At 39.9% G+C, this 144,179-nt stretch overlaps 3 protein-coding genes and 1 pseudogene across 5 annotated transcripts in view; 1 reads left to right on the top strand and 3 right to left on the bottom strand.

Annotated features, from left to right (window-relative positions):
* Positions 1-15,919, bottom strand: part of nckap1l (NCK associated protein 1 like) — a 23,227-nt gene extending 7,308 nt beyond the window's left edge. The window contains exons 1-26 of the mRNA XM_089011281.1: positions 15,737-15,919; positions 13,857-13,967; positions 13,680-13,772; positions 13,216-13,272; positions 11,984-12,126; positions 11,807-11,897; positions 11,462-11,599; positions 10,848-10,896; positions 10,574-10,730; positions 10,286-10,342; positions 10,127-10,223; positions 9,949-10,058; positions 9,648-9,780; positions 9,488-9,569; positions 8,910-8,968; positions 8,218-8,363; positions 8,014-8,146; positions 7,753-7,872; positions 7,527-7,666; positions 6,736-6,867; positions 4,876-5,094; positions 2,860-2,990; positions 1,621-1,718; positions 1,383-1,476; positions 1,043-1,125; positions 11-91 (exon numbers count right to left, since the gene is read on the bottom strand). Coding sequence (XP_088867407.1) covers positions 11-91; positions 1,043-1,125; positions 1,383-1,476; positions 1,621-1,718; positions 2,860-2,990; positions 4,876-5,094; positions 6,736-6,867; positions 7,527-7,666; positions 7,753-7,872; positions 8,014-8,146; positions 8,218-8,363; positions 8,910-8,968; positions 9,488-9,569; positions 9,648-9,780; positions 9,949-10,058; positions 10,127-10,223; positions 10,286-10,342; positions 10,574-10,730; positions 10,848-10,896; positions 11,462-11,599; positions 11,807-11,897; positions 11,984-12,126; positions 13,216-13,272; positions 13,680-13,772; positions 13,857-13,967; positions 15,737-15,826 — 2,844 coding nt within the window. The 5' untranslated portion in view covers positions 15,827-15,919. The remainder of the gene's footprint in view (positions 1-10; positions 92-1,042; positions 1,126-1,382; positions 1,477-1,620; positions 1,719-2,859; positions 2,991-4,875; positions 5,095-6,735; positions 6,868-7,526; positions 7,667-7,752; positions 7,873-8,013; positions 8,147-8,217; positions 8,364-8,909; positions 8,969-9,487; positions 9,570-9,647; positions 9,781-9,948; positions 10,059-10,126; positions 10,224-10,285; positions 10,343-10,573; positions 10,731-10,847; positions 10,897-11,461; positions 11,600-11,806; positions 11,898-11,983; positions 12,127-13,215; positions 13,273-13,679; positions 13,773-13,856; positions 13,968-15,736) is intronic.
* A 26,130-nt stretch (positions 15,920-42,049) lies between these two features.
* Positions 42,050-101,807, top strand: col2a1b (collagen, type II, alpha 1b). Of its 2 annotated transcripts, XM_089011278.1 has the most exons (54): positions 42,050-42,394; positions 48,389-48,598; positions 50,224-50,240; positions 52,552-52,584; positions 54,677-54,709; positions 54,784-54,837; positions 56,924-57,025; positions 58,178-58,258; positions 62,247-62,291; positions 63,259-63,312; positions 63,827-63,880; positions 65,173-65,226; positions 65,321-65,374; positions 65,462-65,515; positions 66,254-66,298; positions 66,833-66,886; positions 66,979-67,023; positions 68,158-68,211; positions 70,673-70,771; positions 70,856-70,900; positions 71,803-71,901; positions 72,019-72,072; positions 73,021-73,128; positions 74,539-74,592; positions 77,391-77,489; positions 78,616-78,669; positions 78,998-79,096; positions 81,039-81,092; positions 81,165-81,218; positions 81,341-81,394; positions 82,305-82,358; positions 83,678-83,722; positions 84,466-84,564; positions 85,919-86,026; positions 86,105-86,158; positions 86,778-86,831; positions 86,905-86,958; positions 87,036-87,089; positions 87,710-87,817; positions 87,960-88,013; positions 88,093-88,146; positions 89,116-89,277; positions 89,838-89,945; positions 92,848-92,955; positions 94,678-94,731; positions 94,824-94,931; positions 95,020-95,073; positions 96,043-96,150; positions 96,226-96,279; positions 96,365-96,472; positions 96,548-96,836; positions 98,187-98,374; positions 99,192-99,434; positions 100,977-101,807. In XM_089011278.1, the coding sequence occupies exons 1-54, from the start codon at positions 42,304-42,306 to the stop codon at positions 101,121-101,123; spliced, it is 4,476 nt and encodes a 1,491-aa protein (XP_088867404.1). In that variant the 5' UTR covers positions 42,050-42,303; the 3' UTR covers positions 101,124-101,807. The 2 variants fall into 2 exon arrangements, with proteins under 2 accessions (XP_088867404.1, XP_088867405.1); XM_089011279.1 differs by lacking the exon at positions 48,389-48,598.
* Positions 101,808-103,902: 2,095 nt separating this feature from the next.
* On the bottom strand, positions 103,903-111,296 carry LOC148890461 (leucine-rich repeat-containing protein 3-like; annotated as a pseudogene). Its single transcript, XR_016116754.1, has 3 exons — positions 111,149-111,296; positions 106,763-106,862; positions 103,903-105,350 (listed from the first exon to the last, which is right to left on the bottom strand). The product of XR_016116754.1 is annotated as a leucine-rich repeat-containing protein 3-like (transcript).
* A 6,466-nt stretch (positions 111,297-117,762) lies between these two features.
* myg1 (myg1 exonuclease) lies at positions 117,763-141,866 on the bottom strand. The gene is made up of 7 exons (XM_089011068.1): positions 141,559-141,866; positions 139,815-139,927; positions 133,193-133,352; positions 130,010-130,159; positions 128,002-128,124; positions 127,706-127,887; positions 117,763-118,231 (listed from the first exon to the last, which is right to left on the bottom strand). Exons 1-7 carry the CDS (start codon positions 141,844-141,846, stop codon positions 118,042-118,044), a joined length of 1,206 nt encoding a protein of 401 aa, XP_088867194.1. The 5' UTR covers positions 141,847-141,866; the 3' UTR covers positions 117,763-118,041.
* Positions 141,867-144,179: the final 2,313 nt, after the last annotated feature.

Raw genomic sequence — 144,179 nt, 5'->3', positions numbered from 1 at the left:
GTACTGGTACCTTGATGTCTGTGTCGGGAGAGACGCAGTCCTTCAAACATTCGATGGGCCCCATCAGGAAAGGGCAATGCCTCTCCAACACCTGCGTTGTTTGTGGGTGACGCATTCAGAGGCCATAGTTAGTCAAATATCATTTGTCATTCATTTGTTTTTGGGGTTGACATGAACAAATACATGGATCATCTATAAACAAGAAAAAAAAACTGTTTTCAGTTTTGTTAAGTTGCCAAAGTGTGTGTGTGTGTGTGTGTATATATATATATATATATATATATATATATATATATATATATATACACATACAACAGGAACCGGCCATAGCAACGTATGTGTGTGTATATATATAGATATATATACAACAGGAACCGGCCATAGCAGCGTATGTTGTTTATATATATATATATATATATATATATATATATATATATATATATATATATATATATATATATATATATATATACACACACACACACATACTCTGCTATGGCCAGTTCCTGTTGTTTTAAAAAATATATTTTTTTATTAATTTCAAATACTACTTAGTATTTTTAATAAAAGAATAGTCATGTATATTTTTCAAAAATAAGTACATTATTTGGCTGTAATTTATACTATTTATTTCAATGTAATTGGTTTATTTCACACAATTATTTTTGATATTGACACATATATATATATATATATATATATATATATATATATATATATATATATATATATATATATATATATATATATATTATATTATGAAAAATATACATGACTATTCTTTTATTAAAAATACAAAAAAAGTAGTATTTGAAATTAATAAAAATATATATTTTTTAAAACAACAGGAACAAACGTGGGGTCTTCCCCAAGTACTTCCACTAATGTAAAATAAAATGAATAAAATATAAAATGTAATGTAAAATACAACATCACAATATTTTATAATAAGTAATTTAGTTGATTTCACAAATAATATAATTGACATTAATTTAGTTGCTGAATAGGCATGATTGATCACAAAAGGTATTTGAAAAGTCACCTCTTTGAGGCAGTCCTGCGCCATGGATCTGAAGGACAAGATGACTCCGATGATGGTCATCCTCTTCAGCAGGCTGTCTCCTCCTGGTGGAAATGGAAGACAACTTGGCAAACTTGCTTTTGGAAGCAGCATGTGATTAATTTCCCAGGATTCTCGCCATCTGCTCATTTCCCTGGAAACACTTTGATGTTTGTGACCACGAGGCAGCTCCTCATTTGCTAAAAATGCATTTTGGCCTCTTCAATGTTGACCTTGTTCCCAATTCAGCAATGAAAACCCAAATTAAGGGGACACAATCGAGCATTGTGTCCCAATACCTTTGTCGCATCAAATCGCTTACCTGTCAGCTTCCTCTTGAGATTGGCCATCTCCTCCACCTCTTCAAAATTGTTCCTCATCTGCACCAGGATATCCATGTTTTCCACCACCAGTTTCTAAATGTCAGTAACATCGATGTCATTAATAAAAATAAGAAGTATCTTTATTGGCCGAGTGTGTATTGTCTTTGGAGTTTCCTGAAAAGTGATGATTTTGGAGGGACAAGGCATATAAGTGCTACAATGATATCATTTCACTACCTTGAGCTCACTGACTTGCGAGGTGATGTGCCACATGAGGTTCTCGCTCAGGAACTTAAACCCGTAGGCGCCCAGCAGCTCGGCCAGTGCTCGCAGCTCTGTTTGCACAATCACATTCACATCACGACTCACCAATCTCTATATTTGACAAAAGAACTTATGTGCATTTAAAATTGGGGGTACTGGTTCGTGGACTGAGTGCCACTTGAGGTAGGCTTGTACAGTACTGTAAGCACTGAAATATACATGTCATGAGGAGGATTCTGTGTGTGTGTGGGTGTGTGCGTGTGAAATGGTGGTTAATAGAGAGGTCATCCACTCATGTAAAGCAGCTTGGAGGGGTTCTGCATTGGTTGAGTGGATGCTAGTGTGGATCATTTACAAACTAGGAGGTGGTGACTTTGTGGGTGAGCAGCTCAAAGCCTTCAAAACGCAATCATCATCCGCAATATATCGCTATTCACCTCATTAATTGTTTTTAGTATCTTTATGTGTGCATTGAACGTCTTCAATGTGTTTTGATGGGGTTATAGTCCATGGTGGGTTGTTTTATTTCTATATTTACTCTGTTACAAAACCTCTTATTGAGCGGTGGCCATAAGTATGTGTACTTCCTCATGCTCGTGACCCCTTTTACAACTGAGTCATGGTTTATTAATACCATCCGCAGTTACGGTTTTACGGAATGTAAAAATACACACATGTCCAGAAACGTACCTAAGACACTAAAATATACAAGCAGGATATAAAACATAACATTATGCTGAGCTTAATTTACTTGTCAATACAATTGTATTTTCCGGTGTATAAGGCGCACTGGAGTACAAGGCGCAACCCCAATGAATGGTGTATTTTCTAACTTTTTCCATATATAAGGCGCACCGACCTATAAGGCGTGTGCCCAATCAATTAAAAAGGGTTTCCAAATATAATATATAAATACATAAAGGTTTTCCAAAGATAAGGCACATCACATTATAAGGCACTACGGTAGAGGCTGTGTTTATGCATAACTTCTTCTACAGGGGGCTGCTGACAGTAGTTGCGAGACCTGTTGTGGCTCAAAATGACTTTACACATAAGGCGCGTATAAGATGTAGGGTAATCTTTTGAAGAAAATCAAGGCTTTTGAGTGTGCATTATACACTGGAAAATACTGTAAATTGTGAAACAAGACTATGCAAAAAAACAACAAAAAAAAAACACAGTGGCACATTGTGGTTAAATTGCGAGGCTTACCTGATATATCCGAGAACTGTTCTGCTTGGAAAGGGGGATCATTGTTGGATATTTGATTGACAAAGCACTGCTTGGCAGGACAGTGAACAACCAGCGAGTTGCTGGCCGGGCGGAGGAGACTCTCCAAGTACCTGTAATATGCGAGCCAACGTGAGGAACAATTAATTATAACAATTAAACAACTTGCATTATGGAGTCTTTTAGGAGGGAACCAAATTCAGAGGTACATGACCTACAGGCAAACAAAACTCCACATGCAGTGTTGTGTAATCATGTAATTGTAACATGTATTTGTTAAATATTCGGATGCATTTTTATGCTTCAGAAAACATTTTTGTCTGAATTTTAGTGGAGGGTTAGAACGGATTAGGCCATTTACATAGAACATTTACATGTTCTATTTGAGAAATTTACCTCAGTATTTCAAAATATAATAACCTGTCAGAGAAAAAGTTTGAGGATTACAAGTGTAAAATTGGTACTTTACTCCCCCCAAAATTTCCTTGAAAATAACAGAATAAATAGTCAAATATACCGGTAATTAATATATAATGGGAAAAAAAGTAACCGAATGTCTTCATTTTCAGTGAATAAGGTAGAGACAAGAGTAAAGGTTGAAATATTATGAGAAGATGGTTCTCCAAATATTACATAAGTCTAAGGTATATTTTAGAATACAGTTGAAACATGGTGAGACAAGTCATAATTTCAACACTTAAGTCAAATTAATACAATATTCCAATATTACCCCAAACAACAAGTCTGAATTTTACAAAAATTAAGGTGATCTTTTCATTGAGAACGGTCAAAATATGAGTTTTGTTACACATCATTTTATGAGGCTCAACATGGAGAAAGAATATTCCAATTACAATATAGAAACTTGAAAATAAACTAAATGACAATTCTAACAATATCATGTATATTATATTTGAAACTGTCCCAACAATAAAATTGTAGCCTAATAAAGTCAGAATTTTAAAGGACAACCAACGTCTCCGGACAAGTTGTGTCAATAATTTGTAAAATGGCTTGAAATGATTTCTACTGCGCGTATTTTACAAAGATTCCATCGCATATATTTATATTTTACATTTTAAGACTCGCTCTGAATATTCAGGAAGTCTTGTTTTTGAGTTGGTGACGAGTCCGTACGTGACGTCACGAAAGGACCGCCCCCTGACCGAAAAAAGACACATTGTAGCAGTCCTTCCATCACGTCAATGTATTTTGCTGTACTTGTTTGGTCTGAAAACCTCGCGTTGCACCAAAAAGCCGCCAGAAGAGGGCGACCAAGCTCCATGGAAGGAATTTATCAGCCTGTGAAAACGGGCTGATTAATTCATCACAGGAGCTTAAATGCCATTTTCTGCCTTTTTTGGGTGATACATTTCCCCCCAATGTTGCCTACAAATGGCACGGAATAAATTCTTTAATCGATTGCAAATATGTATGCTTTCCTCTTCAGAACTATTTGAATCATATTCATAACTGGTTGTGTAACAAGAAAGCATCTTCTCCGAATCTGAAGCCATTGTTTTGATTCTCCAGCAATGCAAGACGTCTTGGCGTGACGTCACGAACTGGGGGCGGGACTTTCTGAAAATGCCCAATTCGCAGCTCAATTTTTTGCAGATTTTGGACACTTTAAGTCATTTTTATTGGTGTTTTGCATTTGAATAAAAATATCATACTCCGTGTTTTGGGTATTTTAGATGCTGTAAAACGTTTTTCTGATGTCAGTTAGGAAACAAAAAAGTGACGTTGGTTGTCCTTTAAGAAACTTAAGGACAGTGAAATGTACACTACAACAAAGTCGTTATACTGTGCAAAAAGCAGCTGAGATTAAAGTCATTTATATTAGAATACATCCAAAGCATGACAAGATTATTACATTTTTAAAAAGTTATTACGTTGCGGTTGCCTAAATTAAAAGTGATAATTTCAATAGGTGACGCTTTTCAGTTGATGTGTGTGATTGAGCGGATTCGATTTCATCGTTACATTTGGACGTACCAGTTGGTGTAGAGATTGGTGAGCGTTGGCGCCCCTCGGGAGTCGAGAGGCTGCATCTGCTGGAGCAGGACGCTCTTCAACAGTCGCGTCACATCCACGTTGACATAGTTGGGGAGGGTCTGCAGGCTGGCTGCGTATGCCCTCACACCAGCCACAAGTTCAGAGGGCCGAGCGATCTCATGGGTGCTCTGGTTGTAATTGGACATTCTCACGATGATCCTAGGGAAACGCGTACAACCCATGTCATTTAGTAACCGGCGAGGATGCCCGCATTGGAGCGTAACATGCTTCAAATGGGTCTCAAAAGCATTTGCATGCTGTGTTTGACTCTGACCTACGAAGAAAAAAAAGATATCAAAGGAAATGATCAGATTGTGACGATTCAGTTTATTTTTCCGCATTTTTTTATGAAAATATGTTTCATCTTACTGAATAACATGACTCCGTGTATAATTTTTCGAAAAACAGATTCTTCTGTAATATTTTTAACACATTTATTTTGACAAATATTGGCATATTTTCAGGTGAAATCAATCTAAAACTACAAAGTACCATATTTTCTAGTGCATAAGATGCACTGGAGGATAAGGCGCACCCCCAATAAATTGTGTATTATCCAACTTTTTCCATATATAAGGTGCACTATCAATGAATTAAAAAAGTTTTCCAAGTATAAGGCACACCATATTATAAGGCGCTACAGTAGAGGCTGGGGTAAAAGTTTCCTCTCTTCACTTGTTTTTATTTATCAGGCTATCTAGCTAGCTATCTAGCTGGATATCTAGCTGGCTATCTAACTGGCTACCTAGCTAGCTATCTATTTGCTGTCTATTAGATATTTCACTCGCTAGCTGGCTATCTAGCTAGCTATGTAGCTAGCTATCTATTTGGCTTGCTACCTATTGGCTACCCATTAGCTTTCCATCTATTTGAGTTATTCTGGGTTGAGTGAACGCTGGTGCGTGTGGCTGCTGCTGCTCACCCACAGAAAAAACTTATCCTGCGACTGTGAAGTGACCTTGAGAGTTTTGAAAGGCGCTTATAAATGAAATGTATTATTATTATTATTATTATTCTACAGGGGGAAATGGAGTCGGTGGCTGTGAGACCTGTTATAGCTTAATATTCATATATAAGGCATACCTGCGTATTATAATAATCATAATCCATTTCATTTATAAGCGCCTTTCAAAAATCTCAATGTCACTTTACAGTCACAGGATAGGCGCAGGTTCGTCTTTTGAAGAAAATCAAGACTTTTGGGTGCGCCTTATACACCGGAAAATGCGGTAGTTTCTCAAAAATATTTTTGGGAGAATTACAGTTTTATTGATACAATACAATCCCGTACATCCCTTCATTCTATCATGATTTTAATAATACATTTTATTTCTAAGCGCCTTTCAAAACTCTCAAAGACACTTTACAGTCACGGGATAAATATTTTTTTTCTGTGGGTGAGCAGCGGCTGCCATCTACTCTTCTTCACTGGCCTACTTTATTTTTTATTTTTTTTTTATTCAGCACGAGGTGCCTATCACTGTGAGCGTTACTCAAGGGTGCTAATTTTAGGGTGACGAGGAAGCTATTCATCAGCTCGAAGGAGGGAGATTAAGCAGAGCGTGCACACGTGAAAAACATCAGGTTGCCCCGATACCAGACCCTAATCTAAATAACATTTAGCACTGCAATGACGCAAAACAAAAAGCAGTGACTTGACTGATTGTCTCCAAGTGGCTGCATGGAGATAGTTTAAAAAAAATGCAGGAGACATGAAATCCCATTTGAATTCAATAAGGGGCACTCCAGCAAGCCTTCCGGGCTCGCTTACCCCCCACCCCCATTTCCCATTCGCCCTACTCGGAGAGGCGTGCCTCCAGATGAGATGAGAGGAACTCAGTGGGAACGATGATGTGCTCGTAAACAAGGATGTTGTTGCACAGGCTGTAGGAGGAGCAGATCTCGGTCAGCATCAGGTGCATCTTATCCATGCTGGGGGGGAGACGCAACAAAAAGATGCAAATGTTTAATACAAATACTCGCGTGTCAATCAGTATCCGCTCTGTTCGTCGCAACGTTTGGGTCGTGCCCTAGTCACGGTCAAGAAAGATAGAAGTTGTTTGGGAAGAAAACATCATAATAGGTTAACATTTAAAGACATTTGTGTGGTCAAATGGAGCTGGTTAACTCATTCGCTGCCATTCCCGAATTTTTGGGAATTGCAAAGTGTGACGTGGAACGCCCTTCCCGAATTTGTTCGGGTTTTGTTTTTTCTTGCGGGGGTGCCGATAAAGCGCTGGTCAGACCTTTGGCCATGTTTTTTCCCTTCCATGAGGAGACAGCATTTGCCTTTTGTACATGTTAGCGCTTTGTTACAGCTTCAGCTGTTGTTAAATTGCTGCATAAATCAATATGTATTGTATTCTACTTTGTGCAGCTGCCCCCATTTCAAGCTTAGATTACTCCAGACGCATAATTTATAAATGAACTTGCTTTTTCTGATGAAAGAAGAGAGTCCAAGGTTGCTTACGCTGTTTATGTAGTCCTAAAACTCAATATTCTGTGACAAAAATGACAAAAATCACGGCACTGGAGTGGACACACTTTTTGCACATCATCTGGCACATAGAAGAGTTAAAAGGAAATCTGACTTGGTTGTTATGGTTCGGTCCTTTCGCAGACTTTCCGCTCCCGGTTTTTCCTTCTGGACTTCTCCTTTCTTGGGCACGGCTTTCTTGAACTTCCTGTGGCGAGCGGCGCTGATAGCTTCAGAAAACTGTTTGGGAAGCAACTAGAGGGTGGAGGGGGTGGGGAAGGTCGCATTTATTATCCATAGTATATAAAACACGATATACTCTATGTGTATGGAATTTCGACCTGGTCATTGAGGTTGCATTGCTCAGCACAAATCTCCAACATGATTGTGCTGGTTTGCTTGGCTATCTGCTCCAGGAAGTTCACACACAAGTGTAGACTTCTTTTCTCTATGGCCTCCTCCTGGACCAAAAACAAAACAAAACATGGTATCGTGCAAATATTGGTGAATTGATTAGTTTTAACGCCAAGTATCACTTTGACAAATTTCAGCAAGTCAAGTTCACCTGTCTCTTAACTGGTGACGATGAAGTGAACACTGACCTCTTCAGGGCACAGAGGGTGTCCACACCAGTGAAAACTGGAGCAGACAGAAGGGAAGGCCATGAGGTATCTCTTCATAGTCATCTCATCGAGGCTCTGGTAAAACATCTTCTCAAACAGTCGCGGGGAGAAACTATTCAATGGATTAATGCTCACAGTTAGCGTCAAAATACAAACAAGTGATTCATAAACTTGAAAACTGACCAGAGAATTGAAACGTCCGACGTTTCCTGCAAAAGTTCTTCTGTAGCGTCTACCATCTTGGTGTGAAACTGGATCATATTCATCACCTTGGCCAAGTCCGGGTAGTCCTTGATCGGTAGAGGGGCCTTGTTCACGCTGGTGTAAGCCTATGACATGAAAAAAGACGTCTGTTCATGCTTCTGTGATGCCATCAGACTACTCAAAAAGTTGAGGATATTTTGACTTTGGTTGACCATAAACTGCTGTTGTCTAACAACAAGTCGGATGCTCTATCTATACAAGTTATCTATTCAAACTAAAACAGGAATTAGATTCGCCCAGCTGTCAATTTTGCAGTGTTTCTCAACTGGTTTTGTATTTGTGGAACACATCTATTTTTAAGGCAATATCATATTTATTCTTTTGTTTAGTTTGAGTTAATCTGAGCCTGAGAATGAAATGTCAACATTAAGGACTCAAGATAAAATGATATTAACCCATTCAGGGACAGTGGCTACCCCACTTTTTTCAGTCTGGATTGATTCAGATGTAGCACTACTGAAGGCCTAACGATGAAATCCACGGCCTGCCACTGAGTTCACCTTCAGGTTAAAGTGCATTTAGGTTTTTGTCATAAACTTTCAACCAAGAGCAGAATACCTCAAACTCTATGTGAGTATAGGTAGTGTACGGTACACAATGTCTGTGCATACCTGCAATCTCAGCCAGTCCAATCTCACAGCCCTGAAATCAAACTCTTCTTTGTTCTCCACTGCAAACATACAAATGAAGAGCATTAGAGGAATCCAACGTGCAGTCGACCATCCATCCATCCATCCATCTATCCATCCATCCATCCATCCATCCATCCATCCATCCATCCATCCATCCATCCATCCATCCATCCATCCATCCATCCATCCATCCATCCATCCATCCCGCGACCCTCGTGAGGATAAAGCAGTCCGAAAGATGGATTGATGAGCAACAGTGGTCACGAATGACTGAAATGCCCAACCCAAAATAATATTAATCATAAAAAATGCAAAGCAAAATTCTATTCTATTATGTCATTGATCCGTTGGTATTTGTATGACGACCCCCTTGTGGATCCCACCAGTCACATTTGACTGACCTTACCATTATTAGCATCAATCACAAAGTTAGGGGAACAATTGGACAGTTTTATACAGACAATATAACATCAAGGAAGGGCAGAAGGCAATTATTTTGAAATGGGGCGGGGAGTCTCACACCGGTTGCCATTCAAGCGAGAACCAACTGTAATGACCTTGCTTCACAGAGAGCACAGAAAGGGTCGAAACAAAAGAGCTCAGCAGAACCGATTCCTCTTCTGGACACACGTGCAGGTTCTGTGGACAACAGTGACAATGAGGACGGTTACAGACGAAGCACTGAGTAGAAATGCTGCGCTGTGTACGTTCAAGTACCTGTATTGTGTCATTGAGAACCAAGGCATCAAATTGAGGCAGGTACTGGATGTGGTAACACTGTATGACGTACTGGTACTTTCTTATAAGTCCTTTCAGTTTCTCCATGTGGAAGAGCAGCTCTGCTATCTGACTTAAAACACACCACATGGCCTTTTATTTTAAACATTGCTTCAAATCCAGTCCGCTGAAAACAATTAGTGTATTGTCACGTCAGGTATTTGAACACCGACAATACACTGTCTGTAAAATAAGAATCTGTTTTAAATTGAAATAGTGGTTGAGGTTTGGAACTACTTACTTATCAGTGTAGTCCTCGGGTGTTTTTATTTTGGGCATGTTCTCAGAGTGTCGGACGAGCCAATGGACCTCGTCACGGGAGAAGGAGAGGGCCATGAAGACAAAGAGAGCCTTGGGGAAATTTATTATTCATTAAAATGTTATGCGTTCAAAAAGACTAAAGAGAAACTTGAGCTTACCTTTGGCCCCAGCAGTCCTGGTTCATCTTCCAGAACTGTTACCAACTCCTTCAAGGCTCCTCGGAGAAAGTGTCTCCTCTCACGATGGAGAGCCCCGCTGTTAAAATCACAAATTTTGAGCAATATTGTTGCACAAGACTACCACAAAATGTTTCCTACCTGTTGGCTATGGCGTGATCACGGCACTCCTTAATGTCTGCTACTCGCTTGCCATATCTGATCAAGACGTAATTACTTGAAACAATCATATAATTCAAGTCAAACACATTGTAGTTACGGTTTCCTCTCGGAGACCGCTATAAATAGCATTTTGACAATGAAACACTTTTCGCCTCCTTTTTTGCTTGAATTCAATGAATACTGTTCTGCTCCTTCTGGTGCACAGGCCTTGGGGCGCCAAGCGAGTGTAGGGAAAGAACAAAGCATTTTAGTCTCGATCTCCCGTACCCTTTGATGCTGTCAAAAAGGTCCTCCGAGACTTTATGTATGCTGAGAAGCTCATCTCTGATGATGGTGACGAATAGGCCGCTTCGCAGCGCCATTTTCCACAGCTCCTGGGAGGATGGATTGCTATTCAGGCTGCTGTGGCACAAAAGGAATCCGACTGGAGGGACACAAAAATGGCATGTTCAAAATGATTTCCCCCCAAATGACATATTTTTTTTATTGACCAAGAAAATGATAATAATTGCAGTTAGTCTTCAGTGGGATGAGAACTTACTGACGATCCAGCGCTCCATGATCTCCAAAGATAGATATTCACATGCCATCTGTCGGATTGGGAGAGTATCAGGCTTATTGGCTAGTGACTAGCTAATCGTTCATCGTTTTCAAAAACTGTTCTGATCCCAACCCGCTCGTGACAAGAGCATACTGGTCAAATCTAGCACACTGTATCGGTAGCGAGCGGCATAAGCAAATCTATTGTTGATTTGATAGCAGTTTTGTCAACCCACAATGGCTGAAGGAGAAGAAGAAATGGATTTGGTTTGAGATTTGGCTAATGGTGCCCTGTCGTGGACTTGTAGTAAATCACGAGACTTTTTTCAGTCTGGATTGATTCAGACGTAGCACTACTGAAGGCCTCGTGATGAAATTCATGGCTCGCCACTGGTATCTCCCTGCCTACAGTTTCTACCGACAGTTCTTTTTTCCCTTATTGCAGTACTCGCCTAGTAACGTCACTAAACTAATTACCGGTACCTGCCTATCCACCGATTTGCTGTACTTACTCAGCTACCTACAATATTCATCGTGTCTACCTTCCAACCAACCTGCCCAAACAACCATTCTTTGGCAAGCAATTATATAAAAATCGATAGGTGACAATCTTACAGTGTCACAGCAGGCCGGGTCCAACATGATGGCCGAAGCATTGAGCAGACTGAGCAGTTGGGCACTCCGCCACTGCCCTACTGGCAGATTTCTCCGCGGGTAGATCATCCTCAGAGACAGTAGAGCAGCCGTCACCGACTGGAGTCACAGACAAGATAATTATGACACTAGCAAAAAAGAAAAGATACACTGTTACCCAGCCTACATCATGGGAATTAAATTCCAGACGCACCTGTTATAGGTTTTAAGAAAATGTCTATTTCCACACACAACATATTGAAGGCTAAAATACTGTATATTGAACATGATTTATGTGTTAGATGTGAGCATTGAGGAAGCAAAAACCTTAGTGTGAGGGCCAAACTCCTCTGTGAGCTTCTTCCAGGGATGCTCGTATTCCACAAACATTTGGCCTAGCCGCGGGTATGAGGGGTCGCTGCGAGATTCAATGAGGAGTATGGAAAGATGACAAAGTGGGAGATGCCTTTTGATAATATGTCATTGTAAATGTGATTGTCTCACCTGCTTCCTTTGGTCATCTCATGCGCGCAGTTGAACATCCCCACAAGAGCTTTTTTCTCGTCAATGCGCGCAAGTGTGATGATAACCGAGGTGTATGTAATGATCAGGTCCAAGTAGCTCTTGGTGAAGTCAAAGTTTATGGCCTAAAATCCGAAATTTCAACACATATGTCAATCCAAAGTACACGGCAGACACACACACTGAAAATTGGGACAAATTCAAGTGTTTTCTCTTTCTGCCAATCAAAATCCTGAGTGTAGATTGCCTGATGGCTGCAAATATTCAGAGGATAATTTGCCCTTTCGCAGTGTCTGAAACTCATGACAAAAAATTAGCGGACACCAGGGCAGACAACTCTGAAAAGTTGCCTGCCCGGCCATAAAGTTGCCGCCCCCATTTTTCACAACTTGAAACACAATAAGACGACTAATCGCAAAATTGTTGCCTAGTATAAAGGATTTTTTTTAATTAAGGAAGTCCCTACCACAAATGTTCCCTTGCTTAATTTGTGGTAAATATCCCTTGCTGAAGATTTTGCTCCAGTTGTCGTTTGTCGTCATGGTGCACAATGCAATGTTTGCGTTGCGTTGTCTGCTAAAAGCTACGTGGACTGCTCTTTCTAAGCGCCTTTCAAAACTCCCAAGTACACTTTACAGTCATGGTATAGTCCAAAGTATGAAACAGGCTTCTGATTGGCTGCCATGCAGAATATGCAAATTGGCAAACGAACGTTCGTTGCACGGCAGCCAATCAGAAGCCTGTTTCGTGCTTCGTACTATACCGTGACTGTAAAGTGTACTTGAAAGGCGCTTAGAAAGAGGAGTCCACGTGGCTTGTAGTGGTTTGCTCATAGCTTTTGCTTTATTGAATGAAACAAACGTTTGATTTCAAAATAATCCTTTTTTTTTTTCTTGAAGTTGTCAGCCACCCGGGCCGAGACGTTTTGAAAGTTATTCGCCCGATGTAAAAGTTGTACGCCCCGGGACTCCGGGCAGACGTTATTTAAAACACTGCCTATAGTCAAGCAGCCTGAAATATAACCAAAATAATATTTCTTATATATGCCTTTCACAATTCAACAGTCAATGTAATAATGAGTCAAAACGATGTTTTTATGACATTGTTAATGACGTTATTAAAATTTACATTTCAATATTTGTCACTGTGTTACTGTGGGAAATTATAAGAAGGAATGTTCTACCCTTACCTGCTCAGAAAACAGTTGTACTTACAATATGGAAGAAGCACTGGCTGGCATCGATGGTGTTGAGTAACTCATAGACGTGGTCCTGAATCAGATAAATATTGGAGAAGAATCTCATTAAAAGCAAGCACGGATGTCAGCCAAGCAATAACACACACATCCGTTGTCACCAGCATCCCACGCACAACACCAGCCACCCAGATGATTTCATCACCCAAAATGAAATTGCATGAATTCATCACCAGGATTGAGTTGTCATCATAAATGCAAACGATACCTCGACCTCCATCATGCAAATGCTTGCAAAATGAGTGACAAACTGCACCTAACTAAACCCCAATTTGAAAATCAACTATTTTTCTATGTCATCTAAACCACTCTATATGCAAATGTGATCTCTCATAAAGACGACTTGACAGTTAACCAAGTAAAGGTGCAAAAAATATATATTCAATATATTCGTGTAATTGTGTGAATTTAATTTGTAATTACCCTGAACTCTATGACATCCAGAAAAGAATCATAGTAGCTTGTCGTGGCTTCCATCACTTCGGATTTTTGTCGCTGGATGCTGGTTAGACTTTGCTATGATGAGACAATTGTCATGATTTAAGAGCCGAATTTTTTTGTCATATAAAAAAAAAAACAACCGCCCTGCAGAATACTTACAACGTTTCCGCGAAAGTCAATGTTGGGGAATTTCTTGGTGATATATTTAATGGCAGGCTCCATTATCTTGTCTGTCAGGATGGGTGGTCGCAGCTTGACATCCGCACAGATCTGCACCACAAATGGAAAAAATACATGTTTCTTTATTATTATTATTATTATTATTATTATTATTATTATTATTATTATTATTATTATTAATATTATTATTATTATCTCATCTCATCTCATTTTCCGTACCGCTTATTCCTCATTAGGGTCGCGGGGGATGCTGGAGCCTCTGCAGACCTCTGCACTGTGAAGCCGGTGTGCTAACCACTCAACTACCGGGCCGCCCCATTATTATTATTATTATTATTATTATTATTATTATTATTATTATTATTATTATTATTATTATTTGTTTTGTTCGACTTTGTCTTATTTGAAGCTTCAAATATAAAAGAAAGCCAAATGGCAATTTTTTGCCCCAAAATGTTTTCTTGCTTTGACAAAATGGCTAAAAATGAAGTGGCGGCATTGAGAAAGATGAGAAATGACATGTAAAAATAAATATTTCTAAAAAATATACAAGTTAAAACTACGACAAATATGACTAATATCCTTAAAAGCAGTGGCCGGCCGTGGAGTTCATCGCTAGGCCTTCAGTAGTGCTATGTCTGAATCAATCCAGACTGAAAAACGTATGGTGTGATTTACCACAAATCCACTAAAGGGTACCATTAGCCAGGAAATAACTGACCAACCTTTCTCGATGATGTCCATTTTTTCTTGAGAAGTCTGTTTTGAAAATGGCTTTAACAGTAAATGTGTCCCAAATCAATTTCTTCTCCTCCTTCAGCAATTGTGGGTTCACAAAACCACGATTAAATCAACACAATGTATTCGCTTATGCAGCTCGCTACCGACACAGGATGCTGGCTCTGGCCAGTATGCTTTTGTCACTCGCGGCTAGTGATCAGAGCAGTTTTCGCAAACTATGATTAGCTAGTGACGAGCCAATCATATTTTGCGTAGATTTCAGACCCTGGTAACAAATTATGTCTGAAATGTCATTTGCTAAATGCTTAAATAAGAAAACACGTCAGGAAGCAGTGCAACAGGGGAAAAGTAATGAAAGACAATTTGAAATTATTTAATAATAATTCATGGACAAAATATAATTAACATCAGTCCATGATTCTGATATTTTTAGGCCAGCAGGGAACGCTTTGCAGGCCTTGACGGTTCGCCAGTGCTGAAAATACATGTCAAATTTGTATGCATGCCATGAAGTCCATATTCAGGAAGCGAATGTGAATTGTGATTGGTTGCACAATGCAATTAACTGGTGACCAGTCCAGGGTTGTTTCCCCACATTTGTTGCTGAAAGTCAGCTGGGTCAGACTCGAGCCCACCCGTGATATTAATCAGGGTGATTCCTCTATAAAATGCCAATGCTCATTGATTGGCTATTCTTGTTCGACCGTTTCAGACTAACTGAATATGGTGATGACTGACAGCTTAGGCCCACTTCCTGGTTGCACTTCCTCTTTGGTTGGGCGCAGTTGGAGAAGACAGCAAGTACGCTAAAGGCAACAAACGGCAGATACTTTTGTTTACCTCAATAGTGATTTCTGAAGCTTCTAAAATCACAAAATGTTTTGGGGATTATCCTCTTGAGAGTTCAACACACTCAATTATTTATTTTTGAGGTCATATATGTACTGAATATTGTTTCCTCCTGTGTAATCTGTTGTGCAAAATCACAATACTGTAGATATTGTGTATCATGAAATTAGATCATAAATTGATTTAGCGTGCGTGTCTGAATAGATTGTGAATGTGACTCAAGTTTCGTATTTCTTGTCTTTAGTTCAAACTCTTAGTTCCACGCTCACCTTCTTGATGTAATTCATGCGTATCAGCACCCCATTACCCCTCCCATTAAGGATGCTGATCTTTTCTGCCAGTTTCTGATGGTTCTCCATTGTCTTTCCCAGTTTTGACCCTTAAATCCGCTGAAGCGACAGCCTCCGGTCCACAGGCCCTCGAAAACAGACGAGAGCACATGAGGCGTCACCCCTGACGATGGGTCACATGGGACTTGTGGTTGTGGGTGGAGCTTGGACTCGTTAGGGGTGAGTTTGTTGCAATCATCCGTATGATGACAGGATGTCTCGACTAGCAGATATTAGTAGAAAAACGAATAGAGGAAATATATTAATATACCTTGTCATAAATTCTAGCTTTAGTCATCTGTAAGGTCGTATGGTTGAAATTTGAATAATAATGAGAATGTAATCCATTTTATTTTAATGTCTTTAAATGGAGATGTAAATATGTGTGCCCTGAGATTGGCTAGCAGCTGGTTCAGGGTGTCCCCTACCTGCTGCCCAAAGACAGCTGGGATAGACTCCAGCAAGGAGGGGACAATATCGTAAGATTAAGGTCATGTGAAAATGGATGGATGGATTGATGGATGTCTCTTAACAGGATGATATTATACTGCTTATAAAGCATCATTTTTCACCTTTATAAATGTCTACTTTTTTTCTTTCTTTCCAATAATTTTCTTTGCGTCTGAAGTAAGACAGCAAAGTCAAAACTACGCAAAGTTACTTTCATTTAGTTGTACTTTACTATATGACACAACTCTTGTATTTTTATTCTTGAACATCATATTTACAGTATTCCAAAGTTTTTCCAAAACCCTGAAGTAACAGAATCCTGTATAAAATTAACGTTGAAAATACAATGACAAAATATGATAAAATACAGCAATGTAAAATTTCTATCAAATAAAACGAATCATATAAATTATTATTCTCATTATTATGATAAATATCTGTAGTTTTGAAAGGTGCTTATAAATGAAATGTATTATTATTATTATTATTATTATTATTATTATTATTATTATTATTATTATTATTATTATTTGTACGTTTTTTCCAATGGCTCCATCTTTGTTCTACCACAAGGTGGGGTAATTTGACAACTTAAAATAACATTGTATTATGAGAGAGGGGGAAAGGAGAGAGAAAGTTACTCGTGATTGTTGATGGGGATATTGTTAATACACTATGTGCTGTTTTGAGCATACCGAGTACACTGCACGCATTTTTTTTCCCATTGTGTCATAGAGATGTTAAAAAAATGGAATATGTGTCAGCTACATGATGTCAGAGCTCAATCAAATGCATAGCGGTTTGTTGCACTACTGGCAGGTATATAACGCCATCTGGCGCGAATTTCCTGTGAGTGGAGCCGTGATCCATTGCTGGCTATTTTTACCACATTGGGTTAATCACTGTGACTTCAGTCTCTTTGTCACATAAACAAGAAAAAATCCAGCTACCTTGACATCCAAGTGTCACTTTCCGCTTTTCTCACCAGCAACCTTGTGAGCTTTGTAACAGATTGAGAGAAGTGCAAATGGAAAAAAAGGAAAACGTCTCACAGGCGTTCTGTGACTTCACTCGAATCAACCACAGAATAGGAAAAATAAACCCTAATAATCTTGTTTGTTATTTCCCTTTTGGCTGAAGTTCAGAAATGTTGAGAAGACATGGTGGAATAAACGGGAGCTGGGAAAGGAGAGCCTTGTAGAAGATTGTTGCCTGACCTCATTTTTTTTAGACCCAGTGAGGTCAAAGTTCGGCTCCCAGTACCAACTAACTAACCAGCTAGCTAGTTAGTTAGCCAGCTAGTTTGCTATCTACCGAGCTATCTCGCTAGCTAGCTAACTTTCTAACAAGCTAGCTAAATAACTAACTATCTAACTGGCTATCTTGCTAGTCAGCTAGCTAACTCGCTAGCTAGATAGCGAGTTTAATAGCTAGCTAGCTAGCGAGTTTGGTAGCTATCCAATTAACAAACTACATAACTGAATGAATGAATGAATGAATGAAATTTATACATCCAGGTAGACATCATAGCAACAATTCTATGCATTAATTCAGAATCTGCCATAGTTTTTGTTGTACAGCACACAATTTACAAACCTTAATTGGTTCTGCTACCTTGCTTGTATCAATATACAGCTTATAAATGAAATTTATTATTATTATTATTATTATTATTATTATTATTATTATTATTATTATTATTATTATTATTATTATTAATACATGTGAGTGATAAAAAGTACTAATTTCAGGTGGGTGGGCATTTGTGGTGGGGGGACAAAAATATATATATAATTTTTGAGAAAAGCTCAGGGTGATCCATGAAGTCGACAGTAGCGACTTGATGCTTAATGTCAGGGGAAGCGCTCGGCAAGTGCTTCCAACCTCGGCTGCCATCCAGATGTCTGAAGCGTGACGGCTAAGCACATGGGCAGGTCCAGTAAATGCAATATAAACTGACTGGAGACCTGTTCAGAGATTTCAGACTTATCAGCATTTCCGTTTTAGACGTTGGCTACTCAACAGTTTTTTGTATGCTGCTTGCTTTTTGAACATATTGAAGTTACACGTCCTAGTTAACGTTCTGACATACAGACGTGAAGGTTATACTACAATTACAATAGGGTTTTCTCATTATTATTTAGATTATATTAAAATATACATTAATAAAATCAATTAATTACCGGTCATAATTAATCTTACGAAATGCATTTAAAGGACAACCAACGTCACTTTTTTGTTTCCTGACATCAGAAAAACGTTTTATAGCATCTAAAATACAGAAAACACGCAATATGATATTTTTATTGCATAACACCAATAAAAATGACTTAAAGTGTCCAAAATCTGCAAAAAATTGAGCTGCGAATTGGGCATTTTCAGAAAGTCCCGCCCCTAGTTCGTGACGTCACGCCAAGGCGTCTTGCATTGCTGGAGAATCAAAACAATGGCTTCAGATTCGGAGAATATGTTTTCTTGTTACACATCCAGTTATGAATATGATTCAAATAGTTCTGAAGAGGAAAGCACACATGTTGCAATCGATTAAAGAAGTACTCGCGTATCAATTCGAGCCGTCAGGACTGCAATGTAGCGTCCCAGAAAATGCACAAGATGGCCACCGAGCTGTTGTGAGGAATGAATCAGTGCGTTTCCACAGGCTGATAAATTCCTCACATGGAGCTTGGACGCCCTCTTCTGGCGCAACACGAGGTTTTCAGACCAAAAAGCATTGACATGATGGAAGGACTGCTACAATGTGTCCTTTTTTTTCGATCAGGGGCGTTCCTTCAGTGACGTCACCAACTCAAAAACAAGACTTCCGGAATATTCCGCACGAGTCTTAAAACGTAAAATATAGCTATATGCGGTGGAATCTTTGTAAAATACGCTCAGTAGAAGTCATTTGAAACCATTTTACAAATTATGGACATAGAGCGACATGAAACAAACGACATTATTCCACAGCAAGTTTGGACACGGTTGACAGAAAGACACAAACAAGCGCAAAGCAGCACTTGAGTTACACATCATTTGACCGATCGCAACAACACACACCGGTACATAAAATCTGAAAAGTTTTACTACAGAGTACAATTTTTTTGGAAGTATTAGGAAACAGAACTTAGATATTTACAAGACAGATGCCGATCATATCACAGGAAGACTTTCTGCACATGTAACTGGCACATGAAATATTGCCTTAGTATGACGTTCTCGATGCTTGGCAAACCTGAGATTTTGTTGTACTGTTTTTTTTTCAACAATAACTCTTAAACAATAGCGATTAACCCATTATTTATAAAGTTACATAAGCTCTAGATGGTTTTATTTGCAGTCTTTTAGCTCTGTTATTTTCCTGTTGTGCCCCAGCGATAAGAATCAAGCTGCCTTTGCAACGTTTAAAGTAATTGACATAACTTCACGTTTCATTCATTCATTTTCCAGATTGTTCTGTCCTCTGTAAGTTCGTGGGGGCTACTGGAGCCTAGTCCAGCTATCTTTGTGTAATAGGTGGGGTGCACCCTGAACCGGTTACTAGCCAATCGTTTGGCACACTGAGATGAACAACCATCCATGCACACCTACTGACAATTTGGAGTGTTCCGGAACTGGAATTGAACCCGGTCCTTTGCACTGTGAAGTCAAAGTGCTATCCACTCGGCTACTGTGCCGCCTGTAATGATTTAATGGTGTAAATTTCGTGAGTTTCAAGTCCATTTGAGAACAAAAAACTTAATCAAAACATTCTATTTACAACATTAGCATTGCAAATATTTAGTCATAAAACAGATTGAGTGCGTTGGTGGAGAGCGCTACATTCAATCACCAAAAAAGTACCGTATTTTCCGGTGTATAAGGCATACCGGAGTATAAGGCGCACCACCAATGAATGGTGTATTTTCAAACTTTTAAAGGCCAGAGCTACCAGTAAAGATTTAGGTTGCTGACGAACCTTTTTGGATGAGGAGCGAAACGTCCGACACCTTCAAAGAAGTACAGATGATGGCTGAATAAACCTTTTCATCAATGGACCGCTCCTGTACGACTGAGAGCTTACACAGACATTATAAGGTGCTACAGTAGAGGCTGGGGTTACCCTCTTCTACATGGGGGGAAATGGAGTCAGTGACTGCTCACAGCCATTGTGAGACCTGTTGCGGCTTAATGTTATGTCACATATAAGGAGCAGGGTAATCTTTTGAAGAAAATCAAGGCTTTTGGACCGCGTTATACACCGGAAAATACTGTAAATATTTCACTTATACTGTTATGCAAAACTGGACGTCATTTATCAAGACGGAATGTTGCCAGTCACGATCGTCAGAAGCCGAGATATTTTGGACAATATACGAATTTGCAAGCGCACACCTGTCCCTGCGTAATCTCAGAGTGCATTTCGTGCACAACCTTGCATTTTGCATTACCTGGCATAGCCTCACACAGCAAGCAGTCAGCTTGAAAATGGCGGCCATGGGGGTGGGAAGAGTGAAGATCAAGCCACTGTGAGCTCTTTTTGAAGAATTCAGTCAGACAGTAATCCTCCGACCTGATGACAACTTCAACCTTGCCAACAGCGTGTTACAAACCTATTCTCTGGGGGCTTAGGGGGGTGGTGACCTGTAAAGTCTGCTCAACAGAGGAAGTTCAGGCAACAAAATAATGCCCGGTGTCACGTGAAGCTGATGGCTGGAACTTATTAACGAAATAAGATGTGAAATGTGCAGCTTTGCTTTGCTCTGCGACTGCTTCCTCACAGATGGTCAAGCCATCAACCCACTCACTCATTCGCTGAGTTTTTTTTCCAAAATACAGACGAAAAAAAAGACAGTCATGTGATATCAGCTACGTTTGATCATCACATAGGCATTCCAGATGAATTGAGGCTCTTAGTTTAACCCCGTTTTACTGATAGGAAATCAACAATGGGAAAAACAAATATTCCTTCACTCCTCCTTCTTTTGAACGTCCCCCTACCCCCATCCTGAGAACCTGCGAGGGCTCATCTACGTGCAAGTGTCATTTCACTGCACAGTGCTTTTTTTCACTTTAAGTCTCCTCCTTAGTGAAAGTTGCAAAAAAGAATAACAGGAAATCAAAGGAAACATAAATTTATGCATGTTTTGTAGAAGAATATCAAACATAGCTAGCGAACATATTTGTTTCATCTCCTCATGTTTTACTCATGGTTTTGTTTGTTACTTTGGACCTTTCTGTTCTAATGAATGTAATTTGCTGTTTGAGATTTTGTTCCTGACAACTTTAGTTAATACAATTTGTCAAATACACCCTGCTCCTTTCTCCTGGCTACTTTTTGGGGGTCCACTATTACCACCACCTTGCAAATCGTGACACAAGTGCACCAGGTGCTCAGCTGTCAATACAGACTGATTTGTGTATTTAAATTTGAAGGTTTTTTTGTGTTTATTTCGACTCCCTTTAACTTCAAAGTACACTTTCCCTAGACACAACATTGCTTTGATGCCGTTGAATGTACACCGAAAAGAACAGTGATCCACGATTGCAGAACAAGCTGCCAAGTCTGCTCTCCTGGCAAGGGCCTTTTCAGTCAATCAGCTGACATCTGACAGGAGGAGCTCGAGATTGGAGGAATGTCACGATGGAGAGGGTGGTGGGAAAAGGAGGGGAAACTAGGTGAGGAGGCAGCCATTGATGCGAGGAGGTGAGGGGAGTGGGAAAGACATTCTTTCACCCATGTGAGATTTCTGTAATGGCAAAACGCTTTGAAAGCAGGGAATGTCACAAATGACTGACACTACACTTTGCCGATAATGCACGCTCGATATTTTTGTTCGCTTGTGTGGTTTTGACTCCGATTCGGCAACGGCTGGCATGTGTCCATGACATTACAAAAAAGAAAACGAAAAAACTTCAGTTGAGTCTGAAAATTCAGCCTGCCCGCCAAGTGCGCCTCATCACGAGAGGAGAATTATGGAATGCCAGAAGGAAAAGCGCTCTCGTACAGGCGTACTTCCAGCAGCTGCTTCAGCGAGGCTTCACGCAGTTTTAATGTACGCTCGCCGACAGTTACTGCCCAGATGATGGGAAAATATGGAACGTTGATTGTTTCTTCAGATCGTTTGCAGTCTAGATGAATGCATTTTTTTTTTTTGCTCCTTCAATTTGATTGGCTGTTGGTTGGCACGTCCTTTACGGGGGTTTGAAAGATTCAAAATTTCCCAAAGGTCAAAATGTTGAGTGCAAACAGTGAATGTGACCTGAAATCGGCCCTGCATCATGTTCCCGCGTCACCTGATTAATGTCTGTTTCTTTTTAAAGCAAAATTGACCTCTTGTGTTAAATTTTATAAGGCTAATTTCAATTTCACCAAACCTTTGTGGATTCTCTGATTCTTTTATATTTCACATCAACAAATCCCCTGAGGAAAATGGAACTTTTTGAACAGCAAATATTTGGAGTGCCATGTTAATATCTGTAGCCGGCAAGAAATATAAACACATAACAACAAAACTATTTTTCTTAGCTTTTAACTCATTCACTGCCATTCCCGAATTTATTTCTTTTCCATCTATTCATCATTATCCTTACCATCAGTAATTCTGATCATTATCTTCGCTATTGTTTTTAGCTAAAAATAAATATGCACACTTTAGGGCACTGAAGAGATATTTTTAGAAATTCAATGCATGAGAACATTTTAAAGAAGTTATTTGTGAATAAGTTTGAGGCTTCTAGGCAGAAAAGTCAACTTGTTACTGTGGATGTAGCATAATGTCGTTTATATCCATATTACCAGGAATGCTGATTTTCTGGAATAAAATATCCAATTTCAAGGTACCAATAACTAGAAACAACCCTCTGACTGAAACACTCTCACTCCCAACAGCAACAAAACTGGCAAGGAACTTTTAGTTCTGACCCTATTAATCACAACTTCCTGAGCTTCTCTATCGAGTGGCTGCAGGTGGCACACTTTTGCTGGAATTGCCCACAGCCGAGGCTGTCTGGGCCTGACCCAATGTCAGCTGTCTATGAGGCATTGTATCGCTGAGGTAAAGATAGCATCACCTCAAGCAGGCGAGCCACAGAGTAGCCAGTGTTCATGTCCAAATGAACCTGAAAAGGAGCTAGACCGCCACCCCTTCCCCACACAGACTCCCGCCCACCCCAGCCCACTCTCGTCTTACCCCGTTTCACCTACTCCACCCCTCACGCATCGTTTCATCCCAAATTACACGAAACCACTCACCTCCACGTTGTTACAGTACTTTCCTCTAGTCTAAATTGATTTTAATCTTACACTTAGCTGTATCGTATTAGCAAGGCATTCCGCTTCAATGGCAAGACACTTCATTCCGGGTTGAGCCCAAGGTCAGGAAAGGTGTGTTTGGCTATCATCACACAAGTCGAACCCCCGCTGAAGTCGCCGGGGGAGGAAAGTAATCATCGACAAGATCATTTTGTCTGTCAAAACAGCAGATTTACTCGTCAGCCTTCAGGCCCGTGGTCAATGGTGCACATAAGAAAAGCATTTGTATTAATCATGCCTGATAAAAGGAAGCATGTCATAATGGTAAAACAGTAAATGGTATTTCCTATGCCAAGTTTTAGTCCAAAATCTGTAACTAAACAAACCAACAATCTGATACCAAGATCTGTTTGGTTTTCGGGCCGTTGGTCATTTGATGCTTGGCTATGCAGAAAGGCCAAAAAAAAAAAAAAGCAAATATCCAAATTGAATTTTATTTAGGAATTCTGGTCCATCCGCCTCTGCATCTATACATCTCAAACCATTCATCTTGGGCGTCATCAGTCAAGTAAATGGGAAAAAAGAAAGTACAAATTTGTCAGACATCCTAACACCTTCAGAAGGCTTTTTCAGAAATGGGAAAAGGCCAATTGATGAATAAAAACAAAAACAGCTTCCAAGTAAAATAAAGAGAACACTATAATTTGAGGAAGCAGGTTCGCAAATGAGGCATTGCCACCAAAAATTGCACAAAATGTCCTCTTGTTCTTCTTCTATGACTCCACAAGTCTTGTTGCTAATATGTTGTGGCATAAAGTAGTACGAAACAAAAGAGTGTGACTTGGATTGGATTGGATTGGATTGGATTGGATTGGATTGGATATGCCTTTATTAGTCTCACAGTGGAGAAATTTACATTTCACAGCAGCAAAGTGATGAAAGGAATGAAAGTAGAAAAACGAAATACATGAGCTGCTGGAAAGGCAGCCACTCTCGCGGCGCCGTCTTGAAGTCAAAAGAACAAAAAAAAAACTAAATAACAAATAATATGACAGCATAGAAACAATATGACAAAACAAAGACACAGAGAGACATTCATTCTTCAGGACTTGCTGTACCTTGCTTATATGTTGTAAAAACTGTTTAAAAAAACAACAAATGATCATTATTCTTGAATTTGCGAGAGAGAGCAAAAATGAACCATCCAAGGTTCTGTGCAGTGTGCAAGCTAGCTAGCCGAAACTTCACCTCTGGACTACCTTATTTTTAGTCCGAAAGTTTGGCTGGATTTTTCGAAATCATGAGGAACAGAAAGCAATTCACAATAATGATGATCATGTACCTCAAATCATCCAAAATCACATTTATTTTATTATCTGTCACTCCAATGTAATCTACAATGAGTCGTAATAAATGATGACCAGCACACTTCATGTTGTGACCGTTAAGTATCAGAAGGCATAATAACTTTCTCTTTTAACACACACTTTAGAAAACATATCAACACTCAAGACATTGAAGTTCCTCCAGCGCTGTCGGTAGCGCCCCAGGACCAACAGACAAGAATATCCTCCACACACAGAACAGGATATCCTGTCTATGACAAGTGCCCTCAGATGACTCTGACCCTCAAAGAAAATAAAGTGTTTCCAAAACGCGATGTGAGGCAATCAGTAACTCAGTTGCTGGCCACCCAATATAGTTTACCCGTTTTAATCTCCGCTACATCCGGATTTCATTTGAGAGGCAGAGTCCATTCCAAGCCAAACACATTTTCCCTAAACATATCAAGACAAGCCGTGATCGTGCTCTGATAAAAATCATGGGGATGCTAAACAAAGTCTATTCATCCTTCTTATCAGACTTAATTACCATTGTGATTCTTACACGACTCCATATTGTCCTTCATCGTGCAGTACCACGTATATCAACAAAGCTATTTGACCTGCTCTTTCTTGTCAAATTTTAAAGGACAACCGACGCGTCTGGACAAGTTGTGTCCATAATTTGTAAAATCGCTTCAAATGACTTCTACTGAGCGTATTTTACAAAGATTCCACCGCATATAGCTATATTTTACGTTTTAAGACTCGCACTGAATATTCAGGAAGTCTTGTTTTCGAATTATTCGAATCCGTGTTGATGGCAAAATTAGAAGGAAAACACATAAATAACGTGATGGTGAATCGTTGTGTTTTGCACCAAGACTACTATTTGATACTAGTTGACACAAATTCCCAGCAGACAAATCAGCCCATTTCCAACAGAGCGAGGGTGCCATCTTGTGCATTTTCTGAGACGCTACATTGGAGTCCTGACGACTCGAATTGATATGGGAGGACTTCTTTAATCGATTGCAAACATTTATGCTTTCCTCTTCAGAACTATTTGAATCATATTCATAATTAGATGAGTAACAAGAAAGCATCTCCGAATCTGAAGCCATTGTTTTGATTCTAGAGCAAGCCAAGACGTCTTGGCTTGACGTCACAAACAAGGGGGCGGGACCTTCTGAAACTTGCCACTGAAACTTTCTGAGGTCATTTTGAAGTAGTTTTGGGACACTTTAAGTCATTTTTATTGGTGTTTTTCATTTGACTAAAAATATCAGCCTGCGTGTTTTGGGTATTTTAGATGCTATAAAACGTTTTTCTGATGTCAGTTAGGAAACAAAAAAATGGTGTCGGTTGTCCTTTAAAATATATGACAGTGAGGTTCCTAAAGTCAGCAACTGGCATCGTTTGGTGAGGTCCGGGCAAACACAGGACCCAAAGTTGGTCCCCCAGGCCTCCAAGGCCACATGATCATTCCCACCCATAGAGGAACCTCCTCTGTAGTCCACAGTGCAGATGTTTGGTTTTCTTTCACATCCATGCACATCTAAAAGGGGCTCACAGCAAGCAGATCCTAATCCACGGCTGAGGAAACCTCACCGTCTGTGTTGTCTTTGCACATTTACCCCCTTACTCTGTTTTAACGCTGGGGGAGAGACATTTTCCATTACTGAGGAGGGAATATGAATGGTAGCTTTGTTGCACGGTTTCCTTGTTAGTTTTTGCCAGGACTTCAAGGACCCTCCCCAACCACCGACCACAGTGTACCCCTGTAGATGTCATCCTTCTTGTTCTCTTACTAGAAACAGTACTGTTTTTTCTTCTTCTTTGAGGATCAGTACTGTGTATACTTTACGTTATTTCATTTCTTGTCATTACAGGAAATAAGGATAGCGAGATGTTTGATCAGAATGAGGTCACAAACACAAATAGGACCCGGGGGGTGAACAAAGGTTGCTCAGTCCTTCAGGCCTGACCATGCTTATTTGGTGAGGAGAAGGAAAGCATCTGTTTTTTCATCTGCCACATGCCAACTTCAGCGCATTCTTTACTCTCGCAGACTGATTTTACATGACCGATGCTGAGATGAAATGCTATTCCTGTATACATACATAATGGTGCAAATTGTACCAGATTTAAAATGTGTCATAAAAATGGATCATACAAATGATGTTGTGCTATCTGACCACCTTTATAGAGTTTCACTGATGAGAAGGTTTCTTCAGCCGTCATCTGTACAAAAGTGAAGGTTTCGGACGTTTCGCCTCCTATCCAAGAGGCTTTGTCAGCGAACTAAAGTCTGACTGGTCGTATCGGCCCTATTTATATATCCCTAATGTCCAGTCATGGTGGCGCCGGACACAGCTATGATAGGTCCCTACTCTCAGGTTGGGGGGGCAGAGGACCCCTCCCTGTGGCCCCACTGATTGTTCCTACATTCCTGACTAACGACTGGCCTATTACTCCCACTCCCACCGGTATCACCTCATCAGCATAACGTACGAAACCTCCACTTTTGTACAGATGACGGCTGAAGAAACCTTCTCATCGATGGACCACTCCTGTACGACTGAGAGCTTACACAGACGTATAGAGTTTCACTGTTGGTATCACGAATGTACGGACAAGTCTTAAGTAGATAATTGTTGTTGTATCAGTCTAAGTAGGTTCCCTACTAATTGGTAGCAACAAGATAAAGAGCCTTTAAATTGAGAGCTATCAGAGTGACTGAAGTTGGGTAAAAGAGTCTGGAGGGGGTTCATGACTCTGAGGTACCCATCTAATACAACAATTAGCGACATGTTTCATTTGTCTGACCTCTTTAAAAATGTCTGGGCAAAGTCAATCATTCATTCAACACCATATGCACCTAAGTAGCCGTCTCACATCAATGGCCAGAGGAATCACTTGGACCTACCCCCCACATTTGTGGGAAGGTCGCAGTATCCAGGGATATTTCTTAGAGAGGCACGACCGATTTGGTGAGAGGTTAGAAGGAGACAAACAGAGCCCAGGGTCAGTTTGTTTGGGATTCTTGAGAGGCGATAGCGATTCACAAAGCCCTTCTAATGGGAACCAGCTGACCGCTAATAAAGCGACAGCCAAGCTCGGCTATTTGCTTTTGTTGTGGATGTTCAGAGGGGAGGGGGGTGGGGGCTCCTGTTTATTGTGCTTGATTCTCGCAAGTCCTTCAAAAGGAGGCAAGAGAAATGTATTTTCAACACAGAGATATTTGCTGTGAACGGAAAATTCTCCAGACTAGTTTCGCTGAAAACAAATCTAGACCAATATGAAAAACAGTATGTTGAAACATTCACAAGTTTGATGAACCCCAGTCTTTCTAAGTTATACGTTATGTCTGATGTCCAATCCCTGGATAACATCTCTTCTATTGCTTCTCCAAAGTCAATACTGAGATCAAGATCGGGTTCAGTTGTGATTGAGAAGCAGCCGATTGAGGGGAATTTGTTTCCTGTCCAAAGATTGAAGTCTTTTGTTTTGCCCAAGTCAAAAAACAACGATAGTTTGTTTTGTCTGAGCTTGTGATGCCTTGGTCAAGAATGCCAACATTCCTTTGAGAAGCGGCTTGATTAATTAATGGAAACACTCCAGCAAGCTGTATGACTTGTCTGAATGACACATGCTCATACAATTTGAATCAAACTTGAAATTATTCCTAAAAATGTGATCTTTGCAATTAAGCTAGTTAGCACTGTACATATATCAGTGACAACTCGCTCAGTTGTCATTGTCTTAAATCATACACCTTGTGCCATTCATAACTGCATCTGCTCCCTACTTTCCATTTCCCTTCACATAATTGACCAAAATCATTTTTCATCCAGCACCTGGTTGCGCTGTAATGTCATTTATTTGAGGAAAAAGTAGGCATTTCATATAGCCTTGGAACCTGGTAGTACAGCTAAATCTAGCACCTAACACCATCGAATAAATCAGAACCTTGTCCCAGTCAGCTCGCCAGTATTGACACAGTCCTGTTCTCTGCCGCTTAAAAAGCCTTCCCTGTTTGCAGTCACAGTCAACACCTTGAGCTACCTGGGCGCAGCATCATTCCTACGCCAAGGCCAAAGGCTTCATCAAGCCGCGGATGTATAGAGGGTTCTCTGTGAAGAAAATGTACACAAGGCGGAGCGTCCTTTTCATAGGAATTAATGTACACGACATCCAGAATAAGCAAAGCACCCTGACATCAATTCAAAAATATCATGTCTTACTACACTGTCTGCCTGTTCCATAAATCTTTCGGAAGTTCTTGAGACATTCTAAATGTCTTTTGCCGTTGTCTTTGAAGATGACGATTTGATACGACTTGATGACACATTATTGTCTTAGTTTGGGCTATCACCAGGCATGTACCAACTCAGTTGATCAATACATTCAATTTATGTTCATTTTATCCATATATGCCAATTGCAAAAGCAGGATATCGTCTGAAACCCACACTGTGCATTCTTTAGTTGGAGTCCTCGGTGGTTGGAGTCTAGTGATGGCCACACATGGCATACACAATGGAAAAACAGAATAAACGTGAGTCTTTCAAAGCCGGATTTTTGCACTTTCGACAAAATGTTTAGAAAGTAAAGATTGTGTCTCACATTTTCTGCCAAGAGCAATTAGGATTAATCTAGAAAGAAAGGAGTCAAGCCATTCTGTTGCTGCTGACTGATGCTTCCAACAACAAAGAACTGAAAGTGTAATTTATGAGGGGTTGAAATCTCGACTAGGTTTGTTTACACAAGTATGTCTTGTATTTTGTGGATTATATGTGTTTCTTTATCAATATATGCATTTTGGATAACCGCTCATGGCAAACGATTTCTACATATGTTTAGTCCTGTCTAAATGTACCTAGAATTTCAGTTACATTGGCATTGACAGGACTTTAAGGTGCCAAACAACATGGCATCTCATATTTAAGGTTGGCAAACAGACATCAACATATTCTCTTGATTAAAAAAAGCTAGTGTGCTTGCTGAAAAAGGAACAAAAAAAGACTTTTCTGTTATGCCCAAATCAGTACTGACTGTTATACCCCTTTGGACACTTTGGTAACCTGTTTTGTTTGAATTCCTTATTTCACAATAAGTCCATTAGAAGTAGATGATCACTTCTATACCATCAGAATCGGTTGGCAAGATTGTTTGATTCATTTTGTTTAATTGTGCACCATAATCAGCTTAGTGGATTGCTACTCATTTGCTGACCAAGCCAGGGTGCATTTCTACCACAAGGGGCGGGGGGCTTCTTTGGAATAGGACTCTGACAGCGTACTGTACCGGTGAATGGCGCCTCTGTTTACATATAAATGAACTTTCCCAAGCATCATTCAGCAGCATACCTGTACAGTCGTGTCTCTTTAGTTGACCGTGAATTGAGCTGTCTCACATGGCCAACAGTGGACCAAAATATAATGTTCACTATTTCCAGCCTTCACATTCACGAAAATCTATCAAAGCTTTATATTCACTAACACATATAAACAACTTCAAACACAAGTTAATTATATATAGCATGGCAGGATGTGTTTTTTTTCTTTTACTATTGAAGAGCAATTTCCACCTTGCTGTTTGTGCTGCATATTAAAGCAACTTGAACACTGGCCTTTTGTCCAGACATGCAGGTAGTGTTCTAAATTGGCCCAGTGACCTGTTTTCGCTTGTTGAAAATCCCCCGAGTGTTGGACTGGATTACTAATCTGGACAAGTCAAGTCAAATAACAATTGGTGTTTTTGAATGGAAGTGTGTGAAATGCGCAAAATATCTCAACTAGGTCTGCAATGTATGAATACCGGTGCTTAGAATAAATGATGAATCAGTTGAATGTTGATTCTTCGATGAATTGGACTTGGGTCAGAGAATCCAACAACACAAATAATAAAATCTAGAACACTGTTCGTACTGTTGTACAACAACCGTAGGATTTAATACTGTGTAGTAACTACACGACAATATCACAAAAAATTATACGAATTCTTCACAATTTATAAAATTGAGCTGAATTTGCAGATCAGTCCCTCTCTCCTTTCAGACCTCAGGAGCCTTCTCAGTGTAGTGGAGTCCATAAACAAATCTGCCATCACCTCTCTCTCATCCCTGCCTTTACAATCACAGACTTTACTGTCCTGCAATTCCTCAAATTGAGGGGTGTGCTCAAGGATCTTGGTGGGCGGGCATAGTCCCTTAAATCCCGCCCATGGCAATGGGTGTGACAATGAGGCAACTAGTGACTTCTGCTAGAAGTAAAGCCCAGAAGGTATGAGGGGAAATGAACATTAAAAAATATGTGTGAAGGTAGCATTTCATCCACTAAACCTCTTAAACATGAGCTAGTGAGTGAATTCTGGTGGTTCATGTGGTGCATACAGCAGATATGTCACTAAACACAAATACATTGACTGCCACACCAGTTACTGTAAGTATGTGCCAGTTATTGGAACATTTAACTGTGGACCCTACAAAACTCAACATAGCTCTTTGGATTGTTGTACTGTTTCAGACAGTAGATCCTGCATGTCACACACTTGCCTACAGTCTGGAAAACACAAATAACTGATTTTTTTAAAGGATTTTACAGACATTTCAGTCACATTTTATGTTTCTACTGACGGTTGAGTCTTCTCATCTCCGTTATTGTCATTTCTGTTGAATTCCCCTGCCCTAGCCCCAACTATCTCCATCTCTCCATCACGCGACTATTCCGAACTCCTTCTTTTCTCGTTCCTGGCCTGCCATCCTCAGCATTCCTCAGGTTCACCACACAGAGCTTCATTGTGTCGCTAAGTTTGGGAGGGAGTTACACCTTAGGACACCACACACTCGCATACACACGCATGCACAAGATTATCTTACACCGGAGGACACAATTCTAACCAAACCTAACCATGGGCCATGAGTAGGATTATGTACCCCAAAAGTAACACCCACCTGACCTGGTCATCTACATTTTTACCCGCATTTTTGTACCTTCATGTCACTCCATGCATGCCAACCACCATTTCCTTTTTTCTCACTTGCCCTCCTTTTGGGATGAAGCCACCATCAACAATCTCAATACCCCATTAAAAAAACTACATTAAATTAAACCACATGTTGATAAACAAACATCCCAAATAAGAAAGGCCATTGATGAGCCTCAGAGTTTACAACGAGGTGGAGGATGTGGGTGGAAGGCAGGAAAGACGGAGCGGGCAAGGCGGGGGGCTTGGAGGGGGTTTGCAGGATAATTTGCAGGGGCCACCTTCTCCTCTATAAAATACCTGAGATGCCAAAGTAAGAGCACCTCCGCCCTTTTGCGGCCACACTGGCGCTTCACCATCATAGAGCTCCGCTTCATAGCATCCATGGTCTCACTGTTCTGATAATATTTGAAGGGGTGTGATATTCTGGCATGGTTTAGGTTTTTCATGGTAAAGTATAGCGATTTGTGAATACCGTCTATACATGGATACACCTTTGTATCATCTGTAAACCTTTCCTTGTATCAGAAAAAAGTATGTAGAACACACATGGAATTTGTCTCCATTAGAACACACTGCACTAGTATCACCATAAAAAAATACACAGAGGCACTATGCAGTTATATTTGGGTTACTGTTTATAGTCAATGGCGATGGGGGAATAAACTGTTAAATTATCTGCTGGATTTGGTGCGCATGGATCGGTAGCGCCTGCCTGAGGGGAGTTGCCGGAAAAGGATGGTGGGCAGGGTGCGGAGGGTCCAGTAGGATTTTCCGCACTGTTGTTTCGATTATTGCAGTGTGAGAGTCCATCAGAGTGGGTAGTAGGGTTTCCAGGATAATGAGTTCAAGTAATTGAGAGATTACAAATTGTGACTGAGAAACAACATTCTGTAAATCGCAGAGATCCACAACTAGCCTTTGAACATCAGTGTTGTTTCCCTACTGAGAAAAAGACTGATGCCACCTATTGAAAAGCATAGACGGAGATCCTTCCAGCTGACATCCGCTGTACATTTAAACACATCTGACACACACATACACACACCTGCGAGCAGAATCACAACGCCCGACTGCACACACAATGCACGCTGCGCACACTGAGGGCCGCCACTCCGGCATTCCGGAGAGGCTTAGGTTGAGACTGAAAAGAATGAGCAACCACTCTTGAGGGGATCTCCTCAGCAGATAAAACAGCATGTGGATGGTTTTCAGCCCTATTAAGCCATTCAACGTAACCACAGTGACGGGAGGGCAGCAAGTATCACTTTCCCCATTAGGTTGTTATCGAGTTCTTGTCACAGTGAATTCTTTTCTTGAGTCTCGTGTTCGAATAGTGTTCAAAAGTCGAGAAGATATCCCGGGCCACTGAGGTTCCAATGCAAAATAATGCCCTGCCAATAGTTGACATCACCGATTAATGTTAGGAATTGTCTGTGCTCATAATTTAAAATATATGACAGACTATGATACCAAAATAGTTTGACATAATATCATATTATCCTTCAAAATAAATGTCTACCAACTGCTGGACTCTTAACGAAATTCCAATCTGTCTAGATCACTGGTATCAAACTCAAGGCCCGGTGTCCCCGATCCACCCCGCCATATCATTTTATGTGGCCTGCGAAAGCAAATTATTTGTATCAACTTCCATGATGTTTGCTGAAATCTGTATAAAAAATGTTCAATTACGGTGTGTGATGTAAATCAACTCATTTACTGCCAGACGATGTTTATTTGTGTGCAATTATCTGTTTACTCGGTGAGTGATTTTCAACCAGTCTGGGTATACCTACCCCGCTTCGCTCATTAAAAGTCAGCTGAGGCAACGAGTCACGGGTATAAGCTGCTTTTCTCACCAAAAGCTACTTGAGGTACCATCCAGCCCATCTTTGTTGCTGACATGAACAGGACGAGTGGTCTTTTCTTTAATATAAGGAGATCAACATCGCTTGATAGTCTCAATTTCCCAGTTTATGCTTTGACTCGTCATCTGTAACAGTTTGTAAAAACTTTTACTCAAACATGACGCCGCCATATGATTTGGGTCGGGCAAGTTGGCAGCTTTCTAGGACTGAACATCCATCAGAGCCCATAGACATGTTGATGTCATCCCTCCTGTGTAGTAACATCAAGTTAGCATGCCTCTCAACTCGACTCATCCAAAAGGGCACGGAGCCGAGGAAAAAATTCCAAAATCTCACTTGGGTGTGAGGAATCTTCTATTTGAGGAAGCCTAGTGTCTTATATGTGTGAGTGTATCCGCCTACATGACGAAGTCAATGTTGTCTGTTTGTGTGTGTAATGGAGTAAGTGAGAGCAGTGCACAGCAGTGACAGTGCAAGACTGTATTGATTCAGCTGGAAAAGTAAAAAGTTGTCATTGGACTAGAAGATAATTTATAGATATGACCTGCTTTATTTTTGACCATGAATGGCACAGTGTTAGTCTGGTTAGCACATTCGCCTCAGAGTACTGAAAGGTCAGGGTTTGATTCAGTCTCCAAACTCCCTTTCCATGCTCTGCACCTTCCTCCCACATCCAAAAAACATATATGGCAGGTTAATGAAACACTCTAAATTTTCTCTAGGTGTGATTGTGAGTGCGAATGTGCCTTTCGATTGACTGGCAACCAGTTCAGAGGTTACCTACTGCAAAAACACAGATAAGATAGGCAGATCTACCTCACTGCAGCACTCCAAAAACCAATTTTTGCATCCGTGCAATTAAAAAAGTCAATTTCCATTTAATTTCCCCTTTTAAGTCAAAACACAAAGTCTCTGTCAGCCTCCCCATTTTTCTTTATTTTCTTTGAAAAGAATGATTCCAGATGGTTAAGCGAAGAGGAGCTGAAGCTGAAGAAATCTTTCACGATGGACGACCGTGACAGCTCACATTGACGGCACTATAGTGCCTTTTTGGTTGAGAATCGAGGTGACCTAAGTCATAAAATGCTGTCTGTTTTTCATCAACACTCAAGGTAGCCTTACTTTTGTTCACCAGCTCAATGTCGTTAAAGTATTGAATTGAATCCTTGTCCACACTGTCTATTTTCTGCAATGTCTATCTAAGGGAGCTGTTTTTGCTTTGCTCTCATCACAAAGTTCAGTCTGGAACTCTCCAATAACAACCATCTATACATCTACCTTCTATCTCACATACCTGTTCAGGGTCATATAGGTGCCTTGCCAATCCTTTGTGTGTCATGTCCTATACATTTTTACGAAACAAACATTTTTGTCTTCAAACAGTGACTTATGAAAGAATAAGAAAGACCAAGCAACAAATTTCAAAAGGCTCCTAATAACTGCGCCAGTGACACTTGAAACTTTAAAAGTGTACAGACACTGACTCTCTACTTCTGTCTGCTGCTCTGAATATGTCTGCTTTCTCTATTAGCATGTCCATCCACCGTATTTCCTCCGCAGCAGGTTCAGCGTTTGGACGTGCAAAGGCATTTGTTTCAGTCAGTCTGTCTGGCTCCCTGCCTTCAAAAGCAAATCATCACCCTTTAGCATTGTCTAATTTCCAAGCACCGTGATCTCGCACCGTGTCAAATTGTGTCATTAGTGGGAAGTTGTGATTTGAATATGTGGTTATGCTCAATGATGATAATAATAACGCTTCATAGACCTTCATAACGGGAATTGAAAACAAATATGTGGAATCTGATAGTCAGATCGAATCCAAGCTTCTGCCAAATGTGGGGAAAAATAATCAGATGCGTATCTGTCGATGCAAATCCAGCATAAATCCAGAGATCAGGTGTTCTGCTTCAATGCTGCTTGACCTTATCAGAAAACACAGATTGCTGATGTGTACACCTCCTTATCGGCAGAAACAACTGGACCACACAAACCGATCATCAGGCTTAAATTGAATTCTAACTCCTGACCTAGGTCAGGCCAGATCATCTCATATCTCTTAAAGATGATACAAAATGATTATCCTCTGGTGTAAATTATGTTAAAAGTGAATTTTTGTCCAGCTTCTGCTCGCAAAACATTGGGCCACTTGAATCGTAAATGTTAAACCTTCACACTATTTACAAAGGCAATGAGTTGGGGCTAGTCACAGACTCCATGATTGGTGATAAGAAATGGAACGAGATCTAAATAAGAAGCAACCTGAAGCTAGTGCTATTGCTAGACCTGGCGTTAGCCTAGCCTAGCTACTTAACATAGCTTCTTAAAGTTATACTTCTACTTCTCTTTCTTCATTGTGGTTTTCCAGCAGTCTGATTGCTGTCGGCTTTATGATACCCCTCACTTGCCTTCCACCCACATCCTCCACCTCGTTGTAAACTCTGAGGCTCATCTTTAAAGAAGTACAGATGACGGCTGAAGAAACCTTTTCCTCAATGGACCACTACTGTACAACTGAGAGCCTACACAGACTCCCACTGCATAGTCTTGATTGTTACTACGCTTATAGACGTTCACTGCTTTAATTTTGTCTATTGGTCTAAATTGGATTTTAGATCTCACTCATCATACAAAGACAGTATTGGAGTGTGAAGTCTGTAGCATAGTTGAGTTATGTGTGAACACTCGTGAAATTTCCACCACTGCTTTTTTCACACAAGTTTACATCCATTTTCTAACACTTTGATTAACGTACCAAAAAAATGTCCTTAAAACATAAAATTAGGCATGTTTCCGCCAATTCCTGTGCGTTGCTTTATGACGAAACCTACAAAACTCTACTTCCCTCTCATTGAGGATGTTCTCCCTGAAAGATGATCTTGGTAGAAGCCGGACTGGCACTTTGGTGTCGGTCACTGCTTGCCAGAATAGTGCACGCTTTGTTTGAGACGGCTGCTGACTTCTGCAAACACGTCCGGGTTTGGCCTGTTGACTATGCATGCTGCGAGCCAGACAGAGGCGTGTGTCTTGCTTGAGTCTGGAGCAGGTACACAAAGATGGCCTCTCTGACACATCACCGTATACACACACGTCTGAAATCAGAGTAGTATCGAAGGAAGCTGTTGTAGAAGCTTGTGATGGAAGCGTTTCCATCTGCGTCACATCATCCACGCGGACAATACCGCATTCTATTCATATAAAAGCGAGAGCTTCACATCCTGTGCAAAAATGGGAAAAACACACGCGTCAGCATCAATGCCAATGCTGCTTCCAAATACAATTAACCTATGTATGGTTAGAAAGCCTCACTCCCAGGGCGGTCCTCGACATCAATAAAGTATCATTTATTTATGGGCAATTTTTGGGATTTATTTAGCCATTCTGGAGGCATATTAGTGTTCTGGTTTCTGTACTCTCTGTCAATAAACATTGCAGTTCATAAGAGCGCTGTTTGGGGGAGGATGCGACTCGAGGGTTATTGGAGGTGTAAAAATGATTGTCAATAGTCTGCTTCTTAAAGGTTTTCCTCGAGAGACTCATTTATACAAATGAACAGAAACGCAACGGAATGAGCGCAAACCGTACCATACTTGTGCTGTAATTATGGGTTGATGCAATATATCAATATGCCTTTCTGGATACTTGCACTATGTACAGTTTTTTATGAAACGGTTTTGCACATTTACAATATACAGTTGACATTTTTATTTTACTATGCTTTTCTATCCTTTTACCCCCTGCCCCCACCCGATCCCCTTTCAAATTGCTGCTGTGGACTGCAAATTTCCCCATTGTGGGACGAATAAAGGTTTTCTGATTCTGATACGTGTACGTATGGTAAGGTTATAAAAATACAGTATGTGCCTTGTCTCGATAAAAGTTAACTCATTCACTGCCAGACAAAAATATGTGCACATCAGTGCCAGGGTTTTTGTCATTGCCACTCGAATTCCAGGACCTAGAGAATATTGAGTTTTAGGACTACATAAACATTAAATGCAGCGAAAGACATAAACATTCAATGCAGACCTTAGACTCTCTTCTTTCATCAGAATAAAAGTTAATTCCTAAGTTATATGGGTCTGGAGTTATATGAGCTTGAAATGGGGGTGGTTGTCCAAAATACAATGCAATTCATACATGTTGGTTTATGTCGCGCTTTAACAACAGCTGAAGTCAAAGTCAGCTTTATTGTCAAATATGCTAATATGCATGACATACAGCACAGATGAAATGACTGTCCTTTGAAGCTGGAACAAAGCGCTAACATGGAAATGGGGAAATGCTACCCCCTCGTGGAAGAGGAAAAAACATTGCCAGAGGTCTGGCCAGCGCTTTCTTTGCTCCCAAGCAAGAAAAAACAAAACCCGAACTAATTCGGGAATGGCGCTCTATGTCATATTTTCAATTCCCGAATGAATTCGTGAGTTAAGAAACATTGCCTTCAAGGGGAAGTTTTTTTTTCAACAATGTTCTATGCTAGTCTAAAAACAGGATTGTGATTAAAATGATGATGATAGTGCAATCGAAATTAAGCAGCCATTATCGTCCATCTCTGGCGGCGGCCATTTTGTCACTTGCTATTGACTGAAAATGACATTGTGATTGATCTGGTCTCAAAACGCCCAATCGCGACTCATATTTTCTCAATTTAGTTATATGGCGTTCACAATCTCCGCCACAAGTAGTCGTTACCCGAGAAGCAGTTTTCTTGTGACTTGCGGCAAACTGGTTTGTGATGTCATCACTTTTTGTTACCACGATGTCACACAGCCTCAGTTTGAACGCTCGCCCTGCTTTGTGCGCCGGCGGCGTCTCACTCACATTCACCACTTTCTCCCCCCGATCCTGCCCTCGCGTCATCCATCCCTCCTGCATTCCATCCTTCCCACCCACCTTCCGACTCGATCTTTCTTTTTTTAAATTCCTTCAACTGCCTCAGACTCTTTTTCTCTTGCCTTTCTCCCATCATTTCCCCAATGATTGGCTTTCCAGACCTCATTCCGAAACAACTCCAGACGGAGACGCTTCCCATCATTTTGTTTTTTTGCTTTCATTAAATTTTAATGGTACTTGAATTGTGAGCGCACACGCTTGACCATCTGACGTTGTTGTTATTACATTGCAACGTAAATTGACCAGGGCTTGGCTGACATTGGGGCTATGAAGGAGTCATCAACATGATATGTCAATTAAATCTGTGTTTTATATCACTCTCTAAGCACACCTACCTTAAAGGACAACCGACGCCTCCGGACAAGTTGTGTCCATAATTTGTAAAATCACTTCAAGTGACTTCTACTGAGCATATTTTACAAAGATTCCACCGTATATCCATATAGCTACATTTTAGGTTTTAAGACTCGCACTGAATATTCAGGAAGTCTTGTTTTCAAGTTGATGACGATGCCTGACGTGACGTCACGTCTGGAACGCCCCTGACCGAGAAAGCGACACACAATGCATTTTGGGTACTTTGTTTGGTCTGAAAACATCCGTTTTGATGGGGAAATTAGAAGGAAAAAAACATAAATAACGCGATGGTGAATCGTTGTGTGTTGCACCGAGACTGCTATTTGATACTAGTTGACACAAATTCCCAGTGGACAAATCAGCCCATTTCCAACAGAGCTTGGGCGCCATCTTGTGCATTTTCTGGGACGCTACATTGGAGTCCTGACGACTCGAATTGATATGGGAGGACTTCTTTAATAGGTTGCAAACATTTATGCTTTCCTCTTCCGAACTATTTGAATCATATTCATAACTGGATGAGTAACAAGAAAGCATCTTCTCTGAATCTGAAGCCATTGTTTTGATTCTAGAGCAAGGCAAGACGTCCTGGTGTGACGTCACGAACAAGGGGGCGGGATCTTCTGAAACTCGCCATTTCCGGTGTCATTTTGAAGTAGTTTTGGGACACTTTAACTGATTTTATTGGTGTTTTGCATTAGACTAAAAATATCAGCCTGCATGTTTTACGTATTTTAGATGCTATAAAACGTTTTTCTGACAAAAAAAAAGGTGTCGGTTGTCCTTTAAATACGTTGATTTCTCTGTAGCGTTTCCACGTGACCCGCGAATAGCTTCGCATCCAAATGAAGACCAGCAATGTTGATGGCAATGTGTAAATTACCAAGTGAAAATGTTAGCTTGTAGTATAGGATGAAGTCAGAGGTTTCCCTCTTTGGCTCGCGCACTAATTTCATTGAATGAAATTGTTTTTGGCATGAGTCGTCGGCTCCTATGCAAGTGTGCGGCAACACCTGCAGGTGTTTATGATGGGATATCCTTGTAATTATGGAGGAACTTAATTAATGATTGTCGCAAAGCAACATACACAACCCTCCACCACGTCTTCCCCCAATTGACCAAGTGGATAGAGAGAAGAGACTGCGGCGCACCAGCTGCCGCCGTGGCCATTAAAGTGGTAAACGTCAAAGACCAAAGGCCACCCACAACCTGCTTCGAGGTGAGGACCTTACAAAAGATGCAGCCAAAACTGCAAGGCCTTCTCTGCTGGCCTAAAAATATCTGAATCATAGACTGATGTTAATTATATTTTGTCTATGAATTCTTGTTAAATAATTCCAAATTATCTTTCAGCTTCCTTTCATTGATTTCCATTGCTGTGCTGCTTCCAGATGTGTGTTTTCATATCTAAGCATTTAACCAATCACATTTCAGCCATCATTTGTTACCAGGGTCAGAAATCTACCTGGACACCTTCACAATCAGTTATTCAGGCCCTGGACATCATTAAGAAAGGTTGGACAGTTCCGTAACTCGCAAAAATATCAAAAAACATTGCAATTTTATGAGGTTATCATGAATCCACACGTTCATAGTAAAAATTCGAACCGTTTTCTTAAGGTTCTTCAAGTCACAAGTTATTTCCTGGCTAACTGCATCCTCTAGTGGACGTGTAGTAAATCTTACCTCACTCTGTGGAGCTGTGGAGTGATTCAGACGTAGCACTACTGAAGCCTTAGGAGTGACATGCACGGCCCGCCACTGTAAATGATGGATGTTTGCAGAGACTTGCTACCAACTCAGGGTGTAGAAAAGCAATGTAGTGCGGTAAATTAGCCCCACTATTACTTCACAATCGCCCAGAATTCAAAACGACTCTCTCGACGATACATTTTCAGAAACAAGTAGCGGAAAGAAGACCAACTCATTTTGGCCATGTCATGATCTGGTTGGCGACCAACGGGTGGCGCTGTCGGCCCCGCCTGCACCTGCACAGGTGCTGGTCGTCCCGATCAGTGGCGGACTGCCACGTTCGGATTGGCGACCAACGGGTAGCGACGTCAGCCCTGCCTGCAGCCTCGCAGGTGGTGGTCGTTTTAATCAGTGACACTTAAAAGGACTCCCGGCACGACCATCCGGTGTCGGGTCATTGTTTGTTGCATGCTTTGTCTGCAATTGCATGCATTGTATGCTGTGCATGTGTTTGTTTAACCTTGGCGGACTTTTACACTTGGTTTTCTTTTGATACTTTTTTCTGTTCAGATGATTTTGATGTTTTACATTTTGTTCCCGCTGACCTTTATTTTAATACAATTTGTCAAACAACCTCCTGCTCCCTCCTGCCTGCTTTTTGGGATCCGCACCCGCCATCAGGGTGGTGATGCAAAACGTGACAGGCCAGACACTCCAGAAATCCGCATATTTCTATACAGAATATGAAATAGCAATATGTCCCCTGGAATCCAAATGCTCCCCCAATTGATTCGTATTACCTTGTGTAACTGAGCCCAATTTTCGAAACGTGTCATATTTTGCAGACAAAAGCTCAAGTGTGATTTTTCAGTTTTTTTTTTCAGTCCAGTGCAAACCACTTCAAAATATGTGCACTTTTGAACAAACCTGTCGAGGCAAACGCGTCGGTATTTTCAAGTCAGCCTCAGGGGTGTGATGTGATTCTTTTTTTGTCAGATTCCACTCGAAGGCCGATTTGGTGATCTATGAGGTTGTTGTGACATGCTGTCATGTGTGACGTGACCTTCTAGTTTGAGGGGAAATTCGCGTTTTCAGATTATTTGATGATTTGTGTAGTTTTTCCCCCCACATGACACCTGTTGGGAGTGCATTGAGGTCACAACAAAGGAGAGAGGAGAAAGCATAAAAAGCTTTCTATGAACCATATGAGGAAAAAGGAGGAGGGGAGCAAATTTGGGATGAAAGGGGTTTTTTTTTAAGAAAGGGGGCTTCAGTGGCAGCACGTGGGGAAGGGAGTGGTCTAGGAGTGATGGAGGCGAGTTGTGTGTGCAGGGTGGTTGGGTGTGTGACCCGGTAGACAGAATGGGAGGGAAAGTGGGCTCGGATTTCAGCCTCACTGGGGGTAAGGGGTTGGCCTGGTCCTTGGGAATATACGGAGATTCATTCAAGGTAACAGGGACATACAACTACTGCTTGTGGCCCTCCAAGTGGTCGGTGCTAAGCTTGTTCCTGCAGGTTCGAGTCCTGCCTGCTGGATTTCCCACCCCCTTTTCCCCTCCTTTACCCTTGGTTGCCTGCTTGACAAGGGTGACTGTTTAATGGTGCTGCTTTGAAATCGCTGGAGGACGCACGCACTTTCAGAGACTCCCTTTTGCGCAACAAGTTTCTCCTTCCAGGGCCGCTGCGTGTCTAATATTTAGACATGGTCCGCTTCCTGGATTCAAGGACTCTACTGCTATTTGCAGCCGCACAAGTGTGCCTACTAGCCATCGTCAGATGCCAGGATGACAATCGTAAGTGCCTTTTACTTTGCTTTCCACTTCTTTCTCCCTGAAAGATCTCAAGGGTCATTTTTGTGCATGGTGCAATGCGTTTACGCACAAGTTGGAGACAGTTTGCAAGAGGTGATGCGCAGGTGTGTGTTTGTGTGTGTATGTGTGCACCTTTTGGCTACCAAGTGTCAGTGTCCACTTGTGACTTCTGTGGCATAAAAATAAGTGAGTAAAATGATAAATGATAATTCAACACAAAAGCTGGAGCTAAATCTCAAAGTTTTGCTTTGATGCCCCATGGGTGTTTAACTTAACCCCTCCCCCCATAGTCCCCCCCAGTCCTACTACCGACACCTGTGCGTGCTTTAAAAACACTACTACTCTCTTCTTAACTGTCTATTCACCTTTCACTTTATATATATATATATATATATATATATATATATATATATATATATATATATATATATATATATATATATATATATATATATATATTCCTAGTTTTAATTTGTGCACCAGTTGCACCTGATTCAAATACAGTAAAGTCTCGTTATATCGATATTCTCGGGAGTCTGAAAAAATATCGATATAACCAGGACTATCGATATATCCGACCCTGCGCGCATGTAATTTTCTCCTTGCGTTCATAGAAATAGTATCGTAATAAGCGGTACTATCGATATAACCGATATCGATATAACGAGACTTTACTGTATCTTTATTTATTCAGTTATTTATTTGTAGTTGTTAATGGCATTTTAGCACATTTTAATCATGTTTTTATTCCTTAAAGTATCTATATTATTGTAAACAATGATAACATTGTTTACATCATCATTTGTCAATATCATCATCATTTGTCTCCGGTCGTACACGCTGCACTAGTACAGTGAGACCTCAACTTACGAACTTAATTGGTTCCCAGACAGAGTGTGTAAGGCGAAAAGTGTGTATCTCAAAAAAAAAAAATCACATAGGAAACCATTAAAATGGGAATAATCCGTTCCCAGGTTTCCATAAAATATACTTTTCAACTAAATAAGTCTTAAAACTACACACAACATACCTTATTCTATGTATAATATATGTGCTATTGTATTGTAATGAAAGAAATACACTGCATTGTATCATAAAGTCACTTTATTTGCATTGGTGATGGTCATTGACGGCTTGATGGAATGGCGTTGGAGGTCGAAGGTCAAAGGGAATTGCTGTTTGGAAAGAGAGGCGCATTACATGAGGACTGTAATTAAAGAAATAAACTGTGCTGTAAAATAAAGTTTTATTTACCTTTTTGATGGTCGTTGATGGCTTATGGAAGGAGAGTCACCTTTCATAAGGACTGTTGGTAACTTAACCTCTGGTGCTGTTCGGTCGTGTGCTTCCGCCGAAGATCACTTCGCCAGCCGTTGTGGGTGTGTATTATGAAAATAGTGCTTATTATAAGGTTTAATTTTCAGAAATTTGAAGTTTGTAAGACGAAAAGTTTGTAAGATAAGGTATTTGTAAGTTGAGGTCTCACTGTATCCTTAAAAAATGGAGAAAAATTGAGGCATTATACAGTTCTATTTGGGTTACTGTTTAGAGAGTTAATAGCTTGGGGGAAGAATCTGTTTAAATGTCTGCTGGATTTGGTGCGCATGGATTGGTAGCGCCTGCCTGAGGGGAGTAGCTGGAAAAAGTGGTGGGCAGGGTGCAGAGGGTCCAGTAGGATTTCCTGCGCCCTTTTTTGGGTTCTTGCAGTGTGCAAGTCCTCGAGGGTGGGTAGGGCGGTGCCAATAATTTTTTTCCACCGTCCTATCATTCACACTGAACATGAATATTTAGGGGAAAACGTTTTCTATTGTACTTTACAGTAAAATGCAACTGAACTACTTAACAATTGTACTATCTAGCAATCTAATGAAGTCACTCGTTCTTACATATACCACTAGAAGTGCCATACTTTGAGATTCACTGATATTGAGGCAGAGGAAGGGTGGGCAGGAAACAAATGAAAGGTGGTCAGGCTCAAGGGCCTTTGGGTGAAAAGTGATCACATTCCATTGCCGTCAGAGGGCATTCAGGCAAATCCAAGCTTGTCTCCTCTTTTCAAGTTCATTTTTCAAGTAATATTTGCTTGAAAATAAACATCACTCCATCAATAATCGCGTAAATTTGCCCTTTAGTCCCTCTAAAGTTTAATTGAGTATCCACAAGCGATTTAAGAGTGAGGGATCAACTCCAGGAGTAACGTTCCATAAGGAAATGTTCCGTCTGCTTTAAAGATCGGCCATAAAATGCGACCGTTGGCAAGCGAGAGATGATTGGTGGGGAAGACATAGAAGAGAGGGGCTTTTGTTATCTTCTAGAGAGCAGATTCAAGTTGAATTTGCACCTAAAAATGGGCCAGTCAGTTCTCAGGTTACGTTCCCCAAAAAGCTCTGGCTGGAAAGTGGTGGTAAAGTCAACTGAGGAAGCCTTGCGTCTCTCTTTGACCCTTTGTGAAAAAAAAGTGCAACAAACGAACTAGACAGTATAAGATGAAAAACAGCTCTTCAAGATGCACCTGGGAACACTTTATGCTTTTCATCTCCCCCCTCCTCCTCCGCCACCAGCACTTACACTCTTCTGGATGGAAAAATTGCCAACATGAGTCTTATTTGCATAATCACAATGTCTTCTTTTGATCGAGGCGGACGTATGTCTTTGACAGCACATCAAAAGGTGTTTGCATGAAAGCTGATTTCCCCCCCCCCTCCCGTACCCATCCCCCTAACCAAGGTGGGCTCCCAAAAACGCGGCCTGTGTTTGCCTCAAAGTTCGTGAATTGCCCGCTCTGTCTACCCGTCCAAAAAGGACGCATTCATTCATGGCTTACGCAGTGAGGGCCTTAAAATCACCTCCACCTGAGCACTTTTTCTAAAGGTAAACACAGCTACTGTATTTGAAGGATAGGCGGGGGAGGATGGATTGCACATGTAATCAAAACATTTGTGAGTGGAAAAATCAATTCCAGTGTTACACAAGACCAACGAGCTCATTGTTGCGGATGGGGGGGTGCCCACCTCAAAGTACAGTAGCAGCACTGAGAGGCATCAGATTGGCGTGCCAAGTTGGCGTCTGGATGTCAAATCGGTCTCTCGTGTCCTCTAAATGTAAAGCAGTCCCGAGTTTCACTTTTTGAGGGGGGCGGGGGGGGGCTTCAGATATTTGAGTTAGTGTCTGCAATTCTCAGTCCTGTAACGTTACACCGCCACCCAGTGGTCGTGTTATAGGTTGCTTTCAAATGGGTTTGAAGCATCCCAATTGGGATGTACAGGGGATTTTTGTTGTTCACAGTGGCCCTTAACCCCCTCCCCATTTTTTTTTTTTGTGTGTGAAAAACATTCCTTTTTCAGACTATTTTTTGTATTTATGTTCTAGATAGTATCGTTGATGCTGCCTATGAAAACAATTCGTAAATCCTCTCCAGTTTATTCAGCAAAATGAATAGTTTCTACCAATACATAGGTCTGTGTAAGCTCTCAGTCGTACAGGAGTGGTCCATCGATGAGAAGGTTTCTTCAGCCGTCATCTGTACTTTTTGAAAATTGTTAGCAGAGGATGGTTTCGATCCATCGACCTCTGGGTTATGGGCCCAGCACGCTTCCGCTGCGCCACTCTGCTTAGTTAGTCTGCTTCAAGAAGTACACATGACGGCTGAAGAAACCTTCTCATCGATACCAATACATAGTCTATAATTATTTTATCACTGAAAAGACTGAATAATTAAAATGGACTCAGTTCTGCTGGGTTTTCATCATTCGTTATTCCAAGATTATTCCTGTGAAATGATACACTCCTCTGACAACTCGAGGCTTCTCCAAGCTCTCTGCTCCCCCCACTTGTCGAGAAATAGTCATTGTTCGATGAACTGGCAGAGTTATCAGAAGTACTCAAGCTTCCGACGGAAGGTTCATATTCACTATCAACTAGACATTTGGGGTGTAACGCTTGAAAATGCTACAAAAAAATGAATGCGAATGTGGATGGGAACAACACCGCGAGGACGACAACGGCTCTCGGAGCAAGTCTCGTCGTTGAAATCCCACAGCTCTGCGCTATCGCAAGAATACTCGTTTCACATGGAGAACGGCAAACAAACGTATATACGAATGTAGCTACTTTTTAAAGGTAAACTGTGGAGATGTATACTCGCCCACAACTGAAAAAAAGTCTTTTGTGAAAGCGTGTATACTCGTTTCGCCAGGGAAGGGGTTATTTTTTGTGTCTTTAGACTGGAAGTCAGCATGAAGTGCTCTATTGGTACGGTTGGTAGGTTGTCAATTCCCAGCTGTAGAACATGTTGATCAATTACCATTTGCAAGTGATAAGGAGGGAAATTTTAACTTGACAAATTTACCTAACGAGGCCTACTTGTCATATCCAGACAGAAGATCATCAACACATACAAATCCATTTTAAAGTTTGTGAGTCATTTTGTGTTTAACAGTGCATTTAACAGTGTCTGGAAGGGAATGCTAATTCGAGAAACTTTAGTGTGTGTGTGTGTGTGTGTGTGTGTGTGTGTGTGTGTGTGTGTGTGTGTGTGCGTGTGTGTGCGTGCGTGTGTGTGTGTGTGTGTGAGAGAGAGGGTACAAAACTGGTTTTGTAAAGGTAATGTTTTGCTGTTAAATTGAGTGATTGCAGTGATGCTCAACTGCGCTTCATTGCATTGAGAATTGTTTGCAATATTTTGCATCTTTTATGGAGCTTAATCCGAAAGTGTTATATAGGTCAGATATGCTTTATGTATTGGAATGAAATGCTTAAACTATGTATCAGGAGGACCGATTGGGGAGTGTCCTTCTGTTTCCAACATAATGTATGTGGGTGCATCTCAATACATTGTAACAGAGCATCTCAAACTGTGATCCAACTACATATTGGCAGTTCATGAAAAAAAAAAATATATATATATATATATATATATATATATATATATATATATATATATATATATATATATATATATATATATATATATATATATATATTCTGTTTATACGATTTTACAATACATATTGATTTACATAGTGCTTAAACCACAGCTAAAGCTGTAACAAAGTTCTTAACATGTATATAAAGCAGTCACAAAGATAGTAGCAACCACCAGGGATTCAAAACTAAGATCAAGTCTGATTTTAAAATTGCATAGCTACATTTAGGTACAACAAACCTGAAAAAAAATGTGTTTTATTTGTAATTTACTCTCAATGTACTTTTTTTATTAAGTCAAATAAGAGTATGCATTGTTGGTTATATAAAATGTGTTCATTTCAATAGTTGCATTCAAAAGGTCAAACCCATTAGTAGTAGAATCATAACAGATAGTGAAAAATGTCTTCATATTGTGCATTTTAAAGAGTAAATTTTACAGATAACGAAAAGATAAATTAGAATATGAATTCAAAATTAATTTAGAACACTATTTTTGGGAAAGAAATTAGGTAGAAATGAAGGTTTGTAACTGAACTGCGGAAACACAAGCTTTTCTATAATACAGTACCGTATTTTCCGGTGTATAAGGCACACCGGAATATAGGCGCACCCCCAATGAATGGTGTATTTTCAAATTGTTTCCTTATATAAGGCGCACCAGAGTATAAGACGCACCTTCAATGAATGAAAAAACTTTTCCAAATGTAATATATAAATAGTTTTCCAAATATAAGGCACACCACATTATAAGGCGCTACAGTAGAGGCTGGGGTTACGTATGACTTCTTCTACAGGGAGAAACGGAGTCGTGGCTGCTGACAGTATTTGCGAGACCTGTTGTGGCTAAATATTACTTCACATACTATATAAGGTGCAGGGTCATCTTTCGAAGATAATCTAGGCTTTTGGGTGCGTCTTATACACTGGAAAATACGGTATTCAACTTTACACCTATGACTGTGAAATATTTCTATTGTTGTCATGTTGTTACTTAATCTCATCATCCCCTCCGTATGCACCCTGTCGCCCGTGCCCTCTGGCCCTGTGCAGAGGAGGGTGCTCCTAGTTGCTTGCAGGACGGCCAACGCTATAGCGACAAGGACGTGTGGAAGCCCGAGCCATGTCGTATCTGCGTGTGCGACACCGGGACTGTCCTATGCGACGAAATAGTCTGCGAGGAGCTCAGAGACTGCCCCAAACCTGAAATCCCATTCGGAGAGTGTTGCCCCATCTGCGCCGCTGACCCTTCGCCGCATATTGGTTGTAATTTATTTATCTCAAACTTCTCATAAATAAATTATACCCATTCACTTTCCAAAGTCATTTTGTTTACTTTGGGCGAATTGGACTTACCTTTTGTTCAGTTTGCCCTTTCAAAGTAAACAAGTGACTTTTAAAAAAGAGCAGATCTCACTCAAACACTTCCTCAGTTGTTTTTCTTTTCCTTTTCCCACAATCTCACCTTGACTGCACCTTGCCAGAATAGTGTTAAAAAACATGTGGCAGCCATTGAAGAAAAGACCTCAAATCAATGGGACACAGCTTCACATTTCTCCTTCACATCCTTCACTCTTCTCTTCGCTTTTATGTGTGAGATGTGGTGAGAAAACGGTGACAGCTCACCCTTTAAGGCTTCACGAATGAGCTTTATATATATTTTAACAATTGAGAAAACAACTGCCTGAGGAAGTGTGAGTGTAATCAAATGCCTGCCTGGCGTCGGGTGGAATCAATGCACCTCAAATGATCACATTTCAGGAGATCCCACCATAATCTCCCATTTATTCAGCCATTCGCATTGTTGCTTCGTCATTGAGAGCAGCAACACATTTTCAACCATTAAGATTGGTCAATAAAAACAAATTTATTGGCCAATATCATGTCACAATATGAAATTGTGACATTGGTGATTTCAGCCCGATGCCAGCAAAAATTATGCTTGTAAGCAGTGCAACACAAAATAGCATCAATAATTAACAATGTAGAATTACTATTAGGAGTTAAATGGCAGAGCCTCTTATTAGAATTACACATTTGGCTTTCATATGCGCTAGTTTTTCCTTTTTGTTGACTGACAGTAGGTTTTCTAAACTCTGTATATTTTTTGTCACTGTCCAATGAAAATTACACTTTTTTTAAATTCAAAGTATAAACGTTTACTTCATTTTGTGTAGACTTAATGCTCGCAGTTGGGCGCGAGGCCTTGCACACCCCTCGACTGGTCGCCGGCCGACCAGCTCATGAGTACATACTACAATCCCCATTCATCCCTATGAACAATGAATGTCTTCAATAAAAAAAACCTGAATGTTTTTGGACCATGGGAGAAAACCCACTTAAGCATGAGATAACTATGTCAAAGAATATGGAGGAAGGGAAAAACCCGGATTTCAACCCTGATCCTCTGTGAGTAATCACTTCTGCATTGGGTCAAACTACTACTCCCCCCCCCAAAAAAAAAGTCCCAATGTTCCTTTACTGTATATTTCTGTGCAGGTTCTTGTCCTAAAATAAACAAATCAAAACCCCTAACGTAGTTTTTTTTCATTTTCATTGGACAGTGCAAATAAAATATTTCCCTTTATAAATGTGTTTCAGTGGTGCTTTCAAACAACAAAAAATTTAACTTTCTACCATCGCCTGCTGCTTGGTGGATGGTCTGAAACAACCACTTTCTGCTTCAAGGCTTAAGATGGAAAGTCAGCAACATCCAAATGGGCAATTAAGAGTATCAAACGATCACATTTCTGCAGGTGTTTCTTTCTAGTGCGCGTATATTTTGCCCAAAAAGGTTGTGGAGAGAAGTATAACATGTGCTGGTTTTGTTTTGCTTGTGAACCCACGTACTAACTGTTATTATTTTCATCTCTACTGCCATGTCACAGGAACACCTGGATCAAAGGTGAGCTTTGCGTATGTGCGTGAATGCGTGTGCGTGTGTAATGATGGTCCCATGTTCATTTCCAAGCCAGCGCTATACAGTGATACCTTGGCTGACGAACTTAATTGGTTCCCAGACAGAGTGTGTAAGGCGAAAAGTGTGTATCCCAAAAATTAATTTCCCATAGGAAACCATTAAAATGATAATATTTAAATGGAGATACAGTGATACCTTGGCATACAAACTTAATTGATTCCCAGACAGAGTGTTAAAGGCAAAAAGTGTGTATCCCAAAAAATAATTTCCCCTAGGAAAAAATTAAAATGAGAATAATCCGTTCCCAGGTCCCCATAAAACATAATTTTCTACTTTCTAATTTTGTAAGCCTTAAAACTACAAAAAATATTTTATGTATAATAAATGTGCTATGGTATTACAATTAAAGAAATAAACTCTACTGTATAATAAAGTCGTTTTATTTACATTTGTGATGGTCGTTGATGGCTTGATGGAATGGAGTGGCCGGGTTGTTTGTGGAGCCTGATTGACAGGATATTTTAACCTTGCAGTCTACACTGCGTTTGAACTATCAAATTTGAAACTCTCTCACTGTCGTCTGTCTGTCTCTTTAATGTTGTAATGTTTAAAGCCCCCACCCCTCACTGCTGCGTTCTTGACCAATCACGTGGCTTTCACCAAAGACCGGGGGTGGGGAATAGAGGACAGAAACAGTCGGCTGCCATTTTGTTGTTGGAAGAACGGGCTCGTTCGCGAACGACACATCACTCATTGACGCAGTTCCGTGTACGAAAAAAAGTTCGTATGCCAAGGTAAATTTTTCATAAATTTAACGTTCGTAAGCCAAGGGGTTCGTAAACCGAGGTATCACTGTAATTATTTTTAACATTGAGGTGCGATAGAAAGCCTTACAGGCCCTGACGGTCCACCACTGATTTGAACAAACCCATCCATTTTGTTATACATGGCATGTAGACAAACACCAATTCATGCTTGCATTGACGTGTGGACAATTTAGAGCACTGGTGTCAAACTCAAGGGTGGTTGGCCAGACCTGGCCAACCAGATCTTTTTTTTTGTGTCAAAAGCAAATCGTATGTGTCAATTTCCACGATCTGCTAAAACCTCTCTTGTGTAATGCAGAATGTTGAGACTTATTAATAATTTTGTGACCCTGTTTACATTTACTTGTACAATAATTGAAACGATAAACAAATAACTATAGTGCATAGTTGCATACAAGGAATAACACAATACGGATTCAACATTTAATCGGTTTTACTGCCGTAACAGCACTTCGGGGAAAGATGTAACTCCAAAACGGCCTTCGACGAAAATAAGTTTGACATCCCCCGATTTAGAGTGATCAACGAACCTAAAGTACAGTGATACCTCAGCTCACGAACTTAATTGGTTCTCAGAAAGTGTGTGTAAGGCAAATGTTCATCTGCCGAACATTTATTTCCCATAAGAAACCATTAAAAATGAGAATAATCAATTCCCAGGTCCCCATAAAAATTTTTTTCACTAATTAAGCCTTAAAACTACACAAAATATACCTTATTTTATGTATAATAAATGTGCTATTGTATTGTAATGAAAGAAATACACTGTACTGTATAATAAAGTCATTTTATTTACCTTTGTGATGGTCATTGATGTAGTTGCCTCTTGATGATATCCGAGTGAAGTTGAACACTGTCCCCTGCTAGCTGCTTTCCGTTAATCCAAATCAAGAGAAGTTTTTCAACCTCTTCTATTGTCTGAGACCGTTGCTTAGACAACACAGAAACACCTTTAGCCACACGTAGCAATGGTCCACTTAGCGTACTGGTACTGGGACGCTAAGTCACACAAACGCACACCTTGTTCATGTTTTTCGATAATCTCCTTCTTTTGCTCGACCGTAATTTTCTTTTGTGTCCGCTTCGGCTTAACACTAGCCTGTGGTGGGGTCTTTTTCGGTCCAATAATAGCAAAAAGTACTCCACTCGATAACAAACCACATCTGCACTCAAAGAAAGGGGGTGACAAAAACTAGTCCGCCAGCCACCGTGGCACTGTGTGCTTTGGTTCGTGCACCGAAAACTAGTTTGTCCGCCAAGACTATATTAAATTTAATGTTCGTGAGTCAAAAAGTTTGTGAACTAAAGCGTTCGTACGCTGAGGTATCACTGTATATGTTTTTGGAATGTAAGAGATAAAGAAAATGTAGTATGACAACAATCTATAATACCCAATGTATTTTTGGTGTGGTTATTATTCCTAATGTGTAATTGACCTTTTTTCCCCCTTGTTTTGATTTGTCTCACAGGGCCAGAAAGGCGAACCCGGAGATATTACCGATGTAAGTGAACTACGCTCAATGATCGCTCCTCCAAATGTGAGATCAGATTGTATTTTGGTGTGTGAAAGAAAGGCCCAATTGTTATCAAAGCACCACAAAGTCGTCATTGGCTGGAGTCACCTGGAAATGCTTTGCCCCACTCCGAGCGCACTTTGTGGTTGCAAATCCAAACGGAGTTGTTTATCCAATCTTTCGTCAAAATGCTTTCTTCTTTCAAGGATTAGCCAATGTGTCTTCTCTGATGAGTGGTGATAGGGGAAGAGAGAACGCCCTCTTTATGAAGTGGAAAGACGACCAAAATGCGAAAAGCTTTTAACGCATTGTGATTGTTGTAGTTTTAACGAAGAACAATTGGCATATGAATGAACAATGTTATTCTGCACCAAAATACTTTAGACTCGTCTTATTATATCTGTCTTTTTTTCACCATGCTACTCCTTTGACATTTCCTAACAAATTCAAACCCTTCCCACTTCCAAAATATTGACATTCAAGACATCTGCGGAGTCAATTTTACCAGTTGCCCAAATTCCAACTTTTCCCACATTTCCACAATATCCATTTACAAAAACCCCTTTGCCACATTTGATAAATTTCCATCATCTTTCCACATTGCCCCGCCGATTTTAATCATTCCCACTTCAAAATGTCGCCAAAATTCAGGACTTCTTAGGAGCCATTCCCCAAATTCTGACAACTGTTAAGATCATTCAACACACCTTATCAAGTGTTTATCACCTTCCGGTTTGTATTTTACTAATGCAGCTATTCACAGAGAAAAATGTTTTTCAAACTTCTCTCGTTTAAATTTTACCTCTCATGTTCCGCATTTTTTCATACGATTAAATTATTTGTTATTCCATATTCTATCTGTGAATGTGATCTTGTTATTTACAGCAGCTTTTAAACAGAACTTTGATAGAAATAGCATTCGCTGTTTACTAATGAAACATATTCTGTGACTGTAGAGTGACCTTGAGAGTTTTGATAGGCGCTTATAAATGAAATGTATTATTATTATTATGATTATTATCATAATAATAATTATTATTGTTATTATTAGCTATCTGTGAGCTATCTGTGAGCTAGATATCTTTCTATCTATTTGAGTTACTTCTGGGTTGAGTGAACGCTGGCGCGTGTGGCTGCCCCTGCTCATTTATTTGCTATCTATTAGCGATCTATTTGCTATCTATTAGCTATCCATCTGTCTACCTAGCTATCCAGCTAGATAGCTATTAGCTATATAGCTATCAAGCTATATATCTAGATATCTATTATCTAGCTAGCTTTCTATCTATTTTAGTTACTTAGTGGTGAAGTGAACGCTGGCGCGTGTGGCTGCCGCTGCTGATTTATTTGCTATCTATTAGCAATCGATTCGCTATCTATTAGCATTCTATCTGTCTACCTAGCTATCTAGCTAGCTATCTATTAGCTATAGAGCTATCGAGCTATCCATCTAGCTATCTATTACCTAGCTAGCTTTCTATCTATTTTAGTTACTTAGGGGTTAAGTGAACGCTGGCGCGTGTGGCTGCTGCTGATTTATTTTCTATCTATTAGCTTTCTAGCTGTCTACCTAGATATCTACCTAGCTAGCTATTAGATACATAGCTATCAAGCTATGTAGCTAGCTATCTATTAGCTAGCTAGCTTTCTATCTATTTGAGTTATTCCGGGTTGAGTGAACGCTGGTGCGTGTGGCTGCCGCTGCTGATTTATTTGCGATCTATTAGCTAACTAGCTGTCTAGCTAGCAATCTATTAGCTATAATAATAATAATACATTACATTTTAAGCACCTTTCAAAGCTCTCAAGGACACTTTAGGACACAGACAAGCGTAGGTTCTATCTATTAGCTAGCTCGCTTTCTATCTATTTGAGTTACTTCCGGGTTGAGTGAACGCTGGCCCGTGTGGCTGCCGCAATTCACCCACTTAAAAACTTATCTTGTGACCTTGAAAGTTTTGAAAGGCGCTTATAAATGAAAGTGTATTATTATTATTATTATTATTATTATTATTATTATTATTATTATTATTATTATTATTATTATTAATGGATGTCTTCATTTGTTTTTCCAACACAGGTCGTAGGACCCAGAGGACCCGCCGGCCCAATGGTCCATTTTGATTCATACTTTTTTCATTCATTCATTCATTCATTCATTCATTCTAACATGATGTGCTCACTCAGGGCCCACCAGGAGAGCAGGGACATCGTGGACCAAGAGGAGAAAAAGGAGAGAAGGTCAGTCTGCGTTATTTGTGTTTATTTTTAGAGGTAAGGCATGTTTGTGTTAAAGTAGCTATGGGCCGATGTGCAAAAAGGCAGCCTTTCATACAGCCATGTGTCATTTGCATTAAGCGGTGTGGTCCACGGGGCTTCTGTCATAATCTGTCTGCCCTCTCTTTGTGGACATATGCTGAACTATCAAGTCAAACTTGATGAATGAGTTTGACTCACTTTTGGATCATATGCAAATCCAACACGGGGCCAGCCGGCTCATCATTTTCTTGTGAATTGTCAACGCACGCATTCAAGCCTAGTCTTCTGCGACCTCGTGAATCATCATCTGCCTCCTTGAACTTGCCGTTAACGCTTTCGGGGGTAGCGCCTACTCCAGTGGACAGGTAACCATGTTAGAGGCACATGAAAGGAAATTTATTCTTTTCACTTGTTATGCTTTCAAGTCAAAATTGAGACATAATGGATAATTAGCAGTAATGTCATGTTCTTGACATCTCATCAAGTCCAGGGCCGCAACATACAATCGACCTTAATCAACATTGATTGACAGCAGCAATAATTGTGGCCTATTACAAAGGTACACATGTCTCCTAAAATATTGTACATTAGTGAAAATGTCTGCAACGCTAACGGGGATAAGGGCAATCAGTACACTGTCAGGTTGCTAACCGAATCATGTTGCTAAGTCAAGGTCCACCGTGTGCTCATTAAATGCCACCATGAGCTAAAAATGTCCACTCGGTCTGCAAAATCACATCATTTGGCCGTTTGCCCGCACGCTCAAATCTAATTTGATCCCAGTGGAGGAAATTGGGTACCAAAAGGTGTTGATAAAAGGCAGCCACATATTATGTTTACGTTTTTATTATCTCCTTGCAAAAATAACAAGCTTGAATAATTATTATCATTCATAATAATAATTAAAGCTTGAATAATGTTATTTTCAAAATGTGTTAAATTCGCTACAGCTTTCAAAACTTAGCTTGTAGTAGACATGCACGTTTTCAGCATGATGTCCCTGATCCACTGGTAAAAGGACACTTTGATCCTCTCCCTTGTCATCTATAAGTGGTTCATCAAACAAAAAGGAATGCAGAAAATTGGTTAAGATCGAATGTATCTGTAGTTTATGTGTTGTATTATTTTGTTATTTTGACTTCAAGATGGCACCGCGGAAGTGGCTGCCTTTACAGCAGTTCTAATATTTTGTTCATCTACTGCGGATTGGGAATGTATCCATTGTGAGACTAATAAAGGTTTTCTTTTCTTATCAAGTTTAATTTAAAAAGCTGAAGTGTTTGATTGGTGAATGAGGGAAGTTTTGAAATTGGTTTAGGGGCTAGTGATGTCATAAATACATTAAATGTAATACATGGAAAACAGTGCTATTTTCTGAATAGATCTAAGATCGGGCTCAAACTTCGTTCCTTATACAGAAATTGGTGTTTCTGGTAAAAATAAATCAATAAATTACCATATTTTCAGCATCAAAAAGCCTAAATTTTCTTCAAAATATGACCCTGCGCCTTATACATGTGTGAAGTTATATTGAGCCACAACAGGTCTCGCAAATACTGTCAGGAGCCACCGACCACATTTCGCCCTCGAGAAGAAGTAGTGCATAACCCCAGTCTCTACTGTAGCACCTTATAATGTGATGTGCCTTATATTAGGAAACCATTTAGATATTTCGATATTATATTTGGAAAACGTTTTTCATTCATTAAAGGCGCGCCTTACAGTCCGGTGCACCTTATATATATGGAACGATTTTGAAAATACACCATTCATTGGGGGTGGGCCTTATACTCTGGTGCGCCTTATACACCAGAAAATACGGTAGCAGGTATCAATACTGAAGTAGTTATAAGGCATAACATGGCATTTTCTAATGAGAATACAAATGCTTGGATCAATACAAAAGCTGTCATTATCACCTTGCAGGGTTTTGTTCTATACTGTTAAGTAAGCATTCAGTAGCTGTTTATTATTGACACTTTTGGTTGATTAAAAAGGCAGTAAAGCAATTACAACATTTGAGATGTATTTATTTGTGCACTAATTAATTTTTTGCTATTGGTTCCAGGGAACACCCGGTCCCCGTGGCAGAGATGGCGAACCTGGCACACCCGGAAACCCTGGTCCCCCTGGACCACCAGGACCTAATGGGCCACCTGGCCTTGGCGGAGTAAGTACCCTGAGATGCTCATTGTTTTCAAAAGAAAAAGAGAGGGGATGGTTTTGAATGTAAAAGGGGGTAGAATATGACAAGGGGAAGGAGGTAGTTTAACAAGGGCGGGTGTTGTTTTTGCAGAAACAAGAATAGACTTGTTGAGGGAGGGATGGACACTAATCTTGGAATGAAAACGTGTTTTGGGATGCGACATACAAAGCGAAGATGACATGGGCAAAGCACAATGTTGCATCGTGCATCTGTCAAAATGATGCCTGCTTCACACTGGGAAATTCCCAAATGAGAGCGTCAGAGATGTTTGTTTGGATACTGTGAACAAAGGCTCGAACACAGGAAGATTGTCTTTTACTCCCAGCAGGGGACACATCCATTCATGACCGACGCCCAACGTCTGCAGCCCTCTCCCAAGCTATTTATTGAGAGTATATGCAAATTTAAGTGATACATTAGTAAAACATAGTCTTCTTGATTGGAATACCACACGCCCCTGGCTGTCCCAAGCACCAACAACTATAAAACAACAGAATGTAGACATTTTAATGGTTGTCCTTTCCAGGAACTGATTTGTAACCTGGCTAATGACCTCTTCCTATGAAGGAGTTTACCAAGTCGTAAATTAATGCAAGGCCAGATCTGCTACATCAGGGGTGTCAAAGTCATTTTTTGACACGGGCCACATTGTAGTTATAGTTTCCTCTCGAGTGCCGTTATGAATTTGGGGAACCCATTAGAATGTTTAAATCCCTTCAAATATTACATATAGAGCACACAGAAAATTAATGAATAACTCATTTTCAAATCTGAAGTCAAAAAAAATGATGCGGCGGGCCGGTTTTGGCGCGCGGGCCTTGACTTTGACACCTGTGTCCTACATGAAGATGACAGTTTAACAGGCTGTGTCTGTTCACCTCAGATTGACCCCAGATTTTCTGTGCTTCCATTGTGGGCCTTCTAAGCATGAAACTTGTAAATATGATAACTTCTTTTCTGTCTATTCTCTATCAGAGTGTCAGTCAAACTGCGCCTTCTTTGCGACTTTCTCCAATGTAGGGTTTTGAAAATGTTTGAATTTCTTTAGGCTCATTTCAATTGAAATTTTGTATGTGGATTGTTTTGTTTATTTTTTGTTTATTTTTTATTTTTTAGAACTTTGCTGCTCAAATGGCGGGTGGCTTCGACGAGAAGGCCGGCGGTGGCGCTCAGATGGGCGTAATGCAAGGACCCATGGTAAGCCAGCACCTTCCTCTTCCCCTTCTTCTTTTTCCTCATCTTCTTTCCTTTTGCGAGTGCACACCAACATGTCACAAAAGCGAAAAAGAGAAAACAAAACAAAAAAACAATAAAAATCACGATGCTAACTGGCACTGCTGAGCGCCACGAGAAAGACACATCGTTAGTGTGAGTAGGATTGAAAATGATCAAGGAAGGAGTGGGAAAAAAAGCTGAAAAGAAGCTTATTCAACCTGGAAATGTTCTGGTAGATGGAATTAAAAGTTCAAGACTGGAGCGGCAGCTTTACCTTGGCTCCCAGTCAAGCTGCAAGATTGACATTGAATGAAAAAAACACACCCGTTGGATGCCGTCTTGTACCACAGTGTTGAAGGACACTGCGACCTTGACCTTCTCAAACACACACGTACAGTATGTGCAGAGCTTCTGACCCTACAGAGCGCCATTGATAATCCTCAAGCCACATAGGTGAAGTCTTCGCGCTCTCTCTCAAAGGTGACTTTCATTGACTTCTGAGGACCACTGTGCCACATTTAATACATTTTTGTGGTGGAATATTTCGAACCCAACATGTTGAAAGGAGGATGGAGATGTTTAATTCTGCAAATATTTGAAGAACGTCAATTTGTTTTTCTATTATACTTGCCGTTAACATTAACATCCATTTTTGAGCATTTGACTTTTTTATTATATTGTATTATTATTGTGTTTAATTATCATCTATAATGATTCTTTTATGATCAGCAATAATATAATTATAATAGTGGTGGGCCGTAGATTTCATCGCTAGGCCTTCAGTAGTGCTACGTCTGAATCAATTCAGACTGAAAAAAGTGTTGTGTGGTTTACTACAAGTCCACTAGAGGGTACCATTAGCCAGAAAATAACTGACCGACCATTCTTAATGATGTCCATTTTGTCTTGAAAAGTCCATCTTCAAAATGGCTTAAACAGTAAATCTGCAACCAAATCAATGTCTTCTTCTCCTTCAGCCATTGTAGGTTGACAAAACTGCTATTAAATCAACACAATATATTTGTTTATGCAGCTCGCTACCGATACAGCGTGCTAGCTCTGGCCAGTATGCTCTTGTCACTAGCGGCTTGTGATCAGAGCAGTTTTCACAAAGTATGATTGGCTAGTCACTAGAAAATTCTGACGTTGACCTTCAAGAAGGCGTTGGTACCCCTTTTGAGTTGCCAACTCGTCATGTGATTGGTTAGAGTAGCAATTTGCTCGACACATTTGATACTCCAGGGCCTGCAGAACTGATTGTGAAGGCGTCCAGGTAGATTTCTGACCCTGGTAACAAATGATGACCGAAATGCAAATGCTTAAATATGAAAACACACGTCCGAAAGCAGTGTAACAGGGTGAAAGTAATGAAATGAAACTGAAAGACAATTAGGAACTATGTAATAAGAATTCAAATAGAATTGGTTGGATGTACCTTTATTCATCTCGCATATAAATTTACATTCCGCAGCAGCAAAGTTATGAAAGAAAGAAGAAAGGAAAGAAATAGAAAACAAAATACAGGAGCTGCTGGAAAGGCAGCCACTCTCGCGCCGCCATCTTGAAGTAAAACAAAAAATAAATAAATAGCACAAAGTCTTTGTGTGACAACACAAAGACACAGAGAGTCATTCATTCTTCAGCACTCGGCGTACCCTCTTTGTGACATGAAGCAGTTCTAGATGAAAGAGTGATTCAGATTTTTTTAGGCCAGCAGAGAAGGCTTATAATCAGTTTCACCCAAGGGACTAACGAACCAATGCCAAAATGGTTGCATCGCTACCATCTAGTGGCGGTTGTATGTCAACAAAGTTGTTGCCATGCTATAACTTCACATCATAACAGTATCAGAACCTCCTTCTCCCTTCCCCAATGGAAAATGTAATTTATTCACCAATGGCAGTGAATGAGTTCCAAGGTTTCGCAGGTAACCCAGAGCCAAATCCACGCAAGTGCGATGAGAACATGCAGACTCCACACAGAAATGCTCGAGCCAAGATTCAAACCCCTTGAACGTCAGAACCGAGAGACCGACATACTTCCGGCTGGTGCGCGGTGTTTCGCATTGAAATAACTTTTTCCACGTCTTTTCCCCAAAGTGTTTGGCTCATCACCTTCACAGAATTTGATTTTTTTTTTCTTGCTAAGCATCGTAAGTAAGTCGGGCTTCTCAAGGTTGTGATTGAGTCTGAGTGAAACAGAAATGAGTCGTAGGAATGTCACCGGCTGCTGAGGAAAAACTAGTACTGCCGTGTTTGTCTTCTTTTTCCTTCCGAGTCACTGCCTCAAAGAAGTCACGTAGAGTTCAAACACGCTACTCAACTCTCGACCTTGAGAGCTATACACAACTGGGGAGAGTGACGCGATGGAATTTTAAGTGATTTTCTTCCATGTGAAAGTTGTGCATCTAGCGGAGGCAAAATTACCCACGCTCTGTATTGAAGTAGAAATACCGAAATGTGTGCCAGCAGACCGAGAGGAACACCTAAGAGGAGGTTTATGGATGTTGTCAAAGAGAACATGAAGGTAGCTGGTGTGAGAGAAGAGGATGCACAAAACCGGGTTAGATGGAGCAGACAGATTCACTGTGGCGACCCCTGAAGGGAAAAGACGGAAGGAAAACATTATATATACATTTAAAGCTATCCATAACCTTGCCCCCCCATACCTACTTGACCTTCTTCAAATTTCTATTCCCTCTCGTTCTCTCAGATCCTCCGCCTCTGTTTTCCGCAGCAATTTTGAACTTTATTAAAATTACATTACAACTTTTTTTGGTAACATTGAAACGATGAATGAGTTTTTTTGGGGGGAGGGGTTTTTGGAGGATGACTACCAGTGACGTGCGGTGAGGTTCATGGCTGGTGAGGCACTGACGTCATCACAGTCAGATTTACAAACATGAACTCCACAGAGTAGCTTATTCACCATTTGATTGGCAACAGTTAACGTGTTTTGTTTAAAATGTCATGCCAGCATTCTTTAGATAAACTGTAGCATAGAAAAAAAATTAAAAAAGAACGGTATTATCGTGTTACCTTTACTTATAAATGAAAGGCATCTATACCTTCTTTGTAGAAGCCTTCCTTATCTTTCTTCAGTTTTAAGTCTCTCTATTTCTATGTAATTTTATGTAATCCTCCATTCTGAAAACTAAGCAACACGAAAAAATGACTGGATGGTTGCACTTAACTTGCTAACTGTTTACTGTAGCTTGCTCTCACTAATTCTATTATTCTGCAGCCGAGGAAGCGCAAGAAGAATCCCTGTAATCACCAGCGCCCCCTGTCATGAGGCAGGAGAACTGTTGCCTCACCTATGCACACAGTTTTGATAAAAATAAAATAAAATGTACAGTGTTAATCGTGTACAGTGACTGTACATTATATACACCAGCTAAAGTATAGAAATTGAGTTCATATACTTAAAGTGTTTGAACACTTTAATCGCGATATGCAGAGGGACAGCAATGCGGTCTCACTGCAGAGCAAGCCAGCACAGTTAGCATTGTTATTGCGCAATCCATGGTGAGGCTTGCCTCACCGCTCGTCTCCACTTAGTATTTGAACGGTAAATGTGAAAATTCAGCGATTTTGAAAAAGAATTCCAAAAATGGTGAAGTTAAATGGAAAAGAACGTTAAAGTACAAATCACTAAATAAATATAACTGTTTAATTAATTTTGTCATTTGATATTTCCATGACGACAGGTGAGGCTGTCTCCCCTGACTGCATGTCATTGATGACTACAAACTAACAACCTCACTCTCTAAAAATAAAAATGACCTAGAATTTAATTAAAATAACAAAAGTCAAAACAAAATAAAAACTGAAAAATCCCAGAATTACATAACCCGTCTTCCAAATGAGCAATAATATTGATCATGGCATAATGGATGTGAAGCAGGTGTACCATATTGAATCTGTGATTATTGCCCATTCCCGATTGAGCTGTTCTTCTCTTTTTCCAGGGCCCAATGGGTCCCCGAGGACCACCGGGACCTACTGGATCTCCTGTAAGTCATGACTCCACAGTCTTCACCTTGTAGTCGTTTCCTGTCACATACACACACGCGATAATCCCAACTGTAACGCAGCCAGGACAAATGATGTGTTTACAAAGTTGCGGATACTTTCAGCAGCATTTGTTGCATTGAGCTTCATAATTGTTTGATTTAGCTTTTTGTTAGAATGTTTATTTTAGATTTTTTTTTAATTCTATTCATTTGAATTTTTATATACAGTAAAGTCTCGTTATATCGATATTCAAGGGAGTCCGAAAAAATATCGCTATAACCGGGACTATCGATATATCCGACCCTGTTTGCATGTAATTTTCCCCGTGCGTGCATAGAAATAGTATCGATATAACCGGGACTATCGATATATCCGATATCGATATAACGAGACTTTACTGTAATATCCAGTTTTATTCATGTTTTTAATATTTTTCGTTTCACTATTTTACTCACTTTTTGTTTACTTGTATTTATTGTTTTCATTCTTATTATATAATTAGAAAACACATCACAACACATGGGATCGTTTTAAGTATATTTTTATTTTTAGTACATATCTGACAATATTATGCAATTTTTATATTTTTATATTTAGTGTTTTATGTTTAAAAATTTTTCCATTTTTATGACCTTTGAATTTACATTTCTTTTTATTCGAGAATCCATGTCGTTTTCAGCACACATATTTTTTTTTTGCTTCTCTTTTGTTTTATTTTAGTTTTAGCAAATAAGGTTTTGCTTCTTATTTTTACTTTTATTTGTAATTTTTAAATTAGATTTCAAAATATTACAGAACACCTTCACTATTTGCAGTATATTTATGTATTTATTTATTTATTTGATATGAACTGTATTTTCGGAAGAAAAAAAAACGGAAAAATATCTGTTATTGTCTATGCTTCTTTATGTTTGTCGGTTTGTTGGTTGGTTGACATTTTTATCATGACTTTGTGTGTTTCTGTAGGGCCCGCAAGGATTCCAAGGCAGTCCTGGAGAGGCTGGAGAACCTGGACAATCTGTAAGTGGACTATCTCTTCATACATTCTGCTGTTTCTCTCAACACATGACGTCACTATATTCGAGTTCCAGTTCGGCCATATATTGGCTATTCCTCACTACGGCGGCAGAGCCATTTTGCACGATTTAGGGGTGAAAGCTGAACTCCATAAGGGGCTATGTACAGATTGTGATAACATCTGTGTTTCTCCTTTATTGATTTATGCCGGTAACATATCTTTTTACTCACTCTTAGCTTCCTCCGCCCATTTATTTACCCTAAATGAAGTTTCTAGAAATCACACGACCCCGGTCGCTCTTTCCTCGATCCCTCAGCCGGTGAATTGAACCAGGGGCTGCGCTAATCCCCCTCTCCCCCCCTGTGGAGTTTGAGATTATCTTGCATTTCCTCCTTGACGCTGCATCATTATGGGTGATTAAAATCACTGCTCACCAACCGGAAGAAGCTGAACGGCTGCACAATGCCGCAGGTATCCAAATCTTAATACTTGTGCTTGTTTCCTTGTTGTTTACAGGGCGCCATGGGACCCCGCGGACCCCCGGGACCTTCTGGAAAGCCCGGAGATGATGTGAGTGTGTAAAGATTTAATAAATGTGATTAGGAAATATTTCCACTCAATGTTGCTGGAACGTTGAGTTCTTGCAGTTCTCAGAATTTACATTTTCAATCAAGGACAGAACCACAGAGCAAAACTCAACCTACAACCACATCCAGGTGTTTTGTTTTTTTCTTAACCTCGAAGAAACAAAATGGCGAACCCAGTTCCAGTGCTCCAAACACGCAGAAGTCTTTCAATCAGGGAAAGCTCCAGGACTTTTTTTCTCTTCTTTTAGAATTTAGAATTTTTTAAATAATTTAAAAAAATAACATGTTGTCATTATTGATGAATGTTAAAATTGCTGCGATTGTCATGGGTAACAAAAGAAGCACTTTGATTACATTTGTAATCATTTTTTTTTTTCAACTTTATTCAAAAAAATAATTTGATGTATGTTTAAACGTGATTTCATGTATTTACGTCTGTGTAAGCTCTCAGTCGTACAGGAGTGGTCCATCGATGAAAAGGTTGCTTCAGCCGTCATCTGTACTTCTTTGAAGGTGTCGGACGTTTCACTTCTTATCCAAGATGCTTCGTCAGCGCTGACAAAGCATCTTGGATAAGAAGCGAAACGTCCGACACCTTCAAAGAAGTACAGATGACGGCTGAAGAAACCTTTTCATTGTTTCATTTATTTAGGACAAAGTGCTTGTTTTGTTATAGGTTTAGTTTTAATTTTTGGAATATAAATGATTCTCAGGATTTTTAAATCTAGACATTTTTTGTTTTTCAAGGTTTAAAATGAGTTGTATTTTTCTTTGTTGATTTTTGTAATTAATTGTATAATTTTTGAAAGAATGTTTTTTTCCATCAGTTGACAAATGATGCATTTAAAATATATACCATATTTTTTTCATTGAAAAAGGCTTGGGTATTTGATTTAATATTTAGTATTATTATTATTATTATTATTATTATTATTATTATTATTATTATTATTAAAACATTATGATTCACTTTTTCTAGGATTCTAACACCAAGATGTAATTGTCTTTTGAGCCACTGGATGGCAGTAGATTTTAAATGTCACCATGTATCCACTCAGTATCCCTCAATTCCCCAACAATCAGGATCAAACGCAGCACTGTGCAAAGGTTGTTCTGTTTATTTGATTATTATTATTATTATTATTATTATTATTATTATTATTATTAGTAGTAGTAGTAGTAGTAGTAGTAGTAGTAGTAGTAGTAGTAGTAGTAGTAGTTGTAAAAAGATAGAGAAGAGGAATATTATGACTACACTTATTTTTTGTGATTTAGGGTGAGGGTGGCAAACCTGGAAAATCAGGTGAACGCGGACCTTCTGGACCTCAAGTGAGTGGGACATTACTTAATAATACTAATGAAAATGGTGGGAGCTACGAGTCACGCTTTGAAATTTTACCACGGGACAATTCGTCTTTTGCAGGGAGCTCGCGGCTTCCCCGGAACGCCCGGCCTGCCTGGAATAAAGGGACATCGAGTCAGTCAAGTCTTGTTTGTGGTTGACAACTTTTCAGGGGCGGGGTAATTGTTTATTAATTATGTTTCACTAATTCTGTTTGTGTAGGGATACCCTGGTCTTGATGGTGTTAAGGGAGAGACCGGTGCTCTTGGCTCAAAGGTGCAGTGTGATTTAGGATGTTTCAGGATCCTTTTGCCCCCTGTTACGTGTTGTGCATCCTATCAAGAATCGGAATCAGAATCATCTTTATAGAACAAGTTTATAGAACACACAAGGAATTTGTCTCCGGCTGTACAGGCTGCACGAGTATTATCATAACAACAACAAATAATAACAAATAACTATGGAAGGACATTGCGTAATGTAAGTGTAGCGTTGTGCGGTGGTGTCGCCCAATGACAACTTTGAGACTAAGTGCAAAATTTCAAGCAGAGCTCAGTGGTAAAGTACAATACTACAACAGTTGTACAGTTGGGACACACATTTTTTTTTCAATATAACATATTAAATATTATATATATTTACATTTTTCTACATTATACTGTCTTGAAAACGCATGACTTTTGTCTATTTTATGTGGAAAATAATCTGACTTTTCCTTGGTGAAAATCTTACTTTTTTTGAACATGATATACTAATGAAATATTACTTTTTTTCTTGCAGTATTACGAATTTCCCATCTAGAAAAACATGCTTTATGTCTGAACAATCTGACTTTATCAGGAAGATCTCATTTTATCTTTAAAAAAATATGACTTAATCTTAAAAACATGCAATGATTTTCTAATTGTATGCAATGGTTAATATAATATTTATTGTATATCATTTTTTTTTTCTTCTCAGTGTAACCAAAGAACTCTTATTTAATAACTTAATTTAATAACTTACTGTGTGCAGGGAGAAGGTGGTGCCCCAGGAGAGAGCGGATCCCCTGGTCCAATGGTATGTAAATTTACAATATGACACTTTTAAGACATGGCAAATGTAGATAGAACATACAACAACATTAATACACATATATTCTTTGTCCTCTGCAACAAAAAAAGGCTAATGAATTCCCTTTTGATGCTATGGCCTTCAGTATCAATTGTGTATGATTCCAATGAAGGGTGATCATAGTTTAAGATAAAATAAAGGTTATTAAGCATTACTGGAAAAAGTAAACTGAAACTGCTTGACCTTCCTTTCTTTTATACGAATATAGAGCCATTTCACACTGAATACATTTAAAATTAACCCCGGAAGCTTATACGTGATATTGATTGACAAAAATGATTTTAATTAAACTCATGAAGCTCAGAATACATTTCAGTTAGATTTATTTTTTAAGATTTTTTAAATATTATTTCATTATTTTTTTTCTTCAATTTTAGTTTAATTCAGTTTGTTAATTTACAATTAACAAAAAGTAAATACAATTTAAAAAAACACAAGAACCTCTGTCCAGTCTTAATGACATCTTTGTTACCTCCCCAGGGACCCCGAGGTCTGCCTGGTGAGAGAGGTCGTCCTGGACCCAGCGGTGTTGCTGTGAGTGTCTCAAACAGTTCAGCTGACATCAGCAATCAATATTTCATCCAAAGTATACTGACTTTGTTCTTTTTTTTGTTTGTTTATTCCAGGGTGCCCGTGGTAATGATGGTTTGCCCGGCCCCGCTGGCCCTCCGGTAGGTGTGCAATGTTAAAGATAATCATCTTCGGTATTAATTGTAGGGACTCATGTTGGGAATTTTACACATTGGTGCTGTTGAATGGAAAGCATGCGTGAAAGCAACTTTGTAACCTACGTTATATTGCATTTTAGTTGAATCAAGAGTCAAGTCGTTGTTGTTGTTGGATAAATCGACTGGTTTTTTAATGGGGTAAATTGTATTTTTTTTTTTCAAATTCAAAAAGCAAAAAATACAGTACGAAATGTGATGCCAGATTTATACATGGGAGACCCTCAGAGAATAACAAGATAGGAATTGAGGTGAACATTTTCTTGAACTGAAATATGCTCATTTGTAAATATTACACAATAATAATAATAATAATAATAATAATAATACATTACATTTTAAGCGCCTTTCAAAGCTCTCAAGGACACTTTACAGTGTCAGACAAGCATAGGTACTATAATAAATAAAATACAATCACAAATAGAATGCAATAAATAAAATACAATTATAAATAGAAACGAGAGAGAACTACACAGAAAATGCAATTTTAAATAGGTGGGTTTTGAGATGGGACTTGAAGGTGGGAAGAGAATCGGTGTTACGAATGTAGGGAGGAAGTGAGTTCCAGAGTTTGGGGGCAGAGCAGCTGAAAGCCCTGTCCCCCATTATTGCTGAGACGGGCGGGGGGGGGGGGGGGGGCATACAGAGGTTCAGGGAGGAAGAGGATCTGAGGGCACGAGAGGGAATAGAAATTTGAAAAAGGTCAGATAGGTATGGGGGGCAAGGTTATGGATAGCTTTAAATGTATAAAGAAGAATTTTAATTTTAATTGAATAATTTGTTGTGGTATAGAGTGGATTTTAAAAAACACAAAATGGAGTGATGCATGGTTTCCATTGCTTTGCAATGATATGCAAATCCAGGAGAACTAAACAGCAAAATCTTTTTTTTTTAATTTGCATTAAAAGCATGCAAAACCCCCTTCAAGCCCACCCTCAGCTGGGTTTCCAGAAAATTGCACACATTTTCTACCTCCTGACAACCCCAGTGAGATGAGAATAATTGACAACATTCAAGTAACATCTCACCTCCGTAACCATCTAAAATATTGTTGGCTTTGATTTTTTTTTCCTCGTATAGGGCCCGGTCGGTCCTTCTGGATCTCCGGGCTTCCCTGGGTCACCTGGTTCAAAGGTCAGTCTTGTTTGTTTTTTGTCACTTTGGTTCTGGGTCGACACGGTTTAGCCTAAAAATGAACATTTGAACATCATGTTGAAACCTTTTTTTTCTGCAAGACCGCATTTCAACCCTTTTTTGTGTTTCTTTTTGCATTACTACACTACGTCACTTTACATACGACACTACGTCACTTTACATACGACACTACCTCACTTTACTTTCAGAAATTACATGTATTGTATATTGTCAATTGTCTGTCTTTTTTTAGCCACATTATACGTGACTAGCACGCTGGGTCCGAGAGGACATTAATTTCATATGTGCTGTATGTCATGCATATTAGCATATTTGACAATAAAGCTGACTTTGACTTTGAAAAACAGTGCAGTCCTGTTTTACATATTCTGATTGATTAAAAGATGTCTATCACATAATAAACTCCAGTTTATGGAGAAGGAGACTGCTATCTGTGTTTTCATCAAGTCCTTTAACCCATCTACCAATGTTCTGGTATTTTATTTATGGTCCAACACAGAGACTACTCAAAACATTCTTTGTGACAAGAACGGTCTTTCGTGAGTCCAGACAAAAACGGGGAGGGATTATGTTAAGGACAAGTGGTCAAGCTTTGAAATGAGAGAACGCTGCGCTGTATTGAAAAGCGCTTTAAAAGCGGGCCCGTCTGTGTGGAAACTTGGATCGACGGTCTTATTCCCCCCTCACCCCTCTCAATTCTGACTTATTCATCCGGAATGTGCAGACAGCCTCAGCGCAATTCTTGCGTTGGGTGTCAAATGTGATTTTTTTGCTATTTGTGGCAGGGCTCAATCTCTTCTAACCAAAAAGAATTAACCACACAAAGAAAAAAGGAGGGAAAAAGGGAACATTACAGTTAATATAAAACAAAATTGACTATGGTGCACTGCAGTGCTGCTAGCTAGCATTAGCATATGAGCTAGTGGCAGAGTTTTCGAAAACTGATTGAAATACAGGCTAAATTTTGACACTAAATCACTCATACAGTATATGGAGCAGAGTCCAACTTTTTTTGCGCATTAGTGAGTTGCAATAAACCTAAAAAAAACAACCTTAAAACCTTCATTCCTTTCAGGAATACTAATATGATTTAAAACAGTTTCAACGTGGCTGAATTAACCTCATTTTCAGATTTGTTTTTCAAATCCATTTTAAAAATAATAATTAAATTAAAATATATTGTACATGAATTTTTAAAATATTGTACCAGAATAAAAGCTTTAAAAGAGTGAATGAAAATTAAATGGAGATACAGTGATACCTTGGCATACAAACTTAATTGATTCCCAGACAGAGTGTTAAAGGCAAAAAGTGTGTATCCCAAAAAATAATTTCCCCTAGGAAAAAATTAAAATGAGAATAATCCGTTCCAAGGTCCCCATAAAACATAATTTTCTACTTTCTAATTTTCTAAGCCTTAAAACTACACGAAATAGACCTTATTTTATGTATAATAAATGTGCTATGGTATTATAATTAAAGAAATAAACTGTACTGCTTGATAAAGTGGTTTTATTTACCTTTGTGATGGTCGTTGATGGCTTGATGGAATGGAGTGGCCGGTTTCATCAGCATTAAACACTTGATGAGGAACATAACCTTCTTCTTTCGCCATCTTGAGGAATGATCCCTTGGAGATGTTTTCTCTGCAATCATTTTCCCTAGTTCCTCATCAATTGTGTTCTGTTTAGCTGGGTTGATAGCTTTTTGCATCTAGTGTACAGATGGCTTGTGCGGCTTATTTGTGGAGCCTGATTGATGGGATATTTTAACCTCCCAGTCTACACTCTGATTTTGAACTATCAAAGTTGACAGAGTCCTAATTTCACTGTTTTCTATCCATTTTCTCACCATTTCACTTTTGTATTATTTTCACTTTTTTTTGTTTTTTTGTTTCCAGCTCTCTCGTCTCCCTTTCGTGTGTGTGTGTGTGTGTGTGTGTGTGTGTGTGTGTGTGTGTGTGTGTGTGTGTGTGTGTGTGTGTGTGTTTTCTCACTCTGTCTCTTTAATGTTTAACACTCCCCCCCCCCACCCCCCCACTGCTGCGTTCTTGACCAATCATGCGGCTTTAACCGAACACTGGGGGCGGGGAATAGAGGACAAAACAGTCGGCTGCCATTTTCTTCCGAGGAGAACGGGCTCGTTCACGAATGACACATCACTCATTGTGGCGCTCCGTGTGTATCCCGAAAAATAGTTCGTATGCCAAGGTAAAATTTTCATAAATTTAACGTTCGTAAACCAAAAAGTTCATAAGCCAAGGGGTTCGTAAACCGTCACTCATAGCTATCACTGTATATTAACGTTAAAAGATGAATCTATTTTTTTTTTATCTTACATTAATCTTCTAAATCTAATCTAAACTGTTTGTGGACAGTAATTAATTTTGTTACCCCGGGAAGGGGGCCCGTATTCAACATCTGTGTTTGTTGTACATCAGGGAGAAGCTGGTCCCACTGGTGCTCGTGGACCCGAGGGTGCACAGGGACCCCGTGGAGAGTCTGGCACGCCTGGTTCATCTGGACCTTCTGGCGCTTCTGTCAGCGATTTACCATCAAATACTTACTTATATTTTTTGTTATGAAACACAGAGAGGCTTACAGGTGTGTTATGTTGTTTAAAGGGAAACCCAGGTACTGATGGTATCCCCGGAGCCAAAGGATCATCGGTAAGTAGAACAAAAATATATTGTGCTTCCTTAAAGGACAACCGACGCCCCGGACAAGTTGTGTCCATAATTTGTAAAATCACTTCAAATGACTTCTACTGAGCGTATTTTACAAAGATTCCACGGCATATAGCTATATTTTACCTTTTAAAACTCGCGCTGAATATTCAGAAAGTCTTGTTTTTGAGTTGGTGTCGAGTCCGTACGTGACGTCACGGTAGGTATCGTCACTGACTGAGAAAGCGACACACAATGCATTTTGGGTACTTTGTTTGGTCTGAAAACTTCATGTTGATCCGTGTTGATGTCGTAATTTGAAACACATAAATAACGCGATGGTGAATCGTGTGTTGCACCAAGACTACTATTTGATATTTGATATTCGCTGACACAAATTCCCAGCAGACAAATCAGCCCATTTCCAACGGAGCTTGGGCGCCATCTTCTGCATTTTCTGGGTGCTATATTGCGAATTGATATGGGAGGACTCCTTGAATCGATTGCAAACATTTATGCTTTCCTCTTCAGAACTATTTGAATCATAGTCATAACTGGATGAGTAACAAGAAAGCATCTTCTCTGAATCTGAACCCATTGTTTTGATTCTCGAGCAAGGCAAGCCGTCTTGGCGTGACGTCACGAACAAGGGGGCGGGACCTTCTGAAACTGGCCATTTCCAGTTTTATTTTGAAGTTGTTTTTGGACACTTTAAGTCATTTTTATTGATGTTTTTCATTTGACTAAAAATCAGGCTACGTGTTTCAGGTATTTTAGATGCTATCAAACGTTTTTCTGATTTCAGTTAGGAGACAAAAAAATGGTGTCGGTTGGCCTTTATTTAATAAGTAATTTGAATCATTTTCTGAATAAAAGCATAAATAAAAGAGTGTTTTTCTTGGAAGGGTGCTCCTGGTATCGCAGGCGCTCCCGGTTTCTCTGGACCTCGCGGGCCTCCCGGGCCTCAGGGAGCAACAGGACCTCTCGGGCCAAAAGGAACATCTGTACGTGATAGAGCCACCAGAGATCGTTGCTTTCAAATGGAAAATGCATGAATTTCCACTTGAGAAATATTTGTGGATGATGTTCTGTTTTTTTTTCTTCTTTTTTTTGTCCTTCAGGGCGATCCAGGTATCACAGGCTTCAAGGGAGAGGCCGGACCTAAAGGAGAGCTTGTGAGTTTGATTTCGTTTGATTTCATTGACCGCCTTGAGAGGCATTTTTCTCTCATGTCATGTGGACACAACCCAATTTCATAGACATCGCCAAAAGCACATTACCATCCATATAATTTGTAGCTGATCTCAGTCGACTTTTGGTGAGAGATGTGATGTGGGGTATGAGTCACCGGTCAATTGGGGTGCACAATTCACTAAGACAGTCAGATCAACGGTCCAATTTGGATCGCGTTTGTCGGTATTTTAGCAAGAGAAGTTGGGTGAAGGGCACATATCAACAAGCCACCATTCTACTTCAGTCCGATTAAAAAATTATATACAGTGATACCTCAGCTTACGAACTTAATTGGTTCCAAGTAAGTGTGTAAGGCCTCTTCCATTGCCTGAGACTGTTGCTTAGACAACACAGAAACACCCTTAGCCACACGTAGCAATGGTCGACTTAGCATACTGCTACTGGGACGCTAAGTCACACAAACGCACACCTTGTACGTGTTTCTCGATGATCTCCTTCTTCTGCTCGACCGTAATTTTCTTTTGTGTCCCCTTCGGCTTAACATTAGCCCGTGGTGGGGTCTTTTTCGGTCCCATATAGCAAATGTATCCTTGATAATAAACCACGTCTGCATTGAATGCACTCAAAGAAAGTGAGTGTGGAAAACTAGTCCGGCAGCCACCGTGGCGCATGTTCCACTGTGTGGTTTGGTGTTCTTCCGCGCAAAACTAGTCCGCCATCCATCGTGGCGCTCTGCGTGTTTCCCGAACAGTAATTCGTATGGCAAGATTATATTCTTGCGAATTTAATGTTTGCAAGGCGAAAAGTTCATTCGCTAAAGCGTTCGAAAGCCGAGGTAACACTGCATGTATATATTTAAATATTTCAATGCACATATTTTGATATCGTCCTGAAATGATATGAGTTCTAATCATTGTTGTTGTGTGCAGGGACCGGCTGGTCTTCAGGGAGCCCCAGGCCCACAAGGAGAAGAGGGCAAGAGAGGGCCTAGGGGCGAACCCGGCGCTGCTGGACCCATTGGACCTCATGGAGAGAGAGTGAGTACTGTGAAATATGTACGGATACTCAGTGGCAGGTAGTGAATTTCATCGCTTTCCATCTATTCTTGAAAATTCCATCTTGAAAATGGCTTTAACAGTAAACCTCCAACCAAATCCATTTCTTTTACTCCTTCAGTCATTGTGGGTTGACAAAACTGCTATTACATCAACATAATATATTTGCTTATACAGCTTGCTACCGATACAGTGTGCTAGCTCTGGCCAGTATGCTCTTGTCACTAGCGGTTTAAGATCAGAACAGTTTTTGCACACTATGATTGGCGAGTGACTAATCAGAGTTTGTGACTGCGACTCATGTAAAAAGTGTGGTGTGATTTACTAAGAGTCCACTAGAAGGTACCGTTAGCCTGCGAGAAGGCCTTGGTGTCACCAACTTGAAATCTGATTGGTTAGAGCAACAGTTTGATCGGCACATTTGATGCTCCAGGGCCCACAGAACTGATTGTGAAGGCTTCCAGGTCGATTTCTGACCCTGGTAACAAATGATGGCTAAAATGTGATTGGTTAAATGCTTAAATACGAAAACACACACCTGGAAAAAGTAATGAAAGAAAGCTGAAAGACAATTTGGAATTATTTAAGAATCATTTATGGACAAAATAATAAAAAATAATAATTAACATCAGTCCGTGATTTGGATATTTTTAGGCCAGCACAGAAGGCTTTGCAGGCCTTGACGGTCTGACATTGCGGATACTACAGTACATTATAGCAGTCTGAAGGTTTTCTCGTTGTTTGACTTGAAACCCCATGATTAAAAAGACTACCATTTTTGGTTGAAGCCCACTCTCTCCAGAAATTATCGTTATTATATTTAAAGGACAACCGAAACCATTTTTTTTGTTTCCTAACTGACATCAGAAAAACGTTTTATAGCATCTAAAATACCCAAAACACGCAGGCTGATATTTTTAGTCAAATGCAAAACACCAATAAAAATGAGTTAAAGTGTCTAAAAACTACTTCAAAATGACCTCGGGATGGCGAGTTTCAGAAGGTCCCGCCCCCTTGTTCGTGACGTCATGCCAGGATATCTTGCCTTGCTGTAAAATCAAAACAATGGCGTCGGTTGTCCTTTATACTACAAATACTATACGGATAAGTTAAAAAAAAACATTCCAATAATTTCATGACTTGTCCTCTCTCTCTCTCTCTCTCTCTCTCTCTCTCTCTCTCTCTCTATCTGGCATCTGTGTGCCAACTACCTTTGTAGATGGCGAGGGTAGGAGCTTTATTTATACAGGCCATATTTTAAGCAGCAGTTACAAACCACAATATTTTTTTAATAATTTGTGATGAGATTGGATAAGTAACTTATTTTCAAAAGTGTGTGTTCTCATTTGGCAAACGATGGGGCTCATGATTGTAACTGTGGTTTGTTTCCAGGGCTCTCCAGGTAATCGCGGTTTCCCAGGTCAAGACGGTCTGGCTGGTCCCAAGGTGAGTCATATCTTCATTTCCAAAAAGAGAGCTCTTATGACTGCAATGGCTACCAAAATTGGATCCGTGCCCTAATGAAACATGCATTTGCGCAAGATAAGGAAATGTGTGCGGTGGCTCCCATCGAGTCCAACCTTGTCAACTTGCAATTTGCTTTTGCTAGTTTTTTGTTGTCATGCTCACATAATGTCATTTACGAGTCAATGTTATCTTTTCCGGCATGGCTGTAATTAAATTTTAATCCTCCGTAACCTTCAAATATCAGCCCACCCCGTTATAAAGAGCCATTTCAATTTTTGCTGACACATTAAGAGTGCTCTCGCAATACAGCAAAACACTTTAAGCCATGCATCTTGACTTCACCAAACTCACAACAGCCCATTTAGTCTCGCTTTGTACTCCCAGTGTGATTTCAAAAGGATATTTCACACATCATTAACTCCTTTTGACCATTTGGGGAAATTGCTTGCAAAATAAGCCATGCGCGAATGACGTGTTTAATGATGCATGCTATTATCATCACAAAAATAAATCAGGTGTTCACGTTAAATGGACGTCCACAGTCGCACCTTCACTAACCTTTACTGAGCATTTATAGATATTAATATAAGAAAGTACAGTGTAATACGTTTAACAATTACACATTTGCATCCCAAACAATTGGCTTTATTATTTGTTTTCAATGATGGATGTGGACTGGGAGTGTGAATGTGGTTAGCGCGTTAACAATGTTTGTGAAATGCTTTTCAGTATTTTTTTTAGCACAGAATCAATCTTATTTCCACAAATTTCCCAACCTGTGGCGTGCACACTTCCAGAAGCATGAATAATTCATGATCATTAGAACCCAAATTGCTTTTTTTTCTCACAGGTCATTTAAAGGCATGGGGGTGGTTTACTCTGTTGATATGCTTTAAAAAAAAGTTTGGAAATGATTATTTTATCATTTTCTGTGAAGTAGTGACTTGGGTTTGTCTTCTACTGGATCATATAATTCCATTGCAGGAAAGTAACCTACGAGAAAACGTTGGAGGGCAGTTAACACGGCGCGTGAACACGCAGCGGCTCCTCTCTCTCACCTGGCAAATTGGCGTTTTCGTGTTTATTATGTTTGTTAAAGTCATTATAAGTGCCTTGCACGCTGGGTCGGAGAGGACAGTAAATTCATCTGTGCTGTATGTCATGCATATTAGCATATATGCATATTGACAATAAAGCTGACTTTGACTTTAAGAGGAGGCATAGCGAGTGAGTGAGAGCTAAGCTAATAGCTAATAAATAGCAGATAGCCAACAGCTATGCTAGGCAGCTTCACAACCAGCCAGCTAGACAGCTAATAGCTAGCCAGCTAGCTAATGGATAGCTAATAAATAGGTAATAGCCAGATAGCCAACAGCTAGCCAGCTAGACAGCTTACAGCCAGCCAGCTGGACAGCTAATAGCTAGCCAGCTAGCTAATGATAGCTAATAGATAGCCCGATAGCCAACAGCTAGCCAGCTAGACAGCTTACAGCCAGACATGACAAATAAGTATGGAGGACACATAAAGGCTAATTCAAGTGAGTACAGAGCTGGAGCTACAATGATGATAACGGGATGGTGTTCCACAGGCAAAATTGCAAAGAGGCACAATATACAGTGAGACCTCAACTTACGAACTTAATTGGTTCCCAGACAGAGTGTGTAAGGCGAAAAGTGTGTATCTCAAAAATGAATTTCCCATAGGAAACCATTAAAATGGGAATAATCCGTTCCCGGGTTTCCATAAAATATACTTTTCAACTAAATAAGCCTTAAAACTACACACAACATACCTTATTCTATGTATAATAAATGTGCTATTGTATTGTAATGAAAGAAATACACTGCATTGTATCATAAAGTCACTTTATTTACATTTGTGATGGTCATTTATGGCTTGATGGAATGGCGTTGGAGGTCGAAGGTCAAAGGGAATTGCTGTTTGGAAAGAGAGGCGCAGTACATGAGGACTGTAATTAAAAAAATAAACTGTGCTGTAAAATAAAGTTTTATTTACCTTTTTGTTGGTCGTTGATGGCTTATGGAAGGAGAGTCACCTTCCATAGGGACTGTTGGTAACTTAACCTCTGGTGCTGTTCGGTCGTGTGCTTCCGCCGAAGATCACTCCGCCAGCCGTGGTGGGTGTGTATTATGAAAATAGTGCTTATTATAAGGTTTAATTTTCATAAATTTGACGTTTGTAAGATGAAAAGTTTGTAAGATAAGGTGTTTGTAAGTTGAGGTCTCACTGTAGTCCATTTTGGGTTACTGTTGAGAGCGTTAATGGCGATGGGGGAAGAAGCTGTTTAAATGTCTGCTGGATTTGGTGCCCATGGATCGCAAGCGCCTGCCTGAGGGGAGGAGCTGGAAAAGGTGGTGGTCAATCTGGTTGTTGACGGTGCCTCACGGCGCTAAATAAAATTTGTTCTCGGCTGTTCGATGCTTGCCTGTGCAAATGGTAACTCGGCTCAATGAATCTTGTCCTTACACTCTGTGGCCACCCGATGGTAGCATAACTCCGAATCTGCCGCTTGTCTGCCAAGTGACCCAAATGTCTCACGTGTCAGCATCAGAATCTCATTAAATGTGATCTCCCTGCGCACATATTTCATTTACGCTCAAATGAACCTGCCAGAATTTAATCTGCTCATCTTCAGCGAGTCAATGAGAGGCATCACGCCATTAAAAGGAGCACTCGTCTGCTCCTGCGGGATTTTTTGGGGTGGATTAAAAAGCCTGTTTTTTATGCTCACTCTCTCTCTCTCTTATTTATTTAGGGTGCACCTGGTGAGCGTGGACCCTCAGGTGCGAGTGGTCCCAAGGGTGCTAACGGTGACCCGGGCCGTCCTGGAGAGTCTGGTCTCCCTGGCGCCAGAGTAAGTTCTCTTTTAAAAGAAATAGATTAGTCCATTCTGGCTCCTGCTCATGGCTCATCATCCTTCATTGTCAGTTCCGCACTAGACAAGGTCAATCATGATGTTATAAAAATTTCAACTCATGATGACAGTGAGTGATTGCAATCAAGGTTGTCTGCGTTTTTATAACATGGCTAAAAGTACTCGCACATCACTACTTTTATTCCCCACGTGACGCAATGCAATTTAATAAGTAATTATGCATTGTGTGTATTTATGTTTGTTTTGATCTTTATTATTATTATTATTATTATTATTGTTGTCGTTATTATTATTGGTATTAATAGTAGTAGTAGTAGTAGTATCATTATTCATATTATTATTATCATTATTATTATCATTATTATTACTATTATTATTGTTATTATTGTTAGCATTAGTGTTATTATTATTATTATTATTATTATTAATACATTTCATTTACAAGCACCTTTCAAAGCCCCCAAGGAGACTTTATAATAAAAAAGAACAACAATCAACGGCAGAAAAGTAAAACCATATATGAAATTATAAAATATAAAAGAGCTGATTAAATTACACTGTGATAAATTAACTCACTTGGATGAATAAAAATGACATAATTGAAGGTGGATGGGACCAAATTTGGCTAAAAGAGGGTTTTGCCTGACCTAACTGAGTTACGCAATCTTGGAATAAAAATAACATTACAAAAATATGACAGCATATTGGCAAATCTAAAATATTACACCGATTAGAAAATATTTTACAACATTAAAAAATAATTTTCACATAAAAAAAAGTGTGAATTGGGCTTATCCTTGTCATCTCCTTATTTTTTGTTTGGGAGCCGAAAGACAACTACTCCTCCTAGCAACACTAAATACGCAATTAATAATAATGTCAGTTATCATGACTTAACGATAAACCATAAACTCTTTTATCCTTAATCAGGACAAGTTCCACCATCTAAAGCTTTTTTATGTCTTTTCCATTTCTTGCGGTCGTAAAGTATTCGTCTTCCAGTCTGGGCGAAGATTCAATTCCCCCAACGGAGCGATGTGTCTCGTCTCTATGCAAATGATGTGATGTATATGTTTGTTGATTGTGTGTTTGTGTGCTCTGGCAGGGTCTTACTGGACGTCCCGGAGACGCTGGTCCCCAAGGCAAAGTCGGACCTTCTGTGAGTGCAGCCCATCCAATTGTGTGACTGATGTCGATCAAAAATTGTTAAAAAAAAGAATAACGTCGCCAGCTTTAGTAGCCATGATGTGATGGAACATCATTCGCGGGCGCCGAGAGCCTTTTTAGTAATTGAGCAATCCACACTTAATGACAAATCCAATCATTACCTTCCAGCTCAGCAGTTTCAATGTCTCACTCTGACATTTTCATGTTCCTCATTTCATGGCATACACATTATTTTTGGCCGATGAATTCCTCTGTTCAATATTAACCATTTTACGACTTACAACTGCTGCATACCGACAATTAACTTTTTTTCTGTGCAGGGAGCTCCTGGTGAAGACGGTAGACCGGGACCCCCTGGCCCACAGGGTGCCCGTGGACAACCTGGCGTCATGGGATTCCCTGGACCTAAAGGAGCAACGGTAAGCATGTTTTCACAGCGTTAGGCTACAACACATATTGCTACCATATGACTATTAGTGTACTTTATTGGGTTATTGGATTAGCCTTTATTACTCTGGCAGTGGAGATATTTACATTTCACAGCAGCAAAGGTATGGAAGGAAGAGGAAAGGAAAGGAAGAAGTAGAAAAACAAAATACAGGAGCTGCTAGAAAGGCAGCCACTCTCGCGGCGCCATCTTCAAGTCAAAAGAACAACAACAAAAAAAATAGTATGACAACACAAAGACACAGTCATTCTATCTTAAGCACTTTCTGCACCCTCTATGTTGTATGAAGCAGTTCTAGATGAAAGAGTAGCGGATCAAAGCGTCTTTTTCACCAGTGGAACAGGGACGTCATGGTTGGAATGTGCAAAAGCAAACATGAAGCTGTAGCACCCATTTCTGAAAAGAGATTGTCTCACATCTCCTGTCCCACATAAATCCGCTTCAATTCCAAGGTGCGACAGTTCCACATATGCATCGGCGCTCTGTGTGATATATTATTATATATTATTTAGTTGTGTTTTTTTTTTTTACTTCAAGATGGCGCCGCGAGTATGGCTGCCTTTCCAGCAGCCCCTGTATTTTGTTTTTCTACTTCTTTCTTTCCTTTCCTCTTACTTTCATAACTTTGCTGCTGTGAAATGTAAATTTTTCTACTGCTAGACGAATAAAGGTACTACATCCAATCCAATCCAATAATATGAGGCAAAATTCAGGAGATTTATATATATTATCTGTGACCAAAGCTAAATTTGAAAAATATAGTCAGGGAGGTTTGTGGCAGTGGCTTCCCCACTGCTTCACTCAGCTTGGTAGAATTCGTGGGGCCCGATAATTTGTGCCCTTTAGCCTAATTTAGAAAAAAAAATCTGATTCTTGTCTCATAGTGTTAGGGAGATTCGCTGTACGAACATCTTTTCTATTTCCTTTTGCATCATTTTGTTTTTCTTGGACTTCCTGACATGTCACATCCTGCCCGCCTTTACATGACGTCACATCCTATCCGTCTTTATAAAAGCTCTCCCAACACGCCCCATCGCTCTCTCTCTCTGGCCCTCCTCAACCGACCTCACAATGTCCCTGCTGTCTACAAGATTAAAATAATCTCTTTTGTTCAACACCTTGGTTCCTGCTGATTTTACTACCATCGTCTAACACCGTGAAGGGCCATGAACCAGAGGGAACGATCATTTTTAATCCAACATTATTTGGTGCCGAAACCCGGGACCTCTCGTTAACCCAACACATAGACAATGTTGTTTCTGTGCAACCTTAACATAGTGAGTTCTAATTTCTTACACTGCGTACAAAAGACATCCCTGCACTTGCTATGACAGACACTGTGGACATTGGTTAGAAGGCATGTTTGTTGGTCAACAATTATTTAGCACGTTTAACTGCAGCATTTCATAGAGTGGACCAAAAGTATTTTTTTGACTTGTTTGTCACAGAAATTGGGTATCAGGAGCGCTCTTGAGTGGTTTCTATCCAATTTGCCTCCACTGTTGTATGATGTTCCACAAGGTTGAATGCTGGGTCCTCTGCTGTTATCACCGTATCTGCCGCTATTGGCTTTGTAATAAACAAAATAGTCACGATGCTGTTTCCACGGCAACACAGATCTGGGATTTTTTTCCCCCGCCCCATATAGCAAATAAATGCCACAAACAGACTTATTTGTTCAGCACGTTCTAAAATAAACAATACATATTTATTTGGCCACTTGTTGCTCGGCACCACCTCAGCAAAGGATCAAGAAAATATTTGTCTGCATTATTTTGCACTCAAGGCCAACCGAACTGTACACAATCACCATCCGCTTAGTGTGTTTGCATTGACCTACTCGTCCTCCTGATGCACATTTTCTTGTTGATCATTTCTTACTTTTGCACTGCGTCCTTGTGGTTTGTTTATAGGGCGAGCCTGGCAAATCTGGTGAGAAGGGATTGGTTGGAGCTCACGGTTTAAGAGTAAGTGTGAAGTTATCATCACTAAAACAAAACACGTAACACACACGTTAACACTTTTTTTCTTCACCTCAGGGTCTAGCTGGTAAAGACGGTGAAACTGGCGCTGGAGGACCCCCCGGCCCTGCTGTACGTATATCAATAATATTGCAAGAGTAATATTGCGCATATTTTCGAAAGTGTATTACATGGTAGTAGTTGACTTATATTGTGTTTATTTCAGTTGATTTGATGTTTACTATTATCTTTAGGGCCCTGCTGGTGAGAGAGGAGAGCAAGGACAGCCTGGACCCTCTGGTTTCCAGGTACAGTAAATGTCACACTTATGAACTCAATCACACACCGTGCTAACGGAAAGCCAGTACCTCCAATTTGTGTTTTTCCTAAGAAATCAACAATATATGATAAGTAACATTTAGCATTTTTGAAAGAAAAAAAAGTGTCTTTTTGGACAAAAGTGTCTTTTTGGAACAAATTGAAAAAAAAGTCATTTGTTTGCCCTTTATGGGACACCCAAGTTATTAATATCGATATGGAAAGATAAATATTATTTTTTTTATTTCATATAACTATCCAAAACATTTTAACGTCTTAAAAGATTTACATTGTTTGGATTTTACTTTTAACTGAATTTTCCATTCATCCATTACACAACAACCAAATTGTGATTTTTCTTTTTTGTAAAAACTATATTTTTGTAACACATTGGGCAGTATGGAATACATTTTATTGACACAAACAATTTTTATTTTAGAAAAAAATACTAAAATTAAATTAAAAACATATTTTCCACCATCACTACTAAAAAAGTTAAAAAAAATGCAATTGCAACAAGAGAATAGTCATTCAAAAAAAACTACGAAAGCTACACACTATTACATTTGTTTACAAATGTATAATCAAATATCAGAAAGCCTTTAATAGTCCCACAGTTGGCAAATTTGCAATCTACAGCAGCAAAATTGAAAAGGGTGGAGGTTGGGGGAGGGGTCAAAAAGAAAAAAAAATGTTGCATGTACAAAAAAAAAAATACATTGTTAGGCATATTCAAATTAACACTTATTATATTCCCTTGTCCATCAACCACTGGGTCTTAATTTTGGAGTACAGCATCAGCTGTTGTTAAAGCGCTATATCAATCAGAATTGTAATAACTCTAATAAATAAATATGTATGCTTGTACACACAGTGATGGTTTATGTCTTGTTGACACAGGGTCTGCCCGGCCCTCCTGGTCCCCCTGGTGAGGGAGGCAAGCCTGGAGATCAGGTACGTGCACCTGGAAAAGACAGGCAATCATGCAGGATTCACTGGAGAGCTTCAGGACAATATTATTTAGACCCTCATGGGTCCAACAAGTGCTTAGAAATTGATTTTGCTTTTGCTGCAAGTCAGACATCCATTTGAGGTTTTTGACCGTATTACACTGTGTATCTTTTCTTCCTATGGCCAAGAAGAAATTGTATTGATTTTATTATCTGATACAAGATGACTCATGTAGCTTGGGTTATATCACTTGTTTGTATTTTCATTGTGTGTTCTTTACATAATTATTGCTTCAGGGTCTCAGGGATATATTGATCGCATTCACTCAATAACATATTATTCTTGTTATTACAGTTACAGCAATGTCATCCTTATCTTATAAAAATTAGCACTAGCCATTTTTTTTTTTTTTTTTTTTGGGGGAGAACAGATACTACTGGTCTCTTATTTAAAGTACAACCGACACCTCCGGACAAGTTGTGTCCATAATTTGTAAAATGACTTCGAATTATTTCTACGGAGCGTATTTTACAAAGATTCCACCGCATATAGCTATATTTTACGTTTTAAAACTCGCACTGAATATTCAGAAAGTCTTGTCTGGAACGCCCCTGACCAAGAAAGCGAGACACAATGCATTTTGGGTACTTTGTTTGGTCTGAAAACTTCGTGTTGATCCATGTTGATGGCGAAATTAGAAGGAAAACACATAAATAACGCGATGGTAAATCGTTGTGTGTTGCACCAAGACTACGAGTTGACACAAATTCCCAGCAGACAAATCAGCCCATTTCCAACGAAGCTTGGGCGCCATCTTGTGCATTTTCTGGGACGCTACATTGGAGTCCAGACGCCTCAAAATGACACGGAAGGACTTCTCTAATCAATTGCAAACATTTATGCTTTCCTCTTCAGAACTATTTGAATCATACTCATAACTGGATGAGTAACAAGAAAGCATATTTTCCGAATCTGCAGCCATTGTTTTTATTCTAGACAAGGCAAGACGTCCTGGCGTGACGTCCCACACAAGGGGGCGGGACCTTCTGAAACTGAAACTTTCTGAGGTCATTTTGAAGTAGTTTTGGGACACTTTAACTCATTTTTATTGCTGTTTTGCATTTGACTAAAAATATCAGCCTGCGTGTTTTGTGTATTTTAGATGCTGTAAAACGTTTTTCTGATGTCAGTTAGGAAACAAAAAAATGGTGTCGGTTGTCCTTTAACTACAGTGAACACATGACCACTTGTACTAAAACACATTGACTCTCCGAGGCCCACTTCCTGATTCATCACCTGTCACATGCTCTCTCCTGCACTAGGGTGTTCCAGGAGAAGGCGGAGCTGCAGGTGCCACTGGACCAAGGGTACGTTGACATGCATTTTAGGATGATGCTAACAAACATTCCAAAATCCCATTGCCATGCTAACAGTTAGACACAGTAGTTTGGAACTGTGGAGTAATATATGTACAGAGATAACAACAATGCTCACAAGTATATATTATTTATACACTATGAAAAACGACAACTGGTTTAGCATCTTAATGAGTCTCTGATGGTAGTAGAAGTAGTACATGTACTCGTATTTATTTGTGTTTGTGTGGCTTTATTATACTACCTAACAGTAGCTTATTGAATGATGATAAACTTTTTAATTCTTTACATTTTATTTAATCATTTTACTGCTCTGGTTAGAACAGATTAATGGTCTTTCCATTCATTTCAACGTAGAAAGGTAATTTGAAATTTGAGAGAATGGTCTCTGAACGTTTTTTTTTCCCAAGACGTCATTTTAATAAATCTTATCTTAAGACACGGTAACATTATCGAGCTATAATATTAACTAGTGCTTCAACTAAGAAAAATAATAATCTGCACTTAATGCCTCAATTACAATGCATTCCACATACAAGGTAAATAAAATTGTACAAAAAAGACAAAACATTTCTAAAAGTATTACTATATTGTATTTTAAAGTTAAATACAACGGATCTGCCCTTTATAAATGTACTGAAAAAAAGTTATTTACACACGATAGTATTATGTATATTTTCAACACAAATTAATAATAAGTGATAACCGATGGATTGACTTATGTTGATGTTCAGGGAGAGCGAGGCTTCCCCGGTGAGAGAGGAGCAGCCGGTACTCAGGGTCTGCAGGGAGCACGGGGTCTGCCCGGAACCCCTGGAACTGACGGCCCCAAGGTGAGTCAATATAAGTCATGAATGCAATATAGCTCAACGCTCCATTTATTCCTTCCACAATCAATAGCTGCCTGCTGTTTTTCTGTTTGGCAGCCTCACCTGGAAGGGGAAATGTCATTACAGAATCTTTGTGATAAGGCGTCACAACATTCACCGGCAAACAATGATTATTTAAGTACAAATTGACTTCCCACAGATGCAATCCACCGTGTGTTTTCAATTCAGCCACCGGCACATTTAAAAAGTTTAATTGCAGTAACACGTGGAAGCAGATGTCGTTGTCACACGCTCGGTTATCTGAAGCAATGTCCTTATCTACGTGAAATGCCAGAAAGCAGCAACTAAAAGTCAACCTGGAATTAGTCCCAGAGTTGGCAATTGGGATTCATCAACTGGCCACAACAATGGGTTGACACATGCACAATATAACAGAATCTATTCATACAAAGACTGAAGGCTGAGAGGCATTTGCATGGCACATAAAGACGAAAAAGCCTGCGTGCTCCCAATCACACTTGTGGACAATTTAAAGTGTTCCATTAACCTCCCATGACATTTTTTGGAATTCACCTGCTATGCATCTATCCAGCTATCTAGCTATCCATCTAGCTAGCGATCTAGCTAGCTATGTAGCTACATAGCTAACTAGATTGCTAGCTAGATCGCTAGCTAGATATATTCCGGGTTGAGTGAACGCTGGCGCGTGTGGCTGCCGCTGCTCACCCGCAGAAAAGATATCATGTGACTGTAAAGTGTCCTTGTTTTGAAAGGTGCTTATAAATGAAATGTATTCTTATTGTTATTATTATTATTATTATGGCTAGATCGCTAACTAGATAGCTAGCTAGATAGCTCTATCTTTAACTGTATCGCTAACTCTGTCTCTATCTCTGCCCCTTCCTCTCTATCTCTCTCTCTCTCTCTCTCTCTCTCTCTCTCTCTCTCTCTCTCTCTCTCTCTCTCTCTCTCTCTCTCTCTCTCTCTCTCTCTATCTGTCCGTCCGTCTGTCTGGCTTGTTAGCTTGCTAGCTATCTAGCTATCTCTATCTATTCTCTATCGCCATCTCTTTCTCTCTCTCTCTCGCTATCCATCAATCAATTATTGTACCTATTTGTACCGAAACAAATAAGTTCCCCGTTCAATATTCTTTAAATATTAAAAGTATACATACACTATGTATGTGTATGCATCTTCACATAATCAATAGATGAATGATTCCTATATGACTCGGATAAACACAAGTCCCGCATACACCAAATGAACTGAGTGTTTACAAGTTCAATATGTAAAAATATAATGATGAAGGTGTGTCAACCTTGCCTGATAAATTCTACAATCTCGTCTCACTCTTTAGGGCGCTATCGGCCCGGCTGGAGGCGGCGGAGCTCAGGGACCTCCCGGTCTCCAGGGGATGCCTGGAGAGAGAGGAGGCTCTGGTATACCTGGACCCAAAGGAGACAGAGTAAGAATGCGTTTTGAAGTAATGTTTACATACGGTGATAAAATTATTGATAATAAAATGTTGTTTTAACCTTCACAGGGTGACCTTGGAGAGAAAGGACCCGAAGGTGCTGCTGGTAAAGATGGTGGCAGGGTGAGTTTAGAGCAAGGGTATGAAACGCATTTTTTACTGCGGTCCACATTGTAGTTACGATTTCCTATCAAGGGGCGTTATGTATTTGGGGAAGCCATTGCAATGGTTTATCCCCTCCACATATTATATATAGAGTGCACAAAAAAAATAATGAATAACTAGTTTTCAAATTTCAAGTAAAAATAATGACTGTTATCATGGTTTACATGTGACAATTTGAAATTTTGCTTCAGACTTTAGCAAGCATCATGCAAATCAACATACTTAATTTGCTTTCGCAGGCTGAATAAAATGATGTGGTGGGCCAGATTTGGCCCCCGGGCCTTGACTTTGACACCTGTGGTTTAGAGTGATGAGATAAAAACACTGAGCACTGAAGGGTTTTACTTCCGTAGTCTATGTGAGCTTGAGTGCAAAAGATGGAGCAGCTTGATTTTTTTTCTGATGGAATTTGTTATGTTTGTGACTTGTCATTGAACTTTACTGTCATGCTATGATGAAATTCAAACAAAATTATACTAAATGAGGAAAATTGTACTTTTAGTCGCTTGTTGACATCTTATCATTTCATCAGTAACACCAGAAATGACCATTGATTGAATCTATATTTATCTTTCAGGGTCTTACTGGTCCCATCGGCCCTCCTGGTCCTGGCGGCCCCAATGGTGAAAAGGTAAAGTTAATATTTTTCCTGTATACAGAATTAATTTTCAAAAATATACATGGAACATGTGTTTTGTTCACAGGGTGAATCCGGTCCTGCTGGTCCTTCTGGAGCTCCTGGTACCCGTGGTGCTCCTGTAGGTTTTTATCCTTTAAAAGCCTGCCAAATATCACAAATATACATTCACACATTTACCGTTGTGTTCTGCTATAGGGTGACAGAGGTGAGACCGGACCTCCTGGGCCTGCTGGATTTGCCGGACCCCCTGTAAGTCACACAGAGACAGGCATAATTGAGCTTATCGAGCGTACTGTACGTCAGGATGACGCACAATGTTGTCCTTGTCACTTCCGCTTTTCAGATGTATATAGACGTTATAGCGCATCATCTAACACGCTAAAAATAGATCGAGATGCGACAAAAACAAGTCCCCCACTGTCACTTGTGAGGGTGCACTTTGCGAAATGCGCTAAATTCTACTCTTCACCTTAAGACTTGAAAGAAAGTATCTCACATGAATGTAAATGTAAAACTATAATGTGCATTTTCCAACAATTTTTGGACCAAAAATGGCCCAACATTAACCCTTTCATGCACCCTGATAACATGATACGCTGTCCATTATAGTAACCTATTTCCCTGAAAGGGTAAATGATTTCATCTTGGATAAATATTGAATAAAAAAAAATCCTACTTTCAAATGTTTACACATTTTGTCACAAGGAACGAATGTCACTTTTTTGAAGCGTTATTGTCTAAGGTTTTCCTATTAAAAAATAAAAAGTAAATAATGAACACTAACACAGCACTTGCCCACCAATTCACCTCCACAAGCTAATGCTAATATTTACCAAGACAACTCAAAAGTGTTCATATTTCTCCTCCAGGGCTCAGATGGACAACCTGGACTCAAGGGAGAGATGGGAGAATCTGGCCAGAAGGGTGACGCTGGCGCTCCCGGACCACAAGGACCGTCTGGTGCCCCTGGACCTGCCGTCAGTCACTTATAACTCATTTAACCAATTCATCAATGAATTGAGTGTCAACAATGTTGCCAATGTTGAGGAATTAATTGTCCTGAAGCAGGTGAGGTCCCATTTAGCAATTAAGTACAGTGTTTGTTTGTTTTTTTTCCAGGGTCCTACTGGTGTTTCTGGACCTAAAGGCGCCCGCGGTGCTCAGGGACCTTCTGTAAGTGACCTCATGACACTTGCCATCACATTCGCTGACTTTCTTGAGATGGGTTTTTATTCCCTTCACTCTATTTCAGGGTGCTACTGGTTTCCCTGGAGCCGCCGGAAGAGTTGGACCCCCCGGCCCTAATGTAAGTCGGACAAGGATTTTTGACCCGGTGCTATATTCAATAGCAATACGCAAGCAAATTTCATATTGAAATTATGCAGAGATGGGCACGTCTGCATACGTTGCCAGTCCGTTATTTCTACCTTTGGAAGTTCCATGGGTACTGTTGCACTTCCGAAAAATCGGCAAATGGCGATTTGGGTGGCAGAGAAAATTATTTTTGTCTTCACCTGCTCCATCAATGTGTAATGCTTCCATTTAATATTATTACTTACTGATCAGTACTTCTCACATTTGGAATTAATTGTGTTTTGCTGCCAACCGTTGACAAGTGCCTGTCTCCAATTTGATAGCTGTCATTTCTTTTTTTCCATAGACACATACTTTGTTCAAAAAATGACGTATTTGTTCAAAATATACTGTACAAAAAGAATGAATGTTTTTTCCTTTAAAAAAAAAAACACAAAATTATCAATATATTTTTTACATTTTTTTTATTGATTTACCAGGCCCAATATATAAACAAACTTAATTGGTTTCCATAAAGTGTGTGTAAGGCAAAAGGTTCGTCTGCCAAACATTTATTTCCAATAAGAAACCATTAACCAAATGAGAATAATCCGTTCCCGGGTCCCCATAAAACATAATTTCCTACTAAATAAGCCTTAAACTACATAAAATATACATTATTTTATGTATAATAAATGTGCTATTTTATTGTAATTAAAGAAATAAACTGTACTGTATAATAATGTTGTTTTATTCATATTTTTGTATATATTTTGTATATTTGTATTTTTTTTCCTGATAATAATGTTAATGTTAAAATGTTTAAATTGTGTTTTTAAATGAAAATTGTACTTCATAAGTGGAGGTCGATTATAACTCTTTACATCTGGAAAAAACAATTCTGAATTTATCATTTTGATTTAAATGTTTCAAATGAAAAGAACACTTTCCTAAATACTATTCTTCCTTGTTTGGTTCTTAGGGCAATCCTGGACCCGCCGGTCCCGCTGGCCCCTCTGGCAAAGACGGCCCCAAGGGCGTGAGGGGAGACGGCGGCCCCCCAGGCAGACAGGGCGATGCTGGACTTCGTGGTTCTGCTGGTGCTCCCGGAGAAAAGGGAGACGCTGGAGAGGATGGCCCCCCAGTGAGTGTGCCATCATATTTTTTTAAGCGCTCTTGTAGGATTGACGTGCCGGGGGACCATTTTTCCACCACTCTGCTTCAAGTGACGCTGGCTGTCTGCTGAGAGAGAATTCCGTCCATTAATACAGCCGGCTGTCATTGAGCATAATAGCAAGGCAATGCAGTGGAGAGCCGCGCCATCTTACTGACAGATTGATGGCAGGCCCTTAAGCTTCTATCTTATCTTACACCCACACATACACACACACACACACACACACACACACGCACACACACACACACACGCACACACACACGCACATACACACACACACACACACACACAATTGTAGATGACAGGGCCTGTCTAGCAAACACCATCTGACAAATGATGACATATTCAACTATATAGATCCCGAGAGTCAGCTACATACATGTTCCATGTGTGTGTTATTTGTTTAAACTGTGAAACTTATTCAACGTTTTGACTGCTGAAATGTCATGAAAATGAATGCAAACTATGACCCTGGATGCTTTTTATTATTTTACTTCTAATGGCGACTTTGTCTGCTTTTCTTCCAGGGTGCTCTCGGTCCATCTGGTCCTCAGGGTTTGGCCGGCCAGCGCGGTATCGTGGGTCTGCCTGGACAGCGTGGCGAAAGAGGCTTTCCCGGATTGCCCGGACCCTCTGTAAGTACCACAAAATTCAGTACCACAAAATTCAGTACCACAGAGTATTTTTGTATTAAGTGCATATCTGCATCCATTATGGTTATTGAGCTCCGGCATACGGGCACTTTGACAAGACTGTAAGACCAAATAATTGATTTATGAGCCATAGATTGGAAATCTCAATTTTTTTTTTTCATATTTAAATGTGATTTAGTTAAATGTAAAGTTAGGTTACTGATAGAGATTAGACAGAATAAGAAGGTATCATATTTAAAAGTTTCATGCTGTTATATACTTGTGACTCAATACACAATTTGAAGCACAGACAACCTGGGGTCAATCAGGTCAACAAACACAGCAAGTTAAACTGCCAGCTTCTAGGAGATCCGGCCTGGCACAGAATGTAGTACTTCGGATACTCCTTTATCACCAAAGTTATTTACGACTTGAACATCCTGCACAGGAAGAGGTCATTAGCCAGGCTACAAATGTATCAGTTCATGGAAAACACAATGTTTTATTGCCTACAGCTGTTCGTGCTTCGAACTCAAGAGGTGTAGTATCCTAATCAAGAAAACTATGTTATACTAATGTAGCACTTTAATTTGCATATACTCTCAATAAATAGTTAGGCAGGAGGCTGCAGAATTCAGACGTATGTCATGAATGACTGCGTTTCCTGCCGGCAGTAGGGACAATCTTTCTGGTTCCGAGTCTTCATCCACAGTGCCTGCCTGTCATTTTTCTGACAGTTACTGAGGAGGTTTGATTCCAAAAGCATGCCTGGAGCTGTTATAGTCATTGAGCACAGTATGCATAGAATGTTCCTCTGAAGGTCGACATGTGAGGATGAAAGAAAAATATTCACATTCATTACATCTTTACTATTTTTTTTTAATCCATCTCGTCAAACTTGGGACACATTCAACTATTTGTTGACACATATTCATACCGAATTAATGCTATTTCTCGGAAGTTAGCATGCATTTGTCACCAAAATATCCAGAAAAACAAATAAATTGTTGCTATCTTGTATTTGGGGGTTGTCATCCTGGAATTGTGAATGTCTAGCTTTATTTTGGAAAATAGTTTGGAGTGTATGTATCAAATTCTAGCTCCTGACCTCATGCCAATGATTTTTTTCCCACTTTGTAGCAGTGCTCCTAATGAGCACTGTACATTGAATATTCACTCTGAACTAGATCAGTGCAGATTCCCTTTAAAGCAGCACTTCTGAGGTTCTACGAGTTAGGATGAAAGTGTTTTTATATAGCATATCGGTGCTGATGTGTGCCTGTGTGTGCGTGCTGTGTATTATAACCATAATCATCATAATCACAATAATATCAAATTAGTTTGTCATGGTGATAAGTGGAGGGGCGTGTGTGATGTGAATGGATGAAGGTGCCATTTATGTGACATGTACTGGTGTTTGTCTGACTTTTTTCATCATGAAAATACCACGACTACTTCATTTCTTAAACGTTAATGGTGTTGGTGGCTTTTATTTTTCGTCATTGGTGAACTCGACATACACTTAAAGTGGTTCATTGCCTTTCTTAACTCTGGTGCAGAGAAACTGATGGGAAAGTAGTTTTTTTCATGAAATATTGTAAAACTGCTTTGTGTTTTTTTTCTTCAGATTTTGACACTCGGATAGTTAAAGAATTTGACCTCACAATCTTGATGTTTAAAAACAATCAAAAAAATAACAGGATTAATAATGACACACGAACAATGTTTGTGTGATTATTTTTTTCCCCCATTTGTGAAACATTTTCAGAACTAAATATATCTTGGGTCATATTGTAACAAGGAGGGTTAAATAATTTGATGGAGACGTGTATTGTGAGTTATCATTTTGATCCAGAATATTTGTTTCTGTAAATAAAGACATTATTAATAACAATAATAATAAGAGATAAACTCATATCAGTAAATTACAATAAGTCAGATTTTATATCAGGAAGAACCAGGTCATTTAAGTGTTCTATTATCAATATTTTTGCCAATCATATTCTCCAATATCAATTTGTCGCATACACCGTATTTGCCGGTGTATAAGGCGCACTGGAGTATGAGTGAACGCTGGCGCGTGTTTTTGCCGCTGCTCACCCGCAGAAAAAAATATCCTGTGACTGTAAAGTGTCCTTGAGAGTTTTGAAAGGCGCTTATAAATGAAATGTATTATTATTATTATTATTATAAGGCACACCGCCAACGAATGGGGTATTTTCAAACTTTTTCTATTTATAAGGCGCACCGGACTATAAGGCGCACCTTCATTGAATGCAAAAAGTTTTCCAGATATAATATATAAAGGTTTTCCAAATATAACATTATAAGGCACTGTTGTGGCTAAATATAAATTCACATATAAAGTGCACCTACGTTAGAAGGCGCAGGGTCATCTTCAGAAGAAAATCAAGGCTTTTGGGTGCGCCTTATACACCAGAAATTACGATACTCATTTAAATAAAATACTATCTTCAGAGGACACGTGTAACTGCTCAATTTTGCCGTCTAAATTATGCATGTGGACCCGCCATTTTACAGCAGATCACATTTGTCAAGATAGTGTCGTAAAAGAAGACGGCGACGACCATCTAGGGTGTTTTGATGGATTCCAATTTAATCAAATGAAAATGAAAAAAGGATGATATATAAAAAATCACCACGATACTGACGGATGGAGACATGCCTGTAAATTTAGACTGTTTGTAATGAATCCCACAAAGTACATTTTTAGCCCTCTCCATAAAAATAGCGACGACTCATTTATTCCCTAGCCATCATGTTTCTCCAAAAAGTCACGACGGTCGTGACTCAAAGCACTTTCATCTCCATTTACGGGGCCCTTTCTCAGCTTGACATACACTTACCGCCCGTGACTCACTGCCTCCTCGTCCTCCTCTCTCAGGGCGAGCCTGGAAAGCAAGGAGCTTCCGGCGGTAGCGGAGACCGAGGACCCCCCGGACCCGTCGGACCACCCGGACTCACCGGACCTGCGGGAGAGCCAGGCAGAGAGGTCAGTGAAAGGCCAAAAGCACAGCGGGGTGGGCAGAGGCCATTAAAAGGCTTCTCATCACGTGGAAACCGCACACATTTTCAACTTTGGCTTGTCAAACGTGGAAGAGGGGGTGTTTACTTCTGAGAAATCATTCAGTTGAACAAATGATTGTTACTTTTGTGATATGATGATTGGAATGTGTTACCGGTTTAAATTTTGCCATTTCTTTTTTCATGCTGCCTATCAATACTGAACTGCATTTTGTAAGTCATATCTCATAAGAAGTGAGTCTGTTTTTGTTACTTTCACTATATTAAAAATATAAAATAATTTATTGAAGAATAAATGCTTTAACATTAATTTGAGGTACTTTACATTTTTCAAGGTAGTTGTTACGAGTGTATACGGGATCACTCACTCTTTTTTTTTATGCGCGGAAAATTGTTTATTCTAACAAATAATTAATTGAGAGTACATTTTCCAAATAAAACCAATTCTCAATCATTTTAGAAGCATGCAATAAACTGATCTCGAAGTTGTTTTGATTTTTTAATAATGAAAATATTTAATTCATTTGAACTCATTCACCGCCAGATGATGTGCAAATACAGTAAAGTGTCGTTATATCGATATCGGTTATATCGATAGTACCGCTTATTACGATACTATTTCTATGCACGCAAGGAGAAAATTACATGCACGCAGGGTCGGATATATCGATAGTCCCGGTTATATCGATATTTTTCGAAGTCCCGAGAATATCTATATAACGAGACTTTACTGTATGTATCCACTCCAGTGCGAGGATTTTAGTCATTTTCACTCAAATTCCAGGACCTACAGAATATTGAGTTTTAGGACTACATAAATTTTCAATGTAGTGTAAGAAACTTTGGACGCTCTTCTTTCATCAGAAAAAAATAATAATTCCTGTATTATATGGGTCTGGAGTTATATGAGCTCGAAATGAGGGCGCCTGTCCAAAATATAATGCAATACATATCGATTCATATTGCGCTTTAACAACAGCTGAAGCTGGAAAAAAGTGCTAACATGGAAAAAAGGGAAATGCTGCTCCCTTGTGAAAAAGAAAAAACATTGCCAGAGGCCATGGCCAGCGCTTTATCGGCACCCAAGCATAAAAAAAACAAACCTTAACAAATTTCTGAATTGCGCTCTACATCTTATTTTCAATTCCCGAATACATTTGTGAATGGCAGTGAATGAGTTACAGTAATTCCAAATAAATTATTTATTAAAAATAATTAAAAATACAAAACTAATTTTTAGTTTTTTTTTTTTTTTTTACTTGTACTATTGAGAAAGTTAATTCAGATAGCCATGTTTTATTAAGTAAAAAAATAATCTCATCTTCATTAGAAAAAATGTTTCGTTTGTTCAAAATGAGTATGAAAACAAGCTATAATTAAATAATTGTGTTTAAAAAAAGAAAAACCCTTATATTTATTAAATAAAAAGTCGGCTCAACTTATGGTGTTATTGCAATCCAGGCTTCGACATCAGTGAATACAAACACAGCTCGAGTGAATACAACATATCATTTTAAATATATATCCAATTGGACTTCAACCTGTAAATCTCCCCTTCAATTCTAGACACCAAGTGGCTAACGGGCTAGTTTTTGAAAGGCCACCTTTATTTTTCACGTAGAAAGTTGACCGGTCACTTTTTTAGGGTTCCAAATTGTACAATATGTTAAGTGATTTGTTCGTGTGACAGGGCAACCCTGGATCTGATGGACCTCCTGGCAGAGATGGCTCTCCTGGAATCAAGGTCGAACGTTCTATCTGAATAGTCCTCACTAAATTGGTTGTTATCGTCAAAAGTTGACTCTCTTTTTTTTTTTTTTTTTTTTTAATCCTCAGGGTGACCGCGGTAACACCGGTCCTGTTGGTGCTCCTGGTGCTCCAGGCGCTCCTGGCTCCACAGGCCCTGTTGGGCCCACTGGAAAACAAGGAAATAGAGGAGAGGCTGTGAGTTTGACCGTTGCTAGCAATGTCACGTCCTAGGCCGACTGTCACCCAACTCACTGAAATTGTTCTTTCTGTCCCTTTTCTTTAGGGTGCTCAAGGACCTTCCGGACCTCCAGGAGCAGCTGGTGCCCGAGGAATGCCCGTATGTAATTTTCGGATATGGTCCAATGAAACCAACTTAAGGACATGTTGGGAGCAAACCCAACACATGACCAATGAATTGAAATGGAATTCAGTCAAGATTTGTACAGTACACAGCAAAAGGGGAAAAACGTCAGGAAAAGCCTACAACACCAACTGAGCTTGATTTGCCATGAATAAGCGGCACGTAAAATGGTGACAGATGTGTGGTGATTGTCATCAAAGACAAACTACTTGTGTAACATCATCATTGTTATTATCTCAAAATGTCAGATTTCTTTTGGTTGGCGCTTGATATGATATGAAACGATATGATACGATATGATACGATATGATAAAATATGATATGATACATTATGATACGATATGGATTGGATTGGATTTGCCTTTATTAGCCTCTCAGTGGAGAAATTTTCATTTCACAGCAGCAAAGTTATGAAAGAAATGAAAGTAGAAAAGCAAAACACATGATACGATATCATACGATATGACACAATATGACACGATACGACATGATATAATATGATAACTTTGATATGATACGATATGATACCATATGATACGATATGACACAATATACACGATACGGCATGATATAATACGATAACTTTGATAAAACGTGATTTGAGCAAGGGTGTGTAGACTTTGAACCACCACCATTGTGTAAATTAACATATTTTCCGGTGTATAAGCCGCACCCAAAAGCCTTGATTTTCCTGTAAAGATGACCCTGCTCCTTATACGCAGGTGTGTCTTGTATACAGTATGAAGCCACAACGGGGAAAAAAATTGGAAAAATTGTGGTGCGCCTTATATATGGAAAATGTTTGAAAATACACCATTCATTGGGGGTGGGCCTTATACTCTGGTAACACAGTACATGATATATCATTTGCATTATTGTTGATGTAATTTACTGATGTTATCATTTTATTAGACACTCATTAGTCATTTGAATCTTGGTTATCAGGGACCCCAAGGACCTCGCGGTGATAAGGGTGAAGGCGGAGAGTCTGGCGAAAGAGGACAGAAGGGACATCGAGGCTTCACCGGTCTGCAGGGTCTGCCCGGGCCTCCAGTGAGCAGCCGTGATTCACCTTTCTTGAAATGACATTTGAGTAGCCGATTCAAATCACCTCATCCTCTTTTCTAGGGTCAAGCTGGTGACCAGGGTGCTACAGGTCCCATTGGACCTTCTGGACAAAGAGTGAGGAGACAAACATTTCTCCAACATGTCTTTTATGCATTGGTTCCAATCATGATTTTAAAAAAATGTGTTAATTTTATTCCAGGGACCACCCGGACCTATTGGGCCCAGCGGAAAGGAGGGTTCAAACGGCATACCCGGACCCATCGGACCCCCCGGACCACGCGGTCGCAGTGGAGAGACCGGTCCTTCAGTGAGTATGAGCGACTGGTATGAAACCAAAAACCATCTAATCCGGGCAAAATGAACACCCTCCTTCATTCGTCAGGGTGCTCCCGGAAACCCCGGTCCCCCAGGTCTTCCCGGTCCCCCTGGCCCCGGCATCGACATGTCCGCCTTCGCCGGACTGGGTCACACGGAGAAAGGTCCCGATCCTCTCAGGTACATGAGAGCCGATCAGGCCTCCGGAAACCTGCGTCAGCACGATGCCGAAGTGGACGCCACCCTCAAGTCCCTCAACAACCAAATCGAGAACATCCGAAGTCCCGAAGGCTCCAAGAAGAACCCGGCTCGCACCTGCAGAGACCTCAAACTCTGCCATCCCGACTGGAAGAGCGGTCAGTCAGCATTTCGCCATTAGAATCGAAGTTTGGAACCAAGGTGTACATCCATCCATCCATCCAATCTTCATATCTGATAATCCTGACAAGTGTGGTAGGCGTGCTGAATCTTATAATAATAACAATAATAATCATAATAATAATAATACATTTCATTTATAAGCGCCTCTTAAAAATCTAAAGGTCACTTTACAGTCACGGGATACGTTTTTCTGTGGGTGAGCAGCGGCAGCCACACAAGCCAGCGTTCACTCAACCCGAAAGCAATTCAAATAGATAGAAAGTTAGCTAGTTAGCTAATAAATAACTTATAGATAGCTAGCTAGCTATCTAGCCAGCCTATAGATAGCAAATATATAGCTAAGTAGATAGCCAACCAGTCAGCTAATAGATAGCAAATAGATAGCTAGCTAGGGAGCCAGCTAGCTCGCTAGCTAGATAGCCTGATAGCCATCATAGACCACTAACATAAACTAACAAACATTCTAAAAACTGAGTATAAAATAAAAATACAGGTACCATCCGACTTACGACCGGGTTCCGTTCCGACCAACCGGTCGTAACTCAAAATGGTTGTAAGTCGAAATCCATTCAAAATGTTAAATAGAGACTCTGTGCTAAATGACCCAAAAAAATTGTCGTACATGTTGTCGGGCTGCTAGCGCATTGCGGTGCCAGGCGTAGAATTAAAATAAAAAAAAATAGGGTGAGGTAGCCGTGGTCGTAAGTAAGGGTGGTCGTAAATCGAGCCGGTCGGATGGTACCTGTATCAAATAATATCTTCTTCTTTTCCGTCGTCTTTTCCCTTCAGGGGTCGCCACAGCGAATTTAGGACTACATAAACATTCAATGCAGAGTTAGAAACTTTAGTCTCTCTTCTTTCATCAGAAAAAAAGAGTTAAATCCTAATTTATGTGGGTCTGTAGTTATATGAGCTTGAAATGGGGGTGGTTGTCCAAAATACAATGCAAGTCATATATATTGGTTTATATAGCACGTTAACGACAGGTGAAGCTGGAACAAAGCGCTAACATGGAAAATAGGGAAGTGATGCTCTCTTGTTAAAAAGAAAAAAAAAACATTGCCAGAGGCCATGGCCAGCGCTTTATCGGTACCCAAGCATGAAAAAAAAAAAACTAACAAATTCGGGAATGGCGCTCTATGTCATATTTTCAATTCCCGAATGAATTTGTGAATGGCAGCGAATGAATTAATTTGACATTGTGGAAATTTGAAAGAATGAATCAAACTAGATTTGGCATCCTCTTTATTTAATCCTACTTGTTACACGTGCGAATAGTGAGAGCTAACGTTGCTTTTCTAATGTCCATTTTGTCCTCCCCATAGGAGAGTACTGGATTGACCCCAACCAAGGCTGCACGGTGGACGCCATCAAAGTCTTCTGCAACATGGAGACAGGCGAGTCCTGTGTCCGCTCCAGACCGTCCAGCATCCCGCGCAAGAATTGGTGGTCTAGCAAGACCAAGGACCGCAAACACGTTTGGTTCGGAGAGACCATGAATGGAGGATTCCATGTAAGACTCCACAGTCTCCACTTTGCAGCAGCACGTAGCATGAAATTCTACAAGTAAAATAAAGAAACATAAACACACACGTTAGCATTAGCTACTTTTTCATTGATGCAGTTTTATCTTCCACAGCCGGAAATAACAAAACCACAAACGCTGTCGTCAGCTCTCTTTAGGCTGCTCCGGTATCCACAGTCTCTACTTTGCTGTAGCGCTCCATTTTTTTTATTACGCCCGTCACGGTAACGATTATGTATTCACAGCTAAAAACAATGACTAATGAAAATACATGTAATTGTGAACACTACCTAAATCTCATCGCCTGCATACCAAATTAATTGATGCCGGAGTCTCCACTTTGCTGCTGCAGCCTGTGTTCTGCTCTCTTGCCGTCATGACATTATTAGCATAACTAAATTAAATCCACATTATTCACGTTTGCTTTCCTTCGTGCGTCATAACATTTGAGGACAGATAGCTAGAAAATATATCACAAAAGAAAATGTAAATAGCATAGTAATTTGATGATACTCCACAATCTCCATTTTGCTGCAATCAACCATTGTTCTTCTTCCACATTCATTTCAAAATCAAAGTACAAACCCCAAGAAAGGATAAAAATAAAAACACATGCTAATGTTAGCTTATCCTGTTGGTGTGCCTTAGTTCTGGGTACTGCAGTGCCCTCCACAGTCTCTGTTTTGCTGCACCGAGTCTCCTCTCAAATACAAAATGTATTGCCATTATGCGCCTAAGAAGTCAATTGTTCATTCGTGCAATTTAGGTCAAGTTTTTTTCAAGTTTGCTTTTTCTTTCTTTCTAGTTCAGCTACGGCGACGACATCCTGGCACCCAACACGGCCTCCATCCAGATGACGTTCCTGCGATTGCTGTCCACCGAGGCGTCGCAGAACGTGACGTACCACTGTAAGAACAGCGTGGCCTACATGGACGCTGCCGCCGGCAACCTGAAGAAGGCCGTGTTGCTGCAAGGCTCCAATGACGTGGAAATCCGCGCCGAGGGCAACAGCCGCTTCACCTACAGCGTCATGGAGGACGGTTGCACGGTAGGAATTTCAAACGAACCTGGTCTGTTCTTCTGTATTTGAGTCTTTCAGACGCATCTGCTCCATGTTGGTTTTAGGGTTTCCAGTTAGGGTTTCAGGTTCTGAAGTAGTGTTTCAAACTAGGGTTATGGTTCCAAAGTAGAGAATTGCGCTTCAGGTTTCAAAGTTGATTTTTAAACTTAGTCTGTATAGGCTCTTAGTCATACAAGAAATGCTTTCTTCAGCCATCATCTGTACTGTACTTCTTTGAAGGTGTCAGACATTTTGCTCCTTACCCGAAGAGATTCGTCAGTGAACTAAAGTTGTGCTGGTAGGCCTTGCCCTATATAGATTCCTAATGGACAGAGGTGGCTGTGCCGGACCTCTGCTCTGATAGGTCCATGCTCTAAGGTTGGGGTGGCAGTGGACCACTCCCTCAAGCCTATCTGTTTACCTCTATTGTTCTATCCCTGGCTCTGGTTTCACCTCAGGAGCATGACTAGGCCTACGTGGTATCGGCCTAAGAAGTTTGTTGTAAGCACGGTCTGAATTAAACCACCAGCCACCTCTGTCCGTTAGGGGTATAGGGCCAAGGCTACCAGCACAACTTCTGTTCACTGACGAAGCTCTTCGGATAAGGAGCGAAACGTCTGACACCCTCAAAGATGTTCCGGATGTTACATTCTTATTCTTATTCTTATTCTTATTCTTATTCTTATTCTTATTCTTATTCTTATTCTTATTCTTATTATTAGTAGTAGTAGTATCTAACTAGCTATCTATTAGCTATATACCTATCTAGTTGGCTAGCTATTAGCTAGCTAAGTCACTTTCTATCTATTTGAGTTATTTCCGGGTTGATTGAACGCTAGCGTGTGTGGCTGCCGCTGCTCACCCACAGAAAAACATCCTGTGACTGTCAAGTGACCTTGAGAGTTTTGAAAGGCGCTTATAAATGAAATGTATTTTTATTATTATTATTTCTTATTCTTCTTATTATTAGTAGTAGTAGTAGTAGTCGTAGTAGTAATAGTAGTAGTAGTAGTATCTAGCTATCTATCTATTAGCTATATAGCTATATAGCTAGCTTTCTATCTATTTGAGTTACTAGAGTGAACGCTGGCGCGAATGGCTGTCGCTACTCACTTGCGCAAAAAAATCCCGTGACTGTAAAGTGTCCTTGAGATGATGATTATTATTATTATTATTATTATTGTTATTATTATTATTATTGTTATTATTATTATTATTGTTATTATTATTAAAGAAGTACTGATGACGGCTGAAGAAATCTTTTTATCGATTTTAAACCTAGTGTAAAACAGGTTTGGGTTTCAAATGAGGGTTAAGGTTTTCAAGTCGGTTTTGAAATGACAAAGTAGGGGTTCATAATTGCGACTTTCAAATTAGAGTTTTGAAGTGGACATCAACATACAAATAGACTGCAAGTACAATTTGAATGTTAAAAAAAAAAACAATCATGTGGATTCAACGCTATTGGTACAAAATGTCCATTTGGCCACAAGGGAAATGTGACGGTTTGCCTTGTGCCCGCCTGTGCAGAGACACACAGGCAAGTGGGGCAAGACAGTCATGGAGTACCGGTCGCAGAAAACCTCCCGCCTTCCCATTGTGGACATCGCCCCCATGGACATCGGTGGCGCCGACCAGGAGTTCGGAGTGGAAGTGGGCGCCGTGTGCTTCTTATAAGCGCACAAAGAAAATGGCGGAAAAAGGAGAACAAAAAAATCCGAGTAAATAAAAGTGGAGCACAAGGAGAAAAATTAAGACACTTTTTTCTTTTTGTTTTTGTTTTTGTTTTCATAAATGGGACTTTTTCATTTTCTAAGTTTAAAAAAGTGCTCCCCCCCATCTCTCTCTCCAAAACCCCAATTAAAACGTAGGATAAACCTGCACTGAATGGCAGCAACCAACAGCAGCATCTCACCTTCAGAGCTTCATGTGTCTGTGTTATTTATTTATTGTTTCGGCTCAATGTGTTGCTTTAAGTCAATAAAAAGCCCACTTACACATGTTGCTTGCAAAAAAAAACAAAAAAAACATCATACCAGCAAATATTTGTCAGACTGACCTTTACTGTGTATGCTTACAATGGTGCTATACTTTTATCCTAGTTTATTCCAAAGAAATATATCTATGTATGTGTGCGCATGCAGACATAATCTATCCCATTTTCTTTACTGAGCAGGTGCCTTCCCTTCATGATTTTTTTTGACACACCCAACTCAAACATTGTCTTTTTATTTGTTTTCCAATTGTAAAGCTACCTCACTCAATAGCAAAATCATGACAAAAATCAACTGTTTGTTTTACAAGACCCCCCCCTGCCCCCCCAAAAAAAATATTAAAATAAAATAAAAGGTGAGAAGCTCATTCCCTTCATAAGGTGTGACTTGGCTGTTTTTTAAGCTCACGCACATGCGTGGGGTTGTATATATTTTTTATTATTAATAGTTAATAAAATTGATGATAGCATTCTTATATTAATATTATGATCAAGAATTGTTTTTTTTTTGTTAATGTAAATTGGGAAATAAAAGACAAAAAAACAAAGTTGATTGCTTATTTTTGTTTTGTGGTTGATCTCAGCACCCCCCCACCCACGTTTGAAAAATGTTTCAAACGGTAAATGAATTGATTCTAGGTTCTTATTCTGTCTTCTTGTATGTCATTATTTAACACAACAGTATATACAACATACTGTATAATATACAAGTATAATATTTAAAAAAAAAAAACAAAGAATAAAAGGCACAAGCACTTCTCTCAACAATTTATACTTTGTTTTTTTTCCATCCTTTATTTTTCAAATCAGCTCAATTGAAAAAACAATGAAAACATACAGTGGATATGAAACTACAACATTGTTCAAATGTCAAATAAAGTTTTTTGCGACATAAAAATGCATATATACATATATATATATATATATATATATATATATATATATATATATATATATATATATATATATATATATATATATATATATATATATATATAACAGTTACATTCCACATATATATATATATATATATATATATATATATATATATATATATATATACTGTGTGTATATATAATTATATATAGTGTCAATATTTTTGTGGGCAACAGTTGCATTCTACATTCACAGAAAAATAGTAACACAAAAGGCCAACTGACAAGAAAAAGCATCTAAGTTGTGAGAATAAAGTTTTTATATCAAAATAAAGTAACATTAGGACAAGAAAAGTTGCAGTTTTAGGGACGAGTTTACATGTAATATGTATGCTACATGATGCATTTTGGTGAGCACGGACGGGCCCATGTCATAGCCAGTAGTCCCAATACTTTTGTCATCATGTACGTAAAATATGGAACGGCAACACGCAAGACATTTGTGTATGTACATGTTTATTATGAAGCACAAGTTTTTTTGTCTAATTTAACGCTAAAAAACAAAAAGAAAATAATCACAGAAACATTGTAGTCATCATATCACAGTGTTACACAGCACATTACCAAAAAAATTACATTTGGTTTTGACAATAGAAAGTTCACACGTTGTCACATAAAAGACTCGAGACATGGGAAAAATATTGATACAAAGAGGCACACTGAAAAAAAAAGTATAAATGTGTTTGTTTGTTATTCCGAAAAAAAAAATGCAAACAGGCACTTGAGAGAAATTTGAATTTGCTACCAACAGAATGATGCGTTGCTAATCCTATGAGAATAAAGGTGTGACAAAAAATGAGAATTTGACTGTCAACTTTCCCGTGTCGGCCTCCACACATCATTCCTTCCAAACAACGTTAATTTGGCAATATCACGTTTCATTTTCCAATTACTTTAAATCATAATATACATCTTGGACACTCCATTAATGTAAAAACTAATTAAATGACAAAAGATTGATATGTTTTTCACAACACAGCAACACTATTGTATAATCATCATATTATAATGATTATATTTTGAACTATTTTTTAATACAATGGCAGCTACCAAGACCCAATTGTGGCCTACATTTTATAAATATTATGATACTCCTGAGGATAAATGAACCGTTCTCTTGGTCCAGTACACTTAATAACAAATAAAAAATAAAAAAATAAATACCACAATGAATATTCACTCTGCACCATCTATAATTATACCAACAATGTAAAAGTAAACGAATCGCCTGCTACAATCAACAAATTTGACATTGAAAGGAGACAGAAATACCAAACAAACTTATCTGCGACACAATTACATGTAATAAAATCATCTTCAATAACACAGACGAAACAATTTCTTTTATACACAGACTAAAGAATAAAAACGAAGCACAATCAAACAAAACAAAATGGCTGTTCAGTTAATTTAAAAAATGTAAAATATTCAGTAAAAAAAAACACCCACATTAAAAAGTGATGATAATAATAATAATAATAATAATAATAATAATAATAATAATAATAATAATAATAATAATGTTTGATTGATCAAAAAAAATATCAAGTGACACGCTAAAAACAAAACAAAAAAAACTAAAGAGCAGCACACACAAAGGGAAACCATTTTTCTCAACAACTAATTCCAGCCACATTGCGGTTCAATTTTCATCGTGTGAGTGAAATTATTCGTTTTGAAATATTTGGGGGGTTGCTGCTAGTGCATTTATTATAATTATTATTACCATCGTAACCATTCATCGATACACTACTTTGAATGACCCCTTGTGACTTTGTGTTAAGGTCTGCTATCGCCATCTAGCGGTGGGGGGTCTCAAGCGCACTTGCGTCTGCAATGGGAACGTGTATGAAGACAAAAAAAATGGATTGGCACCTCAAGGCACTGCTGCTTTTTTCCTGTGTTGTTTTGTCTGTTTTGCTTCGACAGTTAATCATTTAAACTGGATTGCAGACTCGGTTTGAAAGGCTTTACCGCCGTAATGCGGCATCGAAATGCAATTATAAAATCATTTGAGGGGGGGATTGGACCATTTGCGGAAGGGCATAGTAGTGAGAAGTGGGTGATCCAAATTTCCCAAAGAAAATCTGTTCTGGCTTTAAAAGACAAAAAAAAAAACAGATCCGCCCTTTTGTGTGAGCAAGAAGCCATCTTGTATTTGAGTAGTCGCCGTGGTTAAAAATTCAGAAGCCAGTGCTCAGGGTGTCCGTCTCCGTGGGTGTCTTACGAGGACTCGGGAGACTCTTCAGGTACTCCAGGTGGCGGCGAGCCTCGGCCTGGTTCTGCCTGACATAGTAAACCACGTAGACGATGACCATGAAGAACCACACAAACATGGTGACCAGCATGGCCACGTCGGTGGTCTTGCGCTGCAAACTGCAAAAATTCACCCCCGAGTCCAAGAGTCGGACCAGAGGCTGACCGGCGTGCTCGCCCAACACGCCCGGATCCTCCCAGCGGCTGACCTCGCCCAGTCCTCGCACCGAACTCTCGCAGACGATTCCGTTGACCGTCTCGGCTTCTAGGTTGAGCGTCTCCATGAGTTCTTGGAGCGTACAGTCGCAGTGCCAGGGGTTGTGGTACAGCCGCGTCTTGGCCCGGGTCCCCCCAAATTCGTCCCGGCTGGCCTGCCTCAGCTGATTGTGCGACAGGTCCAGAAGGCGCAAATCGGGCCCAGCCGGCGCAAGGCCCCCGAAGATAGCGAGTCGATACGGTTATGGGCCAAGTAGAGGTCCCGCAGGTGGGCCAACTCCACGAAAGCGCCTTCGGGGAGACTCCGGATGTTGTTGCGCTCCAAATGGAGCGACACCGTGTCCGGCGGGATTCCCGCCGGGATCTCTTGGAGGCCGGCGTCCGAGCACAGTACGGTGGACGTGTCCCAGGCGCAGTGGCAGCCGTCGGGACACTGCGAGCGGGCCGAGCTCCACAGGGAGCAGAAGAACAAGACGCTACAAAGCCATGGCACCGCATCTCTTCCTGAGCGAGCGAGAGAGAGAGAGCAGATAGAATCCAATCATCCATTATCCAATCTGATTATCCTCACAGGGGTCGCAGGGAATGCTGGAGCCCATCCCAGCCGTCTTCGGGCAGTAGACAGGGGACACCCTGAACCATTTTCCATCCGATCACAGGTCACACAGAGCAACAAACAACCATCTGCGCTCACACTCACACCAAGGGACAATTTAGAGCAGGGGTGTCAAAGTCAAGGCCCGGGGGCCAAATCTGGGCCCCCACCTCATTTTATTCGGCCCACGAAAGCAAAGCAATGTTGTTTGTTTGTTTGTTTGTTTTGCAGAGGGGTGCCGGTAAAGAGCTGGTCAGACATCTGGCAATGGTTTTTTTCCCCTTTCACATTTGCCTTTTGTACATCCACCCCCATTTCAAGCTCAGATAACTCCAGACATGTAATATTAATAATAAGAATACATTTCATTTATAAGCGCCTTTCAAAACTCTCAAGGTCACTTTACAATCACAGGACAAGTTTTTCTGTGGGTGAGCAGCGGCAGCCACATGCGCCAACGTCCATTCAACCCTGAAGTAACTCAGATAGAAAGCTAGCTAGCTAGCTATTAGATAGCTATTATATAAATCTATAGCTATCTAGCTAATAGCTAGCGAGCTAGTGTTATGTCGGAGGAACGAGAGGAGATGACTTGCCTGTCAGCAACGTCACGTGGCAGTGTGGCATATACCACAGCTAGATAGCTAATAGATAGCAAATATGTAGCAAATAGATGGTAAATAAATATGGAGGCAAATAAATCAGCAAATAAATCAACCCGGAATAACCCAAATAGATAGAAAGCTAGCTAGCTAATAGATAGCTAGGTAAATAGCTTGATAGCTACTGTATATAACTAATAGCTAGTGAGCTAAATAGCTAGGTAGACAGCTATATAGCTAATAGATAGCAAATAGATCGTAACTAAATTAACAGAGGCTAGAGATAGCTAATTTAGGAATTAACTCTTTTGCTCTTTATAGAGCATATATTTTATGAAATGTTTATTTTTCAGTAAAAACCAATACAGATTAATTATACATGCCTTAAACATACTTATATCAACATTAAACATACTAATATAAGCCTTACATAACATACAAAATTACAAAATATAGCACTGAAGCAATTTACGACCGAATTCACCTTACAAACAATCATTCAAAACGTATCTCATTCAACTCTTTTTTTCTGATGAAAGAAAATATTCTAAGGTTTCTTACGGTGCATTGAATGTTTATATAGTCCTAAAAGTCAATATTCCGCAATTTGAGTGAAAATGACAAAAACCCTGGCACTGGAGTGGAGACATAAAATAAATAATTTTACATTTGCATTTTATGGCACGAAGCCGTGTCACCAGACAGCAAGAGGCACTCACCTGATGATTTTGTGTTCGAGGTGTGCTCCATGGCTGCTGTGGCGGAACTGGGCACATGGCATCGGCGATGGCCCCCGACACGCACTTCCAACGCTGCCGTCTGACACATTGAAAGAGGAAAGAACTCACTTTGTGGCACAGGATTAACACATGCTTAGAAATGACCTTTAAGAGGAACGCTCACTATTATTAAGGTTGACTGCAAGAAAAAGGGTATTCGCTGTGTGTCATTTTCGGAGCAAGGCACCGTCTGTGTAGTCTTAAAGGACAACCAACGTCTCCGGACAAGTTGTGTCCATAATTTGTAAAATGCCGTCAAATCACTTCTATTGAGCGTATTTTAATAAGATTCCACCGCATATAGCTATATTTTACGTTTTAAGACTCACGCTGAATATTCAGGAAGTCGTGTTTGAGTTGGTGACGAGTCCGGACGTGACGTCACTAAAGGAACGCCCCTGACTGGAAAAAAAAGACACATTGTAGCAGTCCTTCCATCACGTCAATGTATTTTGCTGTACTTGTTTGGTCTGGGGACCTTGTGTTGCACCCAAAAGCCGCCAGAAGAGGGAGCCCAAGCTCCATATAAGGAATTTATCAGCCTGTGGAAACGGAGGTGGCCACAGGAGGTCGCCATTTTGTGCCTCTTTTTTTGGGTGAGAGATTTCCCCCCCAATGTTGCCTCAAAATGGCACGAAATAAATTCTTTCGTCGATTGCAAACATGTATGCTTTCCTCTTCAGAACTATTTGAATCATATTCATAACTGGATGTGGAACAAGAAAGCATGTTATCCTGAAGCAATTGTTTTGATTCACAAGCAATGCAAGACGTCTTGGCGTGACGTCACGAAATGGGGGCGGGACTTTCTGAAAACGCCCAATTCGCTGACTGGCTGGCTATCTAGCTAGCTAGAGGTTTACTATCTATAACAGGGGTCGGGAACCTTTTTGACGAAGAGAGCCATAAAAGTAAAATATTTAGAAATGTTTTTCAGTGAGAGCCACAACACGCGAGCGCGCGCACACACACACGCACGCACACACACACACACACACACACACACACACACACACACACACGCACGGGCGGCCACTTTTCAACAAAATGTCAGAATTTAATAATCAAAATAACTTTGTGATAGTACTCACCGTTAACATGAATGGTTTTCCGTTCCTCATGTTGGTAAAAATCCAGCGGAACGATCGGAATGAAAGTCAACTTGCCGGTCCAGAGGCGAAGTTACTGCTAGCTAGCCTGCACACGGCTCATTAGCTTCCACACTTGCTATGCAACTCACTTCTCACAGAAGTATATTGATGCTAACGTTAACATGGGGCTTGTTGAAATGTAATTGAGATTCGACTGTTTCATCGATGGTATTGTTTCATTGCAAATTAGAATCAGAACCTTTTCTCTCCACAAAGGTAAATCCGCGGTGTATTCAAGCTGAAGTGCACTTTGTTTTGACTTCTCGCGCTCATTTAAATGGGCGTTTACCTGTTTCAACTGACAGCCAGTATCATTCAATCAAAATTGCGCTTTCCGCCAACCGCAGCCCCAACAGAAAATGAACAGAAAAAAGCGAGAATATGTATTTAGATTTATCGGCGGGCCATATGCAATCATCAAAAGAGCCATATATGGCTCGCGAGCCATAGGTTCCCGACCCCTGAGCTATAAGCTATCTATAGGCTGGCTAGCTAGCTAGCTATTAGATATCTATTAGCTAGATAGCTAACTTTCTATCTACGTGTATTTGAGTTATTTGGTGTTGAGTGAACGCTGGCGCATGACGCTGCCCACCCACAGAAAAACCGATCCTGTGACTGTAAAGTGACCTTGAGAGTTTTGAAAGGTGCTTAGAAATGAAATGTATTATTATTATATTTAAATATTATTATTATAGCTAGATAGGTAACTAGATTGCTAGCTAGCTAGATCGCTAGCTAGCTAGATAGATAGCTAGCTAGATAGTTAGATAGCTAGCTATATAGCTCTCTCTTTAACTCTATCTCTTCCCCCTCCCTCTCTATCTACCTATCTATCTATCTATCTATCTATCTATCTATCTATCTATCTATCTATCTATCTATCTATCTATCTATCTATCTATCTATCTATCTATCTATCTATCTATCTATCTATCCTTGGGAAAATGGCAAATGGAAAGTGGCACTCTTGAAAGTTTAACAAAAAAAAGTAAAGTAGTAGTTGGAAAAAAACTCCAATGAAGACATATAGAAAAACAGTAGTCAAGGCTTTTGAAATAAAAAAATAGAAAATAATTAACCTCTGCTAGCTATCAAAAGAGCAAATAAAAAAACACCATTCAAGGTTCCTTCCTCACATTGCGAGCATAACATCCTTGACATTTTCTGTCAACTGACTTCAACATATTGGGTAGCTGTTGTGTAAACAGCACACGTTTAATTCGCAAATGTAAATCCGCAAACAGGATTCATCCGGGCTCTTTTTTTCCCTGACTGGCTTTTCACGCCAGAATAAAAGAATCCTATTTCAACATTATATAGCTGTGTTTATCTTCCCATCATGCCCCAGCCCCTTTCATCATATTTCACGGCGGTGCCGCCGCATATTACACATGCGTCGTGAGGATGAAGGTTAGGGGGGGAAAAAAAGTGGGTGGGGTTGATGTGTAAGTAAGCCCCGGCCGGCGCGCTATTAACAACAAGAACATCAATCCAGCTGGAGTCTCACCACGTCGATAAGAGACACGGCGCCAACGAGGAGGCCAACCTTGGCCAAGGAAGAGCGCCTGCTGCAATCCCTTTTGCACTTAAAATGAGGGAAATTGGGCAAAATGTGTCGGAACTGCAACTCACATTCAGAAAGGCTGGAAAATGATGTGATTTTATTACTGGAAATGTTTTTCTTTCGGTCTAAGTGGAAAAGAAAATACTCATAAAATTATTTTGTATTCAACCTTTGAGGGCAAAGAGTCTATTAACTCATTCACTGCCAGACGATGTGCAAAAATGTGTCCACCCCAGTGCCAGGGTTTTCGTCATTTTGACTCGAATTGCAGGACTTACAGAATACTGAGTTTTAGGACTAGGTTAACCTTCAATGCAGCATAAGATACATTCAACTCTTTTCTTACATCAGAAAAAAATGGTGACAGATGCTCCCCCACTTACGAACAAGATATGTTCGAACGTTCGTTCGTAAGGTGAATTTCTTCATAAGTTGCTTCTGTGCTATATTTTGTATGGAATGCATGTTTAAGGCTTATATATTTAAGACTTGTGTGTTTATGGTTTATATAAATATGTTTAAGTAACCTATATTGGTTTATACTGAAAAAAAAAACATTTAATAAAATATATGCTCGATAAAGACATGTATATGTACGACTGGAGAAAAGACTGCATATGTTACTACCAAAATGTTCATGTGTACCATTATTCATAACTTGAATGTTCGTAAGTAAGGGGGTGTCTGTAATTCCTAATTTATAAGGCTCTGGAGTTATCGGATCTTAAAATGGGGTGACCAGCGCTTTATCAGCACCTCCCTCGCAAGGAAAAATCAAAACCCGAACAAATACGGGAATGGCGCTCTACGTCATATTTTCAATTCCAGAATATATTCGGGAATAGCAGTGAATGAGTTAAAGGGTTTTTGTTATTGTCACTCGAATTCCAGGAGCCAATGAATATTGAGTTTTGGGACTATATCAACATTCAATGCAGCATAAGAAACCTTAGACTCTTCTTTCATCAGGAAAAAAATCCTAAATTATATGGGGCTGGAGTTATATGAGCTTGAAATGAGGGCAGGTGTCCAAAACACAATGTAATATTGGTTCATATAGCGCTTTAACAACTGCTGAAGCTGGAACAAAGCGCTAACATATAAAAAGGGGAAATCCTGCCTCCTTATGGAGAACATTGCTAGAGGCCATGGCCAGCGCTTTATTGGCACCCAAGCATGGATAAACAAAACCCGAACAAATTCGAGAATGGCTCTCAACATCATATTTTCAATTCCTGAATAAATTTATGAATGGCAGTGAATAAGTTAATTACATATTGTTAGGAAAAAGACATTAACATCACCAATTTTACTTCCGATTGGATTACCTGCAATTTCCATATTGGACAAGGAACATGCAAATCAACCACAAACCATCATGACCTCCCCCATTGCATGACAATAGAAATATGCAGTGGGACACAAAGCGGAGACTTGATGCATTTATACTTCTCCAATTACAGTAGTTGTCGGACTACATGACATCTATGCAAACACTAAAAAGACATTCAGTCTATGTACATCATTAGCATTTCAATGACATAAAGCAGATTAAAGCTGTTACAGTGAAAGCAATATTGGACAAACTCCATACATGGATAAACTTACGTGTCAATGTATTCCTTTGAAGTTTCCTGTTAAATCTTCACAAATCCTTTTAAAGGGATACTCTAGTCAGTTTTAAGCAATGTCGTTTTTGTAGTGTGTACACACACAAAAAAGTAACTGAATATTAACATCGACTCTGCGGTGGCTGCGAAGCAAGCATCAGTGACTGAAGTGAAAGCAAAGGGACAGCTCGTAATAAAAGAGGAGTGGGCGTGTCTCTGGAACACACACACTTGTTCTCCTCTCCCTCTTTCCCTTTCTCTCCCGAAGAGCATCTCACGTGTCATCATCTTTGCGTAGCCGTCATGTGAATGACTATATTATTGATTACACGCCCAAAGAAGGGGAACATGGCAAGAAAAAGGAGGATGAAGGCATGAATATTTAAAGAGCACGTGTGTGTGTGTGTGTGTGTGTGTGTGTGTGTGTGTGTGTGTGTGTGTGTGTGTGTGTGTGTGTGTGTGTGTGTGTGTGTGTGTGTGTGCGTGCGTGCGTGCGTGCGTGCGTGCGTGCGTGCGTGTGTGTGTGTGTGTGTGTGTGTGTGTGTGTGTGTGTGTGTGCGTGCGAGTGCATGAAAGGGGGGTTCGGCGATGAAACATGCGTGAGCTACAAATGTGAAATTGCACTGGTGCGAAAAGCGTTGTCGACGATGTTTTTTTTTTCCTTATATTGTGACTACGTGAACATTACTGCCTCCCAATGGGGAAAGGTTGGCGCATTACAAGGAGCAGCAGATTGAAATGGATTGCAGCATCAAATTGTTTTTGGGTGTGCGTTATACACCGGAAAATAGGGTACAGTAGCTTAGTTGATGAATTTATGGTTCCCAGAAAGTGTGTGTAAGGCAAAAAGTTTGTCTTCCGAACATTAATTCCCCATAAGAAACCATTAAAATAAGAATAATCCGTTACCAGGTCTCCATAGAACATAATTTTCCACTAAATTAGCCTAAAAACTACACAAAATATACCTTATTTTATATATAATAAATGTGCTATTGTATTGTAATTAAAGAAATAAACTGCACTGTACATTAAAGGACAACCAATGTCACTTTTTTGTTTCCTGACATTAGAAAAACGTTTTATAGCATCTAAATACCCAAAACATGCAGTGTGATATTTTTAGTCAAATGCAAAACACCAATAAATATGACTTTAAGTGTCTAAAAAGTACTTCAATTTGAAACCGGAAGTGGTCCGTTTCAGAAGGTCCCGCCCCCATGTTCGTGGTGTCGCGGCAAGACGTCTTGCCTTGCTCAAGAATCAAAACAATGGCTTCAGATTCGGAGAATATGCTTTCTTGTTACACATCCAGTTATGAATATGATTCAAATAGTTCTGAAGAAGAAAGCATACATGTTTGCAATGGATGAAAGAATTTAATCCGTGTCATTTTGAGGGATCAGGGGTGGGAAATGTCGCACCCAAAAAAGGCAGAAAATGGCGGCAAAGCCGTGTAAGGAATTAATCAGCCTGTGGAAACGGGCTGATGGAGCTTTGTCACCCTCTTCTGCCTGTTTTTGGTCCTACACAACGTTTTCAGACCAAAGTACAGCAAAATGCATTGACGTGAAGGAAGGACCGTTACAATGAGTCCTTTTTTCGGTTCGGGGTGTTCCTTCAGTGACGTAACGTACGGACTCGTCACCAACTCAAAAACACGACTTCCGGAATATTCAGCGCGAGTCTTAGAACATAAAATATAGCTATATGCGGTGGAATCTTTGTAAAATACGCTCAGTAGAAGTCATTTGAAGCCATTTTACAAATTATGGACACAACTTGTCTGGAGATATCGGTTGTCCTTTAAAGTCGTTTTATTTACCTTTGTGATGGTCGTTGATGTAGTTACCTCTTGATGATATCCGAATGAAGTTGCTGTGCTTTCTCTGCGATAATACCCTCACTCAGTGTCCTCTGCTAGCTGCTTTTCATTAATCCAAATCAACAGAAGTTTTTCAACCTCTTCTATTGCCTGAGCCTGTTGCTTAGACAACACAGAAACACCCTTAGCCACACGTAGCAAAGGTCGACTTAGCATACTGGTACTGGGACGCTAAATTACACAAACACACACATCGTTCGTGGTATTCAAGGATCTTCTTCTGCTCGACCGTCATTTTCTTTTGTATCCTCTTCGGCTTAACATTAGCATGTGGTAGGGTCTTTTTCGATCCCATAATAGCGATAGCAAACCACGTCTGCACTCAAAGAAAGGGGGTGACAAAAACCAGTCCGCCAGCCACCGTGGCGCTGTGTGGATTGGTTCATTCGCCGAAAACTCGTTCGTATGCCAAGATTATATTTTCGCGAATTTAATGTTCAAAAGGCGAAAAGTTCATGAGCTAAAGCGTTCGTGAGCTGAAGTATCACTGTATTTTAAAAAAAGCAACATGGAGCTATGTGGCAGCGCTCGCGATAGGGTCATAATTTCCACATACCTCAGCACAGCAAGACTTTTGTGCCGTTTGTCCCACGCATTGGTACACAACTGCAACAGGGGGGGTCAAAGGTCCCAAGAGGCAGCGCAGTGGAAGAAATGGCTACTGAGCAGCATGGCGACCAGAACACCTGCCCCTCCGCCGACCCGGTGTTAGTGTGTTTAGTCCCGTGAGATATACAAGAAATGCTCCAATGCCTTTCTTTTATCCATGTGCGGTGTGGACGTGTTCAGGTTGTCTTTTGTCTTTGTCGATGTTGTTATTTTTTTCCCGCCATCCGCGTCTGTTTACAAATGAGAGTGAGCTTCATTTCATTTGCCGGCAAACAGATGATGCCCCACGTTTGGCCGAGTCTCCATTGTCAACAAAGTTCATTCTCATCCTTACCAGACAGCCTCTTGACATTCCCGCATTTCATCTTTACTGAGTATTTATTGTTTCTTTACCGTGTCAAGGTTCTGGGGGACAAGTGCAAAACCAGTCCCGCTTTGTTTCTGTCAGGAAAAATGCCAACAAAAGAAAAACCCAAAAGCGACGCTTCTACTCATCAAAATCGGCAGCTTCCCACTTGCGGCAATTTGCATGATGGAAATGTCACTTTTGACTAAGTCGGAAGCTGACGGAGGAGGTAACCACCAAAGCCTTGAAAGTCCTTTCGGAGCCTAGGAGCTTCCATAATGAGCGCAGGCCGCTCAAATACAAGCAAACACGTTGCTCCATACAACATACAACAAACACTGTGTGCACCGCACAGTGTTTGTTTTTGCCGTGAGCAGAAAATCAAACTGAATGAGCGATACCAGTTTCGCGGTGTATTCTCAAGGCATTGAATTGATCGCAGCAGGACTGTTCTGGTTCATTCCAGTTTGCCTTTTTGGTTCAATGCCCTAAAAATGAAACTGCGCAGCCATTTATCTATTGGTGAATTAGTTTGTCAATGATATCAAAGCTAATACTAAGGGTGGAAACATATCGAACAATATTCCAGATGACAGAAATGCCACATTAACGCCTCTCAACCTCAGCCGCAATTAAACAAACATTCATAAATAATTAATTCAATTATAGTCACATGTGTAATAAGAAAAAAAAGTACCATATTTTCCGGTGTATAAGGCGCATCCATAAACCTTGATTTTCTTCCACAGATGACCCTGCGCCTTATACGCCGGTAACCTTTTCATCGATGGACCACTCCTGTATGACTGAGAGCCTACACAGACCTAAATGTTGAAAGCAAACATGAAGCTGTAGCATCCATTGACGAAGAGATTGTCTGCGTAAATCCGCTTCAATTCCAAGCCGTGACAGTTCCACATACATGCGTATGACGCTCCTTTCTTTATGTACAGATAAATCCAACTGCTCTGGGTTAAAGGTGATAAGGCCTTGATAGAGAATAGACAGAAAATAAGTTATCATATTTATGTTTCATGCCGCCGAACACAAGGCCCACAATGGAAGCACAAAAAATCTGAGGTGAACAGATACAGCCTGTTAAACTGTCATCTTCATGTAGGAGATCTGGCCTTGGACTAATTTAGGACTTGGTAAACTCCTTCATAGGAAGAGGTCATTAGCCAAGTTACAAATCTATCGGTTCGTGGAAAGGACAACCAATTAAAATGTCTATGTTCAGTTGTTTTATAGTTGTTGGTTCTTGGGACATCCAGCGGCGTGGTATTCAAATCAAGAAGACTATTTTTACTAATGTATCACTTAAATTTGCATATACTCTCAATAAATAGCTTAGCAGAGGGCTGCAGAGGTTGGACGTCGGTCAAAGAAGCGCACACAGAGTGGCTTCATGAAAACTGCACCCCCTGCCGGCAGTAAATGACGATCTTCCTGTGTTCGAGCCTTTGTTCACAGTGTCATAACAAACATCTCTGACAGGCATGAAAGGGTCTGTCCGCCATGGATATTGCACCAATGGAACAGAGCGATTGCCCAACATGTTGTGTGAAATGCTATTTTGAGTATAAGCTTCCAGCTGTTCAAGATGGACTGCGGGCGGCAACCCTCCCTCGGGTGTTAGTTTGGATAGCCTTGGGCTAACACAATAGGATGGGAGGGACAGGTTGACGTACAAAGCAAGGAATTGGTGAGGATATCGGAGAGAAATTCAGCATGTTATCCCACTGAGCCGCCTTGAGGATCCCTTTCCTCTCAGCTTGTGAAAATTTCATTTCTCTGAATTAGTCAAGACTAACGTGACAGATACTTTGATGGTAGAGCCTGGCAGAAAATCACCTGCGCACCTCTTTATAGTGTTCAGCGACTGTAATGAGCCACCGTCCCCTCGGTCTGCATGACTTGGACTTGAAAGTAGAATTTTTGTGGCTATTCCTTGGTGTCTTTGATTGTCCACCTTGAAAGATGGCGATATTATGATCTGACTTGGCAAAGTAACACCTTGACTTGCGGAACAAAGACAACAGATGGACAAAGTAGGAATAGGTCACTTTTATTGGAAATGAATGGGGGAAAAAAAAAGAGTTCATCAGGTTCAGATACACAATCAAATAGAATCAGAGATATATGAGAGCTATATCCCCGCTCGCACAAATACGGCTGTTAAAATGACATTGTGGCTTTTCAAATTAACTCATTCACTGCCATTCATGAATTTAATCGTACATTGAAAATAAGACAGAGCGCCATTCCCGAATTTGTTCGGGTTTTGTTTTTTTCACGTTTGGGTGCCGATAAAGCGCTAACCATGGCCTCTGGCAATACTTTTTCTTTTCCACAAGGGGGCGGCATTTCCCCTTTTTTTCCATGTTAGCGCTTTGTTCCAGCTTTAATAATAATACATTTCCTTGATCCACTGCTGAAAAGGACGCATGGATCCTCTCCTTTTTCATCTTTCATTTCAGGGGGAGAAAAAAACTAGCATTTTAAAGCTGGGCAGAGAGCAAGATCACTATCTTATATATATGTGCACATTCTACCATGACGTCCCTGATCCACTGCTGAAAGTGATGCTTTTATCCTCTCCTATTTCATCTAGAACTGCTTCATGTCACAAAGAGGGTACAGAAAGTGTCTGTGTCTTTGTGTTGTCATATTATTTGTTATTTAGTTTTTTTTTTACTTTGTTACTTCCGGGTGGAGTGAATGCTGGCGCGTGGTGGCTGCCGCTGTTCACCCGCAGAAGAAATATCCTGTGACTGTAAAGTGTCCTTGAGAGTTTTGAAAGGTGCTTTTAAATGAAATGTATTATTATTATTTCATTTATAAGCGCCCTTCAAAACTCCATTTTGGACAACCGCCCTCATTTCAATCTCATATAACTCCAGACCCATATAATTTAGGAATTAACTTTTTTTCTGATGAAAGAAGAGAGTCTAAGGCACAGGTGTCAAAGTCAAGGCCCGGGGGCCAAATCTGGCCCTTCACATCATTTTCTTCGGCCCGCGAAAGCAAATCAAACTTGTGAAATTACGTGACGCTTCCTAAATTCCGAACCAAAATTTCAAATTGTCCCACGTAAACCTCAACTAGTTATTCATTAATTTGTTGTGCTCTCTATATGTAATATGTGGAGAGGATGAAACATTTTAATGGCTTCCCCAAATTCATAACGGCCCTCGACAGGAAACCGTAACTACAACGTGGCCTGCGGCAAAAAATGAGTTTGACACCCCTGGTCTAAGGTTTCTAACGCTGTATTGAATGTTTATGTAGTCCTAAAACTCATAATTACGTGGGTCCTGGAATTCAAGTGACAATGACACAAACCCTGGCACTGGAGTAGACACATTTTTGCACATCGTCTGGCAGTGAATGAGTTAATATTTACCTCTGCCAAGGATTTTTTTTTCTTACGTTCTATTTTGATCCAAATTGTGTAGCACCGGTAAATTGGTCGAATTATTTCAATGTGGCTTCACAGCGTAGGGCCATTACTGCACTGGAGGGGCGGGGGGGGAAGTGGGCATAAAATCAAAATGCAACTCACTTAAAAAGGGCATCAATCACAAACACATCTTTGCTATTTATATACGCCACAAACAGCATGGGTCTATTGTACACGATTGTTTGTTTATATATTTATTTCTATTATGTAATAATTTCACGTGAAGTCGGGTGCCCTTGCAAATGTTATCAATTGTGTATTTGACGAATTATTTCACCTCTGCCAAGCATGAAGCATGGAAAGAAGAGGTTGCCATTTTGTTTTTATTCAAATGAACACTTTTGGAGCAATTCTTTGACCCACAAAATGTTATTTTAGTTTCATTTGTCTTTGTGGTTTGCAGTGGAGACATGTATACCATTGTCCTATTACATATTACATTACTAGAAACACCTCAAATAGTCCTCCAAATAAAACTGATTATTGTCACATTGAAAAGGAAACTGGCGGTCATATTTGATTGTACAGGTGTACCACTAACAATGAAAATAAGTGAAAATCACATACTGGCTAAATTGGGAGTACTGATCAACTGTCCCCATTGGCAGGTGCGTTTGCAGCAGCTTGCAGGGTCCTACGGGCCATCTCCAGGGCTCCTTCCCGCGTCTTGTTGCCGCCGATAAATCCGGCGGCATGGACGAAAATGCATCCGTCGATGCCGCTGAGCCGGGACAGCTCCTCATCGCGGATACCGCGCCACTCCTCCAGCAGGGGAAGCCTGACAAACAAAAAGCGGGGTCAGTTCGCATGCGGCAGCAGCTGCTTTGCTTCCGGTTGTCGCGCTGTACAAAGTGTCTGTAGCTGAAGGGCATGAACCGTAGCGCGGCCTCAATCAGACGCTGCAAATAGGCCACCAGAAGTAATCAGCCCTTTATTCTTCTCCTCCAATTATGTGGAAAATCATACAGGGACGCCGGAGTCCGCCATCAATCAGTAGAAAGATTGACTCAGGGAGGGACCAAGCTCACTGCCAATGTTCTCTTCAGGAAGTGCATAGCGGGAGGAACATTTATAAAAAATGTTTTAAAATATTAATGCATTAAAATGGGGAATGGAGCAATTTGTCACATTTCAAATTGGGCACAACCCGTTGCCCAGTGTGGGTATCTATCTATCTCATTGCGAAGTGCGATTGTCTTCCATTATCTCTGGATTTTAGATAGTGATCTTGCTCTCTGCCTAGCTTTGTAATGTTAATTAAATAAGCTATATTTTGTGTAGTTTTAAGGCTTCTTCAGTAGAAAATTATGTTTGATGGGGACCGGATTATTCTCATTTGAATGGCTTCTTATGGGAAATAATTGTTCGGAAGATAAACTTTTCACCTCACACACACTTTCTGGGACACCAATTATGTTCGGGAGCTGAGCTATCACTGTATTTTCTTTCTGCTTCCCCTTACATTACCTTTCTGAGGAATAATAATAATAATACATTTAATTTCTAAGCGCCTTTCAAAACTCTCAAGGACACTTCACAGGTCTGCTTCCACTGTTTTGCTGCTTATCAACACACACATTAGCGATAAAAATAACCCCGCCGCCCTCCTCCACAGGTGCACTGGCAGGACACAGGTGATAACAACACCCCTATAACACACTTGGCACTTGTCTATGGGAAGATACGGATCGCTAAGAGAGAAAAAGCCATCTGGATTTATTTTTTTGGGAAGATTTGGGAGACGCCACAGTTCTTTCCCAATCATCGCCATTCCCGTATGCGTTATGTTAAAGCTTCGGAGAGCTTCCGAGTTGACTTTGAGCAGGCGCCGCCACCCTAATGAGATTTCGCAGCGGAGTGGAAAGGAGCATGGATGAGGTGACGTGTGGAAGGTGAAGCGATGAGTGAGATAGGAAGACAGAGGGAGGGGGGATTGGGGGCGAGAGAAGGGAAGGAATCAACGGGAAGATGGCAAAAGATCGACCGTGGAAAAAGGATGATAGCGAAAGCAATGGGAGGCTGACGGGAAAGGGGGGGGGGGGGTGTCAATGAAAAAGCTATTGGTAGGGAGAGGGTGGAAATAGGCTGTAGACTGAGGTGAAAATAGTAACACACATGGACACATCATCCACGCCCCTTTCTATTGTACATAACAGGATAAAAGCAGTCAAGGTTATTCACAGGTCACAATTAAACCATGCCCACAGTCTCCATTTAAGCATGAATCGAGACTGCCTTGAAAGGAGCGGAAAATGCAATTTTTTTCCCCATGTTGTGGAAGAATCATCGGTGTTGACGACAATAAAGAGGAGTTTGATGAAAAAGTTTCTTCAGCCGTCATCTGTACGTCTTTGAAGGTGACGGACGTTTTGCTTCTCATCCAAGAGGCGTCGTCAGCAAATAAACATTTTGCTGGTAGCTTTGGCCCTGTATATATATATATATATATATATATATATATATATATATATATATGTACAGTAAAGTCTTGTTATATCGATATCAGTTATATCGATAGTACTGCTTATTACGATACTATTTCTATGAACGCAAGGAGAAAATTTACATGCCGCAGGACCGGATATATCGATAGTCCGGTTATATCGATATTTTTTCAGACTCCCGAGAATATTGATATAACGAGACTTTACTGTATATATATATATATATATATATATATATATATATATATATATATATATATATATATTATTATATATACACATACAAACCAAATTCTCAAAGAAAGACTTTCTCAACATCGCAGGGATAATACTAATGGGCCTCAATCTGTAGTACATATACATCTAAAAGCTAGCAACCACTCATTTGACGACAGTGAGGTTAAAATCTTAACGAAAGAAAATAGATTGTTTGAAAGGGGACTAAAAGAAGCTATCATTTAATAAAACAGCAAAACCCTTCTGCTAAATCGCCATGGTGTGAGGTTTAATTTGGATCGTTCTTAGATCGTTACCACGTAGGCTTAGTCATACTGATGAGGTGATACCAGAGCAAATGGAGCAATCAGGTCAGTCATAGACTATAATCAGTCAGGACAATAGAAGTAATCAGTGTAATAATAATAATACATTCAATTTCTAAGCGCCTTTCAAATCTCTCAAGGACCCTACAGTCACGACGGGATAAGAACTTTTTTGTAGCCTTAGGGTATATACCTCTGCTCCCCCCCTACCTCAGAGCAGGGACCAATCATAGCAGATGTCTGGCACCGCCACCTCTGGACAGTAGGGATATATATATATATATATATATATATATATATATATATATATATATATATATATATATATATATATATATATATATATATATATATATATATTTAAATTTTAGTTTGCTGACGAAGCCTCTTGGATGAGAAGCGAAACGTCCGACACCTTCAATGAAGTACAGATGAGGGCTGAAGAAACCTTTTCATCAATGGACCAGTCCTGTACGACTGAGAACTTACATAGATGAATTAAGAGTAGGCCCATGAAGAAGGATAATGAACTGGATGTCCTGGTTACTGGCAAAGAGCTTGTGACACTCACTGCATGTACAGATACAACACCAGTGCGCCATGTAATGAGAGGCAATACAGGAAGAGGATCAAAAGAAGGAAAAAAAAAGAAAAAGAAAAATGCTCTCAGGCAGATGAAACACTGCGAGTTTAGACTTGGTCAAACGATCATCTGCCGGCTCACTGCGTCAATTGGCCCTGGTTCCAAGGAGACAATAATGCTGGACAACGCCGTGCGTCATGTTGACTACATCTTCGCAATGGCGGTCATCGGAACAGAGTGAACAAAACGGTGGCGCTGACTAATTAGCTCTGTTCATTGAAGCAAAAAGGGGAGAAAAAGAAAAATGGTTCAAATGACCATGAACGATCGCAAAATTGCTCAATTCGGTCAGGAGACAAACAGATGAAAATCACAGTCATCAAGACCAAGACTATTTTTGTGAGTGCTTCAAAAACGTGCTCATTTTCGTGCACCTTCAAAGTCACCATTAAAAATGTATCAAAGCTGAGCACAAAAAAAAAACAATTAAGGTGCAGGTGTAGTCTGACAAATGCATTTAATATAGTGGCGTGGAAAAGTATTTGCTACCTGACGTATTTCTGTGTTATTCGCATATGTATGACCCCAAAAAGAAGTTACATCAAATGACGCTACAACGCCGTCCAGATGCTACTAGTGCCGTCAGATAAAACATACAAGTACATTATTTTGTCTTCACTTTTAAAACAATAAGTGCGCCTTTCTGGCTAGCTAGCTAGCTAGCTATGTAGCTGGCTATTTATTAACTATATGGCTATCTAGCTAGTTAGCTAACTGTCTAGCTGGCTATCTATTAGCTTTCTGTTAGCTAGCTAGCTAGCTTTCTATCTATTTGAGTTACTTCTGGGTTGAGTGAACGCTGGCACATGTGGCTGCTGCTGCTCACCCGCATAAAAACTGATCCTGCGACTGTAAAGTGACCTTGAGAGTTTTGAAAGGTGCTTAGAAATGAAATGTAGTATTATCATTAAACCAATTTTAATACCATACATAATTCTTTTGGTGTTTTCTATTGTCACTTTTGAGTTGTTGTGCGTCGTGTGGAACTTTTTCAGCATTTTTTTACCACGACATTCATCAAGACTGTGCTGAGTGGTTGCGCCATTTCGGCAGTACTGTTATGCCAGCACCGTTTTTGATTGGGAGGAATGTCGGTGCCATTTGACGGTCATCGCTGGACAGCTCTGGGGCCATTGTGCTTTTTTTTGCGCCATATGTGGAACGATCGCGGCTTGGAATTGAAGCGGATTTACGTGGGACAGGAGATGTGAGTGAGACAATTTCTTTTTGTCGATGGACGCTGAAGCTTCGTGTTTGCTTTCAACATGTAGCAGAAGTGCTCCATGCCAAATGTCCAAGTGCGATGACGTCACTGCTCCACTGGTGAAAAGGACGTTTTCATCCACTCCTCTATCATCTAGAACTGCTTCATGCAACAAAGAAAGTGCAGAAAGTCCTAAAAATTGAATGACTGTTTTTTGTGTCACATTATTTGTTATTTAGTTTTTTAATAATAATAATAATAATAATAATAATAATAATAATAATAATACATTTTATTTCTAAACGCCTTTCAAAACTCAAGGACACATTACAGTCACTGCATATTTGACGTCAAAATGGCGCCCCGAGAGTAGCTGCCTTTACAGCAGCTCCTGGATTAGTTTTTCTACTTCTTTCTTTCCTTTCCTCTTACTTTAATCACTTTGCTGCTAATAAAGCCTCATCCAACCCATCCAACCCAAGGAAATGAAACAATGCAATTTCTAATTGCCAATTAAAAGCACAAAAAAACAGATCTCTGGATATGTAAAGGTAATTGCCCCCTAAACTTAGCCCTTAGCAGCAATAACTAAAATCAGGCATCGTGATATATGGTAATGAGTATTTCACGTCACTGTTGAGGAATTTCGCCCCACTTAACAAAAACGTTAGCGTGTGTCATTAGTATAGCAAATTGACTCACTCAACAAGAAATAAGCAGCAGTGGACGTCACTGAAACAGTTTCACGTTAATAAATATTAATAAATATTGGCGACAGTCTCATGCCTCTATCATACCTGCCCTTTATAAAAAAAGACACAATCAAATTATGTATATTTTATAAAAAGGGAAAGTGCTCTTTTATGGGACAAATCCTCATGTCAAGTGTTGAAATTAAATTATCCACTCAAAGAGGTTTGTACGTGCGTGCGTAGTGAGAGGCGGGGGTGTACATGGAAAATAGAGGTCACAATAATATGACAAAAAGGCAATTGCATGGTGGATGAGTTGAGCTCAAGGCGAACGGAACGAAGATCGAAGCGCGTGAGTTGGGATGCAATGAAATACAAAATGTGTTCTATGCACAGGAGAATGCTCCTTCACTGTCTTGTGATGAGTAAGTGGAGTGACGATACAGCGTGAGAGGGGAAAGTGAAGAGAGACCAAATTAATGTACGAGCCAGACGTCCTGTAATGGAAAAGTCCCTTCACATTCAATCATGCACATCCTGCCATATAAATGCCTGATTCTCATTAAGGGGGTGGTACAAACCCAATTCCAATGAAATCGGGGCGTTGTGTTCAACATTTATCAAAACAGATGACAAATTGTGTCCAACCTAGATCTAATTTAACTCATTCACTGCCAGACGTGCAAAAATGTGTCCACTCCAGTGCCAGGGTTCTTATCATTGTCACTCGAATTCTAGGACCCAGAGAAGAATGAGTTTTGGGACTATATAAACATTCAATGCAGTGTTTAAACGACTTCTACTGAGCGTATTTTACAAAGATTCCACCGCATATCGCTATATTTTACGTTTTAAGACTCGCGCTGAATATTCCGGAAGTCTTGTTTTTGAGTTGGTGATGAGTCCTCACCCTACATCACTGAAGGAACGCCCCTCACCGAGAAAGGACATACCTTGCATCACCTCAATGCATTTTGCGGTACTTTGTTTGGTCTGAAAACTTTGTGTTGATCCATGTTGATGGCGAAATTAGAAGGAAAACACATAAATAACACGATGGTGTATTTGATGTTCGCTTACAAAACATCCCAGGAGACAATTTCCACGGAGCTTTGTCGCCCTCTTCTGCCTTTTTTGGGTACTGTGAGTACTAAAGAGTTTGTTTCTCTCCAGATGCAATGACCGTAATACATTCTTTAATCGATTGCAAACATGTATGCTTTCCTCTTCAGAAGTATTTGAATCATATTCATAACTGGATGAGTAACAAGAAAGCATATTCTCCGAATCTGAAGCCATTGTTTTGTTTCTCGAGCAAGGCAAGACGTCTTGGCGTTACACCAGGAACAAGGGGCGGGACCTTCTGAAACTGGCCACTTCCGGGTTCAATTTGAAGTAGTTTTTGGACACTTTAAGTAATTTATATTGGTGTTATGCATTTGACTAAAAATATCATACTTCGTGTTTTGGGTATTTTAGATGCTATAAAACGTTTTTCTGATGTCAGTTAGGATGTCAGTGATGTCAGTTGTCCTATAACTTTTGTTTCAAAACAGTGCCTGTTACGCGGCAGCAACACAACATGCATTACGGTAGTAACACGGCGCGGACAGGGTGTTAGCACTCGCTAACAGGTCTGGGTACAAAAACATACCACATGTCACCGAGACACGGAATACATTAGCTCTTCGCATACTGCCAGTTTTGGTAAACGATTTCTCGCCGCTGGTTATCATTGCATAAACCGCTGGGTTAAAAGCTTGTGACAAAAGTTGCGGCTTATATGCCGTAAATTATGGTAATTCCTAAATTATATTGGTCTGGAGTTATATGAGCTTGAAATGAGGGCAGCTGTACAAAATACAATGATTTATATAGCGCTTTAACAACAGCTCACAGTGTAACAAAGAGCTAACATGGAAAAATCGGAAATGCTGCCCCCTTGTGCAAAATTAAAAAAAAACATTGCCAGAGGCCATGGCCAGCACTTCATCGGCATTCAAGCATGAAAAAACAAAACCGGGACAAATTCGGAAATGGCAGTGAATGAGTTAATACACTACAGAAGACAATTTAACTCGCAAGTGGGTCGCGAGCCGCAGGTTGGGCACCCCTAGTTGGGCACCCATGCCACCATCTGTATATCTCCTACACTGTCATTCATTGCCACAACTTAGTAAAACGCAAATCAAGCCCTGACACCTGCTTCAAAGGTTGTCTCCGGAGAACAGCTGGTTCAAGAGAAAAGCTGTTACCGCCATTTTTAAAGAGGCACATTTAGGCCAATGAGGAAAAAAAAGGCAAAAGGAAGACAGCCGGCTTTAATGGCGCTACGCTGTGGGCCCATCTGACAGGCACTTATGTTGAAGGAAATTCATGCCAAATGCGTGTCCATTCGGCAGTACTGACTGCATCATCGGGACAATCTGGGATCCACCGCCAATTACATGTGACGCCACAAATGACAGAAAAGTGACAGCAGCTCAAAGAGAAAAGACTGGTCGACGGTAAAACAGGGAAACACAACCCGTTTTTTAAGCACACACAAAATAGAGATTGTGCGTGTGTGTGTGCGTGTGTGTGTGTGTGTGTGTGTGTGTGTGTGTGTGTGTGTGTGTGTGTGTGTGTGTGTGTGTGTGTGTGTGTGTGTGTGTGTGTGTGTGTGTGCGTGTGTGAGGCATGCAGGGAAACGGTGCAGCGAGTCAATAACAGCAACTACGGCGATCCTGCGGGGCCGCTGATGACGTTAATCAAGCGGCTTTGTGGACAGGCTCGGCAAGTAAACATTTCCCCCTCCGGGGGAACAGAAGCCATTTTGGATAGGTGCTAATACGTTCACAATGACAGCTTCCTGACATTATCGCTGTCATTAATCGGCAAGACGGGGAGAAAAAAAATGAATATGAAGTAGGACCAACATGCGGGACTGCAGCTTTGTGGTTTAGGCTACAGAAAGTAATTAGAAGCAGATTTTTTTGATTTATTGAATCAGCATCATAACAATAAAATCATATAAAGCTGAGTTAATGCTAATATTATCTGGGGTGTTTTTCCTCATTATAGTACCAATAAAAATACTGTTAAGGTAACGCTTCAATAAGCAGCAGATTTCAGAGTTGTTGTTAACTCATTCACTGCCATTCACGAACTTATTCTGGAATTGAAAATGTGACGTAGAGCACCATTCCAGAATTTGTTTGGGTTTTGTTTTTTCATGCTTGGGTGCGGATAAAGCTCTGGCAATGTTTTTTCTTTTCCACAAGGAGTTGCATTTCCCTTTTTTCCATGTTAGCACTTTGTTCCAGCGTCATCTGTTATTAAAGCCCTATATAAACCAATATGTATTTGTTGCATTGTATTGCATTGAAGCAACTTATGAACAAATTCACCTTACGAACGCCCGTTCGGAACGTATTTCATTCGTAAGTTGGAAAGTGTCTGTATTCAGATAAAAAGTCATTTCTATTTACAGTCATTTCTATTAGTCACAACTCTGGCAATGTTTTCCCCTTCCACGAGGGGGCAGCATTTCCCTTTTTGCCATATTAGTGCTTTGTTATAGCTTCATCTGTTGTTAAAGCGTTATATAAATCAATAAGTATGTATTGCATTGTATTTTGGACAGCCACCCTCATTTCAAGCTCATATAACTCCAAATATACATAATATAGGAATTAACTCTTTTTTTTCTGATGAAAGAAGAGTGTAAGGTTTCTAACGCTGTATTGAAAGTGTCCTTTAGAGTTTTAAAGGAGCTTATAAATTTTATTATGATTATTATTATAATTATTATTATCATTATTGAATGTATATGTAGTCCTAAAACTCAATATTCTGTTTGTCCTGGAATTCAAGTGACAATGACAAAAACCCTGGCACTGGAGTGGACACATTTTTGCACATTGTCTGGCAGTGAATGAGTTAAAGTCTTCAGTGTGTGAAAAAACAAAGCGTTGCACTTCTTAAAACCACAGTATTGGAGAATAAGACAAATATTTGGAGAGCGTGAAGGCACTTGGCATTTGATCCGCTCAATATTCTTTTTTTTCTTGACTTAAAAGCGGAAAATCTCAACTCAACATGTCTCAAAAACTCAACATGAGGACCATCACGTGTATTTTCAATGCCATCATCAACCAAGTGGACTCTTCACAAATCGAGTTCTACAAATTTGGGCTGACCTTGTTCCACTGCCTTCCCCTGAGTGGAGGCAGGTCGCCTATGGTGACGGGCTAATTAAAGAGACTGGTTCAATAGAGGATGTTGCTAGCAAGATTACCCTTGTGGAGCTTCGCATTCATTAAACCCACCTTTGGAAAAAAGAGGAGTGGAGTTCACGACGATAATTGGCTGTAAATGAAAGCATCTGTCAAGTAGGCGAGTGGCTTGTGCACTGTTTCCCAAAAGTAAAAGACCCACACGACATGTCCCGGGCTCAGGTGGCTCTGCGGAGACGTAAGATGTGTTTACATCCTTTTAACTTTGTCTCTCCATAGAGCAATGACCTCTGCTTCAACTGAAGGATCCTTCTTGTTCATCAAATGAGGATTTCGGTACTTTGTCAAATGAATGCTTCAATGAGCAGCGAGTCAACTCAACACATCGAGGAGACTGTGGAGCGCACCCCTGTCGCCACAAGTATACACCCGGGCTTCTTCGGTAAAAAGCAGCTGGACTTTGTCAAGCAGATATGATTTATGAAAATGGCGCCGCCAACTGTTAATTACCTGCTCTGGAAGGTGTTGAGGCCTGCAGGGACACACTGGACCCTCCAATTTCCATTTTGGTCAGAGTACAGCACATATTTGATGGTGGTCTCCACCTGGAGCTCCTTCTCCAGGGCGAAGAGATGCTCCTTCCAGGGACATCCGCCTTGGGAGAACTCCATCACCTGCCCACAGGGATCAACCTGGAAACAAGAGAGAATCATTCAAATCTGTCTCAAAAGTTTTATTTAACGTGACGGCACTGAATGGACATTGCAGATATGCTCCTACAGCTGCATCAGATGTTTTGCATGTACCTTGTACCGCTCGTTAACGGCTTCTTCCACAACCTGACGGGCTGGCAACCAGGAGGTTTTGTAGAAATCCAAACGGTCCAGAAATTCATCTCCCACTAAGGCCAAAGCCTTTTTGAACCCCTCCTGTAGATGGAAAGATGTGTTTGGTGCAGTATAGGAGCATTCTAATGGGATGCTGTTGCACAGGGTTGTGCACAATTGCAAAGAGGCACTATACAGTTAGATTTGGGTTATTGTTTAGAGAGTTAATGGCGAGAGTGAAGAAGCAGGCTGGATTAGGTGCCTTTGGATCGGTAGCGCCTGCCTGAGGGGAATCGCTGGAAAAGGTGATGGGCAGGGTGCGGAGGGGTGTTTCGTACCCTTTTTTGATTACAAAATACAATGCAATACATACATATTGGTTTATATAGCGCTTTAACAACAGCTGACGCTGGAACAAAGCGCTAACATGGAAAAGGTGAAATGCCGCCCCCTTGTGGAACAGAAATAACATTGCCAGAGGCCATGTCCAGCGCTTTATCTGCCCCCAAGCATGAAAAAACAAAACCCAAAAAAATTCAAGAATGGCGCTCTACGTCCTATTTTCAATATCCAAATCAATTTGTGAATGGCAGTGAATGAGTTAAATAGCTTGGGGTAAAAAAAAGAGGTCCAAACATTGGCCTGTGAGGATTCCAACTTTCACAGATATAGCAGAGATGAGAATCTCTTTGCATCCAAAAAAGTCTCTGTTGAGGATTTTTGGCAAGCAATTTTTCAATTAAACGTGAGTGCCTTGGTGCCAAACGCAAAGGTGCGTGAGATGCGTAAAAAGCAGGGCAATTGGAAGTAATTGCATATATTCACTCGAGACCGGAAATTACAAAAAACAAAATATGTGGTGACACAGCGGGGATGATGTATAGGTAGGCTGAAGGTGTCTTAAGAGAGTCAGCACAATAACGTGCCATTTCCTCCGGAGGCATCCTGCCTCTTGCACTAATTAGGTAACAGACATAAAAAAAACAACTCTTTAGCTTTTAGAAAATAGGTTGCTGTTTAAAAAAAATAGGATAACTGGTAGAACACGGTAAGCGTTTCTAAAAATATTAGGTAGTTACAACTGCACCCACTGTTTTTACATTGGGATGTTCTATGCTTGTGGATTAAATGTGTGTGTGTGTGTGTGTGTGTGTGTGTGTGTGTGTGTGTGTGTGTGTGTGTGTGTGTGTGTGTGTGTGTGCGTGTGTGCGTGTGTGTGTGCGCACGCGTGTGTGTGTGTGTGTGGGTGGGTGTGCGTGTGTGTGTGTGTGTGTGTGTGTGTGTGTGTGTGTGTGTGTGTGTGTGTGTGTGTGTGTGCGTGTGTGTGTGTGTGTGTGCGTCTTTTTTATTTAAACATTTACTGGCTACCTTAGTGTACCCTATTTTCCGGTGTATAAGGCGCACCTGAGTATAAGACGCATCTTCAATGAATGACAAAAGTTTTCCAAATATAATATATAAATATATAATGGTTTTCCAAATATAAGGTACACCACATTATAAGGCGCTATAGTAGCAGCTAGGGTTACACACTACTTCATCTACAGTGGGAGATGGAGTCGGTGGCTGCTGACAGTAGATGTGAGATCTGTAGTGACTTAAGATTACTTCACATAGAAGGCGCACCTGCGTATAAGGTGCAGGATCATCTTTTAAGGAAAATCAAGGCTTTTGGGTGCGCCTTCTGCAACGGAAAATACGGTAGTTTGGGTTACCTCACCACCCTAACAACAGAACTGGGTGAGACTCTTGATAATTTACATTAAAAATTCAGTATGTGTCATATAATTATAACTAATGAGCCATTTTGCCATTTGTAATAATTAGAAAAAAAGGAAATTGTTTATTGTGCTAAGGGTCTGACATTCGGAATAATGAAATGGTAAGAAAGCTTCAGCAACAGTCGCCATGTTTGAGGCGAGACTACCTTTTATGCTTGACGTGGCATTTCTGTCATGAAACGTGCTGATTTCTAACGAAAAAATACCTCCGTGTCCTGAATCTTGCTATTCCAGCGCGGATTCAGATGACCAACACGCGCGCTCAGCGTGGTGGAGATGGCGTAGCGTGCCTCGCCGTCACACTGTGAAATGCCATTGTCGACGGCGTCCACCTCCTCCACAAAGTTCTCATAGAGCTGGATGCAAAAGAAGATCTTCATGAGCACATGACACAAAAATAATAATAATAATAATAATAATACATTTTATTTCTAAAATCCTTTCAAAACTCTCAAGAACACTTTACAGTCACAGGATAAGAACAAAACTATTTTTCTACGGGTGAGCACTCAACCCGGAAGTAACACACACACATTTAACCCAGAATTCCGACTTTAATCTCAGAATTCCGATTTTACTCAGAATTCTGACTTTAACCTAAGAATTCTGAGTATTAACTCAGAATTCCGATTTAATTTAGAATTCCAACTTTAATCTCAGAACTGACTTTAATCCCAGAATTCTGATTTAACTCCGAATTTCAATTTTTAACTCAGGATTCCGATTTACCGTATTTTACCGGTTTATAAATCGCAGGTTTTTTTTATAGTTTGGTCGGGGTGCGACTTGTAAATCGGAGCGATTTATATATGCTTTTTTTTATTACTGTATATCATTTCACATGTTATTTTCACATTAAACCGCAAGAACGCAGAGAAGAGGAAGTGGCGCCTTGTCTACCTGCCGAGTTGGGGGAGTTATTTAAAAGTGACACAGAGGATGAAGTTTTCCTTGGATTTGGTGATTTGGAGTAAAACCTGATATTTTGGTAAACTTTAGTAGTATGTTAGTATGTTCTTTGTGCTAGGGTTATCTGAATAACTCTTGTAAATAACTGTTCTGGGTTACCAAAAAGGAGGTGTGTCCATCGGAGTTGCGTAGAGCGAGAGCTGCGGTGTTATGTATGTTGGAAAAAAAAGAAGTGAAACGGAGCCTGATGTTCTCTATTTTATTTTTATTAAATTTATTTATTTTAAATTGCTTTTCAAGATGACATGTATGTTGTTCGGTGTTGGATTTTATAAAAAAAAAAAAAAAAATCCCCAAAAATGCGACTTATCCTCCAGTGCGACCTATATATGTTTTTATCTTCTTAATTATGCATTTTTTGGCTGGTGCGACCAATAATCCGGAGCGACGTATAATCCAAAAAATACGGTAACTCTAATTTCCGATTTTTAACTCAGGTTGAGTGAGCCTTTCCAGGGGATTCACAGAGAATTTTATGTGATTTGCTGCATAACTTGTACAAAGTTCACTGTGTGTCATGCCTCGAGTATGTACGCTCGGCCACCCCACCTCCCAGAAAAAAAAATTGCCCTGGATTTTGACTTTTCATCATAATTCATTCAAACATCCCTCTCCTTTGTTTAAACATACATCAAGCATCCCGGAACTCATTTTGCAGATAACTGTGATTTCGACAGGATGTATTTGTGCTATGTTTTTACATAAATAGACCGATTTATATGACTAACATTGACGCTAAATCTGCTGATTTTTCCCCAAGAATAGAAGGAAGCGGAAACTGGACATTGAGGCCCATTAAGCTCATATGTATTGCTAGTAAATGAGTGCTGAAGTGCATTGCAATCTCATTAAACCAGAGAGGATTGCTGCTATTTTACATTGAACTGGAAAAGGTTAGACAGGAAGCAATTTGAAGAGATGTATTCTGACTGAACACCATTTCCTCTCAGGACACCCAAGGTAACAAGCGGATCAGTTATAATTAGAAAAGGATGATATAAAGGTGAAATCAAGCCTTGGGGCATTCAAAAAAAGAGCTTTTCTCCATCTAAAGTGGCTGATGAGAACACACAAAGCATTATGTTTGAAGATTCGCACAGAATGGAGACGGTGCACGTTAATAGTGATTACATTCATGGCAAGCAAAGATTCGGTGAGCCTAATGTGCCGTGCAAAGAGGTGTCGTATGCACGGGCCTCCTGCTGATGGGTCCAAAATCCAATAAATAGAACTGCTGTATACTTGGCTGGAAGCCTGGCACGGCGGAATTGTCACATTTCCATACCAGCTGCATTTATTTGTGGGCATTCTCTGCTGTCAACTGTCTGATGGAGGTAAAATGCCATTTAAAAAAGATATTTCTTACATTTTTGTGTTTTAAATGAGATATGGATTTTTTTTCACAATGTGTGACCCGCGACAAAAATGATTTGACACCCCCCGGATCAGATGCCATACGGTACGGTTGTTTATACCCCTCTCAGCGTTCGATTTTGGAATTGATGTTTTGTGAATGCATATAGATCCTTCATTGCATGTGATTTCCTCTTGCACACTGGTGTCAAAATTGAGGCCCGGGGGCCAAACCTGGCCCACCAAATCATTTTATTCGGCCCGCGAAAGATAATCAAACTTGTGAAATTCCATGATGCTTGCTAAAGTCTGAACCAAAATTTTGAATTGTCCAGCGTGTAAGGCGCACCGGAGTATAAGGTGCACCTCTAATAAAGTTTATTTTCAAACTTTTTCCATATATAAAGCACACCGAAGTATAAAGCCCACCTTCAATGAATGACGACAAATGTTTTCCAAAAATAATATATAAATACAGTAAAGTCTCGTTATATCGATATTCTCAGGAGTCGGAAAAAATATCGATATAACCGGACTGTCGATATATCCGATCCTGCGGCATGTAAATTTTCTCCTTGCGTTCATAGAAATAGTATCGTAATAAGCAGTACTATCGATATAACCGATATCGATATAACGAGACTTTACTGTATATAATAGTTTTCCAAATATAAGGCACACCACATTATAAGGCGCTACAGTAGAGGCTAGGGTTACGCACTACTGATTTTGAAGAAAATAAGGCCTTTGGGTGAGCCTGCTATTGAGGTTTACATGGGACAATTTGAAACTCTCATTCGGACTTTAGCGAGCATAATGGAAAATATGGTAGTTATTCATTAATTTGTTATGCGCTCAATATTTAATATGTAAAGGGGATTAAACATTCTAATGGCTTCCCCAAATTCATAACGGCCCTGAGACGAAATCATAACGACAATGTGGCCGGCGGCAAAAAAATAAATTTAACACCCATACTCTAGCAGGTACCCAAATCGTGGAGGCTAAAAACACAATGCATGCTAACCACTGCACCGTCTCAAATATGATTGTTGTGTCACTCTCACCTTGTCATAGAGGATCTCCAGCCGTTTGTCGTCTTCCTTCAGGTGCGTGAGCTGGGCCAGCAGCTGACGGCCAAAGTGGAGATAAACCAGTCCGGCAGAGCTCAGCTTGGTCACCCAAGGCTTATCGGGACGAAGACTGTGGAAGGTCTCTGTAAAAGTCCTGATTGTAAAGTTAAAAGGAAAGTGAGAAGGAACGCTCGTGACAGTCTTTAGCATGTTCTCTGTCAAATTATTGACAGGAATGAAAGGAATATACAACCTGAATAAAGTATCTAGTTGTTTTCTTTGGGATGTGGTCTTTGTCCACACAAAAAGTTCCTTTTTAAGTCAATAGGCCAATATCGGTGGGACAAAAACACGATAATACTAATACATTTTATTTTAAGCGCCTTTCAAAGCTCAAGGAAACTTTACAGACACAGACAATCATAGGTACTATAATAAATACAATACAATCACAAATAGAATACAATAAATAAAATACAATTGTAAATAGAAACAAGAGAAAGAGCTACACAGAAAATGCAATTTTAAATAGGTGGGAATCTCATTGTCCTTTCAGAGTCCTCGACTTGACGGTCCACTCAATACAGTGATACTTCAGCTTACGAATGCTTTAGCTCACGAACCTTTCTCCTTACAAACATTAAATTCACGACAATATATTCTTCGTTTTCGGCGGATGAACCAAACCACACTGCGCCACGGTGGCTGGCTGACTAGTTTACGTCACCTCCTTTCTTTGAGTGCAGATGTGGTTTGTTATAGAGTGGAGTACTTTTGTTTTTATGGGACCGAAAAAGACCCCACCACAGGCGAGTGTTAAGCCGAAGAGGACACAAAAGAAAAATACGGTCGAGCAGAAGGAGATCATCAAAAAACACGAACGAGGTGTGCGTTTGTGTGACTTAGCGTTCCCAGTACCAGTATGCTAAGTCGACCATTGCTACGTGTGGCTAAGGGTGTTTCTGTGTCGTCTAAGCAACGATCTCAGGCAAGAGAAGGTTCAAAAACTTCTGTTTATTTGGATTAGTGGAAACGAGCTGCTTTCCAGGGGACAGTGTGAGTAAGGGTATTATCGCTGAGAAAGCATGGCAACTTCACTTGGATATCATCAAGAGGCAACTACAGCAACGACCATCACAAAGGTAAATAAAACGACTTTATTATATAGTACAGTTTATTTCTTTCATTACAATACAATAGCACATTTATTATACATAAAATAAGGTATATTTTGTGTAGTTTTAAGGCTTATGTAGTAGAAAATTCTGTTTTATAGGAACCTGAAAACGGATTATTTTCATTTTTAATTGTTTCTATTGGAAATAAATGTTTGGCAGAAAAACCTTTCGCCTTAAACACACTTTCTGGGAACCAATTAAGTTCGTGACCTGAGGTATCACCGTATTTGTATATTTTCGGTGTCCCCTGAAAACTCACAGGTTGAAAATATAAGCCCCATTCCACCTAAAATTTTGTGGTCATGTCAACTTTTACAGGAAAAAACACCAGAATTTTGGACCATTTCAAATTTTAGTAAAAGTCTATTTAATGATCTTTCTTTTTTTATTTCACCATGGGAAATGAAGGGGAGAGGGCCCATTCATTGCAGCTCCTCATTTCAATTTGAGTTTGGAATTGCACGCCAGGCGGTCAAATGCTCTCGAGGGTCATGTACATTGCCCATTGGTATTTGCGATGGCAAAAATAAATAGCACTGCAAACTTAGTATAATTTTTTAAAATGATACTGAAATTGTAGCAGATGTCAAGATTAAGAATGTGTGATGCATTAAAAGCCTCCAATCGAGCTTCATTTCCAGTTTGCAAAATAGTCGAGACTGAGAGGTAGCAAGTTGAGTGGCGTGTTTGCGCGCGTGACCGCACATAAATAAATGGCCACGTGCACAGATGGAACGCCGGGTAGGGGTCTTATCAGGCGGCATCGAGGCACTGCTGGTCATTTGGTTCAGGCCTAATTGGAAAGACGTGCGTGTGCTGCAGCGGATAAGTGACTGTCGAGTGAATGAATGACATGTGAGGGATCCGGTGGGGGGTAATCACGGCCATTAAAGGTCCTAATTGGCCGATCTGGAGTATCCCTGTGCTCATTCACGTGGAAAGAAAGAAGTGAACAGAAAAATGAAGAATCTTCTGCTTTTCCTTTCAGCTTTTCCCTTTAGGGGTCTGTCTGGGGTATCACACTCGTGATAAAGATTGTAATGAGAAAGTCTGACCTATTTACGTAGCTTCACTTTGATTCGAAGATTCGATTGATTGATGCTCCCATTTATCAATGAATCATATTGTGATGACCAATTTGTTTTTTAGATTTGTGCCAGTGTCCAGAAATGTTACTTGAAATGCAGATAGATTGTGAAACTACAGCACTTTTGAATTGATTGTGTTCTTGTTGGTGAAACTTTGACACATTGGAAGTCAACGGATTTTGTTTCACTTTGGTGTTGCTAGATTTGGGCCTTAATGTACCACTGTGGTTTTATTTTTATTGATATTTATAAAACGTCAAAAAAAAATATGTGTTTGTGTCAATAATTGTATATCCTTTTCTCCCAGGACATGAAGTGGGAGTAGGCCCAACAGAGAATGTACTTCCTGAGGCTGCTAAAGAAGCATGGCCTGCCACAGGAGGTGCTGCAACATTTCTACACGGCTGTCATCGATTCCATCCTGTGTTCTTCCATCACTGTTTGGTTCGGGGCCGCCACAAAAATGGACAAAATCCGACTTCAACGGACAGTTAGGACGGCGGAAAAAAATCATTGGCACCGCCCTACCCACTCTCGAGGACTTGCACACTGCAAGAATCCAAACAAGGGCGCGGAAAATCCTACTGGACCCTCCGCACCCTGCCCACCACCTTTTCCAGCTACTCCCCTCAGGCAGGCGCTAACGATCCATGCGCACCAAATCCAGCAGACATTTAAACAGCTTCTTCCCCCAAGCCATTAACTCTTTGAACTCTTCAACAGTAGCCAAAATGGAACTGTATAGTGCCACTTAGCAGTTTTTTTGACGACGATACTAGTGCAGCGTGTTCTACCGGAAACAAATTCCTTGTGTGTTCTACATACTTGGCAATAAAGATGATTCTGATTCTGATTCTGATCCTTTTCTCTTTTTCCAGTACAAGACGTTTTACTTTTTATTATTTTGTTAACGTTTGTACCAGTTTTGTATTTTAGTGATATTTTTTTCATTGTATGTTTGTCTTTTTCTTACAGTTGATTATATTTTCCTTGTTTTTATAGTTTTAATTTTCGGGCCAATAGTTTTGCTATTTTATTATTTGCCATATTTTTGTTATTATTTATGTTAATCATTTGAATCGTTTGTATGCTTCTGGGGTTATTTGTGATAAAATTCTTATTTTGTATTTTTTATCTTAACTCATTCAAATAAATTCGGGAACGGCAGCATTTGCCTTTTGCACAGCCGCCCCCATTTCAAATTCAGATAACTCCAGACCCACTTTGGAATTAACTTTTTTTCTGATGAAAGAAGAGAGTCTATGGTTTCTTCTGATACATTGAATGTTTATGTCGTCCTAAAAGTCAATATTCTGTGGGTCGTGGAATTTGAGTGAAAATGACAAAAACCCTGGCACACAGTTTTGCACACGTCTGGCAGTGAATGAGTTAATATTAAAAAAATATTTGTCAACTGTGTTATCACCTAAAATTGATATATTTATTTTTGTCTAATACTTTCTATGTGTTTCTAGTATTTCTCTGTCATAATTATTTTGTTCCATTAATATTGGTGTATGTTTTCCCAATATTTTAAAATTCTTTTTGTATGGTCGATGTGTTTTCCATGTAATGTTTTTGTTTTCAAATATTTGTGTATTTGTCCTTCAATGTTTGCACATCTAATATTTGTGGTGTTTGGTCAAAGGATATTAATAGCGTTGCTGTCATGTCCATCTGTTAATCTGCTACTGAATATCCTTCTATCGGTGACTTGCCTGCTTAGACCCATTCATCACACCCGACCGGTCCGTGCATCTGTGCAATATGTGTGACACCCACGTTCTCCTGCGGACTGCACAGGCAGTGTTGGTGACAGCCGGTGTGCCTCGTGAACGCCCAGCGGGGAGGGCGATCAATAGAAGAAAACTAATTATCAACAGCCGCCTGCTGGGAAAAGAGACCTGCTATGTCTTTATTATATGGTACGTGTGTGTGTGTACGCGAGCGTGTGTGTGTGGAGGGATGGAGAAATCTATGGTTGTCAACATCAGGACACGGAGCTGACCAGTCGTTATGAGTGACTGAAGGCCACCTGCAAGCGGAGAATTTGCTCCTCGCCCACACTGAAACATGAGTTAAACATGAGTTAAACATGAGTTAAAGGACAACCGACGTCTCCGGACAAGTTGTGTCCATAATTTGTAAAATGGCTTCAAATGACTTCTACTGAGCGTATTTTACAAAGTTTCCACCGCATATATACGTTTTAAGACTTGCGCTGAATATTCAGGAAGTCTTGTTTTTGAGTTGGTGACGAGTCCGTACGTGACGTCACTAAAGGACCACCCTTGACCATAAAAAAGACGCATTGTAGCGGTACTTCCATCACGTCAGTGTATTTTGCTGGACTTGTTTGGTCTGGGGACCTCGTGTTGCACCCAAAAGCCGCCAGAAGGCCAGAAGAGGGCGTCCAAGCGCCATATAAGGAATTTATCAGCCTGTGGAAACTGAGGTGGCCACAGGAGGTCGCCATTTTGTGCCTCTTTTTTGGGTGAGAGATTTTCCCCCAATGTTGCCTCAAAATGGCACAAATAAATTCTTTAATCGATTGCAAACATGTATGTTTTCCTCTTCAGAACTATTTGAATCATATTTATAACTGGATGTGGAACAAGAAAGCATATTCTCCGAATCTGAAGCCATTGTTTTGATTCACAAGCAATGCAAGACGTCTTGGCGTGATGTCACAAACTGGGGGCGGGACTTTCTGAAAATGCCCAATTCGCAGCTCAATTTTTTGTAGATTTGGGACACTTTAAGTCATTTTTATTGGTGTTGTGCATTTGACTAAAAAAATCATTTTTATCATCAGTTTTGGGTATTTTAGAAGCTATAAAACGTTTTTCTGGTGTCAGTTAAAAAACAAAAAAGTAACGTCGGTTGTCCTTTAAGCATTGCTGTTTTGCACAATTACCAATATCCAGAGTTTTGATTCAGTGTTCTTCATATTTTAATTGCTTTGCTGCTGTGAAATGTAAATTTCTCCACTGCAAGACTAATAAAGGCAAATCCAATCCAATCAATCCAATTGATATATATTACATTGTCACTAAATAATTTTATCATGGAGGCATGTGTTGTCACATACAATGCTTGGTCTGAGCAGAGAAAAAAAATGCAACAAAATGTTATACCGATTTTTAATTGAAAATTAGGTTATACACGTGTGAGCGTTATACTCGAATAAATACGGTAATTATCTTCCCCATGTTGAGTTTCTCTGTGCATGACATTATCAACTTGGACAGGTGAGGATCCGACTCTGTGAAACCTTATCATGGAGAAAACACCCACATCACTCACCCGTGGGTGTGATGACTACCGTCATATCAAAGCCAAAAGGTAAGATTGTGATGAGTCACATATTTGATTGCTTGGCTAAATTGCAGATGTGACTGAGGGATATTTGTGTTTGCTGATGTTTCCATGTGTCACATACGTTGCAGTGCAGTGTTTGAAGGTCTGCCTTCATGAGTGAAATGGGTGCTAGATTTGCACACAACACACTCACAGGCAGACTCTGGGCTCTGCTCCCATAAGCGCTCCAATATCAATGCCAGTCCTACACTCACAGTCGTCATGGTAACAAAATCTGTACTCTCCATTGGCCTTTATATGGGAGTCACGTGGATTATTCAAGCAAAGGTAAAAACCAAAGTTTTCTCTCCGTAATACGCCTTTGATAACATCACGATTGTTTGAACTCATTCACTGCCATTCCCAAATTTATTTGGGAATAGAAAATATAACGTGGAGCGCCATTCCCGAATGTGCCGCCCCCACTTGCATCTCATATTACTCAAGACCCATATAACTTAGGAATTAACTTTTTTGAAAGCAGAGAGTCTAAGCTTTCTTACGCTGAATTTAATGTTTATGTAGTCCTAAAACTCAATATTCTGTGGGTCCTGGAATTGGAGGTAAAATGACAAAAACCCTGGCACTGGAGTGGACACATTTTTGCACAACGTCTGGCACTGACTGATCTGTTTTACCGTTTTTCATTTATTTTCATTTCGTTTTTCATTTAGTTTCATGTTGTTGTCTTAAAATGTTAAATACGTTTTATGATGTGTTGGACTCTCGGACAGATTACTACAATACAATGAATCTCACTGGGAAATGTGGTTCACAATTCTTTGACGTCGACCAACGTCAAAGAAATAGCCTGGCTGACTATTTGATAACCACGTTCCACTTTGGCAGTCCCCAGGACATGAAATGATAAACAATTTACAAGTTGTATATCAAGTTCACCGGCAAGGCTTGTCCCACTGGACTAATAACAGTCAGCGGGAGCTGGTGTATCATCTTCTGGACAGCAATAAATCACTGCCGCATACATACCTCTGATGATGATCGTAGCGGTGCCTCTGTGGATCAAACTCTCCTCCCACATCGACGACGATGTCACAGCAAGCCAGTTGTGTGGGGTCCCTGGTCCGCATGATCTCCGCATTCTGTGGGAGAAACATAAGAGATGAGCAATTAACCAGCAAGCAACGGTCAACTGGGATGAGAAGTCTTTGGGAAATTATCATTTAATTCATCCAAATGTCCGATTTTGGTGCCCTTCACAGACAGGATATAACTAAAGGGGAAATTAAATGAAGCCTGCTTGGTGCTGACTGTTGAACAGATAGGCCTAATTGGACTCGAAGGAGGAGCCAAGTTTGACCTTTTAACAAGCCAGTCAATCATTAGGTCAATTTGAAGGCTCACTTGACACTTGATTATGAAGCACTTTTTCCAACACCTAACGAGCACTATTGGACGAGTGAGTTATTGTATCTGCCTTTATAAAAGATACCAAGCCGACCAATTTTCTTTTACCAGAAATGCAAGTCAACCTTTCTGGGTGTTTTTTGTTTAGTTAATTTTCATATTTTGGTTTGTATAGTAATCATAGTAATAGGATGGTAATGATGGTAATGGTAATAGTAGTAATAATAATAATAATAATAATAATAATAATAATAATAATAATAATAATAATAATAATAATAATAATAACAACAGTAATAGCAGTAATAACAATAATAACAATAATAATAACAGTAATAATAATAATAATAATAATAAATACGGTGTGTGATTTCGGGGTTTGGTTCAGCAACAGGTTGATTTTATGTTGAGCAAAAACATCACATCAGAGCAAAAAATTATAATGCAAGAGAAAACTGGACAGGTTTATCGATCATACTTAAAAACAAAGAAAAATAAAACATGTCCAAAACCTGATGGACTAGAAAAGCAAAGAAATTTTAAAAATCAGCATGTAAAATATTTTTATGGTCGCATAAAGCTATCATTGAGTTAAATTGCTGTGAACCAGTGAGATTAATTTCATTTTAAATTCAATTAAAAAAAGGCGGCACCGTGGACGACTGGTTAGCAGGTCCACCCGACATTGCTGAAGGTGCAGGGTTCGATTCCGGTTCCAGCATTCCTGTGTGGAGAATGCTGGGATCTTTTTCTTTTCCTTTCGACTTTTCCCTTCAAGGGGTCGCCACAGCGAATCAGTAAGCTCCATCTTCAGAGGTATGATACGCATGTTTGTTTTGGCCAAGCTTTTACGTCGGATGCCCTTCCTGACACAACCCTCTGTATTTATCCGGGCTTGGGACCGGCACAAGAAGACATATGTCCCTTTGTGGCTACAAAACAAGCAACTCACTCAGTAAAAGGCTCCCAAACACAAAATGGTCATCAGCACAGCAACAATTAAAAAAGCAAAACTATACTCACCATTTGATGACAATGCTCTGATTTTACCATGAAATGGGCATGTCTTTCCCTATATTACATCACAAACGTGTGCTCGTAATCAACTGAATCCTGACTGACCCGCAATAAAGTCGAGAAACAGCAACCCCAAAAAACATGCACATTTTGTTCCTTGTAATTTTGATATTTTACACTGTGACATTTCCTCAGAAACGCGTCACGATATACACGTCGATGCTGTTAAACATCAACAGCGCCCCGATGTGGTATCTTATCGTGACGCAAGGCCAAACAAAAAAACTTCCCCACGACTACAAGACATTTAAACCGTGACAAGACTACATATCACAGAGAGTTTACTCACCTTGTATTCGGGTAGTTGCCGGAGGAAGAAGCAGGCCAAAACCTCATCACAATGAAAGGTTCCGTTGTGGGTTCCGATCTTTTTGGCGGCCATGTTGTCAACACATAAACTCTTGGCTTCACTCGACATGTGTCGTCTCCCCGCAGCGTTGACAACAAATGCAATACGCTGTGCAAGGAAACGATTGGGACTCAACTTTTGCGATGTGCTAATATTTGTTGGATTGACTGTGACGGCGAGATATTTTGTTTGAACTAAATTTGTCGCAAGCACACGCGCGCACCACATCAATGCAGCAAGACGGCAGGGGACACATTTAGGCGTAGGACTATATGACACGCGTTTCGTTTTATGAACCGGAAGAAACAGATCAACCCTTAATGGTTCCACCCGTTGTCCAACGAAATAGATGGACAGACTGCATTTTACAGAAAAATACAGCTCCTGTGGAAATATTGGACGTATAAAGTTATCATTAAATATTCAAAATACCAAATAGCGCGACAGCATCCACGATAATTATGTAACACATTAAAAAAAATAGTTTTCAACAGCTTGATGGAATTATTTTGTTTGTTTGTATTGTAATTTTATTAAACTGACTAAATTAAGGAAACAAAATAAAAACAGTACCTGTACCTGTAAAAAAAACTCACGCATGTTTCCTCGTAAGATGATTCAGGGATACTTGTACTGCTAACAACCAGCAGAGTGCGCTGTTGTCCAATTCTGTTCGGACATCGCTGTTCTAGTATCTGTTGCGTAAAGGCTTGTACCTCTGCAACACATATTTTTGTTAGTCTGTATGTGATATTTCCCATTATGTGTTAGTATTGAGCTTGAAAACGTCAAAGCCACATTATGATAGCCGTTTTTAATGCAAATCAATATGATAAGGTAAGAAAATCGTCATTTGTCTCACAATTGAGAAATTACAAATTTAGAAGAGTAAAATTGTGAAAAGGAAAAAAGTTGTCATGAGACAGAAGGGACGAGCAGGGTGTATTCAACAAATTGTATTAAAGTCAGCAGGAACCAAATCTTAAACAACAAAGTCATTTGAATGAAAAGGTCCAAAGTAGCAAACAAAACCAGCAGTAAAATATGACAAAACGAAACAAACCTGACAGGGTGAAACAAATAACGCAATTCCTCATGTTTGGCATGCGGTGTAAATGCGGACTTAAAGGTTTGATCATCACTGTTTGCTATCAGGCTATTTGGCCTTGAATCAGCACCATGGACAGCTCTACACTCTCAAAATAAACATTCCCGCTCCTGATGGGATTATATTTCCTCATCGCTTTGGACCCAACAAAACAACACGTCGCTTTGTACTGACACTTTTTTTATTTGTCGCAACTAAATCCTCTCCAGCTGAATAAATAACCCTTCTTGTCGCTAATGCTTCATGCAGTCAAGTGGCTAATTGTCATATCTTTGATGATAGGCGATAAGAATAAAAAATGAAGGGAGCCAATGTGATGGTCTCTGAATTATGCTGGAAACATTAGGCTAATTGAATGGATTAGGATTTCTTTAGCTGGTTATGTGTCGCTTATCCTGACTTTTGCTCGTACCTCCATTGACGTTTTTGTTGAAATGAATGTGTGAAGTCAATGGATGCCCCTCCCCAAAAAAAGGTATGAGTCATGCTCAACGATAAACATAAATAAACAAGCCCGGTAAACAATATTATTCTGCCCGCCTCCTCCAATTCACTCTCTCCGTTTGGTCCCCATCCTCTCTCACAACCCCAAAACCTTGAGGTGCGGAAACGTCACATGACCCCTCCTCCTCCTCCTCTTCCTGCGTGCTGTTTCCAGTTTTACACGCAGCGATGACAGGAAATGATCTTTGCTTGCCTTAAAAGGAAGAGCGCAGCCCCTCGGACGTTCACTCAAAATGTCAATAATAAGGTTCGGGAGCAAAGCTTTTATGCTGCGATTCCTCTATGCTATCAAGACATAGGATCAAACACACGACGACCTACCACCGATACCTGCGTGGGTGGGGAGGTGGTATGTAGTGGTACAGTATGTGTATATTGTAGATACTGTACCACTTGTACAGTATCTGTATAGATGCTATATAAATACTGTATGTAGACTGTCCTCTCTGTGTCATATATATATATATATATATATATATATATATATATATATATATATATATATATATATATATATATATATATATATATATATATACACACACACACACACACACACACACACACACACACACACACACACACACGGACTATAAAGCACACCGTCAATGAATGAAAAAAGTATTTCAAATGTGATGTAATGTAGGGAAAGAGATGCCCATTTCACGGTGAGATCAGAGCATTGTCATCAAATGGTGAGTATAGTTTTTGCTTTTTTGAATGTTGCTGTGCCGATGACCATTTTGTGTTTGGGAGCCTTTTACTGAGCGAGTTGCTTGTTCTGTAGCCACAAAGGGACATAAGTCTTCTTGTGCCGGTCCCAAGCCCGGATGAATACAGAGGGTTGTGTCAGGAAGGGCATCCGACATAAAAGCTTGGCCAAAATAAACATGCGGATCAAACCTCTAAAGATGGAGGACACTGATTCGCTGTGGCGACGCCGTCAAGG

The sequence above is a fragment of the Hippocampus bargibanti genome, linkage group LG12 (assembly GCF_051943395.1).
Source record: "Hippocampus bargibanti isolate YZ-2025 linkage group LG12, ASM5194339v1, whole genome shotgun sequence".
NCBI lineage: Eukaryota > Metazoa > Chordata > Actinopteri > Syngnathiformes > Syngnathidae > Hippocampus > Hippocampus bargibanti.
The sequence above is the reverse complement of the archived record's forward strand: the minus strand, read 5'-3'. Positions and strand labels throughout refer to the sequence as shown.

Excerpts from the sequence above, each read along its gene's own strand:
- myg1 (XM_089011068.1), bottom strand. The coding sequence starts at position 141,846 with ATGTGGTGCGCGCGTGTGCTTGCGACAAATTTAGTTCAAACAAAATAT. Across the intron at positions 130,160-133,192 it reads TGGAGATCCTCTATGACAAG|CTCTATGAGAACTTTGTGGA; the intron begins GTGAGAGTGACA and ends TTTTGCATCCAG. Across the intron at positions 118,232-127,705 it reads CTCAACACCTTCCAGAGCAG|GCTTCCCCTGCTGGAGGAGT; the intron begins GTAATTAACAGT and ends TTTGTTTGTCAG.
- col2a1b (XM_089011278.1), top strand. The coding sequence starts at position 42,304 with ATGGTCCGCTTCCTGGATTCAAGGACTCTACTGCTATTTGCAGCCGCA. Across the intron at positions 74,593-77,390 it reads ACGGTCTGGCTGGTCCCAAG|GGTGCACCTGGTGAGCGTGG; the intron begins GTGAGTCATATC and ends TTATTTATTTAG. Across the intron at positions 96,280-96,364 it reads TTGGACCTTCTGGACAAAGA|GGACCACCCGGACCTATTGG; the intron begins GTGAGGAGACAA and ends ATTTTATTCCAG.